Source organism: Arachis hypogaea, chromosome 18, assembly GCF_003086295.3.
Source record: "Arachis hypogaea cultivar Tifrunner chromosome 18, arahy.Tifrunner.gnm2.J5K5, whole genome shotgun sequence".
Lineage (NCBI taxonomy): Eukaryota > Viridiplantae > Streptophyta > Magnoliopsida > Fabales > Fabaceae > Arachis > Arachis hypogaea.
Genome location: NC_092053.1, coordinates 23,557,379 through 23,701,557, shown reverse-complemented (window position 1 = coordinate 23,701,557; position 144,179 = coordinate 23,557,379). Strand labels below are relative to the sequence as shown.

The following is a 144,179-nucleotide window of genomic DNA, read 5'->3' as shown; positions in this document are numbered from 1 at the left end:
TCCGAGCTTCATATTGGAGATCAAACTCTGACAACTCGACTGCCCATTGTAAGATTCTGCCTGCTAGATCTGTTTTCTGCAATATTCCTTTTATGGGTTGGTTAGTTCGAACCTTAATGGTGTGAGCCTGGAAGTACGGGCGGAGTCGTCGAGATGTTAGGATAAGAGTATAGGCGAATTTTTCTATTTGCTGGTAGTTCAGCTCAGATCCCTGTAGTGCCTTGCTAATGAAGTAGACAGGTTGTTGTCCATTTTCGTCTTCTCTGACTAGTGCTGATGCTACTGCCTTGCTTCCCACTGCGAGGTATAATATGAGTGGTTCTCCAACTCGCGGTCGGGATAGGATATGTGGCTGTCCTAAGAACTTCTTGAGGTCTTGGAAGGCTTGCTCGCACTCTATTGTCTATTCGAATTGTTTTTCCTTTCTTAAAGTAGCATAGAAGGGAAGAGATCTTATCGCGGCTCCTGCTAAGAATCGGGATAGGGCGGCCAGTCTCCCGTTGAGTTGCTGTACTTCTTTAACACATGTTGGGCTCTTCATGTTGAGTATGGCCTGACATTTGTCTGGATTTGCTTTAATTCCTCTTTGAGTGAGCATGAAGCCTAAGAATTTGCCTGCTTCTACTGCAAAGGTGCATTTCACGGGATTGAGTCACATGTCATGCTTCCTTATGGTGTCGAATACTTGAGCCAGGTCGGACAATAGTGTCTCTTCGCTTTGTGTTTTTATTAGCATGTCGTCCACATAGACCTCCATGATCTTTCCGATGTGATTCGAAAAAACTTTATTCATTAGTCTTTGATAAGTAGCTCCTGCGTTCTTGAGACCGAAGGGCATCACGATGTAACAGTAGTTCGCCTTTGGTGTTAAAAATGAGGTCTTTTCTTGATCTGGTGGATACATGGAAATTTGGTTGTATCCTGAATATGCATCCATAAATGAGAGATATTTATATCCAGAGGAAGCATCTACCAGGGCGTCAATACTTGGGAGTGGGTATGGATCTTTTGGACAAGCTTTGTTGAGATCGGTGTAATCGGTGCACATTCGCCACTTCCCATTCGATTTTTTCACCAAGACGACGTTGGCTAGCCATAGCGGGTATTTAACTTCTCTTATAAATCTGGCTTCCAGCAGTGCCTGTACTTGCTCTTCCACAGCCTGGGATCGCTCTGGCCCAAGCTTTCTTCGTCTCTGCTGTACCGGTCGAGATCCTGGGTAGACCGCCAACTTGTGGCACATTAGCTTAGGGTCTATGCTTGGCATGTCTGCGGCTTTCCATGCAAAGAGGTCGACATTATCTCGTAAGAATTGTATTAGCAATTATTTTAAATCTCCTTTGAGGATTGTGCCGATATTAGTTGTTTTTTCCGAGGTGTCCCCGATCTGAATTTTTTCTATCTCGCCCTCTGGTTGGGGGCGAAGATCATCTCGTCGTTGAACTCCGCCCAACTCGATTGCGTGGAACTCTTCTCCTTTACCTTTGAGGTTTAGGCTTTCGTTATAACAGCGATGTGCCATCTTTTGGTCAGCTTTTATCGTGGCTATCCCTTTTGGAGTTGGGAACTTCATACATAGGTGTGGGGTCGAGACTATTGCGCCGAGTTGGTTGAGTGTTGTCCGACCTATGAGAGCATTGTAAGCTGAACTTACATCGACTACGATGTAGTCTATTTTGAGGGTCCTGGATTGGTCTCCTTTTCTGAAGGTTGTATGTAGTGATATATATCCTAGTGGTCGAACCGGGTTATCTCCTAACCCGAACAGACTGTTTGGATATGCCTTAAGTTCTTTTTCTTCTAAGCTGAGTTTATCAAAGGCTGTCTTGAATAAGATGTCGGCAGAACTCCCTTGGTCTATTAAGGTGCGGTGTAGGTTGGCATTTGCCAATATGATGGTGATGACCATGGGATCGTCGTGTCCTGTGATGATGCCGGACCCGTCCTCCTTAGTGAATGTTATCGCTGGGATGTTGAGTGCTTCCTCCTCTCCTTCGACATGATATACTTCTTTGAGATACCTTTTGCGGGAAGATTTGGAGATCCCTCCTGCTGCGAATCCGCCATGTATCATGTGGACATGTCTTTCTGGTGTCCGAGGTGATCGTTCTGTTCGTTCGGTATCTTCATCCCTTCGTCTTTTTCTTTGATCATCATCTCGGGTGGCCAGGAATCGATCTAATTTTCCTTCCCTCACCAATTTTTCTATGATATTTTTTAATTCGAAGCATTCGTTGGTGGCGTGTCCTCTGACCCGATGATATTCACAATATTCCTTCCGATTTCCTCCTCCCCTTTTTCCTTTGAGGGGCCGTGTTGGGGGAATTTTTTCTGTATGGCAGACCTCTTTGTATATTTCGACTAGGGATGCTCTGAGGGGAGTATAATTATGGTATTTTTTAATTTTCTCCCCTTGTCAGTCTTCTTTTTTTTTAGATTCCTTATCTCTGTCACGGTAGGAGGCCCCCGATTTTGAGGTCTCCTAACCGAGCGTTTTTTTCCATGTTGATGTATTTTTCTGCCCGTTCCTGCACTTCGTCTAAGGAGGTCGGGTACTTTTTTTGATATAGACTGGCTGAAAGGTCCCTCTCGTAGGCCGTTGATAAGTCCCATGATGGCGGCCTCTGTGGGTAAGCTTTGTATGTCCATGCATGTTTTGTTGAATCTTTCCATGTAGTTGCGGAGGCTTTCCCGATCTCCTTGCTTGATCCCTAGTAGACTTGGGGCGTGTTTAGCTTTATCTTTCTGGATGGAGAATCTGGCAAGGAACTTTCCGGCTAGGTCGTCAAAGTTTGAGATGGACTTGGGAGGTAAGCTGTCGAACCATCTGATCGCCATCTTCGTGAGGGTTGTCAGAAAGGCTTTGCAGCGAACGGCATCTGAGACATCGGTAAGGTACATTTTGCTTCTGAAATTGCTGAGATGATGGTTGGGATTGGTGGTGCCGTCGTACAAAATCATATCCGGGAGTTTGAAGTCTTTTGGAATTTTGGTTTTCATGATTTCCCTGGTGAACGGATCCTGTTCTTTGCGTGAGCTTTCCTCAGGAGTGACCCGAGGGGCTTTTAATTTGAGATCGGCTTCTAATTGCTGTAACTTGTCTTCCAATTCTCGACGTCGTCGTACTTCTTTTTGTAGATCTTTTCTGATTTCTCGTTGTCGTTGGGTTTCTTCTTCAAGTTGCTTCAAGCGATCTTGAAGGGCTTCTATTGCTCCCGGTTTAGCTGAATTTTTGTCTCCATTGGATTCCAGAGTGTTTTTTGGTGGGGTGTCCGCATTTTTGTGCGGTGTTCTATTTTCTAGATCTGAGTCGTGGTCGTTGTCATGGTTGTCCGCCATGGTGATGGGATGACTTCCAGGTTCCCCGGCAACGGCGCCAATGTTCCGAGGGTTACCTGAAACTGTAGGTCGATCTCGGACGAGATCTTCTGTGCTGGTCGGAACCGTTGTGTCCAGCTGGTGAATGGTAACCGGAGCTGGTACGTCTGACTTGTTTGGACTTGAACGTGCTGCTGATCCTCTGTCACCGAAGGGTGGGGGGTACTTGGGTGCTCCAGTGTATTTATAATAATGTGGGCTGACCTTTCGGGTAAGATAAGTTAGTTACTTTATCTTATCTTATCTTTTTTTGAGTGAAGTCAGCTTATCTTCAAGGGAACCGCCTTTATCTCTATAGGCTTGAAGTGCCTTTGGATTTGGGTCGTGTTCCTCCATTTGGGCCCTTTACTGGGCTTTTTTGTTGACACGGCCGAGTTCTTTAAGAAGAAGTCGATCCGCTCGACCTGAAGAGGTCGGTCGCTTTATCATTGATCATTCCGGGTCGGATAGCTCGACCCAGGGTATGAACAGTAGTGTTCCATATTATGGAAAAATTGTGGACATAATCGAACTGAACTACAGCTGCCATTTCACAGTGGTTTTGTTCAAATGTATTTGGGCTGATACAACTACGAGCAGAGGAATTAAACAAGACCATCTGGGCTTACCAGCGTTAATTTCGCTCGTCCAATTCACACCGGTGATCGAGAAGAGGATGAACCGTACATATTAGCATCATAAGCTCATCTCGTGTACTATGTATGTGATGAAGTAGATCAAGAATAGAGTGTAGTGGTTCATGTAAAACCACGAAACTTGTATGACATGGAAGGAGAGAATGAAGATGTTGAAGCTGCTTTTTCTCCTCAGCCCGGGTTGAACATGTCAACAGCAGGCGACATCAGTGATTTACAGTTGACAAGGGATGATGATATAGAAGACCCAGTAGCAGATGTTTCTGATAACATCGATTATGTGGCATAGTGAAAATATGGCTAAACATGTACATCATTTTTAGAGTATCTGTGTGTGTTTGATAAGTTTAAGAGTGTTTATGATGTACGTAGTTTGCTGGTTACATTACTATCTGTGTTTTCGTATTTGAATTAAGTTTTTATTTTAATTTGATTTTCATGAATACCACCAGTTCCTCATTTTTTTCCAACGATTTTTGCTTTTAAAAGTTAGTTTTCAAAGCTTTGTTGTTCTCATCATCATTGTTATTGTTCTTAACCTCCAATAAAGAAAATTATGATATCGAGTAAATTATCTTGAATTACGATATTGTTATCATTGACAAATATATTTAATGCTAAAATCGTGTTGTAACAGGAGTAATGAAAACGGAGGATTTCTCATCATGCTGTGCAGGCACAACATTCGCTAACGAAATGGCTATGGCCTCTCCATTCTCTTCATTGGAACATGCAATTACGGTTGCCAGAGACATATGGTACCGTAAGTTGAATGTTAGGTCTTGGTTGGAGGCTATATCAAGACGATCTTGTTCTAATGAATACTTGAAAATGGCGAACGAAGCTACCATGCAGGTCTGTTCATTAACCGTACCCTTAAACACTTGAGTTAAACATTATTAATAAGTATTTTACTTTGATATATGCGTACAACATTTAACCAATGATAGTTGTTACGTTCATGCTAAAATTTGTAGGACCTTCATGAATGGGGATTAAGATACGAGGAGAAATTTGGCTATGTTTTTGTGACATTTGTAGCTGGTAGGACATCTGAAGACATACTTGCTGAATTAAATGTTAGAAATAAATTTCTAGCATAGAAAGTGAATTATAGAGACACAATATGCTTTACAAAAAAGACCATCAACTATACATTTTATTATGGTGTAGATTCGCTTTAATAACTCGCATGGTGTTGAGTTGGAGATTGCTTCAACAGAGGAATTGAAGTATATAGAACGTGCTATTAGAGAGCTTCTTTCCAAGAAATCTGTCCAAACTACCGATGAAGGAGATGGTAATAGTTAATTTTGTATTTGTTAATTTTGAAAGTCCTCTTTCCATAATTCCACAATTTTTTCCCTTAATAACTAGGTAATGACCTGGAAGTTATCAGTATCTTTTAAGTAGATTTATATGTTGTTGGTTGCATGTTCATGTATTCAGTGTCAGCTGAATATTCAGGTGAAATAGTTGCTGACACTCTAGATGGAGCAGACACTGATTTAGAAGACGATTTAGATGTTATCTCCTCCAGTGGATATGACATCTCCAGGGATGTTGAGCTCAATAAGGTTCCAGAAGACAATGAAACTTTAAACACCCAACATAGAGAAGATGCCGTACGAGCTGCAAAAAGGGATTTCGATCTAAACAAGTTGCCATGGTTTGGAGATGACTTATCAGATCTATTATCACGTTACTGCAGCAGGTTTCTGACATAGTATTTCTGGCCAGGTCAATACGATGTTGATGAGAAATTATGAATCAAAACTTGTTTGTCTACTTTAGTAATTCTGATTTTTATGCTCCATTGAACTTTGTTTTGAGTTTATGAATTCGGACGTTCACTTGATTTTTATGTTACCATTTATGGTTGAATACAAACTCAAAATGGCTGATAGTTCAAGAGAAAACCTTATTCGTAAATTTATTTTTAGTTATTCATTTATAAATATTTTTTTAATTAATGAATTCTTTTTTATGTAACACAAAAATGAAAATTTATTTAATGCATTAAGTTGCAGTATTTGAAACATATTTTTTCAGTAAAAAAAATAGCGAGGACTAGAATAGTTTTAAGAAGGCAATTATGTTTATACAAAAAAAATTCAAGTTAAAAATAATATTGCAGCGGTTAGACAAAAACCGCTGCAAAATGAGTATCAATGTATTCAACAACTTTACATTTTGCGACGGTTACAGAAAAACCGCTGCAAAATAAAATTATTTGGTAGCGTCTCCTAAAACCGCCACTAGAACCGCTGCAAAACAGGTACATTTCGCAGCGGTGACCGAAAAACCGCTGCAAAATTAGATCATTTGGTAGCATCTCCTAAAACCGCCACAAGAACCGCTGGCAGATTCTATTTAACAGCGGTTGAAAAAAACCGCTGCTAAATATCCGCCGCTATCTGCCGGTTTTCTTGTAGTGACGCCAACACGCAAATTGTAAAATCTTATAAGACACGGGACACACATACATATAAAATATAAATTATTTTTTGGATAAATCGTAATCATATTTTGATATTTTATTGATATTAAAATATAAATTAATTTCTTAAATTATTTTTAATGTCTTATTTTAATTATATCAAGTATTTAAAATATTTTTTGTTTTAATAAATAATAATATATACTATATCTAAATTCATTTCAAGAATATATGTTAAGAATAAGATTGGACACGCTGACACGTGATGGTATTTAAGTGTGTCCAAGCGTGTCTAGAGAAGAAATTTTTTTTTATTAAGATACGATTGGACATAGCAGACTCGTGTGTCGGACGAGTATCGGTGAGTGTCGTGTCTAAAATGTGTCCGACACACAGACACGACAACTCAACGAAGTGTTTGTACTTCATAGCATTTTGCCAAATACCCGAAAAAGTTTACCACTTGTAAAAAGGACATTTTGTTGTTATTTTAGTCATTTTTTAAAAATTTTTGAAAGCATTTTTTGGTTTTGATTTTTTCAAAATATTCTATCTACGCGTAAATCTTTGGAGACAATTTTTTTTATACTTTTCTCCATTTATTTGTCTCTAATTTCTTGCTTTTAGCTCTTCCACATAAGTATTTTTACATTTATTTGAAAGTACAAATAAGTCAAATAACATTTCATATTTAAATATGCCAAGTGATCAGGCTTGGTGCTTTGACTAAATAGCTATAAAGCATGTATATAAATATGATATAGGGATATGATACATACTACGAAAATACAACAGCATAGAAAAGTGTAAAATACGATAAAAGTTACATATGAGTTAAGTCTTAAAATAATTTTTGAAGTTATACTTGAATCTTAAAGTAATCTGTAACATTAATACTTATTTAAATTTGTTCTCAAACTTGCATTCTAAGATTCATAATAATCTCTAAAATACTTTCCATCATCAAAAAGTTGAGTTAGACCGATTTCTATCAAAACAACGTCATTTTGTATTTATTAAAAAAAACTATTAGCCTTCGAGTTTCTCTCCCCAACTCCTTTCCCCCTTTATTCGGCCATATTCTCAAATCAGAGAAACATATGCTTTTGATTTGTTTAACGTATTAAAGGTTTTTAGGTGTTGATTCATCTTCCTTTTTTTCTTATTTTTCTTTTTGTTTTTGTTGCTGAGTAATCTTGTGAATGAAACTCCATACAATTCTGAGAGAGGGAGGAGTGTGTCAAAAGAAAATAATAAAAAGATGAAGAAGATGAAAATGAAAGAAGAGTGTTTGATGTTAGGGTTAGTGAGAATAGTTGAGCTCTGTTTTGCCACCTCCAAGCTCTTCAACAAGATCTTCAACTACCTCAGTTTCACACGCGCCCTCAACTCCTCTGCCTTCACCTTTGGCCTCATCAACAATGACACCATGTCTGATACCTTCAATGGCGCCACCGTCTTTTGGGAACACATTATCACCTAGAACCTTCTATCACAGCACAAACAAAAAATTGAAAAAATAAAAGAATAAAATCTTAATCAACAGCACAAAGCAGAACAAATTGAAAATATGAAAATTTTAGTCTTCAAAAAATGTATGTACAAACAAACAGCAAAATTGAGAATTGTTGAAGTTTGAGTAGAATCTTGGAGTGTGCCGTGTGAAGAGATTGGAAAACGAATTTTTTTAAAAAATCCTTGGATTCTATCACAAAACTTATGGTAGCGGTAGTAGTGGCAAAAATTCGGTTATACTGTTTGGGTTGCTGAATTTAATAGATGGATTGTGGTCTTGTTGGAGGATGGCCATAACGAAGGAAGAGAGAGATTGGGGAGGAGCCATCAAAGACTAATATTTTTCTTTTATAAATACAAAATAACGTCGTTTTGAAATCAATTTAACTCAGTTTTTCAATAACAAAAAATGCATTAGGGACTATTATGAGTTCTAAAGTATAATTTTAAAAATAAATTTAAATAACTATTAATTTCAAAAACCATTTTAAGATTTAACTCAAATATAAATCTATAGTATAATATATGATAATAATAATAATAATAATAATATAAAATTAACATAAATACGTATTAAAATTTTATATTAAGCTAAAAAAGAGTGAAACCATGATTTTGATATTAGCATCATTTAAGTGTAAACGTAATAAAATTCACTTATTTATTAATTTTTAAATTCTAACTAAATTCTAAATTTTATATATACATATATAAAATTCAAAATATCTGAAGATAAAAAAAAAGTCAATAATATTATTAATTAAAAGTATTTATAAAATATCATATCAGATATGTATTAGATAAGCTAATTTAAAATATTGGTGCTAAATAGGTAAATAGATAGCATTAGCGTGTAATCACAGAAAAATACCAACATAAGACACGGACAAAATTGAAATTTAAGTATGATCATAGAAAAGCACCAACGTGAGACATAGACAAAAATGAAATTTAATACAGATAAAATATTAGTTCGGTCAGTATTAAAAGTAAACGCCCTGATTAGTATTTAAAATGAGATTTTTTTTATTTTGTAATTATTATTTTTATGATAAATAAATTCATCTAAAAATTTGATTATTTATTAATAAAAGAATATTTAATAATTTGTTATTTAATAATTTATTAATAACTTAGTCTGACTTAGTTTGAATTTTGTTAAGAATATTTTTTAATATTTTATTTAAAAGAATTATTTTTATTTTTACTATATGCTATGTACTTGGATTTTTTTGTGTGTGTAAATGCAGCATAGTAAATTTAAGTTCTGAAAATCGAATTAGACTGACTGATTCGCGTATTAATCAAAAACCGATCTTCTAGTCGGTTCAATTGGCCTTTAAAATTGTCTTGCAAAAAATTGGTTAAAAAATTGGCCAAATCGACAATTAATTAGACAATCGGATCGATTTTTTGAAGATTTGGTTTTTTATTTAACATACATCGTTTTTGTTCATACCCTGGGTCGAGCTATCCGACCTGGGATAATCGACGACAAAGCGACCGACCTCTTCAGGTCAAGCGGACCGACTTCTTTGTAAAGAAGTCGGCCGAGTCAACAAGAGAGCTCAGTAAAGGGCCCGGATAGAGGAACACGACTCAAATCCTAAGGCGGCCCAAGCCTATAGAGATAAAGGCGGTTCCATTGAAGATACGCCGACCTCAACTCGAAGAAAAAGATAAGATAAGATAACTAACTTATCTTATCCAAAAGGTCACATCTCACCATTATAAATACACTGGAGTACCCAGGTATAACTCATACTCTGATTCTACGAAAAACCTGTTTAATACCCATGCTAACTTAAGCATCGGAGTCTCTTGCAGGTACCCCCCACCATCCGGTAACAAAGGATCAGCAGTGCATCCAGTCCAACAAGTCGGACACGACAGCTCCGGCCATTCCCACCAGCCGGACACGTCGGCACCGACAAGTACCGAAGATCTCACCCGAGATCGACCTCCAGTTTCAGGTAATCCTCGGAACATTGGCACCGTTGCCGGGGACCTGGAAGTCATCCCAACACCATGGCGGACGACCATGACAACGACCATGATTCAGATCTAGAAAACAGAACGCCGCACAAAAACGCGGACACCCCACCAAAAAACACCCCGGAATCCAACTGAGACAAAAATTCAGCAAACCCGGGAGCAATAGAAGCACTTCAAGATCGCTTGAAGCAACTTGAAAAAGAAACCCAACAACAACGAGAAATCGGAAAGGATCTACAAAGAGAGGTACATCGACGTCGAGAATTGGAAGAAAAATTACAGCAATTAGAAGCCGATCTCAAATCAAAGGCCCCTCGGATCACTCCTGAGGAAAGCCCACGCAAAGAACAGGATCCATTCACCAGGGAGATCATGAAAACCAAAATCCCAAAGGACTTCAAACTCCTATATATGACTTTATATGACGGTACCACAGATCCCAACCACCATCTTAGCAATTTCAGAAGCAGAATGTACCTTACCGACGCCTCAGACGCCGTTCGCTGCAAAGCTTTTCCAACAACTCTCACGAAGACAGTAATCCGATGGTTCGACAACTTACCTCCAAAGTCCATCTCAAACTTCGACGACCTGGCCAAAAAGTTCCTGTCCAGATTCTCCATCCAGAAAGATAAGGCCAAGCACGCCCCCAGTTTACTAGGGATCAAGCAAGGAGATCGGGAGAGCCTCCGTAACTACATGGAAAGATTCAACGAAACATGCATGGACATACAAAGCTTACCAACAGAGGCCGCCATCATGGGACTCATCAATGGCCTATGAGAGGGACCATTTAGCCAATCTATATCAAAGAAGTACCCTACCTCATTAGATGAAGTACAGGAGCGAGCAGAAAAATACATCAACATGGAAGAAAACGCTCGGTTGGGAGAAACCTCAAAATCTGGGAACCCCTACCGGGATAAAGACAAGGAATCCAAAAAGAAAGAAGATCGACAGGGGGAGAAAATAAAAAAGTACCATAATTACACTCCTCTCAGGGCATCCCTGGTCGACGTGTACAAAGAAGTCTGTCATACAGAGAAAATCCCCCCAGCGCGACCACTCAAAGGCAAAAGGGGAGGGGAAACCAGAAGGAATATTGTGAATACCATCGAGTTCGAGGGCACTCCACCAACGAGTGCTTCGACTTAAAGAATATCATAGAAAAATTGGTGAGAGAAGGAAGATTAGATCAATTTCTGGCTACCCGAGATGATGACCAAAGAAAAAGACGAAGGGACGAAGATGACGGACGAACTGAACGATCACCTCGGACACCAGAAAGACACGTGCACATGATACATGGCGGATTCGCAGGAGGAGGGATCTCCAAATCATCTCGCAAAAGATATCTCAAAGAAGTATATCATGTCAAGGGAAAGGAGGAAGCACCCGACATCCCTGCGATAACATTCACTAAAGAGGACGCATCCGACATCATCTCGGGACACGACGATCCCATGGTCATCACTATCATACTGGCAAACGCCAATCTACATCGCACATTAGTGGACCAAGGGAGTTCTACCGACATCTTATTCAAAACAGCCTTCGACAAACTCGGATTAGACGAAAAGGAGCTTAGAGCATACCTGAACAGCCTGTTCGGATTATGAGATACCCCGGTACAACCACTGGGATACATATCGCTACACACAACCTTCAGAAAAGGGAACCAATCTAGGACCCTCAAAATAGACTACATTGTGGTCGACGTAAGTTTAGCCTACAATGCTCTAATAGGTCGGACAACACTCAATCAACTCGGCGCAATAGTCTCAACTCCACATCTATGCATGAAATTCCCAACCACAGAGGGATAGCCATGATAAAAGCAGATCAAAAGATGGCACGCCGCTGTTATAACGAAAGTCTAAGCCTTAGAGGCCGGGGAGAAGAGTTTCATACAATTGAATTGGGCGGAGTCCAGCGACGAGAATAACTCCATCCACAGCCAGAAGGCGAGATAGAAAAGATTCAAATCGGAGAAACCTCGGACAAAACGACCAATATCGGCACGATCTTAAGAGGAGACTCAAAAGAATTACTGATACAATTCTTACGAGATAATGTCGATCTCTTCGCATGGAAAGCCGCAGACATGCCAGGCATATACCCTAAGCTAATGTGCCACAAGTTGGCGGTCTACCCAGGATCTCGGCCGGTGCAGCAGAGACGAAGAAAACTCGGGCCAGAACGATCCAAAGCTGTAGAAAAACAAGTACAAGCACTACTGGAGGCAGGATTTATAAGAGAGGTCAAGTACCCACTATGGCTAGCCAACGTCGTCTTCGTGAAAAAATCAAATGGGAAGTGGCGAATGTATAATGCTAGCTCCAAGCAATCAGACAAATTATTCAACCATTTAATTGCTTTTAGTTTTGGTTCCATAACCTTTAGCAAGGCCAAAAGAAGTCATAAGTAGACAACCTGTTGCATTAGAGACAGTGGCAAGGAATTAAGTTTGGTGTTCCCACACCAAATTAAATCCAAAAGCCACACTCAATTCATGCATACTAACCAGTCACCTAAGGGCTTGAGAAGCAAGCAAATTTTGAGAATGGTGCAGGGAACTAACCACCAATTGAAGACATAATGCACCATGACTCAAAAAGGGATCAACAAAAAGAAGGACAAAAGAACTGCAAACCAATAGGTTGTATCTATACTTAACTTCAGCTGTTGAGAGATGCTATGATTTATATCTTGCTAAAGTGTTCATCTAGTACAAGTAGAATCAATTTTCTTTTGCAATAAGTAAGCTAGCCTATGTGTGTGCTTGTGTGTTTACTTTCACTGAACAAAAAGCATGCTTTGTCCCCTGCATCTTTAATTCAATAAAAGAAATGTTTGAATGTGAAGTGAGATAGTTCTCTATTAGATAGAAGTACAATAAAAGTAAGTGGTGGTATGAATGTGTGATTGCATAATAGCTCACTTTTAATGAATAAGAGAACTAGGATGTCTCCTCTTAAGTAGAAAGTGGCCTACTGTCTATGAATCTCAATCAAATAAAAATCCTTGGTTAAAAAGAAAAACAAAAAAAAAGAGAGAAAAGAAAAAGCCAAAAATGGCAACAGAACAAAAGAAAAACAAAAAGAAACAAAGCTAGACACCAATAGCTTGAACCTTAGAATATATGCCTGTGGTGTCTTTGTACTAGGATCTGCTTGGATTATTAAGCTCTTTGGAGTGCATCAACACTTGGTGACTTGGGTTAACTAACCCGGGATCATCAGCTGAAAGTCCACTATCAAGAGCAACCTAACTACAAGGCATTTAGTAACCCAAAGAGGTGCTGGGCATCAATGTTTTAAGAAGGAATGTGAGCCAAGTGTCTATAGTGAATAATGTGTCAAGTATAAAGAAATCAATGAACTTGTTACACATGACACTCAAATAAAGCTTATGAACAAAATAATAGCCAAGGATAAAGGAATAATGAGAGGTCATAGCAGTGTGTTGCTTGATGCTTGAAGAAGACTTTCTAGGCCTAAGAGTCAATAAGAAGTGAGTGTTTACATATCCACATAAAACCCCATGAACTACCAACAATACTCTGCTAGCATGAACATCATCTTCCATTTCATTTTTTCTTCTCAATAAATCTTTTCTTGCTTGAGGACAAGCAAGCTTTAAGTTTGGTGTTGTGATGACAAGTCATCTTAGCCTAGTTTCACTAGCCTTTTTCTTTTGTTTTCAATTGATTTATGCACTTTCTTGAGCCATAAGCAAGCCAATTGGGTAGATTTTCATGCTTCCTTTGATTTAATCAACCATAGATGAATTAATGCAATTTCATGAGGTTTTATGCTATAATTGTCACATATTATGAAAGAATGAATATCTCATGATTTTGAGCATAGCTTTGATGTGTTTGGTTGATTAATGATAGGTGAAGAAAGCTTGGAGAAAGGTTGAAGCAAGAAGGAATGGCTAGGAGGAAGAGAGGACAAAAAGTTTGAGCAAAAGTTTGCCTCAAACTTTAGCTCAAACTTTTGGAATAAGTGAAAACGAACCAGGGAGCAAAAAGCTTGACCAAAAGTTTGCCTCAAACTTTTGCACAAACTTTTGGGCAAAAAGCTTGAGCAAAAGTTTGCCTCAAACTTTTTGGCAAACTTTTGGGAGAAAAGCTTGAGCCAACGTTTGCCTCAAACTTTTTGGCAAACGTTGGCATCACAAATCAACACCCTGGAGAGCAAAAGTTTGCGCCAATGTTTGCCTCAAACTTTTTGGCAAACGTTGGCGCCATGAACAACACACCCTGGAGAGCAAAAGCTTGCGCCAACGTTTGCCTCAAACTTTTTGGCAAACGTTGGCGCCATGAGTGTGCAAGGGGGAGCCAACGTTTGAGCAAAAGTTTGACCCCAAACTTTGGCTCAAACGTTGGTAGCAGCAAGGATGGGGTGGCTGATATGAAAAGTTTGAGTAAAAGTTTGCCTCAAACTTTTACTCAAACTTTTACTCAAGCTTACATGATTCCAAACCCGGTTCACTTCGGTTCTTCTCCAAACTCCAAGAGCAATCAACCAAGGCCTCTATCAACCCAATTCCATCAAGAGCAAAGGCCCAATTGAAGGCTTGAAGACCATTTGAAGAAAGTGTATAAATAGCATAGGATTTAAGTTTTTGGGGAGCTTTCCTTTTAGTTTTCATAGAGAGTTTTCGGAGAGCTTTTGGTGTGGAGTGAATTTTAATTTCTAAGTCTCGGGGAAGGAGAATTGAATTCCCTTCCTCTTAGTTTTCTTGCTTTCAATTTCAATTACAATTGTCTTGGATCTTGGGTTGGAGAATTGAAGGAATTCTGTTTCAATCTCATCCTGAGACCTCTCTGTTTCTTTACTGCACAATTGAATTTAAATTTCTGTTAATTGCTTCTTCATCTACTTTCTCTGCAATTTACATTTCCTTTGCAATTGTTCTTGTTGGATCTAGGAAGGCATTGAGATCTAGACTTGGTTATCTAGTCTCTTGGGTCCTGAGATCTGAATTATCATTTTACATTCTCTATTTACTGCTTTCAAGCTCATTTACATTTCTGTTTCAAGATCCGATTCAATCCAATTCATCTTCCACTCTTATGTTTGTTGCAATTTTACTTTTCCTTGTTTAATTTCTGCAAATCCAATTCCCAATTCCCTTTACAATTCAAGCCATTTACATTTCTTGCACTTTAAGATTCTGCAATTTACATTTCTTGCGTTCTAAGTTTCTGCCATTTAATTTCTTGTTCTTTAAGATTCAGCACTTTAAATTTCAGTTCTTTTTAATTTCATGCAATTTACCCATTCCCTTTACTTTCTATGCAATTTAAATTCTGCAAATCACAAATCTCTCAACCAAATCTTGATTCGCTTGACTAAATCAACCACTAAACTAAAATTGCTCAATCCTTCAATCCCTGTGGGATCGACCTCACTCCCGTGAGTTTTTATTACTTGATGCGACCCGGTGCACTTGCCGGTAAGTTTTGTGTCGGATCGTTTTCCGCACATCATCGGGTTCCTCCGGAGGTGGGTGAGTACAGCTATTGAGCTTCTTTAAGTAGTTGTATCGGTGCTTGTTGTGGCGCTCAATCTGCTCCATCCGCTGGCCATGCCGGTCTAGCCTCTCTAGGATCTCAAGTAGCAACTGGTGGTTGGATGGTGGTAGTGCATGTGGTGTTGATGATGGTGGGACAGAAGATGATGGGGCATCCACAGACGGGTTGTCATTCAGGCTCTTGGGTGGCACTTGTGGCATAATCCACTTCCCATGGGGAACCAGTTCATCGCCTAAGGGAATTTTACTCTTGACGTCATCCGCTTCGTGCGTAATGCTAGCCGCAGATGCTAGTTTCGTGACCAAGGCTGGGAAGGGAATGTTACCAATCGTGTGAACGTGGCCCATGGCCCGGCACAGGAGTCTATGGATGCTAATGGCCTCTCAGTCAGAATGCACCATACAAGGACGGCCATGTCCCCGGTGATAGAGGATTCATGAGTACTCGGCCAGACATAGTAAGACATAATTTGTTGCCAGAGACGAGCCTCATCTGTTAAATCATTAGCTGAAAGCCCCTTTGGGTTAACCTTGCTTTGCCCATAAATCCAAGTGCTTCCGGATTTAGCAATCACCTTTAGGACGGGGTCCCAATCAAAAGTATAACCTTTACGGGCAATTTCCACTTCGTGGAAGGCATCTGGTGCACGAAATTGTGATCCCTGGGCGAAATTATTACTCAAACAATCCCTGGTAATGGCTCCAAAAAAAACTTGGTGCTCTACTCTTAATTCATACTTGTCACAACTTCGATACAACTAACCAGCAAGTGCACTGGGTCGTCCAAGTAATAAAACCTTACGTGAGTAAGGGTCGATCCCACGGAGATTGTTGGTATGAAGCAAGCTATGGTCATCTTGTAAATCTCAGTCAGGCGAATAATAATTGATTATGGAGTTTTTGAAAATTAATAATAAATAAATAGAAAATAAAGATAGAAATACTTATGTAAATCATTGGTGAGAATTTCAGATAAGCGTATAGAGATGCTTTCGTTTCACTGAACCTCTACTTTTCTGCTGTCTTCATCCAATCATTCCTACTCCTTTCCATGGCAAGCTTTATGTAAGGCATCACCGTTGTCAATGGCTACTTCCCATCCTCTCTGTGAAAATGATCCAATGCGCTGTCACTGCATGGCTAATCATCTGGAGGTTCTCGATCATACTGGAATAGGATTTACTATCCTTTTGCGTCTGTCACTATGCCCAGCACTCGCGAGTTTGAAGTTCGTCACAGCCATCCCTTCCCAGATCCTACTCGGAATACCACAGACAAGGTTTAGACTTTCCGGATCTCAAGAATGGCCATCCATGGGTTCTAACTTATACCACGAAGATCCTAATATCTCGGACTCGGTCCCCTGTATTAGTAATCTAAGAGATATTCATTCTGCCTTGTTTGCATGTAGAACATAAGTGTTTGTCAGGCACGCGTTCATAAGTGAGAATGATGATGAGCGTCACATAATCGTCACATTCATCATGTTCTTGGGTGCGAATGGATATCTTAGAAGCGGAATAAGTTGAATTAAATAGAAAACAGTAGTACTTTGCATTAATTCATGAGGAACAGCAGAGCTCCACACCTTAATCTATGGAGTATAGAAACTCTACCGTTGAAAATACATAAGTGATGAAGGTTCAGGCATGGCCGAGAGGCCAGCCCCCAAACGTGATCTAAAGATGAAAACTAAAGATGATGATCATCCAAAGATGTAAATACAATAGTAAAAAGTCCTATTTATACTAGACTAGCTACTAGGGTTTACAGAAGTAAGTAATTGATGCAGAAATCCACTTCCGGGGCCCACTTGGTGTGTGCTTGGGCTGAGCTTAAAGTTTACACGTGCAGAGGCTTCTTTTGGAGTTGAACACCAAGTTGTAACGTGTTTTTGGCGTTCAACTCTGGTTCGTGACGTGTTTCTGGTGTTTAACTCCAGACTGCAGCGTAGAATTGGCGTTCAACGCCCTTTTGCGTCATTTAAACTCGGCCAAAGTATGAACTATTATATATTTCTGGAAAGCCTTGGATGTCTACTTTCCAACGCAATTGGAAGCGCGCCATTTTGAGTTCTGTAGCTCCAGAAAATCCACTTTGAGTGCAGGGAGGTCAGAATCCAACAGCATCAGCAGTCCTTCTTCAACCTCTGAATCTGATTTTTGCTCAAGTCCCTCAATTTCAGCCAGAAAATATCTGAAATCACAGAGAAACACACAAACTCATAGTAAAGTCCAGAAATGTGAATTTAACATAAAAACTAATAAAAACATCCCTAAAAGTAACTAGATCCTACTAAAAACATACTAAAAACAATGCCAAAAAGCGTATAAATTATCCGCTCATCACAACACCAAACTTAAATTGTTGCTTGTCCCCAAGCAACTGAAAATCAAATAGGATAAAAAGAAGAGAATATACTATAAATTCTAAACTATCAATGAAACATAGCTCCAATCAGATGAGCGGGACTTGTAGCTTTTTGCCTCTTGAATAGTTTTGGCATCTCACTTTATCCATTGAAGTTCAGAATGATTGGCATCTATAGGAACTCAGAGTTCAGATAGTGTTATTGATTCTCCTAGTTCAGTATGTTGATTCTTGAACACAGCTACCTTATGAGTCTTGGCCGTGGCCCTAAGCACTTTGTTTTCCAGTATTATCACCGGATACATAAATGCCGCAGACACATAATTGGGTGAACCTTTTCAGATTGTGACTTAGCTTTGCTAAAGTCCCCAATTAGAGGTGTCCAGGGTTCTTAAGCACACTCTTCTTTTTGCTTTGGACCTTGACTTTAACCGCTCAGTCTCAAGTTTTCACTTGACACCTTCACGCCACAAGCACATGGTTAGGGACAGCTTGGTTTAGCCGCTTAGGCCAAGATTTTATTCCTTTAGGCCCTCCTATCCACTGATGCTCAAAGCCTTGGGATCCTTTTTATTTACCCTTGCCTTTTGGTTTTAAGGGTTATTGGCTTTTTGCTCTTGCCTTTTGGTTTTAAGAGCTTTGGCTTTTTTTGCTTGCTTTTTCTTTTTTTTTTTTCTATTTTTTTTTGCAAGCTTTTGTATTCACTGCTTTTTCTTGCTTCAAGAATCATTTTTATGATTTTTCAGATTATCAAATAACATGTCTCCTTGTCATCATTCTTTCAAGAGCCAACATATTTAACATTCATGAACAACAACTTCAAAAGACATATGCACTGTTCAAGCATTCATTCAGAAAACAAAAAGTATTGTCACCACATCAATATAATTAAACTAAGTTCAAGGATAAATTCGAAACTCATGTACTTCTTGTTCTTTTGAATTAAAACATTTTTCATTTAAGAGAGGTAATGGATTCATATTCACTACTTTAAGGCATAGACACTTAAATACTAATGATCATATAGTGAAGACACAAACATAGATAAACATTTAACATAAAAAACGAAAAACAGAGAATGTAAGAACAAGGAATGAGTCCACCTTAGTGATGGTGGCATTTTCTTCTTGAGGAACCAATGATGTCCTTGAGCTCTTCTATGTCTCTTCCTTGTCTTTGTTGCTCCTCCCTCATTGCTCTTTGATCTTCTCTAATTTCATGAAGGATGATGGAGTGCTCTTGATGTTCCACCCTTAGTTGTCCCATGTTGGAACTTAATTCTCCTAGGGAGGTGTTGATTTGCTCCCAAAAATTCTGTGAAGGAAAGTGCATCCCTTGAGGTATCTCAGGGATTTCTTGATGATGAGCTTCCTCATGTGTTTCTTGAGCTCCATGAGTGGGCTCTCTTGTTTGCTCCATCCTTTTCTTAGTGATGGGCTTCTCTTCCTCAATGGGAATGTCTCCTTCTATGGAAGCTCTAGCCGAGTAACATAGATGGCAAATAAGATGAGGAAAAGCTAGCCTTGCCAAGGGAGAGGGCTTTTCGGCTATTGTGTAGAGTTCAAGGGAGATGACTTCATGAACTTCTACTTCCTCTCCAATCATGATGCTATGAATCATGATGGCCCGATCTACAGTAACTTCAGATCGATTGCTAGTGGAAATGATGGAGCATTGGATGAACTCCAACCATCCTCTAGCCACAGGCTTGAGGTCCAGTCTTCTAAGTTGAACCGGTTTGCCTTTTGAGTCAATCTTCCATTGAGCTCCTTCCACACATATGTACATGAGGACTTGGTCCAACCTTTGATCAAAGTTGACCCTTCTAGTGTAGGGGCGTGCATCTCCTTGCATCATAGGCAAGTTAAACACCAACCTCACATTTTCCGGACTAAAATCTAAGTATTTTCCCCGAACCATTGTAATATAATTCTTTGGATTCGGGTTCTTACTTTGATCATGGTTCTTAGTGATCCATGCATTGCATAGAACTCTTGAACCATTAGAATCCCGACTTGTTGGATGGGGTTTGTTAGAACTTCCCAACCTCTTCTTTGGATCTCATGTCGGATCTCCGGATACTCATTTCTCTTGAGTTTGAAAGGGACCTCGGGGGTCACCTTCTTCTTGGCCACAACATCATAGAAGTGGTCTTGATGAGCTTTGGAGATGAATCTTTCCATCTCCCATGACTTGGAGGTGGAAGCTTTTGTCTTCCCTTTTCCTTTTCTAGAGGTTTCTCCGGTCTTTGGTGCCATCAATGGTAATGGAAAAACAAAAAATCTCTACTTTTACCATACCAAACTTAGAATATTGCTCGCCCTCGAGCAAGAGAAGAAAGAATAGATGAAGAAGAAAAAGATATGGAAGAGAGGTAGAGAGGGTTGTGTTTCGGCCAAGAAGGAGAAGAGAGGGTTGTGTTGTGTGAAAATGAAGAAGAATGGAGGGGTTTATATAGTGGAGGGAGAGGGGTAAGGTTCGGCCATTTAGGGTGGGTTTGGGTGGGAAATTGATTTTGAATTTTGAAGGTAGGTGGAGTTTATGAGGTAGGTTTATGGGGAAGAGTGGATGGATGTGAGTGGTGAAGGGGTAATAGGGAAGAGAGATTGAGTTGATTGGTGAAGGGTTTTGGGGAAGGGTGTTTATTGGGAAGAGAGGATGAATGAGAAGAGGGAAGAGAATGAGTGGTGGTAGGTGGAGATCCTGTGGGGTCCACAGATGCTGAGTTGATCCTGTGGGGTCCACAGATCCTGAGGTATCAAGAAATTGCATCCCTGCACCAATTAGGCATGTAAAATGCCTTTGCATGCAATTCTGGCATTTAAACGCCGAATTGGTGCTTGTTTCTGGCGTTTAGCGCCAGCTTTCCTCAGTGTGCATTTCTGGCGTCTGAACGCCAGGATGCTGCTTGTTTTGGGCGTTCAACGTCAGATCCATGCTCTGTTCTGGCGTTGAACGCCAGCCAGATGCTCCTTACTGGCATTTAAACGCCAGTAAGTCCTTCCTCCAGGGTGTGATTTTTCTTCTGCTGTTTTTTATTCTGTTTTTGATTTTTCTATTTATTTTGTGACTCCACATGATCATGAACCTAATAAAACATGAAAGAACAATAAAATAAAAATAAAATTAGATAAATAAGAATTGGGTTGCCTCCCAACAAGTGCTTCTTTAATGTCAATAGCTTGACAGTGGGCTCTCATGGAGCCACACAGGTGATCAGGTCAATTTTATAGACTCCCAACACCAAACTTAGAGTTTGGATATGGGAGTTCAACACCAAACTTAGAGTTTGGCTGAGGCCTCCCAACACCAAACTTAGAGTTTGACTGTGGGGGCTCTTGTTGACTCTGTTTTGAGAGAAGCTTACTGTGCCTCTTTTCCATGTTTACAGAAAGATGTCCTTGAGTTTTAAACACAAGGGGGTCCTCATTCAATTGAAGGACTAGTTCACCTCTGTCAACATCAATCACAGCTCTTACTGTGGCTAGGAAGGGTCTTCCAAGGATGATGGATTCATCCTCATCCTTCCCAGTATCTAGGATTATAAAATTAGTAGGGATGTAAAGGCCTTCAACCTTTACTAACACGTTCTCTACTTGTTCATAAGCCTCTTTTCTTGAGTTGTCTGCCATCTCTAATGAGATTCTGGCAGCTTGCACCTCAAAGATTCCCAGTTTCTCCATTACAGAAAGTGGCATGAGGTTTATTCCTGACCCAAGGTCACATAGAGCCTTCTCAAAGGTCATGGTGCCTATGGTACAAGGTATTAGGAATCTTCCAGGATCCTGTTTCTTCTGAGGCAATCTCAGTTGATCCAATGCATTTAGTTCATTGGTGAACAGGGAAGGTTCATCTCCCCAAGTCTCATTACCAAATAAATTGGCATTCAGCTTCATGATTGCACCAAGAAACTTGGCAACTTGCTCTTCAGTAACATCCTCATTCTCTTCTGAAGAGGAGTACTCATCAGAGCTCATGAAGGGCGTAAGGAGGTTTAATGGAATCTCTATGGTCTCTAGATGAGCCTTAGAGTCCTTTGGTTCCTCAAAGGGAAACTCCTTGTTGATCACTGGACATCCCAGGAGGTCTTTCTCCTTGGGATCCACATCATTCTCCCCTCTTGTGGGTTCAGCCATGATGGTCAATTCAATGGCCTTGCACTCTCCTTTTGGATTTTCTTCTGTATTGTTTGGGAGAGTACTAGGAGGGATTTCAGTGATCCTTTTACTCAGCTGGCCCACTTGTGCCTCCAAATTTCTAATGGAGGACCTTGTTTCATTCATGAAACTCAGAGTGGCCTTAGATAGATCAGAGACTAAGTTTGCTAAGCTAGAATGATTCTGCTCAGAATTCTCTGTCTGTTGCTGAGTGGATGATGGAAAAGGTTTACTACTGTTAAACCTGTTTCTTCCACCATTATTAAAGCCTTGTTGAGGCTTCTGTTGATCCTTCCATGAGAAATTTGGGTGATTTCTCCATGAGGGGTTATAGGTGTTTCCATAAGGTTCACCCATGTAATTTACCTCTACTATTGCAGGGTTCTCAGGATCATAAGCTTCTTCTTTAGAAGATGCCTCTTGAGTACTGTTGGATGCAGCTTACATTCCATTCAGACTTTGAGAAATCATATTGACCTGCTGAGTCAATAGTTTATTCTGAGCCAATATGGCATTCAGAGCATCAATTTCAAGAACTCCCTTCTTCTGAGGCGTCCCATTACTCACAGGATTCCTCTCAGAAGTGTACATGAACTGGTTATTAGCAACCATGTCAATGAGTTCTTGAGCTTCTGCAGGCGTTTTCTTTAGGTGAATGGATCCACCTGCAGAAGTATCCAATGACATCTTAGCTAATTCAGACAGACCATCATAGAATATATCCAGGATGGTCCATTCTGAAAGCATGTCAGAAGGACACTTTATGGTCAGTTGCTTGTATCTCTCCCAAGCTTCATAGAGGGATTCACCTTCTTTCTGTCTGAAGGTTTGAACATCCACTCTAAGCTTACTAAGCTTTTGAGGAGGAAAGAACTTGGCTAAGAAAGCCGTGACCAGCTTATCCTAAGAGTTCAGGCTATCTTTGGGTTGAGAGTCCAACCATACTCTAGCTCTGTCTCTTACAGCAAAAGGGAAAAGCATGAGCCTGTAGACTTCAGGATCTATTCCATTAGTCTTAATAGTATCACATATCTGCAAGAATTCAGTTAAGAACTGAAAAGGATCTTCAGATGGAAGTCCATGAAACTTGCAGTTTTGTTGCATCAGAGAAACTAGTTGAGGCTTAAACTCAAAATTGTTTGCTCCAATGGTAGGGATGGAGATGCTTCTTCCATGTAAATTGGAATTTGGTGCAGTAAAGTCACCAAGCATCCTCCTTGCATTATTATTATTTTCGGCTGCCATCTCCTCTTCTTGTTCGAAAATTCCTGTAAGGTTGTCTCTGGATTGTTGTATTTTAACTTCTCTTAATTTCCTTTTTAGAGTCCTTTCAGGTTCAGGATCTGCTTCAACAAGAATGTTCTTGTCCTTGCTCCTGCTCATATGAAAAAGAAGGGAACAGAAAAAAAAATAGGAATCCTTTTTACCACACTATAGAGGTTCCCTTGTTGTTAGTAGAAGAAGAAAGGGAATAAGAGTGAAGAAGAATGGATAATCCAAACACAAGGGTGAGGATAGTAGCAGTGATTTGAGATGAAGAGAAGTGTTAGTAAATAATTAAATAAATAGAAGAAGATGAGGGAGAGGGAATTTCGAAAATTAATTTTGAAAAAGAGTTAATGATTTTCGAAAATTAAAGGAGAAAATAAAATTAAAATTAAAATTTAAAATAATTAATTAATTAAAAGAATTTTGAAAAAGGAGGGAGATAATTTTCGAAAATTAGAGAGGGAAAATTAGTTAGGTGGTTTTTAAAAAGATATGATTGAAACAAAAAGATAAGATTTGAAAATCAATTTTTAAAAAGATAAGAAGTTAGAAAAGATTTTTTAAAATCAAATTTTTGAAAAAAAAATATGGTTTAAAAAGATATGATAGAAAGATATGATTAAAATTAGTTTTGAAAAAAATTTGATTTTTAAAAATCAAAATTAATGACTTGACTCACAAGTAATCATAAGATATGATTCTAGAACTTAAAGTTTGAATCTTTCTTAACAAGCAAGTAACAAACTTGAAATTTTTGAATCAAAACATTAATTTTTGATGATATTTTCGAAAATTATGAGATAAAATTAAGAAAAAGATTTTTGAAAAATATTTTTAAAATTTTCGAAAATAAATAAGAAAAATGAAAAAGATTTGATTTTTTGAAAAAGATAAGATTTTCAAATTGAAAATTTGATTTGACTCATAAGAAACAACTAGATTTTAAAAATTTTTGAAAAAGTCAATCCAAATTTTTGAAATTTATGAGTGAAAAAGGGAAAGATATTTTTTTATTTTTGAATTTTTAATGATGAAAGAGAAAAACATGAAAAAGACTCATAACATAAAAATTATGAATCAAAATACACAATGCATGCAAGAACACTATGAATGTCAAGATGAACACCAAGAACACTTTGAATGTCAAGATGAACATCAAGAACTTATTTTTGAAAAATTTTCAAGAAAAGAAAACATGCAAGACACCAAACTTAGAAATTTTTCATTTATAGACACTATGAATGCAAGAATGCATATGAAAAACAAGAAAAGACACAAAACAAGAAAATATGAAGATCAAACAAGAAGACTGGCCAAGAACAACTTGAAGATCATGAAGAACACTATGAATGCATGAATTTTCGAAAAAATGCATAAAACATTTTTAGAAAAAATGCAATTGACACCAAACTTAAAAATTGACTCAAGACTCCAACAAGAAACACAAAATATTTTTTATTTTTATGATTTTATAAATTTTTTTTTTGTATTTTTCGAAAATTATTTGAAAAAGAAAATAAGGATTTCAAAATTTTTAATATGAATTCCAGGAATCTTGTGCTCTTTAGTCTAAAGCTTCAGTCTAGGAATTAGACATGGCTCACTAGCCAGCTAAGCTTTAGTATGCTATTACATGCATTGAAGTGATTAGTTGAACCATCGGTCTAAAAGAATTTAGACATGGCTTTACAGCCAGCCAGGATTCAACAAATCATCATGAAACACTAGGATTCATTCTTAAAAATTCTGAAGAAGAATATATTTTTGAAAAGATTTATATTTTTTTTCGAATATTAATTATGAAAAACGAAAAAGAGGAAAATATTTTTGAAAAATTTTTGAAAAATTTTTGAAAACAAAATAAGAAGAAAATTACCCAATCTGAGTAACACGATGAACCGTCAGTTGTCCAAACTCGAACAATCCCTGGCAACGGCGCCAAAAACTTGGTGCACGAAATTATGATCCCTGGGCAAAATTGTTACTCAAACAATCCCTGGTAATGGCTCCAAAAAAAAAAAACTTGGTGCTCTACTCTTAATTCATACTTGTCACAACTTCGATACAACTAACCAGAAAGTGCACTGGGTCGTCCAAGTAATAAAACCTTACGTGAGTAAGGGTCGATCCCACGGAGATTGTTGGTATGAAGCAAGCTATGGTCATCTTGTAAATCTCAGTCAGGCGAATAATAATTGATTATGGAGTTTTCGAAAATTAATAATAAATAAATAGAAAATAAAGATAGAAATGCTTATGTAAATCATTGGTGAGAATTTCAGATAAGCGTATAGAGATGCTTTCGTTCCTCTGAACCTCTGCTTTCCTGCTGTCTTCATCCAATCATTCCTACTCCTTTTCATGGCAAGCTTTATGTAAGGCATCACCGTTGTCAAAAGCTACTTCCCATCCTCTCTGTGAAAATGATCCAATGCGCTGTCACTGCATGGCTAATCATCTGGAGGTTCTCGATCATACTGGAATAGGATTTACTATCCCTTTGCGTCTGTCACTACGCCCAGTACTCTCGAGTTTGAAGTTCGTCACAGCCATCCCTTCCCAGATCCTACTCGGAATACCACAGACAAGGTTTAGATTTTCCGGATCTCAAGAATGGCCATCCATGGGTTCTAACTTATACCATGAAGATCCTAATATCTCGGACTCGGTCCCCTGTATTAGTAATCTAAGAGATATTCATTCTGCCTTGTTTGCATGTAGAACAGAAGTGTTTGTCAGGCACGCATTTATAAGTGAGAATGATGATGAGCGTCACATAATCATCACATTCATCATGTTCTTGGGTGCAAATGGATATCTTAGAAGCGGAATAAGTTGAATTGAATAGAAAATAGTAGTACTTTGCATTAATTCATGAGGAACAGCAGAGCTCCACACCTTAATCTATGGAGTGTAGAAACTCTACCGTTGAAAATACATAAGTGATGAAGTTCAGGCATGGCCGAGAGGCCAGCCCCCAAACGTGATCTAAAGATGAAAACTAAAGATGATGATCATTCAAAGATGTAAATATAATAGTAAAAAGTCCTATTTATACTAGACTAGCTACTAGGGTTTACAGAAGTAAGTAATTGATGCAGAAATCCACTTCTGGGGCCCACTTTGTGTGTGCTTGGGCTGAGCTTGAATTTTACACATGCAGAGGCTTCTTTTGGAGTTGAACGCCAAGTTGTAACGTGTTTTTGGCGTTCAACTCTGGTTCGTGACGTGTTTCTGGTGTTTAACTCTAGACTGCAGCGTAGAACTGGCGTTCAACTCCCTTTTGCGTCATCTAAACTCGGCCAAAGTATGAACTATTATATATTTCTGGAAAGCCCTGGATGTCTAATTTCCAACGCAATTAGAAGCGCGCCATTTTGATTTTTGTAGCTCCAGAAAATCCACTTTGAGTGCAGGGAGGTCAGAATCCAACAGCATCAGCAGTCCTTCTTCAACCTCTGAATCTGATTTTTGCTCAAGTCCCTCAATTTCAGCCAGAAAATACCTGAAATCACAAAAAAACACACAAACTCATAGTAAAGTCCAGAAATGTGAAGTTAACATAAAAACTAATAAAAACATCCCTAAAAGTAACTAGATCCTACTAAAAACATACTAAAAACAATGCCAAAAAGCGTATAAATTATCCGCTCATCAGCATCCAACCCTTCCGGATTTGGTGGGATGCCCAGCACTCGGTGAAGGGTGTCTTCTGAAATAGGGACGTGCTTTCGATGCATATAGATTGAGTCAAGGGTCGGGGAGTGGTAATTAGCATAAAACTCATCGACCCAAGACAAGTTAACTTCAATTGAATCTCGGTTCAAGAATCCCCAACGTCCCCTCTTCATTCGCTCCTCCACATATTGTCTTAAATGGTCTGGTACAAAGAGGAGGCGTTCACGGTGGAGATTCCACTCCATAATATTAGCATGCATCCTTTCACAATAGCGGTTGGCAAATCGCGCTGTATTCTTAGCAGGAATCTTCTTGTCTGACTCATCAATGCGGATATCCACTTTTGATTCTTAGAAGGCTGTCAATTTGTGGGTGACTTTGGTGCTTGCCTTTTAGAAACCGTTTTCTTAGAAGATTTCTCCTTTCCTTTTGCGGTTATCATACTGAAAATAAGGGAAGAGAAGAATTGTAAATAATCAGGTAAGGATAGTGAAGAATGCATTAATGAGATAAGTTTAGTGAAAAAGTAGCAAAGAATGCAAGAATACAAGCAAAATTAAGGTAAGGGTTCACTGAAACTTTTTTACAAACATGTGGTGTGCATTGTATTATTCAACAAGCAAGTTGACAAAACCAACATATAACACCATAAAAAAAATTATATCCAATAGAGCAAGTAGCACCAATCAATCCAATGAGTTTATAAATAGAATAGTGATCCAACACCAATTGCAAACATACAATAAATTGAAAAGAAAATAAATAAGATTAAGCAAGAAATAAGAACATAAAGTGCAAAAAAAAAAAAGAAAAATAACTTAATTAGATGTAACTAAATTAAATGAAAATAGAGAAGATAATGATAGAAGAATGAAACCTTAAATTCAAGAAGGAGTCGTAGTAAGTGGAAGTTATAGAGAAAGAATAGAGAAAGAAGAGGGATAATAGAGAGAAGAGAAAGAGGGCGCCGAAGAACGGTGGTCGCCGGTGGAGGTCCGCTAGAAAAAGGGGAAGAAGAATAGTGAGAAGGGAAGAAGAAAGAACAAAGAAGGAATTGAGGAGAAAAGAAGGAAATAAAAGAAGGGGGAAACGGCGCAGATTAGGTCTACGTGGTGGGGATTTAAAAACGGATAGTGACGCGTATGCGTGGATTGTGAAAAAATGATAGTGACGCGCACGCGTCATCCATTCGTACGCGTGAGTTCGAGTTGTGCGATTAGCGCGTTACCCGCATGGGCTCGGCACAACTCACTGTTCGAGCCATGCGGGAGGCACAGTTCCAGCATCACATAATCACAAATTTTGGGGACGGGGCGACGTGGACACGTCGGCGACGCTTGTGCGTGGGCAGTGTCGCGCGCTTAGCACCCCTTCAGCACGAACCTGGCACAACTCTCTGTCCAGGTCGTGCTATGGCATTGTCCCAGCATGAATAAGGCACAATTGGAGAATGGCCATCGACGCGTACGCATCGGTCACGCGTACGCGTGACTGATGCCTGTACCCTTTGCCCCCTTCCCGCACGGTCCCAGCACAACCTTCTGTTTGGCCGTGCAGACGCGTCATTCAGGCACCATCTTTGCATGGTGCATGTCCGCGATCTCACGCGTGCGTGCCAGCCATGCGCACGCGTGGCGGGGTCCTTTTTTTATATTTTAATAAAAATAACTCCAAGTAAAGGTAACATGCAGATGTGAAAATTAACAGAGACACAAATAAGGTAGAAGTAATAAAAAGGAAGATCATACCATGGTGGGTTGCCTCCCACCTAGCACTTTTCTTTAACGTCCTTAAGTTGGACGGTCCACAGGCTCAGTCCTCATCCTTTGCTGGATCCTTCAAGAGGAAGATCTCCAGTTCCTTTTTATTCTTCACTTTCGCACCATGATAGAGCTTTAACCGGTGGCCATTGAATTTGAAGAAGGTAGGGCTTGAGGGGTGACTTAGGTGGACAACTCCATACGGTTCCACCTTCTCTACCATGTAGGTCCATCCCACCTTGACCTCAGTTTGCCCGGCATTAACCTCAACCTTGAGTTGTAGAGAAGGACTTGATCCCCAACTTTAAACTCTCTTCTCTTAATGTGCTTGTCATGTACCGCCTTCACCTTTTCTTTGTAGAGCCTTGAGTTTTCATATGCTTCTAGTCGAAGGCCCTCCAATTCCTCTAGTTGCAATTTCCTTTCAATTCCAACTCCTCCCAATCCTGAGTTGCATTCCTTCACAGCCCAATAAGATTTGTGTTCCACCTCCACCAGAAGGTGACAAACCTTTCTGTAGACTAGGCAGAATGGACTCATGCCGATGGGTGTCTTGTAAGCTGTCCGATAAGCCCATAGCGCATCTCTAAACCTTGAACTCCAGTGCTTTCTATGAGGTTTAACAATCTTCTTGAGTATGTGCTTGATCTCTCTATTAGACACCTCGGCTTGGCCATTTGTTTGGGGATGGTAAGTCATCGCCACCTTGTAACTGATGCCATGCTTCTTCAACAAACCTGTCATTCTTCTGTTACAAAAATGAGAGCCTTGATCACTCACGATTGCTCGTGGTGATCCAAAGTAACAAATAATATTATTCCTAACAAAAGAAACAACCACGTTAGCATCATCAGTACGGGTAGAAATTGCTTCCACCCATTTAGAAACATAATCAACAGTTAACAAAATGTATAAGAAACCATTCGAGTTTGAAAATGGACCCATGAAATCAATACCCCAAACATCAAAAATTTCACAAAACAACATAAGTTATTGGGAATCTCATCCCTTTTATATGTTTCCAAACCTCTGGCATTGGTGGCAAGAGTCACAGAAAATAGTAGCATCCTTAAAAAGTGTGGGCCACCAAAATCTGCAGTCCAAAATTTTCTTGCAGTTCTCTGAGGACCAAAGTGTCCACCGCTCTCAGAAGAGTGGCAAGCCTCCAAAATTGACTGGATTTCGGATTGTGGAACACACCTTCTAATTATTTGGTTAGCACCACTTCTCCACAAATATGGGTCATCCCATATGTAATACTTGGACTCGCTTTTAAGCTTGTCCTTTAAATGCTTAGAAAAATTAGGAGGAAAGGTACGACTAACCAAATAATTAGCTATGGGTGCATATCAAGGAACCACCTCAGATATTGCTTGCAAGCTATCAAGTGGAAATGCATCATTGATAGGAGTGCAGTCACTTTTAATATGTTCTAGGCGACTCAAGTGATCCGCCACCAAATTTTGGGAACCACTCCTATCTTTGATCTTTAAATCAAACCCTTGCAATAACAATATCCAACGGATTAACCTTGGTTTAGACTCTTTCTTAGCTAACAAGTATTTCAAAGCCGCATGGTCTGAATATACTACTACTTTGGTTCCAGGTAAATGAGCCCGGAATTTATCCAAAGCAAAAACAATGGCTAACAGTTCCTTTTCAGTGGTAGTATAATAAGACTAGGCACCATCTAAAGTTTTAGAAGCATAAGTAATAATATAAGGATCCTTACCTTCGCGCTGAGCCAGCGCCGCTCCTACCGCATAGTTAGATGCGTCGCACATGATCTCGAATGGCCTACTCCAGTCAGGCCCTCTCACAATAGGAGCTTGGGTCAAGGCAATCTTCAGCTTATCAAATGCTTCCATGTAGTCTTCACTCAAGTCAAACTCTACGTCTTTCTGCAGCAAACGGGAAAGGGGTAGGGCATCCTTACTGAAGTCCTTACTAAAACGCGAAACCTGCATGACCAAGAAAAGAACGAACTTCCCTCACAGAGGAGGGGTAAGGTAAACCAAAAATAACATCAACCTTTGCAGGGTCAACAGATATACCAGTATTAGAAACAACATGGCCTAGAACAATACCTTGCTTTACCATAAAATGACATTTTTCAAAATTAAGCACAAGGTTTGAACTAGCACATCTTTCTAATACTCTAGCAAGATTATCCAAGGAAAGATTGAAAGAATCACCATAGACACTAAAGTCATCCATAAACACTTACATACAATGCTTAAGAAGATCTGAGAAGATACTCATCATGCACCTTTGAAACGTAGCCGGTGCATTACATAAACCAAAAGGCATTCTCTTATAAGCATACGTTCCAAAGGGGCATGTAAAAGTTGTTTTCTCCTGATCTTCTGGAGCAATATGGATCTGAAAATAACTAGTATAACCGTCTAGAAAGCAATAGTATGATTTACCTGACAGGCGATCAAGCATTTGATCGATGAAAGGTAGTGGATAGTGATCCTTGTGAGTGGCCAAGTTCAGGCGCCTGTAGTCAATGCACACTCTCCAAAAATTCTGCACCCTTGTAGTCATGAGTTCCCCATGCTCATTCTTCACTATTGTAACGTCGGACTTCTTCGGAACCGCTTGCACTGGACTAACCCTCTCACTATCTGAGATTGGATAGATAATGTCAGCTTCAAGCAGTCAGGTCACTTCCTTCTTCACAACTTCTAGAATTGTGGGATTCAACTGTCTTTGAGGTTGACGAATAGGCTTGGCTCCCTCCTCTAGAAAAATTCGGTGCTCACAGACTTGAGGGCTTATACCTACTATGTTAGCCAAACTCCACCCAATAGCTTTCTTGTTCCTTCTTAGTACATTAAGCAGACACTCCTCTTGTTGGGAAGTAAGCTCCTTTGCAATAATCACCGGGAGATTTTGATTGTCTTCAATATAAGCATACTTGAGGGGAGGTGGAAGGGGCTTCAACTCCATGTTCAGCTCATGGCTTGGCACTTGATCATCTGAAACCACTGGAGGTGGCAAGGTGTCTTCAGTATGCTCAGGGGGCTTCCCCACACTTGCACCTTGAACCATGTTCTTTTCATCAACTGTCTCTTGGTGAACTTCAGCCACAGTCTCATCAATAATATCATACTGGAAGATGGAGTGGTCTTCCAGTGGGTGCTTCATAGCTTCATCAAGGTTGAAACTTACTGCTCTTCCATCAATCTCAAAGGAATAGGTACCCGAGAAGGCATCCAATTTAAACTGAGAAGTCTTCAAGAACGGCCTTCCAAGCAAGATAGATGATGGTCTTCCTGAGTCATTAGGGGGCATCTCAAGAATGTAGAAATCAATAGGAAAGGTCAACCCCTTAATGCTCACCAAGACGTCTTCCGCAATGCCAACCACTGAGATTATGCTCTTATCTGCCAAAACAAATCGGGCTGCCGACCTTCTCAACGGTGGAAGCTTCAAAGCATCATAAACAGATAATGGCATAATACTAACACACGCACCTAAGTCACACATGCAATCCATAAACTGTACCCAACCTATAGTGCATGTAACCATACACAGACCGGGATCACCATATTTCTCCGGTATAGCACCCGCACCCATCAGAGCAGAAATTGAGCTACCCAAAGGAATGGTTTCTAAATCATGAATCTTCTCCTTATTCATGCATAAATTCTTTAGAAACTTAGCATGCTTAGGAACCTGGTGAATAGAATAAAAAAGTGAAATAGTTACCTCAACCTTTTTGAAGATATCCACCATCTTGTGATCTAGCTCCACTTGCTTTTTAGTCCTCCTAGCAAGGTGTGAAAAAGGAATGGAAATGGCTTCTTTCAAAATATTGTCTTCCTTAGATACTCCATCCCTTGGTTGAGCCACTTCTTCTTCAACTGCCTCTTGTACCTCATCCTCGTCTTCAACATCTTCTACCTCAACAATTTCTTCATCTTGAACATCTTCTCTTGAGCTTGGCTCCTCGGGACTCCTCTCTTGCAATGTAGTGCCAGACCTCAAAGTGATGGCATTGATTCCACTCTTGGGGTTGGGTAAAGGTTGAGAGGGGAGTGCACTAGAGCTTGAAGGTTGAGTATTGGAGGTAGAGGGTGGTTCCATCCGGGATATAAGAGCTTGTAGAGTGGATGTAAGACCGGTGAGGCTAGAGGTAAGTGAAGTTTGAAGCTCTTTTTGTCCTTGAAGAATAGAACAGAGTGTTTCATCTTGGTTGGAGGAAGAAGGAGGGTAGTTAATTTTTGGGACTTGTGGTTGGTTGACTTGAGGTGCTTGGGCTTGCCTTTGGTGAGGTGGTTGGTGTCTTTGGCCTTGGCTTTGCTGTTGGTACGGAGGTTTTTGTTGATACCGGTTTTCTTGGTAGTTATTATTCCACCTTTGATTTCCACCATTGTCTCTACCACCTTGGTTGTGGTTACCTCTCCATCCTTGGTTGGGGTTGTCTTGCCAACTTTGATTATAATTACCACCTTGATTGTAGTTACCGCCTTGTTGATAGTACCCTTGATTCGAACGGTTGTAATAAGTATTGGTGGCCGCCAAGGTGTTGTCCTCTTGGAGTTGTGGACATTCATCAGTGTAGTGTGACGAACTGATTCCTGCTAATGTAGAAATTTTATAAGAAAATAATCGCGTTGTGAGTATAGCTTCTAAACCAGCAGAGAATCCTTTCGTACAAAAGTTTGGTTGTCACAAGTAACAAAACCCAATAAAATTTATAACCGAAGTATTTAAACCTCGGATCGTCTTCTCAAGGAATTGCAGGGAGGTATGATTTATTATTGGTTATGTAAAAAGATATGTTTTTGGGTTTTTTAAAATAAGGAACAAGTAATTTAAGTGACAAGAAAAATAAATTAATAATAATAAAATCTCTTGGCAAGTTATAAGAAATTGGAGTCATATCCTAGTTATCCTTATCAGGTGTGATGAGCATTGGATTCTGCTCCCACTTTAATTAACCCTTGCTAAACAAAGGAGGGTTACGTGGACTAATTAATTTGATCCTCAAGTCCTAGTCAATTTCTATGGAAAGACTAGAATTATTGGAGTACAAATTAACCAGCAAAGAATTCCAATTTCAATCAACAGCTGAGTTTGATAACTCAAGTGTTGCTAATTACTTAACCAAAGCCAAAAGGGAAAAATATCTTAAATTAAATTAAAAGCATTCATAAATAAAATAAAGTAAAATTAAATCTGAAAATACCTCAATTTATATTAATTAAAAAAATCCTAACATGGAAAAATTCATAAGCCAATTCAGAAAGATAAATACCAATCAAAGTAATGAAATAAATAAAAGTAGAAAATAAATTAAAGGAACATTGAACCTGTGATTGAAGAGATCATAGCTTAAACATAATAGAAATCCTAAATCTAATCCTAAGAGAGAGGAGAGAACCTCTCTCTCTAAAACTACATCTAATCCTAAAATTGTGTATTATTAAAGCTTCTTTTTTTTTATTTTTTTAAATAGAAAAATAAACACAACTTATCAATGCACATGGATTTTTAATTTTTCTAGTCTCACATGAGTAGGTACCCAAATTCCTAATATTTTGTCAATGAAACACTATACATTTTTATCAACCCAAGTTCTCACAGTTTCCCCACACTTAGTTAACACACTATCTTTAAGCTAACCAAAGATTCAATTTCGGGTAATTAATTTGTTTTTCCGCTTAAGGCTAGTGATGTGGTAAAATATAGAACAGAAAGGGATTAAAAGTCTCAAGGTGGTAAACAAAGGTGATTGAAAGGGTAGGCTATTTAAGATAAGTGAGCTAATAACAAGTAATGGCCTCAATCATATGCAAGCATATAAATACACTAAATAATGGACATATAGAATGGAACAAAGCAAAGATTGCAATCATAGGGAAGAAAACACACAAGAATAAAATTCATGGTTTAAATAGTGTAACCATGTAATTAGGCTCAAAATCTTACGGGTTGTGTGTTCTTAGCTTTTTAAACTATGTTCCAAATACAACTTCAAACAAATTTAACAATAAAATTTTCAATTTAAATTAGTGAAATACTATAAAAGTTTCTTGAAAAAGAAAATATTACTTCAACTAAGTAGTAACTAAATGCATAAAATCAAACAAACATGCAATCAAATATGCAAATGCAACAATGAACAAACAAAGAAAATAGAATATTGGTGTTGAAAAGAAGGTAACTAACCCCTGGAAGTCGGTATCGACCTCCCCACACTTAAAGATTGCACCGTCCTCGGTGCATGCTAATATGTGCAAGTGGACGGGTTGCGAGCTATAACTGCTGCTCTTTCTCTAAAGAATGTGCAGATGGACTTGTTTGTTGCCCCATATAGAAGTTTCTCCCTTTTTCCTTTCTCGGTGGCCAGGCTGAAAGAAGAGGAAAAAGAAGAAAAAGTAACCCAAAAATAAAGATAAATAAAGTCTGGGTGGGTTAATGCCAAATAATGAGGGTCTCAATTACATGGTAGCTACAACATGCAAGTGAGAAAACAATAGAAGTACATGGCATACCAGTGGTGCAAATTTTGCAACAAAGGGGAGGAGTGTGGGTAATGAAAGTATCAATATAAGTTTATGTCAATGCAAATGGAGTACAAGTATCATAAAAGATTGGCATTGGCAGATAATTAATATCATCCCACAGTGTAAAACAAGTCACTAAGCACCAAAATAATTCAAGAAAAGATGCAACATTTGAATAGGAAAATTTAACACCAATGGAAAAAATAATGAACGTAGAAAAGAAAATAAAAATATGCACAGAATTAAAATGCAATGAATGAAAGTATGCAATTAAGTAAAATAGAATGAAAGCGAAGAAGGATGAGGAGTTAAAGAGATGAAGTAAGACAGAAAGAAGAAAGAAGAAAAGATAGAAGAAATTAGGATTAGAAAAGAAAAGAACGCTGATCTGGATAAGTTGTGCGGCGCAGGCGACGCGGACGCGTGGTTCACGCGATCGCGTGGTGTGCGATATTTTCTAGGTGACGCGAACGCATGGGTCATGTAGTCGCGTGGCTTGGTTTGTGCGATTGGCGCGAGTGCAGCCTCGCGTACGCACAACTCTCTGTTTGAAATGCATTTTGCCAAAATTTAAGGTGACGCGTTTGCGTGGGTCACGCGATCGCGTGAATGGCCATATTTGGAGGACGACGCGGCCGCGTGGGGCATGCGGTCGCGTGGTAAGGCTTGTGCTTCTAGCATCATTCCAGCCCTACTCCACCATAACTTGCTGCCATACACCTCTTTACGTCGATTTTGCAGGGCCACGCGATCGCGTGGGTGACGCGGACGCGTGGGGAGGCTATTTTTCAAATGACGCGGGCACGTCAGCGACGCGGTCGTGTGGGCATATTTGTGCCTAAGGCACGCCTCCAGCCACGCTTTCGCGTGACTCTCTGCTTCTCTTCTTCTTGTTGCGAAAGCACCTATGACGCGAACGCGTCAGCGACGCTAGCGCGTCGCATGCAAATTTTTTTTTCTTATATGCCATATGTAGATGCAAATGTAGAATGCAGTTGAATATGCAGAAATTATGAATGAACACTAGTAAAAATAAAATAAAATAAACTAGGAATAAAAGGAAGGATTATACCATAGTGGGTTGTCTCCCACCTAGCACTTTTAGTTAAAGTCCTTAAGTTGGACATTTGTTGAGCTCTTTGTCATGGAGGTTTGTGCTTGAACTCATCCTGAAACTGCCACCAATACTTAGACTTCCAATAATCTTCGTTATCCTCAAGTGAATTTGCCAAGCCTTGAGGGAGTTCCTCACAAGTCTTGAGCTCCCAAAGTGGATCCTCATGTATGCCTGGATCCCAAATCCTATTTCTGCACCCGTCTTCAAGTGGAACATGATGATTCCATCCGGGTGGTAAGCAATCTGAATTCTCTATGGAGTTTTAGATCTAACCAAATTATCACCAGTTGAGCCCTTACATCTAGCCCTTGAAATATCAACTTTGATGAGCCTTGATTTGCAACTCCAACCACTAAACAGTCTCCTCTTACAGTTTATGCCACAAAGCTTCCTAAGTTGGCCGTCCGTTTCAAGAATACTGTACTCAAGTGGGATAGGAAGACGAACAGAGATAAGTTTTACCCACTCAAGTGAAGGAGTAGACGACAACCTAGGTGGAGAAGTCTCCAACGTTCTTGACAAAGCATACTCAACTCCCGTCTGCCCTTTTCTAAGGATTTCCGCTTCCACATTATTCTCAGACTCAATCAGAGAAGAGTCTTCATATTCAAGGAGTTCATTTGTGGATGTAGATTTATCACTAGGAAGGCTTGATGCATGATCTTTATCACCAAGGGAACTTACTTCTTGATCTATCCCATCCAAGTATTCATAAGGAATATGCCATGGAGGTTGTGCACTGGCCTTCTTGACATCAATTTCAATCTTATTGGAGGAGTACTCTACAATTCTAGATTCCCATGGAGGTTCAGCATCTCTTAAATCTTCAACCACTTCTTCCTCTGTAATTATTATGGCTTCCTCCACTTGTTCCAACACAAAGCCATGTTTCTCATTGTCCACCGGAGTTTCTAGTGTGTCCTTCATGCTATGCTCTTCTTTTGATTCTCCACATATAGCCATGGGAGTACTTTGAGTGCTCAGATATTGGGAAGCTAATTTATTTACTACCTCGGTGAAGGCAGTCGCGAATTCTAGTACTCCCCGTTTCATCTCTCTTTGCCCTTGAAGAAGAACACCAATAGTGTCATGTATTGAAGGTTGATGTGGATATGAGGGCTCATCACTTGGGAGGAAAGGTTCATGATAAGAGGGTGGTTCATCACTCTCCATCTTTTTCACTTGTTGCACAGCACACTTCAATTCCTTGTTCTCAAGTTGAGATTCTTTAGCCATGAAAGCTTCGGGAGCTATTCGGTTTACCGCTCGGTCCAATTGACGCAGGGTTGCTTGAAATTGATCCATTGTTTCCTTGAGACGATCCATTGACTCTTGTTCTGCTCGGATATCATAAGTAGGATTATAAGGCTCTTGGATTGATGGATATGGATGTGGTGTATATGGAGGTGGTGGTCCTTGGGAGTAACTGGGTTGGAATTGGGGTAGATCTATGTATGGCTCATATGGCTCATAGGGTGGTTGATATAGTGGATAAGGGTTAGAATCATGTGATGGTGTTTGGTAGTAGGGGGCTTGTGAGTATGGTGGTCCAGAGTTGTATTGAGGAGGTGGTTCATAAGCATATGATGGGGCTTGTTGGTAACTATAAATGGGTCCACCATATCTATCATCTTGGTATACACCTCGGAATGGCTCCTGACCATAGTAATTTGGTGGAGGTGGTTTGTCACGAAAGGGTCCACCATAACTATTGTCTTGGCATGCATTGTAGGATGGTCGTTGTCCATGGTATCTTGGAAGGTGTTGTTGCCAAAAGGGTTGATCATATCCTCGTGGCTCCGTCCATCTGTGATTGTTTCGACCTTGATGCATGTTCATGTTATAGCTTCCATTCCTTTCAACCACATTAGAACCAAACTCAAAGCGACGGGGGTGAGAACTCATAGTAACTAATAAAAATTAAAAACAAAAATAAATAAACAAGCAAAGGAAAATAAAATAAATAAGAGAAAAGGTTTGAAAAAGATTTGATTTTAAGATTAGAAAAGATAAGATAAGTTAGGTAAGAGAAGATAAGTTTTTAAATTAAAAGGTTTTGAAATTTAAATTTTTGAAATTTGAAATTTAAAATTTGAATTTTAAATTTTGAAATTTGAATTTTGAAATTTGAAATTTGAATTTTAAATTTTGAAATTTGAATTTTGAAAAAGTCAACAATATAAGATAAAGATTTGAAAAGGTTTGATTTTTTATATTTTTAATTTAAATTTTGAATTTTGAATTTTAAATTTTAGAATTTAAATATTGAAATTTGAAATTTGATTTTTTAAAATAAGATAAGATAAGATTTTGAAAAAGATATGATTTTTGAAAAAGATTTGAATTTTGAAATTGAAAATTAAGATAAGATAAGATAAAAAGTTTTAAAATAAAAATCTGAATTTTTTTTCTGTAATTTTCGAAAAAAATCAATTAAAATAAAGAGAAAAGATATTTTTGAATTTAACGAGGAAAGAGAAAAATAATAAAATGACACCAAACTTAAAATTTTTAGATCAAAATGAAGAAAACAACCAAGAACAACTTGAAGGTCAAGATGAACACAAAGAACAACTTGAAAATCAAGAAAGAACAAGGAACATTATTTTCAAAAATTTTAATAACTAAATAAAAACCAATAACCTCTTAATTTACGAAAAAGTGAAAAATAAAAACAAATAAACAAGCAAAAAGCAAATATTTACAATAACCAATAATAAGGCACACGTTTGCAATTCCCCGGCAACGGCGCTATTTTGACGAACTGATTCCTGCTAATTTAGAAATTTTATAAGAAAATAATCGCGTTGTGAGTATAGCTTCTAAACCAGCAGAGAATCCTTTCGTACAAAAGTTTGGTTGTCACAAGTAACAAAACCCAATAAAATTTATAACCAAAGTATTTAAACCTCGGGTCATCTTCTCAATAAATTGCAGGGAGGTATGATTTATTATTGGTTATGTAAAAAGATATGTTTTTGGGTTTTTTAAAATAAGGAACAAGTAATTTAATTGACAAGAAAAATAAATTAATAATAATAAAATCTCTTGGCAAGGTATAAGAAATTGGAGTCCTATCCTAGTTATCCTTATCAGGTGTGATGAGAATTGGATTCTGCTCCCACTTTAATTAACCCTTGCTAAACAAAGGAGGGTCACGTGGACTAATTAATTTGATCCTCAAGTCCTAGTCAATTTCTATGGAAAGACTAGAATTATTGGAGTACAAATTAACCAGCAAAGAATTCCAATTTCAATCAACAGATGAGTTTGATAACTCAAGTGTTGCTAATTACTTAACCGAAGCCAAAAGGGAAAAATATCTTAAATTAAATTAAAAGCATTCATAAATAAAATAAAGCAAAATTAAATCTGAAAATACCTCAATTTATATTAATTAAGAAAATCCTAACATGGAAAAATTCATAAGCCAATTCGAAAAGATAAATATCAATCAAAGTAATGAAATAAATAAAAGTAGAAAATAAATTAAGGAAACATTGAACCTGTGATTGAAGAGATCATAGCTTAAACATAATAGAAATCCTAAATCTAATCCTAAGAGAAAAGAGAGAACCTCTCTCTCTAAAACTACATCTAATCCTAAAATTGTGTATTATTAAAGCTTTTTTTTTCTTTTTTTTTAAATAGAAAAATAAACATAACTTATCAATGCACATGGATTTTTAATTTTTCTAGTCTCACATGAGTAGGTACCCAAATTCCCAATATTTTGTCAATGAAACACTATACACTTTCATCAACCCAAGTTCCCACAGTTTCCCTACACTTAGTTAACACCATGGTTCCGAAAACCGGACCGGACCGGCCGGTTCAACCGGGTTAACTGGAAATCGGCCACCTAACCGGTCCGGTTGACACTTAAAACCGTTCTGCAAAAAACCGATGAAAAAACTGGTCAAACCAGTGGTTAACCGGTAAACCGGCCGAACCGGCCGGGTTTTTAAAGGTTTCGGTTTTTTATTGTTGCTTAAAACGGCGTCGTTTTTTACGCAGAAAAAAAAAAAAGAGAAAACCCATACAGTCAGTGCAAAAGGCTCCCTGCCTCCCTCTCCCTTCACTTTCACAATTCACACAACCTAACCCCAATCAGAGAACTCAGACAAGAGCAACCCCCCACCAACAGCTACTTCTCACCGACTCACCCTCTTCTCCTCATCGTGGAACATCGCCGTCGCTCGCGTCGCCCACTTTACTGTCGCACGTCGGTCATCTTGTCGTCTCGCCTCTTCGTCTCTGTCGCCGACTCGCCGCCCAAATCGCCTCTCTGCTCGCCTCCCCGTTCTCCGCAGCGAGTGTCCCTGCATGCTTCTTAAATGTCGTCGGCGGTAAACTCCTCGACTCTAACTCTCAATTAGTAGCAGTAGCCAGCAAGTTTACAGCTCCCCAGATCTGAGATCCAGCGTTATCACGGCCGCCAGATCTGAGATCTACCTCTCCTTCTCGTTCACCAACTACTCCATTGATCTGTCTGCCAGGTACTGGTTTCTGCTCATCTGCTTGTTTATTTTTTTAATGCAGAGTTCAATTTTTGAATTCCTGCTGTTGTCAGTATGAGAAATATTTTCTTTCTTGCTGTTGTGAAAATTGGAATCCTAGAGATTTGGAGCTGAGCTAGCATGAGTTTTGTGAAATCTTGATCTGGAAGAGGCGTTAGAAGCATGAGTTTTTTGTAATTTCAGAGCAATTCTCATTGTATCTGAGTGTTTGTGGTGGTTCTTGAAGTCTGCAGTGTTGAATCTTGGATTTGGTTGCTTTTGGAGGAAATGTTAGAGCTCAAGGGCATCCCTACGTAAGCTTGGAAAGAAGAACATTTTTTTTTCTGCATTTTGTCTTAAGACTTGTTTTGATGATGCTCTGTATCAACATTTGAGAGACACTTGTATGCGTTGAGACTTTAAGATCACTCTTCTGAAACCAAATTCCTAACCTTTTAATTAAACCGATTCAACCACGGTTCGACCACGGTTAACCATTGAACCACTAAACCAGTTACTTGACCGGTTCAATGACCGGTCCGGTTTTCGCAACCTTGGTTAACACACTATCTTTAAGCTAACCAAGGATTCAATTTGGAGTAATTAATTTGTTTTTTCGCTTAAGGCTAGTGATGTGGTAAAATATAGAACAGAAAGGGGTTAAAAGGCTCAAGGTGGTAAACAAAGGTGATTGAAAGGGTAGGCTATTTGGGATAAGTGAGCTAATAACAAGTAATGGTCTCAATCATATGCAAGCATGTAAATACACTAAATAGTGGACATATAGAATGGAACAAAGCAAAGATTGCAATCATAGGGAAGAAAACACACAAGAATAAAATTCATGCTTTAAATAGTGTAACCATGTAATTAGGCTCAAAATCTTACGGGTTGTGTGTTCTTAGCTTTTTAAACTATGTTCCAAATACAACTTCAAACAAATTTAACAAAAAAAATTTCAATTTAAATTAGTGAAATATTATAAAAATTTCTTGAAAAAGAAAATATTACTTCAACCAAGTAGTAACTAAATGCATAAAATCAAACAAACATGCAATCAAATATGCAAATGCAACAATGAACAAACAAAGAAAATAGAATATTGGTGTTGAAAAGAAGGTAACTAACCCCTGGAAGTCGGTATCGACCCATTTTGACGATCAGATTCTCTACCGATAAAGAAATTTTATAAAATTAATCGCGTTGTAAGTATAGCTTCTAAACCAACAGAGAATCCTTTCGTACAAAAGTTTGGTTGTCACAAGTAACAAAACCCAATAAAATTTATAACCGAAGTATTTAAACCTCGAGTCGTCTTCTCAAGGAATTGCAGGGAGGTATGATTTATTATTGGTTATGTAAAAAGATATGTTTTTGGGTTTTTTTAAAATAAGGAACAAGTAATTTAAATGGCAAGAAAAATAAATTAATAATTATGAAAGCTCTTAGTAAGGTATAAGAACTGGAAATCCTATCCCAGTTATCCTTATCAATTGTGATGAGAATTGGATTTTGCTTCCACCTTGTTAACCTCTAACTATGAAGGTAAGTCAAGTGGATGAATCAATTTGATTCCTCTGGTCCTAGTCAATTCCTATGGAAAGACTAGAGTTATTGGAATACAAATCAACTAGCAAAGATGACAATCATCAATCACAATAAGTTTGATAACTCAAGTGTCTCAAATTACTTAACCAAAGCAAAAAGGGAGAAAATCTACTTGAATAAAAATGCCTTCAGATGGGAAGCAACAGTAACATAAATAAAAGAAAGAAATCTTAAATCTGAAATACCTCAAATTATATTAAATAAAAGAAATCAAATCTAACATGGGAATTCATAAATTAAATTGGGAAAATAAATAAAAGGAACACTGAACCTGTGATTGAAGAAATAAACCTAACCTTCAAGAGGAATCCTAATCCTAAATCCTAAGAGAGAGGAGAGAACCTCTCTCTCTAAAAACTACATCTAAAACCTAAAACTATGAGTATTGTATCTATCACTAAGCTATTTTTTTGATGAATGAATGAATTTTCCCACTTTATAGCCTCTAACCTATGTTTTTTGGGCCGAAAATTGGGCCAGAAACAACCCAGAAATCGCTGGGGGCGAAATCTACCACGCTGATTTTCGTCACTGCGATGCGTCCGCGTGGAGCACACGTTCACGTTGCCTATCTGTATGGCCGCTATGGCAAATTATATATCAAATTGAAGCCCCAGAAGTTAGATTTCCAACTCAACTAGAACCGCGTCAATTGGACCTCTATAGCTCAAGTTATGACCGTTTGAGTGCGAAGAGGTCAGGCTGGACAGCTTAGCAATTTCTTCAACTTCTTGTATTCCTTCCACTTTTGCATGCTTCCCTTCCATCCTCTAAGCCATTCCTGCCCTATAATCCCTGAAATCACTTAACACACATATCAAGGCATCTAATGGTAATAAGAGATGATTAAAATTAGTAAAATTTAACAGCAACGAAACATGTTTTCAATCATAGCACAAAATCAGGAAGGAAAAAGTAAAAACATGCAAATAGTATGAATAAGTGGGTAAAGAGTTAATAAAAACCACTCATTTGAGCACAAGATAAACCATGAAATAGTGGTTTATCATAGTGCGAGTAGCAAGTGCAGATTCCACATACTCTCTGAGGGACTAACTGTTGATAGTGTTGTTGTGGAGGAGGTGGAGGTTGTTGCTGATTGAGTTAGAGTTGCTTGAGTATATTGGTCATCTCTCCCAAAGTCTTGGTGAGAACAGCGGTCTCACTACTAGAAGAAACTTTCGCAATGGCCTTGGGATGATTATTCCTTTGCCTTGTATGTTGGGTAGACTCAGCTAGATCGGTGATCAGTTGCCACACTTCTGTCGCCGTCTTGTACTTTTTCAGAGATCCATTACTCGCTGCATCCAAGAGGGTCTTGTCTTGAGGCTTCATGCCTTGGCAGAAGTAGCTAATTAACACCAACTGGTCAATCATGTTATGGGGACACGAGTCAAGGAGATTCCTGAAGCGTTCCCAATACTCATAGAGAGTCTCTGATTCACCTTGAATGATGCAGGAAATTTCCTTCCTCAATCTGTCTGTGACCTCTGCTGGAAAGAACATGTCCAAAAATTCCCTTCTAAGCAAATCCCAATTAGTAACAACAGCTTCAGGTTGAGTGTAGAACCACTCCTTTGCCTTTCCTTCTAGAGAAAATGGGAAGATATATAACCAAATAGCAGTCTCATCCGCACCATGCCACCTAGTAGTTGAACAAGCTGTTTGAAAGTCTCTAAGGTGCTTGATAGGCTTTTGAGCAGGTAAACCATGGAATTTAGGCAGCAGATTAATCAATGCGGTCTTCAGTTCAAAATTAGCAGTTAAATTCGGATGACGCACTTGATATGGTTGAAGAGTAAAATTTGGAGCTCCCGCTTTCTTGAGAGTAATCCTTCTAGGAGCTGCCATAGTATCTGCACCTAAATCAACAGAAGAGGCGTCAATTGACTGAGTAGGAGAGGAGTTAGTTTCTTCCTCAAATGACGCTTCAGACTCAACCTCGGGTAAGCTTGGTGAATTGGGCAAAACCCCTTCACCACCTTCAGAGGCTAACTGACGCCGAGCTCGCCTAATATGTGAAATAGTTTTTCCAATTTCAGGGTCAAATGCGGCTAGGCTCGGATCCGGTAATGAACGTGTTATTCAATAAAAGAAACATACTAAGAAAAATAAATAATAAATACTACTAATAACGAAAAATACACAAATAAAAGAAAAATTGCAATTATGTAAATATAAATATATTTACACCAACCAATAATTTAGCACACATATGCAACTCCCCGGCAACGACGCCAAAAATTGATAGGTGGAAAAAATGCCGGTTAAGAATTTCTAATAAAAACAGCGTTGTAAGTACAATCTTAACTGACAAAAATTCCACTATCAATTTAGAATTACGTCACAATTCATAATGAATAACCGGGAGTAGAATCCCGGGTCGTTTCCCAAAGAGTTGACACATGATGTAAATTATTGGTTAGGATTTTTCTGAATATTTTTGAAATTGAGAACAGAAAAATAAATGGCTAGGAATTAAAGCAATGAGTACAAGAGGTGTTATGTATTTAAAATAAAAGGCCTTGGTCAGGGGAGATAATTGGGGTTTCTATCCTTGTTGTCTTTCCCAAGTAGAATAGTAAATGTTCATTGCTTCCACTTAGTTATCCTCTAACAATTGAAGGAAAGTCAAGTGGCTTTACTAGCTCTAGCTCACAAGTTCTAGTCACTTCGTGGGGAATGACTAGAGTTGGTGAGAGTTGAGTTAGCAAGCAATTCCCAATTACAGATAATACTTGAGTATCATAACTCAAGGGATCCCAATTAATCAACCCCTAAGCCAAGTTGGAATATCTACTCCATTAACATGAATGCCATTTTCATAAACACAGAATCGGAGTAAATAAAAGACATATTAATCATAAGAAATTAATTAAATCTAAATTTGCACTATCAATAATTAAGCATAATCAAACACATACTAAAATTGAACATAAAAATAATTCAATGCATTAATAAAATTCAAAAATAACAAGATCCAAACATGAATTCAAGCAATTAAACGGAAAAAGAAAAGTAATAGAGAAGAAAACTGTAAGAACAATTACTCCAATTGAAGGTAGTAGCAGCTCTCTCAAGATCCCAATCCAAACAAAACTAAGAACATAAAAAACCCTGAGAGAAGTAGTGTTTCTCCCTCTAGAACTCAAAACTCATCCAAAAACTAAAGTGGAAAAGTGTAGTCTAGTCTCAGCTCTATCCCTGCCTCTAGTCTGTGTTTTCGGGCTTGGATCTGGGTCCAAATCAGCCCAGAAACCGCCCCCAGCAAGTTCTGTTAAGGGCAGCACGTGACGCTCTGTCACGCGTACGCGTTGGTTACGCGTACGCGTCGACCACGCGTACGCGTCGCTGAACGACGCTCCTGGTCATTCGCACGCGTCAGCCATGCGTGCGCGTCGCTCCTCGCTCCTAAGGTCTTCAATTTCTTGTGTTTCTTCCACTTTAACATGCTTTATCTTCATTCTTTAAGCCATTCATACCTTGTAAACCTGAAAACACTTAACAAATAAATCACGGCATCAAATGGTAATAGAGGAGAATTAAAAAATTAACAATTTTAAGGCCTAAGAAATATATTTTCAATCATAGCACAAAATTCGAAAGAAAACTTAAAAATATGAAATTTACATAAATAAGTGTGAGAATAGTTGATAAAACCCACTCAATTCAGTCCAAAATATATCATAAAATAGTGGTTTATCATGGAGATACCTCACCCAATCACGACCTCTGGCTCAAATTCTCATATCATAACCTTAATAGGCAATCGAACCACAATTTTCACATCCAATCTCATTCATACAATTATATATCACTCATCGAGAATCCAATTGTCACAATCATGCCAAAACACGTCATTCAACACAAGCAATTCATACTAAACCAGATACCATCATCAACATACATCATTTAACACTATCCCAAGGCATATAACCTAAGTTTTCACATAACTTTACATAATGTCTACCCGAAACTAAAACTCGTACCTTTTTTATGGCAGTTTTTTCAACACTTGGATTTTCTCCCCAATCAACCCAAACTTCAATCAACGGCACCAAGCCTCCACCAAATGATGTGCAATCAAGCCAAGCCACAAAACTACAATACAAACTCAACCTAAGCAAGCCATCATTCTTTATTAAATCTAATTACACCAATTTAATTCACATTTCAAGCTGGGATTTCATACATAATTAGAAAAAGTCAAAGAAAAAGAATTTTCTAAACTTATACCATGTGTTCATGAGTCAAAACCCCACTAGAACTCAAGGTTAAGTCTCTCTTAAATATCAAAATTACAAATCTCTCAGCATCTCAAACCCAAAATACAAAATCAAAGGAAAAATTAAAAATAGGGCAAGAATTTTGACATTCTTTACCACAATAGTTCAATAGAATTGAAGAAGGAGTCGAGTCGAATACGTAGCTGCAAACAGGTTGTCGATCGGAGCTCCGGTTTGTGAGTTATGTGAATTTAAAATTTGGTGTAAATAGTGTTCTTGCTCTCCTCTCTTCCCTCGCTTTTGTGGCTCTCTCCTCTCTAATGAGGAAGAATGAGCTGAAATGCCCTAAGTGAAATACTTATATACCATGGCTTGGCCCCAATATTGGCCCGTTTGTAATTTTAGCCCGTTGGCCAAATTCTTTGAAATAAGTGTCCGGATTTCTATTCTAAATATTTTACTCATCATTTTTTATAGTTTTAGTTTTCTCGCACGCCGTATTGGACAGATTTAGGCCGATATAGTTAATTTTAACACCGGTACGCATTTTTTCACAATCAATTATATCTTTGCGCTTAATTTTATTTTCTAAGTTAAACTCCCACTAGTAAATCCCTGAATTATACATTTTAAATTTTTTAATTCTATTTGCTTATAATAAATAAATAATTTATTATTTAATTATTTATTATCTATCTGAGTTTTATAATGTTTTATTCTGCCTTGCTGACTTTGTTAATAGTTGAATTGGATGATTCTGTTGAATATGAAACAATTTATTTGCTGATTTTTTAAATGTATGTTTAAGTTAGTTTAGATTCTTTGCTTAGTTTTTCTGACGTTAAATTTTGGCTTTAGATGTTGAGTTTTTTTATTTATTTTTTGTTGCTAAAAGTTAGAATTCTTATGTAGGTTTATTTTTTTCTATTGTTGCTGAGTGATTACTTGATTACTTGATTATTAGAAGCTATTGTTATTAAGGCTAAGAATCAAAAGGAACAAATATGTCAAGGCAAAGGATAAATTAACATCACAACTTTGAAGTTAGTTTAGAGTTAATTACAACTAATCTTGGCTAATCTTTAGTTCTTAGAAGTACTTAGTGTTAGTATATATATCAATGTTTAAAACTGAGATCGAGACAAGTGTATTCCCTTAAATATATTGATATGTTAGTATGTTATTTTAATCAACACTTATTTTTTTCTACCTCATAGCTTTGATTCTTGCTGTGGTTTTCTTCTTCTTCTTTTTATTAGTACAAATGATCATAATTGTTGAAATTTTTTTTATTCTAAATTTTTGTTATTGATTTAATGAGTATTGTTGATTATTAGATTAAAATTTAGAAGTTAATTAAAAATTTTTTATTTTGTGAATTTTTAATGATAAAAATAAAAAAAAATTATTATATAAAATAATAAAATTTTGAATTTTATTAGTTTAAAAAATATTGAATTTGATTATTTTTTGGTGACTAAAAATAACACATTAAATTTGATTATTTAAAATATTATATTAAATTTTTAATAATTTTATTATATATTTAATTAAATCGGTTTATTTACGATTTAATTTCAATTAGACTATTGAATTATTGAACCAATTTTTTGACTGGTTTAATGTCCGATTTGGTTCTTACAACTTTGGTAATATGTTGATTACCTTTTTTTTTTTTTGGTTAAAATGTTGATTACTTTTTGCCATACGTAAGAAGTTGATAACACACAACAATAATAAAACTTGGGCCTCAACAGTATGCATAGATATAATTTACATAGGCTTAATCATCAAAAAAAAAAGTTTACATAGGCTTACGCAAAATTCCTTTGGGCTCTCTATTTCCAATGTAGTCCATTTTATGATAATGTTTTTTTTCCCGCCTACTTTTTATCACTTCAAACCGCTAACTCAATTATAACCTTAAAATTGAAGACCCAATATATAAGGAGAGAATAAACTCATTAATGCATCCCTAACCAAAAACATGAAAAAAAAAATGATTAAAGCATGTGGCATTGTGGCTAACTGGCGTATGAGTGGCAGTTGTAGTGAAATTAGTAGCCTATTTACCAATTTGCATCACATGACTTAACTCGTTTGCAATATAAACGAAATAATTATGTATCTCGTTTATAGTCGTTTATACATAAACGAGATAAGCCAAGTTTTACTTTGCACGTATCTCGTTTAATTTGCAAACAAGGTATTTAAAATTTGAACAAATACACATATTTTGTTTTCAATGTAAACGAGATACATTCATAATTATCTCGTTTACACGATAAATACGAGATATGTGTATTATTATGAAAAACAGTTCAACTATACATCTAAGTATTAAATCTAACCAAATTGGCCAAAACAAAAATCACTTTCATTACACCAACGTGTACACACGCGCATTTCAATAACGCAACATTTATCCTTCTTCGTCTTCGTCTTTGCGTTCTTTCTTCTTCGTATTCTTCCTTCTTCTTCTTGGCTTTCCTCCTTCTTCGTCGTCGCATTCCTTTTTCTTCTTCTTCGCGTTTTTCCTTCTTCTTCTTCGCCTTCCTCCTTCTTCTTCTTCGTGTATTTTCTCTTAATCTTCATTCTTTTATTACTGCTGTTATTGTTGCGTTTTTTTCTTTTTCTTCTTTTAATTGAGGTTCATTTGGATTCAAAAATAAATTCGATGTATTTTTGTTGATGATTGAATCTTTTTTTTTACCGCTTGTTCAAAATTGAACTAATTTCGATTCATTTGTGAATTAATTGAGGTTCACTTGATGCTGTTGATAAGTACTGACCAAATTTTTTATTCCTTAAGTAATTTCGGTTCATTTCTTAGTTTAATTGAGGTTCATTTGGATCCAGAAATAAATTGTATGTGTTTTTGTTGATGATTGAGTCTTTTTTACTACTTGTTTAAAACTGAAGTAATTTTGGTTCATTTGTGTCTTAATTGAGGCTCACCTGATGCTGCTGACAAGTATTGACCAATTTTTTTTATTTCTTAAGTAATTTCGGTTCATTTCTTAGTTTATTTGAGATTCATTTAGATTCAGAAATGAATTCGATGTATTTTTGTTAATGATTGAGTCTTTTTACTGCTTGTTCAAAACTGAATCAATTGAATATAATGGAGTGGGATCTAATGCAATTGAATAAAGTGATAATGAATAATTTCATTCTTCTTTGTTAAAAAAATTGGTCAATACTTATCAGCAGCTTCAAGTGAACCTCAATTAGCACACAAATGAACCGAAATTACTTTAGATTTGAACAAATAGTCAAAAAGACTCAATCATTCACAAAATACACATTGAATTTATTTCTGGATCCAAATAAACCTTAATTAAACTAAGAAATGAACTGAAATTACTTAGGGAATAAAAAACTTGGTCAATACTTATCAGTAGCATCAAGTGAACCTCAATTAACACACAAATGAACCGAAATAAACTAAGAAATGAACCGAAATTATTTAATGATGGTATCAGAAAAATCAGAACCAATAAAGATGTTTGCAAAATGTTGGTGTTATTGGTGATGGTGATAACGAAAGAGAAAGATAACGAAAAAGGAAAAGAAGAAGAAGAAGATGCAACATCAGAAAAAAGGAGGAGGAGGAAGAGGAGGAGGAGGAGGAGGAGGAGGAGGAGGAGGAAGAGGGAAGAAGAAGAACCTGCATGCGCAAATTTGGTAGAAGAAGAAGATTTGCCGCTTACGTTAAAAGTGGAAAGTTGTTTACATTTAAAAGTTAGTTACGTAGCGCGTGGATGTAGAGGAGGGTATAACAACTTGGTTGGACTTGATTAGTGAAATCCCTTGGATGCAGAGAATTATTGTATAAAAAAATACAATTAAAATAATCCAAATTTTTAATACTTAAAATAATACATAAATATTTTATTTAAATTTATTCAACTTCCAATCATTTTGATTTGGCATGTTCTTTCATCACTTATTAAAATACCTCGTTTATTGGTTTTTTTTCTTTGATTCGTATAAATTAGATTTGAAACCATAATTTCACGCCAAAAAATTAATACATTGGATTAATAAAAAATAACGTGCAGTTTGCTTAGGGATGTCCACTGGGCAGGGCGGGGCGGGAGATGCCTCCTTACTCCCCATCTCTGCCCCCAGATTTGCTCTTCGTCTCCGTCTCCATTTTTCATTGTGGGAAAATATTGCTCCCCATCCCCATTTTTCACAGGGCTCCATTCTCCACAGAGACTTCATTTTCCATCTCTCTGATAGTTCTAACTAATTATTAATTTTCATAGGAATAAAGCTGAAAGTATCCATCCTATACAAAAACAGCAAGATTTTATACAAAAGTCTAAATGACAAAAGGGTAACTTTCAAAATGGCGTAGTGGAAGACGCCATGGCGAGTCAAAGCACAGAGTAGTGGATGACATGGAGACGTGGTAGCAGAGAGGAGAATGGACACGACGATAGAGTTGTAAAAAGGAATGCTACGAATATAGAAAACGACACGGTGAGGGCGATGGATGTAAACCCCGAGTAATTAGTGACCAATTAGTTAATAAATTAATTATTAATCAAATAAATTAAAAAATAGAATTTTATGATTTAGTGAGGTAGAAATAATTAAAATATGAATTTTAACACTAATTTTAAAAAATTTGGCCCAAGATTGGGTCGAACTGGCCGAATCGGGCGACCTGGGCCCGTATTGGGCCCAAATCCCAACTCAACTCATTAAAACACATAAGCTTCAGCTCATTCTCCTCCTACCCAAAGAGAAACACGTTGATCATGCAAAAGGGGAAGAAGAAGATTCATTCCAAACCCTTACTCCTCATTCAAATTGCCGTATCTTTCAATTCAGAGCTCCGATCACCGCACCGTTTGCGAACATGCGTCCACCACGTCGAGCTCTATAAAGCCCAGTAATCAATTTGGTAAGGAAGGCACAATTTCAGTTTCGATTCTCTCTTTTCCAATTTCAATTTTCGGTAAGTTTTGGTGTTGAGATTTGGTTAAATTTTGATGTCTAGGATCGTATTGACCTTGCAAATTTGTTGGGTCTTGCTTCGATTCTTTGTAAGGTGAGAACAACTATAAACCTTGTGAGACCTGCATTTAAGTGAAAGACATATTAATTTAGTAATTTTCATTGGTATTAGATTGAGTTGTGGGTTATTTGAGGCTTATTGATGGAATTGGTGGTATCGAAAAGCTGAACATTGGGTTGTGGTAGATGAGTTTTCTGTTTGGTATGTGTTTTGGAACCTTGGGCTTTGTGAAATGGTGCTAGTTGAGGTGTTCCAGACTTTACGAGAAATCGGCCAAGGTATGGTTTTGGTTTCTCCTATATAATATATAATGTTTCGTGAAAATTTAGGCTAGATGACCATAGGATAAGCTTGGATTGAAGTCGGTGGTTGATTGGATTAGTGAACATATGAGTACTTGTTGTTAGTGTTGTTGAATTGAGTGGTTGGATTGTATGTTGGATGATTGATGATAATATTTGATATGGATAGTGATTATTTGTGGTAGGTTGAGAATGCTTATGTATTGATGATTGTATTAAGTATGAATGCAAAATACTGTGAATAAAACTATTTAAAATTGAGATATGATTGGATATGGAAGAGTGTGGGCCTGTGTGGTTGTGATATAGTATGTTTTAGTGCAGGATATGACTATGTGAATATGGTTAATGAGTTATGTTTTGGTGAAAATAGAGGTTAGAGTATTTTTGTGAAAAATTGATTTTTAGCCGACTTTTGGCAAGCTATAACTTGGCTTCCAAACCTCTAAATTATTTCAAACTTATTTCAAATAAAAACTAGATCCATGAAGTTTACGTCGTTCAAAGAACGGATGAAAATTGTTTTAAAACAAAAAAGTTATGTGCGTCGGAAGTTCGGAGTACAAAATTGAAAATTCTGCAGCATTCAACAATTTTGCTCTTCTACATTACTTGCATATGCGGCTACTTGCACGCGACGTGGCCAACCTTTTCGGGCTGGGCATCTCGCGTATGCGAGCAAGGAGCTTGCGTACGCGAGAAACGAAAAATGTACGCCCACGCGTACGCGTGGCCTCTGTTTCAGCAAACAAGGATTTTGTGATTTAAAGCTTAATTTCGAACTTCTAAACCTCTATTTTTACTCCCTAGTGTCCTAAACTTAAATTTAATTATAGAAAGGGAGTTGAACATTGAGAGGATAATAACTTGTGAGTGAAGAAAGATTGTAAAGAGGTGATGTAAGTTGAAAAGTTAACGGGGATGTTGGTTTGTAAATAAATGTGATTGTGGCCCCGGATATTAGGCAGTGGCGATGTCCACTTGCTCCGGATATGAGATAGGGAAGAAGAGTATGAAGAAATAAATTTAATTATGGAGTAATAAATGAATATATGTTTGAGATACATGGGCAGTAGCAAGGATTGTGGTTCGTCCCGCTTGCTCCAGGTCAATGCTTGAGATATCTGGGTAGTAGCAAGGATGGTGGTTTGTCCCACTTGCTCCAGTTCCGTGATTGTGATGCCTGGGCAGTAGCAAGGGTTGTGGTTCGTTTCACTTGCTCCGGGTTGAGCTTTTAAACACCCGCTTGGGTAGTAGCCGCAGTAGTGGTTATTCCACTAGCTTTGGGTTAAGCGGGTAGTAGCAAGGGAGTTGTAGCTCAAACCCACTTGCTTTGCAATGGCTATTTCTGTCTATGGTTAGCTACCAAGACGTGTCGAGTTGGCTATATAACTGATAGATGATATCATCAGCCGTAGGGTAGGCATGCATCATGTGCACTTGTATGTTTTGTTTGCGTGCGCATTGTCTTGGCTTGCTTAATTATTTATTCATGTTAATTGCTAATTGCCTACTTGTTATATATGCTTTCTGTATGTGCTTGTCTTGTCTGTTTTGCTTGTCTGTGCATTGGAATTTCAGGAGGTTTGGAAGGAGATGGGAGATCAAGGGGGTAAGTTATGAATGAGTTAGAACTTTAAGATCTTTACATGACCTACCTTACTTGTGGTTTAAAATTTACTGTTTTAAGAGTTATAATTTGAGTGTCAGAGTTCTAGGATTGCCTCTGGCTTTCCCGGGACCTTATTTATTATATATGTGGGTACCCTAACCATGCTGAGAACCCCCGGTTCTCATCCCATACAATATTGTTATTTTTTCAGATGCAGATTGAGAAGCACTACTCTGTATTCTAGAGACTCTGACGAAGCGAAGAACTCTTGGGACTCAGGGGCGTATTTTGTTTATATTTATATATGTATATAGAATCTCCACCTCGTATTTTATGTTTGTTCCTCTTACAGGTTAACTCGAATAAACAGGTTGTCGTTTTTCTGCTTTGGTTCATTTTGGGATTCTCATGTATATATGTATATATGTTTGGATAAGTTTTAAAATTTATAGATTTTAAAATTCAAATTTGGAAGAAAGAGAAACTAACAAAATACTAAACTTTTAAAAATTGAAATTAAATTAAAGATAAGATAACAAAATTTTGAAAATTAAAGAAAAAGAAAAATACAGATTTAAAGATAGAAAAGATAAACAAGAAAATTAAATTAAATAAAAAGATTACTAACCGGACACCAAACTTAAAATCTGAAACCAAGATAGTAAAAAATTTCGAATATATACATATTGAAATTTAAAAAGAAAAGAAAAACACTAGACGGACACCAAACTTAAAAATTTTGAAATCAAATAACACAAATTTCGAAAAATAAAGAGAAAAACACTAAAAGACACCAAACTTAAAAATGTTGAAATCAAATAAGAGAAAACACCTAAAAGAATTCGAACATAAAGAAAGAAAGAAAAGGTAAAACAAGATAGAAATCAAAAGTTCAAGAAAAGATTTTATTTTAAAAGATTTTATTTTAAAAGTCTAATTTTAAATAATTGATTTTTATCAAAGGTTTCTTTTAAAAAATCGGTTCTTTAGTCCAGAAAATCGGTTTTTGTCGAAAACGTATTTATTTTTTATACTCGATTGAAAATTGGTTATGTAATTTTATAACCGGTTTTTTAATTATTTAATAAATTAAATATTTAACAATTTGATTTGATAATTGAATAATAGTTGAATTGTTTAACTGTTTCATTGTTTGGTGATGGTATAATTTATTTATTTGGTGTAATTAGATAGGTTTTTTTTGTAGAAAGTAGAATTTAAATGCTTCGTGTATATCTTTCCTGTTGGGTGCAACTAAGTATGTATATCTACAGTGTGAGGCGGTAACAAAATATGCCTATGCATGACAGGATCATTCCTTATTTAGAGAGGGCTAGATTGTACCATTTGGCCAGGCTAAACAGCCGCTAGTTCTGGTTGGACGAGCCTTTTGGAGAGTGCACGGTGACACTGCAAGATATGGCGTTTCAGCTTGGGTTGTCTGTCGATGGGAAGGCCGTTAGTGGTTGTCTGGCAGAGTTTGAAAAATTTATGGAGAATGGCCGACCAGCTTGGGAATGGTTTCAAGAGTTATTTGGTGAGTTGCCACCACCGAATAAGGTCAAGCAGATGACAGTCCACTTCACATGGTTCCATCAGAGATTTAGGGTGTTACCAACAGATGCGGCTGAGGATATTGTTCGCATATACGCACGTGCCTATATCATGATGTTGTTATCCACTTAATTATTTGGGGACAAGAGTGCGAACCGGGTTCATATACAGTGGTTGCCCTTTGTGGCGAATCTTGATGACATGGGGAGTTATAGCTGGGGGTCCGCCGCTTTGGCATAGTTGTATCGATGCATGTGTCAGGTGGCGAATAGAAATGTTACCAACTTGGCAGGTCCTCTCCACTTGCTACAGAGTTGGATATTCTGGCGGTTTCCCTCATTGAGGCCCTCTGGGTTTGAGGATTTTTCGTTTCCGTTGGCATCCAGGTATTCTTTATTCGTTTGAAGCTTGAAAAATATGATATGTTGTGTTATTCCTTCATTTTATAAACGATTACTATCGTTCAGGTGGACCGCATACTTACCACCAAATGATGGCAAGGAGCAAAGGGTTATAAACTATCGCCTTGCATTAGATCGATTGACCACTCGGGATGTAAGTATCATGTTTGTGGTTGGTTTCATTAGTTGGAGTTCATCATTATGATTATATATATACATTCTGTTATAACGTTCGAGGATGTTAAATTTTCAGATTGTATGGGAGCCTTACTCTACCCTCAACGTACTAGCTGTGGTCCATCCTGAGATACTTGCGGAGGAGCATTGTTAGTTATGGCAAGCGGTTACTAGTTTGATATATTTTGCCATCATTGAGTGGCATTAAGTTGATAGGGTGGTCCCACAACTTGGCGGGGTGTAGCATGTTCCCGAGGGGGCTTTGAACATAGACTGACTACATGCTAAGGACGAGACGGGCGGAGATAGGTGGTTCCCCTATTACTATTAGGTCTAGCATTTACACTGGTAGAATAGACTTGTTTCAGTCCTTATTATTGACAGAGTGGCTGATCCAGGCCCCTTCGTTGAGTTCTTAGATTGGTGGCACCGCAAGGTGCACAGGGTCCTTTCCCCAGGAGCCACATTTGCAGATCCCAGGCACGTAGAGATACCGACGGAGGCCTTTCAGAGAGGATCGTCACAGGCACCACGGAGATCACAGTTATCGGACAACAAGCTTGTCGAGAGACGCCGTCGTATTGGTACCCGGGACACAGGTCGGGAGTGGTGATGGTTAGATGATATGATGTAGGAGGATGATGCAGGTGGGGACGACGGAGGTATTAGCGAGCACTGTGTTCGGCGGGCCAGTGTTAGATGTAGGGGGGCTGGGGGTGGTACCCAAATTGGTGGTGGAATTAGCGGGTACACGGCGACTGGGGCTGGGGGCGGGACATTCACAACTGAATGCAGCTCTCATGCATTCCATGACATTGCACAGATGTATGCTGATCTTGGTACGACAACGATGACCATGGACATAGACGATCAGATGGGTAGTTCACAGTTCTACGCAGAGTTCACGACTATCATGCGGGAGGATGACGATCAGTCCCAGATCCAGGTTGATGCACTTGATTACCATTTGCAGATGCCAGATATCCAGCTCGATGCCCCAGCTTACCACCCATAGATGCCAGATATCCAGATCCAGGCACCAGAGTATCAGATACCGAACTATCAGAGACAGTCTATGGTGGACTTGAACGAGCCCGCAAGTAGCCCATTGGACACTTGGTTCACCATGGGAGGGACGCCCCAGTCTGCATTTGGAGCGGACCGTTCGGCTAACGTTGTTGCACAGCAGCCCCACTGACCTACTAGAGTGAGGCGTCCTCCTCGATGTGGCACATGTTCTCATCTGCTTGTCGCATTCGGGGACAATGACCCGGATGATGGTCACAAGTAGGTAGTTGTCTTTGTGATTGTTTTAGTAGTTGCATTCCACGTATCTTATTTATTTATTTCCAGCACCGTATGATTTCATGTTTATTTCGAGAGTTATGTTCCAAACTTAGTAGGTACAATTGTGTGACCCTATCTTTTTTTAAGTATCTATGGTTGGTTTTATAAATGTGTTGATGACTGTATGACTATATATTTTCACAAGTATCTGTTGCATGCTTCTTCAATTGTTTTTAGTTTTGAAGAAATACAAATACATCAATACAAGATTACAAAGTTCTAATGCATTACACAAAACAAATAAACCGTTACATGAAAATAGCGTACTAATGCGAGCTCATAACATTTAGGATAGCACAACTAATAACCAAGATGAACAATAACTACTACATAACATAATACAACGTGAATAAAACATCTAATCTTAGGACCCGACCGTGGAACCTCGCTGAGAGCAACTCTTACGAGTGTGGCCGGGTTGCCTGCATAGGCCACATCGCTTTGGTCTACTAGAGTCAGCTTCATCCATGTTGTTGCAGATACGGGTGGATCGTGGTCGCCCTTCTCTAGCTCGTCGCATGTTAGGGTCAGGGATCACAGTCAGTCTGTCATATGGCAGCCAAAGCCCCTCTGAAATACAAGGTGCAAAGCCCATTTGATACACCTTGAATACCTCAGACATGCTGTAAACTTCATCAACATACGTGGCGCAATCTAGCCGCGACTGAGCACAGCATGCGATTGCATGGCAACAGGGGTAGTGCAGGGCCTGAAAGTGGCCACAGTCGCAGGTGCGATCTATAAGAGAAACTCGATAGGTACCCAATGAGAAGTTACCTGTAGGAGTAGTCTCTGTCACGATATACTCAAATTGATGCCTGTCGAACAGTGTCACTGTGAAGCACCTTGAATCCCTCAAGTTCCGCTCAATGACTTTCACAAGCGCCTGGCAAAACTGGTGCCCAGATCCTAGCTGTGCCTCTGTCGTTTGACCTCGAACAACAAACAACTCTGCAAGCCGTAGATATGTAGACTTCACCAACGTCACTGGTAGATTCCTGGTGCCCTTCAAAATAGAGTTGACACACTCAGATATGTTGGTCGTCATGTGACCATATCGTCTGCCACCATCCTTGTGCTGTGTCCACCTCTCATACTCCATCATGTTTACCCAATCACACAAAGCCGGATTCTCTGTCCTCATTATATCAAGCCAATAGTCAAACTCGGCCTCTGTCTTTGCATAAGTAGCATTTACCAGTAACCTCCTTGAATCTTGCCCCTTGAAGCTGAGCCCAAATTTTGTGGCATCATGCCAAATGCAAAATGCCCGATAAGCATGGGGAGGTCGCCAACCACTATCAAGTGCTTCTAGTGCCGCCTTGATGCCAATGTGCCTGTCAGATATCACCAGAATACCTGGTTGTGGAGTCACATGGCTTCTCAGGTTGGATAGAAAGTATGCCCAGGACTCTGCATTTTCTCCTTCCACAAGTGCAAACGCAACGGGCAAAATGTTCGAGTTTTCGAGTTTTCATCTTGAGCAATAGCCAACAACAAAGTTCCTCCATACTTGCCATACAAGTGCGTACCATTGATGATGACTAGCGACTTACAGTGTCGGAAAGTCTCAATACATGGAGGAAATGTCCAAAAAAGACGATGAAAGTAGACTGTTGATTCATCAACCTGATCACCCACTCTAACCGGAGAGGTCTTCAACAGAGCAATCGTACCCTCCATGGTGGATGTCACCCCAAGGATCCAACGAGGCAACTCACCATAAGACTCTTCCCAGTCACCATAGATCTGTGCTACTGCCTTCTGCTTTGCCATCCATACCTTCTTATAGCTAGGCCTGAAACCATAGGTTGCCTCTGGTGCTTCCTGCAACACCTTAATCGTAACTGAGGCATCAGCTCTGACCAACAAAAACATTGTCGCACATATGACATGGTAATCAAGCTGTCTGTGGTCGCTCGATATCGATGTGGCCAAGTACGTGTGCGGTCCGTTGTACCTACTAACTTCCCAGGTGCTCTTCCTTTGTTGCAGCGTGATACGGATCATCCATGTGCATCCTTTTCTAAACTCCTTACATCTCCCGTTGTATTTGAGATGGTCTGACTCCATCATCCTGTACTCAACTCCACGCTGGATGCTGTAATCCTTTACACTTAACATAACTTCCTCCTTACTCTGGAAGGATTGGCCAATCTGAAAGTCTGTCAAAGCAGTCGCATCATGCAGACCCTGGCCCGCGAAGGTTGCCTCTACGTTCTGCTGTTGGCCGATGGCTTCCAAGTTCAAGGTTGACAAGTGTGAAGGATACTGTTGTGTGCCGGAAGCCGAAGCTCCGTGGGGTGTATGTGTATTGCTCGGAATATCATCATCACTGTCCCCACCAATGTTGACCAGCTTATCGTCCGAATCATCGTCCCACATTGCATTCTCAACTCGATCCGGTCCGGCCTCAACTTCAAAATCAGGAACACCACGAGGCACACCATCAGTACCAGCCGCAACACGTGGAGGATCAGGGATCAGACCTGAAGGTGCTACCACAGGCATCGACGTCGAGGCACCATCCATCATCATTGACTGAGGATTCGGCGTCGATGCCCTAGAGCTATCGACGCCATCTTCAAACTTCGCAAGAAGCTCGGGTATTCTAACCTCCAAAAAACTCCGCCAACAGTGAAACAAGATCTGAATGTCTTCATTAGACCCTATCAAAAATGTCTCATACTTCACACTGGCCGACAAAACGGCAATGAAAATTTTGTAGAACAATTTTTTTACCCACTTTGTCCCACACACACCCACCTTCTGTAATATATTGTGTTTTATCTCTACCAATGTACTCGATGACCAGATAAAAACACTAAGCAGTTCCCTATCTAAATTTAACACCATGCCTTTTGCTTTTTTGAATTTTCCCAGAGCAATGAACTAGAGTCACAAAACTCTCCTCACCATTCATTTGTGAGAAATGACAATCCTCTTCTACCTCAATGCCTTAGAGGGGTATATATAACCAACCACCACGCACACACACTCAACGTAAACCGCTACTGCCTTCAGCGGTTTATGTTCACGCCACCCAACACATAAACTGCTACTGTCTGTATGTAGTGGTTTATGCACATGCCACACTCAACAGAAACGGCTGCTGCCTATAGCGGTTTCTGTGTAAAATGCTAACCTACGTAAACCGCGACTACTAGTAGCAGTTTACGTTCTTCTATAAACCGCTACTGCCAGTAAGAATTTCTATAGAGATATGAAAAATTGCATTTGCTTCTTGCCATTTCAAAAGTTGTATTTGGATAAAATTCATCTCCAAATATTTTATTTCAGTAAATAGGAACTTAGAATATGAAAAATTGAAAAACATAAAAAATCGTACGTAGTAGAAGATTTTGATGCCAATAAAATAAACACAATTTCTGTAATTGTTCCTATATTTAATTTTTTTCAAATTTAATGATGCAACTACAACATTTATTAATATTCCATTCGATTTAAATAGTAACAAAATACATTGATTTTTATTTTTTAAATCGATACAAATTAAATTATTAATATTTTTATACTTACAAACACGTATCTTGTTTATAGTATAAACAGATTAATTATGAGTATATCTTGTTTACATTGTAAACGAGATATGTGGACTTCGTCAATTCTCACATATCACGTGATACGTGTTTAAAATGTGCGTCTTATCTCGTTTACAATACTCATAATTAATTTGTTTACACGGTAAATGAGATAAGTAACAGGATAAAAAACGTAAATTATGTCTAAATTATCTATATTAGTAAATAAAATAATTAAATTATTTATTTAAAAAAATCCTATTATGTTATGATATTATATTAGAATAAACTATTAAAATAATACTCAAAAATTTATATTGGTGATAAAAATAATCATACTAATAACAAATAAGATCTTGAAAGATTAAAAAATGCGATAAAAGGAACCAGATATTAAATATATATTTTTTAAAAGAAATTTAGAGATTATATTTTGATGTAATTCTTCACAATCATCATTAGAAAAATAATATCTTTTCTTCTTCAAAATTTGGTAATTTTATATCAAGTAAATTTTTTTTGTAAATGACCATATTTTTTTAAAAAATAAAATAAAAAATTTAAAAGTTAAATTTTGCTTTAAATTTTTTGTACATCTTCTAAATATTTATTCAAATACTGTTATAAAAATTAGAATCAAATGGATAAATCGTTTATTAAATATAAAAACTTTTTACTTATATAAAAATATAATATTTATTAATTATTTTATCATATTTTTAAATTATTCAAAAGACTATTTAATCAATTTCTTTTAGAAATTTTTTTTATCAGCGTTGAATTTTTTGAGTACCGCATTAACGGTTACCTCATTATATTAACCCACAAAAAAACTATTTTGTCAATTCTAAATTTTAAATCATATAAACCTTTAAGCTTGCACTTTAAAGTCTAAACTATAAATTCTAAATAAAATTGGCTAGTATTGATTAACTAATAATTAGTTTTTTATACTTTTTTTTTCTCTTTTAATTATGATGAGTAAAGACTCGGCTTGACTCTTATCCATTTTCATAAAGAACAATGCAATTTTTTTTAAAAATTAGACACTTCGACACTAACATTATTATTTTGAGATAATACAATTTTTTAATTAAAAAATCCAGCAACATAAATTAGTTTTATAAAATTTTATTTATAATGTGTGAAATTTAAACCCCACAAAATTTATCAACGACCACTACTACTATTATTATCTTTCTTATCTTCATCATTATCATTTTTATTTTTACTATTTTTATTCTATAATCTTATCTTATGATGATATCATTATTTCTTCTACTACTATCAATATTAATACTAATACCATTAATATCACAATTTTTTTTATAAATTTTTTGTGCTGTATTTTTTTTTGTGACATTATTTTTTATGGTAGTCTTTTTTCACTTAATCGTTATGAGTGAAAGACTTTTTTAATAATAAATTAATAAATAAAATCTTCTTAAATTTAATTTTTGTTATTATTTGATAAATTTTTTAACAAAAACTTATATTATCTCAAAATAATAAAATATTTAAAAAAATTTAATAAAAATTATATTAAAAATAGAGAGAAATCGGATTGAATTTTACTACATAAATATCTATGCAACCAAATTATGTACAGTCCATAGAATCATAAAATTGAGACTAGACCTTACCCGGAATAATCACGAGGTGGGGTCTTAATGGTCCACATAATAATGAGAAAAATAAAAAGCTGAGCTAACTTCACCGTGAAATTTATTATTGAAGGAATCTTGAAGCTCATGCTCACAGTGATAGAGTGGATAAAGATAGAAAAAGGATAAGAACACATGCAGCAGTTACAACTTACAATTACAAACCCACAGGATGTTACAAAATACAATGGCTTATCCGAAAATTTTATTTTATTTTACCACAACATTTTCAATTTTTAATATTTGTATATAAATGGACAAATATTTCAATCTTTTTTTGAAAGGTCAAAATAGCCAGCTTCCGATAAAAGATAAACAAAAAAATTAAGCGGAGAAGTATAAGATAATAAATAGAAATGAATATTCTTTTGGTTCATAAAGTTTAAGGTCAAAAATAAATTCGTTTTTAATCTTATTTTGGTTTTAAAATCATTTTTAATGTTTTATTTGATATTAAAATTATTTTTTTTGTTTGGCTGTCCTCTTTTTTTATTTAAAAAAATACTTCTTTATTCTAATATTTTACACTCTTTTTTCTCTTTCTTTTTCTCTTTCTCTTTCTCTTTCTCTTCCTCTTTTTTTTAATCAGACCACCCTCTAAACCCACTCCCCTTCTTCCTCATGAGCATCTTTTTCCTAATTTCGGTACTCTTTAAAATGGTGTCGTTATTGTGTTGTTGTTGTTGCATGTGTTGAAAGAGGAAACCACGACAGAAATCTGCTATTAAGGACTCCTCTACCGCCGTCGAGATTGACGGTCGCCCTCGCCTCGCCTCGCCATTGAAGAGCATCCGCTCCGCCGTCGTCGCCTTCCTCTTCGGCGTCGGTCACGGCGCCGTCACCGTTTACCTTGTCGGCTGTCGACGACCTTCTCCGACAATAACATCGCAGTGGCGGCATAAATCAGTGACATTGTTTTCTCTACTTTGCTTTGGATATCGTTTGTCATTTTCTGTAATTGATTAAGTTTTTCATTTATAAAAAATCTGAATGCTTTATTGTTGTTGTTGTTGTTGTTATTGGATTTGATGTTGCATTTAAAACAAATATTTTTTAAGCGTCGGAGATAGTGGTGAACATTGAGGTTGAACTTTTCTGCTTCTCTGTTAGTGTTTGCAAGGACTTCTCTAGTTCTAGATCTCCTTTTCCTTCCTTTTCCGGCGACAATTTTTAAGAGCAACAGTGGCGGCGGTTTCGATGGTGGTAGCCACAATTTTGAGTTCTCTCTCTCTCTCTCGCTCTCTTGTTCTCTCGCTTCCCCTTTCTTTTCGACAGTCTCACTCTCTTTCCAATCTCTTTGAAATAAATGAGGTTGTTAATATTGTTCTTGAATTTGAATGTTACATTGTTGATGATGAATTTTTAAATTTGAATGTTATGTTGTGTTGTGTTGTTGTTGATGGATTAAAATGAATAAATATGAAAAGAGGAATAATTGGTAGTAATAAAGGTGGTGATAGTGGCACTGAACGATGGGATTAGGGTAAGAAAAAATATAAAGATATTTTTGTCCGAAAAAAGTTGAAAGGACGATTTTAATACCAAATGAAACGTTGAGGGAAGATTTTAAATCCAAAATAAGATTAAGGACGAATTTAATTTTGACCCTAAATTTTAGGGATTAAAACAATATTTATTCATAATAAATATTATTTTTTTTATCAAAAAATAAAAATTCCAAGTGGATGAAAGAAGAATGATTAGTTTGTCCATTGCTTGCATGATTGAGGGACTTTTGTGCCCAAACAAGGGAAAAGTGATATCATTCTCTCCCATGGTAATAGCAATCAGGAACTGGGAAATTAAAAGATGTTGATGAAAGCGACAAAGTAGGACCACATACTTCGTCTTGAGAAAGAAAACAACAAAAGAGCCTAATAAATCTTATTTATTAATAGCTTCTTACACTTAAATTAACTAAGTTTAACATTTTAACTAACTGCAAAATTTTTGTATTATTATTATACACATTTCATTATTTATTTAATTTAGATATCCTAATAGTGTAAAAAATTTTAGGTAACGAGTTTAAAGAATTTTACATAATTTTATAAAATATAATTACTCTATTAGTCTTTATAATTTTACTAATTTTGTAATTAGGTTTCTATATTTTTTAATTAGATTCCTAAACTTTGTAATTAGTTCATTTCTATATTAAAAACGTTAAAATTAACGATTTAATTAGATTTTTAATTGTGGATATTTTTTACACTAACAATAACTTAATTATAAAACTAAAAGCAGTGTAAAAATTTAATTAAAAAGAAAAAAAAAGATTAAGTACGATTTTGGTCCCTAAAGTATAGGTCGAAAAATTGTCCTAAGATTTAACTTGGTTTTAAAATCGTCCTTATCTTAGAGACCAAAAATTGTACGGAGGTGGCGGTGGAAGCAGAAGCAGAGGTGGATCGTGGACATCTTATTTTTGCAGGAGAAAAAACACTCTCTTTCTCTTATTTTTTTTTTATTTTATAAGTTTTTATTATGAGTAATTTGGTCCAAAATTTTAAAATTTAAATAAAAATAATGATTTTAAAATTTAGTTTTAAACTTTAGGGACGGTTTTGTATGAAAAAAAAGATTGGGAACAAAAAAAATTTTTTGTCTATACCTTAAAAACTAAAATCGTACTTGACCCGAAAAAAAAATATAAAGACTTAATTACAAATTTAGTAAAACTATATAACTAATAAAATAATTAAACTTTGTATAAAATTATCCAATTCAGTTCATGTCTTTAAATAATTTTTTAAATGACAAATTAAAAATTAATTATTTTTATTTATATGATAATGCACAATTAATTATTTATATAAAATTCTTTTATAATATCCGTGCATAAAAATCAAATTGTTAATTATACAAGAAAATAAAGAAAAAAATTTGTGCAACCTATAAAAAAGTTATATAAACACAAACATACATATAGAAAGCAAGATCAAAGTATCCAAAAAAAATTATTGGCATGATTTATTAGTTATTAGTTATTACTCATAAAGGAATTAACAATCATGCCTCTTAATAATTTTCTTTTTTATATAATCCTCCAACTTAATTGTTAGAATATAATTTCACACAAGAAAATATCTTACTATAAGAACCAAAATCTGGATGCTTATCCACCAAACTAGGTCCCACGCCCACAAACTTGATGAAGACACACACGCCACCCTCTTAACACTTGAAGATGGCTAGGTACTACTTACTATCATTGCCACCATATAAATATTAGAATTTCTCCTATGCTCCAAACCCTGCATTATTTCATTCCCTTTGATCTACAAATAGCTAAATCATTATTATCATTATTATTAAGCCAAAACCAATAAAGAAAAATGCTGGCCATATTCCACAAGGCTTTTGCAAATCCACCAGATGAGTTGAATAGTCCAGCTTCTTACAAAGGTTCCAAGAAGCCTAAGATTCCTGAAGAGACTCTCAGAGATTTTCTTTCCCTTCATCCAAACAACACTTGCTCTATCAGCTTTGGCCATGCTGCTGTTTTAGCTTATGTCCGCCCTGATAATCCTTTCTCTCTTAATAACCAAAGGTTATTTATTTATTATTATCATTACCATACTTTCACAATTCAAAATTTAAATAATTGATTTAGATTATTCTAATAAAGAGAGCTACTTTACTGGCAGGTTGTTTTGTGGGTTTGATGACATATATTGTGTGTTCTTGGGGAGCTTGAAGAATCTATCATACATGAACAAGCAGTATGGATTGTCAAAGGGAAGCAATGAAGCCATGCTTGTGATTGAAGCTTACAAGACCCTACGTGACAGAGGTCCATACCCTGCAGATCAGGTTGTCAAGGAACTTGATGGTAGCTTTGCCTTTGTTGTCTATGACAGCAAGGTTGGCAGTGTCTTTGCAGCACTGGTAATTAATTAATTACTTAATTAATTAATATTAATTCCTAAATAAATTTTGATTATTGCTGAATTACGATTATGATTGTTTCAGGGTTCTGATGGAGGGGTGAAGTTGTATTGGGGAATTGCAGCTGATGGATCTGTGGTGATCTCTGATGATCTGCAAGTTATCAAAGAGGGTTGTGCCAAATCATTTGCTCCTTTTCCAACAGGTAATTAAATTAATAAATACTTTTTTATTTATTTTAGATTTTAGGATTTATTATTATCTTTCAAAGTCCAATCAAATTGGTGAAAAGTTTCCTTTAAATTAGAGCCTAATGCATTATTCCAATGGGCAAGAGTACATGTGAGTTATTTGAGTGACCAAAATGAAGATTATAAATTATGTTTAATTAATAATTATGATTAGAATTTAGTAAGGATTGACAAGATAGTTTTGTTGGGATTGGAATGAATATGGAATGCAGGGTGTATGTTCCACAGTGAAGGGGGTTTGATGAGCTTTGAGCACCCAATGAACAAGTTGAAGGCAATGCCAAGAATAGACAGTGAAGGTGCAATGTGTGGAGCCAATTTTAAGGTTGATAAATTCTCAAGAGTCAACAGCATTCCAAGAGTTGGAAGTCAATCTAACTGGATGGAATGGGATCAACATTAGCCTTATTATTATTATTACTATTTTCACAATAGGAATGTAAACCAAAAATATGTCACATATCAATGTTTCTATGTTTCCTTTAATTTCCTCCCTAACCCAGATCGTCTTGTTTTCTGCTTGCTTGTAATGTTTTCTGTTCTGTTTCTTTAACTTAGTATATAAATAGTACAACACTCAAAATGCTGCTCTTCTTTTTTTTTTTTTTTTCTTTTTAAAGGCATAATTTTGTTTTCAGTAATTATTCTCTAATTTTTCATAATTATGCAAAAAAGAAAATGGAAGAGTTAAAAATAAAAATATTTAAAATAAAAATATTTTTTTTTTCTATATGGAAGTAGGTCATCGGAATCTTATGGTATGGATGACAATGACAAATAAATCGATGTAGATGCAAAGTATCAACTAAAGTTGGGGATTTTTTTTTATTTAAATTAAATAAATATATAAATTACGAAAATATATTAAGTGGGGTATTTACAAAAATGTGTATTTTTACGCATTTTGGATGTTGAGGGGTAAGTTCAAAATATAACATATATCGCATCTGAGATCCCGTGTTGTGATTGGGCGACGTCGAATATGTTATTGTGGAGATTGGGAACTGAACACCCGAGATATGTGGTAACTGAAAAAGAGATTTCAGTATTCGAGATATGTACTATTTGTCTAATTTGGATCTCAGCATTTAAGATATGTTCGAATGCATATATAAAGTCACAGCAGCCGAAATTGTTGGGCATTTGAATAATTTTTTTAAGAATTTTGTTAGTTTCTAAATGTTCAAGTTCAAGTTCCTTAAGTAAATATGGTCCCTTGAAAATATGTTTGCGATGAAAACATCAATAGATTGAATGCTACTTGGCACGTGACTGGAGCTTTAGATTTTAAGATTAGTAGTTTTTCTTTGTTTTATTTTCAGTGAATAATTAGTTTAGATGTTTAGGTTTTAGCAACTTAATTAATGTGGTAAGACTTAGTCATTAGATAAAGTTAGGCAATTTATATATATTATCAGGTATAATATAGTTTGATATTTTGTATAATTAATTGTAACTAATTATTACTTAAGTGAAATAAATAAATAGGTAACTAATTGTAACTTAAGTTAAATAAATAAAATAGGTAATTATTAATTAATAGGTTAGTGAAATTAATAGGTAATTAATTGAAGTCATGTCCAAATGTAACTGTCAGGTTAAAATAGTGCAATATGAATGATTTAATTTTTTTACATATTGTTTGAGAGTCCTATCTTTAGTAAGTGCTATGAATATTAGCAACACAAATTGTATTCGTACGATATCTATTGTATTTATTATCAATGTTTATCTACTTGATTTAGAATTTTTAGTAATGGTAACACAATTAATGGTTTAGATGAGATTAATATACAAGAGTAAATGTTACGGATATTGCAGAGACCCCGGTCACTGTTGCCAGCCGTGTGATCCTAGGCCTCCCCTCTCCGGACATCCTATTGCCTTATATTGGGGAGGCGGGATTTAGACATGCAGTAGAGTTAAGGAATTTCATGTGTGACAATTTCTTGATCTCTGCATTTGTCGAGTGGTGGAGGCCCGAGACCCACACGTTCCACATTCCATGGGGTGAGGTCAAATACATTACGCTCTAGGGTGTTGCCTACCACATTGGTCTGCGCACTGATGTAGAACCGATTGGAGGTTGTATCATAGACTTCCAACGATGGCATGGACACCCCACGTGGGAGTGAGTTGAGGATTTACTTGGCGCCAGGCTGCCACTACAGCCAGAGGGAGGAAAGCAGGTTTTCGAGGTGAAGATGACCTAGCTGAGGGACAGAGTTTCACACATTCCAGCTGGGGAAGCTCCGGGTACACTCCGTCAGTACGCCCCGATGCTACCTAATAATACTTATTGGGGTTTCTGTTCACGGACAAGTCTGCTACACTTGTCCCTTTGAGATTGCTGCCGCTGTTGGAGGATTTTCATCGATGCAGCCAGTTGTCATGGGGTCTGCACTGCATGCTCTGTCATATGTACCCCCTCACTGTTCATCGCGACAGGACGTGATGTGACTGACACTGTAGATTGCATGCCGCTTCTTGTCTCCTGGATCTACCATAGGTTCCTATGTTTTAATCTGGCAGGATATGACGTCATTAGGTTCCCACTTGCAGGTAGGTATGTGCATACTGTGAATAATTTTTAATTTAACAAGTAATAGACATTGAATGCGTGTTAATTAATGTAATTAATTAAATTATGTTCAAATATTTTTATTCTGCAAGATTGGCAGGACTAGAGCAACAAAATAGAAATCGTCATGATAGCAGGATCCAGACTTTACGTTGTCGCATCGATGGCCTCACATTTGACCAGGTACTACCTTTATTAGTTTCTGTATTTTTCATGCATTGGTATATCGTTCCTAATGGTGGTACTTTAACACTGTGTGATCCGCACCATCATCACACTATCAGTATGGATCCGCACCATCATCGTATTATTAGACTCCACCACCACCATTACACCCACCTCTGTCGGGATCGGTCTGGCTACCACCTCCTCCACCACCACCTATACATGGAGTAGTTCTTCCACCACCACTACCACAGTGGACACCCCCCACTACGAGCCACCCAGGTGTTGGTACTTGGCCAGCTCATCCTCCGAGGGTGACTCGTCCTCGTGGATGTGGGACTGGACACTATTTGGATCTTGTAGACGAATGGCGTTAGTATATAGTTTGGATAGATGTTTTTATGTTCTATACATTATCTGGGTTTTAATATGATATCATTGTATGTTAGGTTATCGGATTTTTCATATATGACTATATAATATGTAGTATTACGACCATGAGTTGTGCTTTTTACGTTAATGCTTTAGCTTGATATAAAAGCAACACGACTAAAGAAAAACAGATACAATAAACATAAAGATAGATTATTTCATTATACATAAAAACAAATACAATAGATATAAATAGATTGTTTCATTATTCATAAAACTTACAAAAAGCAATCCAACACCTAAACTCTAAACCGTTAGTAGTCATGGATCCGACTGCGGAGCATTGGGACACCCTCATCTAGTGCATCCCTTCCCTTGGCATAGCCCACATCTCTTCTCTATACGCTCAACGGCATCTATCTCTTCGTAGCCGAGTAGAGACTGGTCTTCCTGTTACCTCCCGTCGCATAGCTGGGTTGGGCTTTAGGCGTGCACCGAACCATGTAGGCCATATCTTTTCGTTGGGTATCGGTGAAAACTCTATCTATATACCTTGAAAACAGAGGCCATGTTGTATATGAGATCGGCGAAATGCCCTTACTTGATGCTCACAGTTGCACATGCCGCCAGGACATGTCGACATGGGTAATGTAACGACTGGAATAGACCGCAGTCGCATGTACGCACATTAAGACGAATGTGATATGAAGTTTAGGACCATCCATCCATCGGCTCCTCCTCCTCGACACTGAACACGGATGCCATATGGTCACAATGGGTGACTCACATTATCGGCACGTTCTCTCTGTTCTTTTCTATAGCTGCCAACAGCCGCTATGAGTATATCTGTCCACTCTGTAATTGAGCATGTGCTTCGCGACCTTTGCACACAAGTAGTTGTTGCAACCTCTCATACATTGTCCTAACAATCGCAGCTATGGGAAGGTTCCCCATTCCCTTCAGCACTGCATTTATACACTCCGATAGGTTCGTCGTCATGTGACCATACCGACAACCTTTGTCATAATGTTGCAGCCATAAATTCTCCCTAAAACGAAGGGCCCAATCCACCATGTCACGGGATAGTGTACCCAAAGTATCCAAGTACCAATCGCAACCCTCCTTTCTTGAACTATACGTTGCATTTATAAGGTACCTCTTACCCTTGGCCATTTGAACCGTGAATTGAAATTTGAAGCCATGTGCCGGATGTAGTAATCATGATTAGCCGACGGAGGATGCCATCCACTGTGAGGTGCATTTAGGGCAGTGCGAATGGCCTGCAATCTATCTGATATGATAAGGATTCCAGCCTGCGGAGTAACATTGTCTCAAATTCGAGAGAAAAAATGACCATGACTCCGTTGTATAGACTCGACTAATGCAAAAGCTATGGGAAGAATGTTGTTATTATCATCTTGAGCTACAACAATTAACAACGTGCCCCCATACTTTTCATACAAGTGTGTCCCATCCACAGATACAAAAAGCTTGCAATGTTTAAACGTCTCAATGCATGGAGAAAATGCCCAAAATACCTTATCAAATTGGCTCCACTCTCCGTCAACCATGTCCCCGTTGTAATAAGGAATCGCAACGCATTCATGAATCGTATCTGGGAGGCATTCCTGCAAAGCTTGTAAGAGCGCAGGTATCCTGTTGTACAACCTTACCCAGTCACCATAAATCTGGGTAATCGCTTTCTACTTCGCCATCCACACCTTTCGATACGAGGGCTTGAAATGGTAATTTTGATGTACCGCATTTTGCAATACCGGGATAGACACCAACGGGTCAGTCTTTATCATAGGTAATACAACCTTGCAAATCAAACTACTATCCAACTGAGCATAGTCCGGAGACATAGTTAGTGCCAAACAAGTGTGTACTTCACCGAACTTATGCACCTCCCTACAAATTACTCGTGGATGTCAACATTCAGTACAACACAAAATTAACATAATAGACTTTAATTCATCCAAAATAAATTGTGAAATATACCAGTAGTTCAAGTTCTGGTGTAGTACCACACGAAGACTCCATGGACAACCGTTTGTGAATTGCTTGCAATGACAGTGGTATTTAAGCCTATCCGAATTCAAACTTTGTACTCCACATTCTGTCGAATACTATAGTTCTTCACTGCCATTAGAACTGCATCACGGTTCCTGAACTTATGACCAACTCAGAATTCCACCCCCACCATCCGTATAGTAATCCTCCCCTTCACCGGCATTCAAAAGATCGTCTAGCTGCATTGCGTCCAATTGGAAGTGTGATAATGACTAGGAACTTCTGACAATCGAGGAATGGCCAAAGAGAGAGGCATGAGAAACCGACCAACACCGCCGGTGGGAGTCTCCAGCACATACTCATCAGTGAAAGTAGTATCGCTAAACGACCTATATCTAGAAACATAAGTTGATTTGCCCTCACTATCGTACTTGCGACACTATCATGAGGTTGGACGTAGTGGATCGGTGTGGTCTTCAGTGGGACAATTTCAGGACTCGAAGGAGATGACCAACCACCAACAACCACGTTAGAGACTGCAACATACAGCTCCATCACATGTTGTGGCATTAGCCGTGCATGTACGTCAAAAATATTACCCTCACATGCTGATCCTCATCAATCCAAAATAACATGTTGGTAAATCCACCATTCGGAAGCGCGTGCAAAAATCTATATGCAACCCGCCCAACCTCCTTGGTACCTATTCCCCCATATTTCTCACTTGACCGTCTTTAGCGCATGTAGGGTATCAACCTGGTTGGTGTGCAACATGACAGTCTTATCAGACTCGAAAATCACTCCCTCATCACCGTGTTTTACTATCCCATTAGGATAAATCATAACAAAAAAGAATTGATTATTCTCCATCAGAACAAAACAGAAAGAAGAGGAAGAAAATATTGATTTGTGAATTGTGAGGAGATGGTTGAGGGATGGGCTCTATAAATAAAGTTATTCTCCAATATATCTTGAGTGCAGAGACACCTAAATCATAATATACATATCCCGGTGCTGAGACACAAATTATACCCTTGAAACTTTGACTATATCTCGGATGCTGAGACTCCATTATTAGGAGGATTGTATATATCTCAGGTACTGAGTCCCCTTTCTCGGTTGCCACATATCTCAGATGCTCAGTTCCCGATCTTCATAATAATACTTATCGCGGATGCACTCAGGCCAGGATATGTCTCCACGTTGTCCGACCATAATATGGGATCTCAGACACCGAAATATATTTAATTTTTAACTTACTCCTCAACATTCGAGATGTGTAAAAATACATATTTTTATTAGTACCTCACATTTTATGTATTTCTGTAATTTATATATTTATTTAATTTAAACAAAAAAATCCCTAAAGTTGGTGGTTCCACATACCAAAATAGTATCACTTCACCAGAAAATCATGCTAATTAATTGTATGATAGAATGCCTATTATTAATTATAGGTTTAATTATTCTATTAGTTCTTATAGTTTCGTGAAATTTACAATTAGGTCTTTATACTTTTTTTCCTTTTAATTGGATTCTTGCACTCATTTTTTTTCAATTAAGTTCCTCTTAATAATAATTGACTTAATTTTATAGGGACCTAACTAAAAAAAAAAAAGAATTAGTATAAAGACTTAAATAAAAAAAATATAAAAACCTAATTAAAAAAAATTTAATACAAGGACTCAATTAAAAAAAAAAGTATAAAAATCTAATTAAAATTTTTACGAAACTAACAGAATAATTAAACCTTAATTATACGAGTGAATCTGATGAATAAGGCCGCCCCGGACTTTGTCTAGAACTTTGAATAGTCTCATTGGTGGGACCTATCAGCTCTAGCTTATCCATTTATTTATATATTTTTCTTCAAATAGTTAGTGGTATTCTGGGGAGGAGATATTCTATTGACTATTATATTTGATCCTATCCAAACATTATCCGATTACCAAGTCCATAGTTATAATTTATAAAAGAAAGTTGTTATTAGTGTTTGATACGAACATGAAGTCTGGCTTTGCATTAGCAATTTGGATATGGTTCTTAATTTATGGTTCATGCCATGAAATCTATTAAATGAAAAACGATTAAGCTGACTTTATGAGTTGGGGATTCTTAGTAATTCTCGTAAAAATTTATTTATGAATAAAAAATGAAACTAATTTTATATTTATAAAAAAATGAATAAATTACTTAAATTATTTATAAATAAAATTAATATTAAAATATTTTTGTTATATTTTTAAATTTAAAGTTAATTTTGTTCTTTTTAAATAAATAATATTTTGAATTTTTCACAAGTAAAAATAATAGTTTGTTTTATATTTGCAAAAAAGGTGTATATTTGTCTTATTAACAACTTTATCCCTTTTAATTTTTGTTCTGCTCTCCATAAATTAGGTTTAGAAATTGGTTCTTAGAATTTTTTGATTCATAACCTTTGATTTTAAAGACTAAATTAAGCTGTTTAATAAAATTTATAACTAAATTGAGTCACTTAAAATTATTCTCTTTTGTTCTATTTAGCCATTTGGTAGATTTGGAGATATAAAAATAATGGCTTATTTAATTATTTTATCCTGTCGAATTTGAGAAAATAAAAACAATAACATTATAGTTTTGGATTGAAAGCCCAAAAATGTATGTGTTATGTATGTTTATTGTGCAGAAAAATAAAATCTTCAAAGCAAACCTAATAACGTGTAATTTATTTGGTTATTGTGCAACAGGTCCAAATTCTCTTAACTGCACAATCTTTTCCTTTCTGACTCGTAACTAAATGATCAAACACTCTCACTCTCTTCTAATTGTTACCCACATGATTAACCTTAAATCAAGGATGAAAAGTTTCAAAAGCAAACAAAGAAAGAAAAACTCAGTTTAAGATTCCATCAAAATGAAAGAGATTATCATTGAATTGAAGCAACAAAGAGGAAAGAGGAAGAAAAGTCAGATGCTAGTGTCAAAAGTAAAAATCAAATTAAAGGATGAATTAGAAGAAATGTCAGCATAACATTTCCATCTTTTTGCTTCCATTCTAACTTGTTGAAGCTGCCTTCCTCATGCATGCACTATTCGAGTAAGATGAAGCAAATGGAGGTTGTATATCATTGCTACGAATCAAAGGTCAAAAACAAAACTTGGAGCTAAAGAGTGGATGAATGGCTCAGATCCTTGAAGTCAAAAGAAAAAGGAAGAAAGAGAAGCAGCTAAGTAAGGATGCATGCCAACTCTAATCACTGCTACTATTTCATCTTTCCTCTGCGTCTCTGATCTGAATTTTGGGGAAAAAGAACAATGTCAAAGGTGTTCAACTAAGTTCAAGTTTTGGAAGCTTTACTCATTTTTAAAATGGGTAAACATCCAGAAATTGAAGCAAGGAGAGTAAGCACACTATTTGGGTCTTCATAGCTTTCGAACTTAACGTTCTTCTCTTTCATGGTTTTACATTGAATTTCTGTTCTTCAGTTTTTTATTTTTCTTTGTTTCTTATCAATGAAAAAAGGCATTAAGTGAGGTATCAATAAAATCCATTAAGAGAAAAGACAAAGAGAGTATTCATAGAAAAAAGGCCAGAAAATTATTTCAATCTCTTTTATATATATTTTCGTTTTATATTCATGATCTCGAGAGGATACCCTTGCTAAGTTGGGTGAGCAGTTAGTGGTTGAAAGTCTAGAGAGTGAACCTAGCCAAATCAAGTTTGGATAGAAATTTGGTTTGTCCTGAATATGATTGGGTAGAATCCTAGGGAAATTGGCGATTGTAATCTTTGTGAAAGATAGTCAAAATTCCACCACAGTTCTGATGGAGACTGGATGTAGGCCACATTGAATATGGTGGTTGAACCAGGATATATGGCTGTGTCATTTTCTCTTCTATGTTCTGTTTTTGTTTTTTCATTTGATAAGAGACAAAATGAAATTGTCTCCTGCTTAATCTATCTTACAAAAGTCACAGTAACTCAGAGTATCCAAAAGCAACGAGTTTGTTCTGTTCCTGATCTATCGTGAAGAGACAAAACAAAATTGTCTCCTGTATTATCAACTTGGCAAACTTAACATCAACTCAGTTCTGAATCCAATTTAAAATTATAGTGAACGAGTTTAAAAGAGACCATAGATTCAACCTCCTTCTCTAGGCCATTGATAACCTTTAGTTGCTATCAAGAGTTCGGTCTCAAGGAATCAAGCTTCATAACTTGGAGTAAAGATCCAATGGCCAACAATATGGGTGCAAACATCGTGGCTTACACACCCACTAAGGGTTAGTCCAACAACAGACATCTCTTCTTTAATGGCAAGAACTACACCTACTGAAAGGAGAGAATGCGAATATTTGTGCAATCCATTAATTATAATATTTGAAAGATCATTATGAACGGTCTGCAAGTTCCAACAAAGACAAGTGCTGAAAGAGTGGTGACTCTCAAAGAAGAAGCCGAATAGAACGACAAAGATAAGAAGAAAGTGGAGCTGAACGCAGAGGCAATCAACATGATGCATTGTTCAATTAGCTTTGAGGAATACCGAAAGGTATCAAGGTACAAAATAGCAAAAAAGATTTGGGATAAACTCCAAGTCACTCATGAGGGTACCAAAAAAGTTAAGAAAACAATTATCGATATGCTAAGAAAGGAATATGAGATGTTCACGATGAAAGAAGGAGAAATCATCGATGAGATGTTTGAATGATTTTCGATCATTATCAATAGCTTGGATGCTATGGGATTACTCACACTGAACAAGTGCTATGAGAAAAATACTTAGAAGTCTCACCAAGAAGTGGAAAACAAAAATAACTGTCATATATGAAAGTAGCAATCTAAACAAAATGTCATATGTTGAGTTGAGAGAAAAACTACTTGCCTATGAAACCACTCACATAAATCGTGACATTTTGATTCATTGGCCTTGAAATTCAATATTGATTCATTGGAAGAAGATTCCAATGATAGTTTTTTGGATGAAGAAATTGTATTTTTTGCTAGGAGGTTGAGAAGACTCATGAGGAGCAAAGAAAAGAACAAAGAATCAAGTTCAAAGGAACACAAGAAGAATTTTAACAAGGTCATATGCTATCATTGCAAGAAAGCTGGCCATTTCAAGTTTGACTGTCTCAAGTTCAAAAAAGAGGACAAGATGAGAAAAGACAGGAAGAAGGTGCTGATGGTATCATGAGAAGATTTGAAAAATGACTCCGAGGATGATGAAGAGTCCAAACACGAAGCACAAGCTTGTTTCATGGCTGACTAAGATCAAGTGAAAGAGGTAAAATATTTTGACCTATCTATTGATGAATTACATCAAATGGTTGATGATTTAACTGCATATATTAAAAATATTTTGGATAAATACTATAAATGTGAGCTGAAAATGATTCCTTAAAAAAAACTAAAGAAAATCGAAAGTGTTGTTAATTTAATTGAAGAAAACAAATGTCTTAAATCTGAAAATGAAAGATTTAAAGGGAAGCACTCGGTTATTAATTTAATGGATCGAATTGATGAAAATGGAAGATTGCATAAAATTATTAAAGGTTGAACCAAGACATAGCAAAATTTGCTTAAAGTTCTGGAAACTTGGACAAATTACTAGCTAGTCAAAAACCTATTTTTGAAAAATCTGGGTTTAGGTAGTTTGAAAAAATTGAAGCTGATTTTAAAAAACCTTATGCTAAAACTAAAGCTTCAATCTCTAAAACCAAAAGCGTTCAAACCTCTCATCACTTGCAAAAATCAGCAAAGAGGAATCATTGTCAAACTTGCAACAAATATGGCCATTCATCTCTCCAATGCTTTATTGTTGAAAGAAAAGTTAGAAATAAAGTATAGAAAGTGGTAAAGGATTTCAATGCCCTTAAGCAACCAAAGAGGATTAACATCCAAGGATCAAAATTAATTTGGATATCTAAGATCACTTGAAGCTTTGCGTAGGTTTTCCTTGCATCCAAAAGAAAGAAAGAAATGTGGTATCTTGATAGTATATGTTCAAGGCACATGACCGAAAAGTCTACATTTTTCATCAAACTCAATGAGTACAATGAAAAATTTGTGACATTCGGTGATGATAGAAAAGGCAAGATCATTGCCATAGATAAAGTGGGTAAAGACTTTTCTACTTGCATTGACAATGTGTTTTTGGTTGACGGATTGAGAAATAGTCTTTTGAGTATTAGCCAACTTTGTGACTTAAGTTATTCGGTAATTTTCAAAAGATTAGAATGTCTTGTTGTTAATGAATATTCTGATGAAGTGTTGTTTGGAGCTAAAATATGCGATAATGTGCATGGCCTCACACTGGATGATCTTAAAAATCAAAATATAGCAAGTTTTAATTCCATGGACTCTGAAAAATAGATATGGCATAAAAGGCTAGGTCATGCTAGCATGTTTTAAATAGCCAAGTCAATAAAGAAGGAATTAGTGAAAAGTCTTCCTAAATAAAATTTGACGAATGCATCAATTATGATGCATGCCAAATGGAAAAATAAACAAAAAGCTCATTTATATCAAAAGAAGACATTTCTACTAAAAAACCTCTTGAATTACTACATATTGAATTTTTTAGGCCAACTAGAACTCAAAGTTTAGGTGGTAAATATTATGACTTGGTTATTGTGGATGACTACACTAGATTTGGATGGATATTTTTCTTGAGCATAAAAATGATGCTTTTTCGGCTTTTGAGGTGTTCAGCAAAATGTCCAAAATGAAAAATATTTGAAGATTGTTTCTATTAAAAGTGACCATGGAAAAGAATTTGAAAATAATAATTTTGAAAATTTTTGTGATGAATTAGGAATTTTACATAACTTCTCTTATCCAAGAACACCTCAACAAAATGGTGTTGTTGAACGAAGGAATAGAAGTCTACAAGAAATGGCTAGAGCTATGTTATGTGAAAGCAATGTTCCTAAGTTTCTTTGGGTCGAAGTGGTCAACATTGCATGTTACATTTTGAATAGAACAATTATTAGAAAGTTTTTAAAGAAAACACCTTATGAATTATGAAAAGGAACCCCTCCAAATCTTAAATCTTTTTATATCTTTGGATGCGAATACTGTGTTGAATACTAAAGATAACTTGGAAAAATTTGATCCAAAGACTTATGAATGCATTTTCATTAGATATTCTACAACTAGAAAACTTATAGAGTTTATCATAAATATTCTAGAGTTGTTGAGGAATCCATACATGTTTCTTTTTGTGACACTAATATTGTTTCAAGATCTTTGAAAGATGACTATGCGGGTGCTCAAAATAGTGATCTTAAAAATAAGAATTTAGCTCAAACTAATTCTTATTTGCAGCAAAAAATTTAACATGCTGAGATAGTTGATTCTCCCAGAGATATTTCTATTTTATCTCCTGAAAATGCAGAAAATCTTGGAAGGGACAACCAAACAATTCAAACTCCAATTGAATCTGATCCTAAGACTCCCAAACCAAGAAAATGGACATTTTTGAAGAATTATTCACAAGAGTTCATTATTGGAGATTTGTCACAAGGTGTCACCACTAAATCATCAAATAGAATGAGGATGGAACAAAATAGTCTTACCTTCATTTCTCAAATTAAAACACAAAATATGAGTAAAACTCTTGAAGATCCATCATGGATCAAAGCAATGGAAGAGGAGTTGATTCAATTTGAGAAAAATGAAGTATGGACACTAGTACCAAGCTTCAATGGAAAAAAGTGATGGGAACAAAATGAATTTTTCGAAACAATTTGGAAAAAGATGGTAGCATAGCAAGGAACAAAGCAATACTTGTGGCTCAAGGGTATGATCAAGAGGAGGGAATCGACTTTGATGAGTCTTTTGTTTCGGTTGCAAGGATGGAGCCATAAAATTGTTGCTTGCCTATACCGCTCACCAAGGATTTAAACTTTTTCAAATGAATGTTAAATGTGCCTTCTTGAATGGTATCATTAATAAAGAAGTATACATGACTCAACCTCCCGGTTTTAAAAATAAAGATTTCCCAAACCATGCTTTTAAACTCTCAAAATCCCTTATGGTTTGAGGCAAGCTCCTATAACTTGGTACGAAAGATTTAGTTTTTTCTTATTGAAAAATAGTTTTTAAAGAGGTATCATGGATACAACTCTATTTATTAAAGAATCTAATGATCATTTCATTCTAGTTCAAGTCTATGTGGATGATATTGTCTTTAGCTCGGCTAATGAATCCTTGTGTGCTAATTTTAGCAAATTAATGACTAGTGAGTTTGATGTGAATATGATGGAAGAACTCACATTCTTTCTTGGACTCTAAATCAAATAAACTCCTGGTGGCACTTTTGTGCACCAAGAAAAATATGCCAAAAAATTGGTTAAAAAATTTGGTTTGGAAAAGATTATGCCAATGAGCACACCAATGCATCCAAATTCTAGACTTAAAATGGATGAAAATGGCAAAGATGTGGATGAAACTAGGTTTAGAAGAACGATCGATTCACTCATATACCTCACTTCCTCTAGATTCGACATAGTTCAAAGTGTTGGAGTTTGTTCTAAATTCCAATCACACCCTAAAGAATCCCATCTTTCAACCGTTAAAAGGATCATTAGATACATTTATGGCACTTCTGATTTTGGCTTATGGTATCCTAAATTTGATGAGTTTGATATAGTAGGTTACTGTGATGCAGATTTTGCTGGTGATCGAATAGACCGAAGGAGCACAATCGGAATCTGCTATTTTCTTAGACAGTCACTAAATGTGTGGTCTAGCAAGAAACAAGCCACTGTAACTTTGTCTGTAGCCGAGGCTAAATATATTGCTGTATCTTCATGTTATTCACAATTGTTATGGCTGAAAACCCAACTTGGAGATTACAAATTACAAGTCAATAGTATTTCCTTACTGTGCGATAATGAGTGCCATAAACATTTCAAAAAATCTTGTTTTGCACTCTAGAACCAAGCACATTGAAGTGAGATTTCACTATATTAGAGAACACGTTCAATAGAGAAACATTGACATTCAATTTGTAAGATCTGATGACCAACTTAGTGATATCTTTATTAAATCACTGTCTGAATACAGATTTTGCAAGTTGAGAATAGCCTTGGACATTAATTGTGCTGACTCCTTGAACTAATTTGATGATGAATTTTTTTTATGTATTTTTGTCTCTCAGGTCGGCAAGAGACAAATTTGGACAAACGATGAATTCCTCTAGATTTTCCTGATCAACGCTAAGTGTTGTCTTTTTTTATCCAATTAGGTCAAACTGAACTCTTTTTGGTGGTTCCTTGTGTTTCTTTAAAAACCATCATTGAGCCCAAAATAAAGTTCTATTCTATGAGTGGCCTCATCAATTTTTTTTATCACAAATCCATAATATTTGTTTTTATATTTTTTCTACCAAGTTAAATTATATTCAAATTCTCCAAGATATTTTTTACTTGTCTTTTCACATGCTTACTTTCATATATTTATAAAAAAATTTAATTATATTTGAGACACCTTTTCCAAATTAATTTGAAAGACCATCTTGTGTTTTCAAAATCATCATTCATTGTAGTTACTTCTTGAAAACTGCTTATCTTCCTCTTATAGCTTCCATTATTCTCAAAAACTGCATTCATAAGTGTTCATTATAATGAGAAAGAAGGTGGCTACCCACAGAGGTTCTCTCGTAAACCGTCCTCCTAGAAACCCTTCTTCAAAGAATCAAGCACACACCTATATACACATATATTCTCACTCTTTTTCACATTCTTCTCTAGTTCTCAAGACTATGGCTCGAACAAAAACCACTTCTCGCCGACCATCAACAATGCCTCTAGATGCTGGCACTTCTAAGGCAAATGTGGGCAAGGGTAAGAAGCCTATGACTAAGGAAGAACCACCTATGTCTCCTCCTCCTTGATCCTCTTCTCGTCCACAAAGATGTTCTGCTCTCAAAGCTTCCTTAAATCATCCATCCAAAGGTAACCGTCACCCTTTTTCTTCATTCTATAAAGGAACCTGATGACTTTGATCATGTCAGTTTCAAGTCTCATTTTGGTAACCTCCCACATTATCATTTTGACCCCTTTCGTTTCTCTTCAAGCATGAACTTCAAATTTTACAAGGTTGTTGTAGCTAGTCGCCTTTTATGTTCAATATATCTAGCTGATTTAGATGCTTTGTCTAAAAAAAAAAGTTTGAACTTTTATGGAAAATATTGTTTACCTGGATTGGAAAAGCTTTATTAAAATTCAAAAACCAGTCTACCCTGAGTTAGTTCAAAAGTTCTATGCTAACATGTACTATCATAAAGAAACTGTTCATTCATATGTAAAGGACCAAAAAATTTATTTAAACAAAGAATCAATTAGTGAAGCTCTAGATTATTATGACTTAGGTGTAAATTCTTACACCTCTGGTAAGTGGGATAATGATCTTGGCATTTCACATCAAGATGTTTTGGCCAATATATGTGAACATTTTTCTCATGGATGGTGTCACTCCAAATTACCGGTCTCTAGGTCCTGTTAGAGCCCATCTGTACCAAATCATCACTCACATTCTCTAGGTCCTGTTAGAGCTCATCTGCACCAAATAATCACTCACATTCTCTAGGTCCTGTTGGAGTCCATCTACACCTTAGTTCTATATTTCCTTCTCAACAAAGCCAAAATCTCTTTTGCATACTTGATGATGTGTTATATGTATGATTACATTCGTAGTGACAAAAATGTTTCCTTAGCATATAGCATGTTTTTAACATATTTTTTTGAACATTTTGGTGTTGATCTAACTGATGAGAAACAAGAGAATAGAACTTCTTATCTGAAAGGCGGTGGTGCAGTAAAATAATCTAAGGAAAAAGGGACTAGAACTGAAAAGGACACTGTCATGGAAGAAGAAGATGATGAAAATCTTCCTCCATCCTCAGTTGTCGGTACATCCTTCTCCAACAAGTATTTTGTCAATGGTGTAGTGAAAGATGTTCTCCAAAAATTTGTGAATTTTGTAACACCCTAACTATCAAAATGTCACGCTTCTGGCTGCACCACTCTGATAGCTCGAGTCTTACGATGACTCTTATAATATTTAATACTAAAATATGAGCCTGTTTAAAACTTAAACCAAATTTTTCAAAACATACATCCATACTAATATCAATACTTACAAAGGATACATATATATACATATTAATAATTTTACAAGCATTAACTAATACAATTCCTATCCCTCTTATAGAATGTATAAAGATAAAGGCGAGGGAATAATAAATAATAACTAAAGCAATACAAACATCACGACAACAACAACTAGGTAAACTCTTCGTGACTTCTACGTCTATATCCTGAAAAGAGAAATCTATAGGGGGTGAGAACATCATCCTCAAAAGGGTTCTCAGTAGAGGGTTTTTGAAAATTACTATAATAGGATACGTAAAGATAAAACTGTTACAATGATTAATAACCGTCTTATGCATCTTTACAAAACCAAAGGTTTAATATCAAAAATCCAAAATCCTTTGTGAAAGAGAAAACTGTTTAATTCCTCAATAAAATAAACCAAAAGCCTTTTTGAAAGTTTTTCTTAGACAGTATGAATGACCAAGTTGTTCCAAGCATAGGTTCATTAAGTCTATGCTGAACCAACTTAGTTTTTCATACTTTTCTAAAAAAAAACACAAATCCAAACACAACCTTTGGCCCATCTCATAATCAACCACGGCCCTAGGCCCAAACAATCCAAACAGCAGCCAATCCACCACAATACAACCAACTTTTCAGCCACAAACACAAGTAAAAGATTCAAGCATAATCAAGCAGTTACTTCAAGTAGAGCAATTAGCAATTAAACACAATTAATCACATAGGCAAACCAAGTACAATATGTACACCCAAACAATATGACATAGATGCATATGATGAATGCCTATCCTAGTGACTGATGAGTCTCATCTGTCGGTTATAAAGCCAACCCCGACAAGTCCTGGTAGCTAGCCATTGGACTGTCCCTCTGTCGTGCATCCCCAACTCGAGTTATTCACAATCATAATCATAATCATAATCACACAACACCCACACTGGTGTTTATCCACGGGGGCGAGCTCATCCAGAATTTTCACATTGTCCGGCCACACTTACGACATAGGGTCAGCAGAGTATCGAGTCTCAACCTGGAGCACGTGGTGGCTAGCCACTGCTTTTACCCAGGGAAACTCGTATCTCAGATAATTGGAAGTGCAACAATCACATCATTAATCTCTAATCATCCATATTCATACTCAGCCATAATTCAATACCAATATAGCCATCCGGCTCATAACATAACAGCACTTCCACCATGCAACACCATCAAACTCATATAATCATCATTCAAGCCATAAATTACTTTTTCTCAAACCACTTTACTTTGAAATCAAAAATCAATTCTCTCCAGCCTTAACTTAAAAATCCCCCATTTCACAAATCTTTTCAGGCTCATAAGCCACTTTTCCTCAAACGTAAATTTCTCTTTTCTAAAACAAAGTCACCCTCGGCATCATCTTTCCAAAAATTCCAAAACCAGGCCAAATTAAAATCTCTTTTGAAGGATTCAAAATCATTCATCCTAATATAGGATTCGGTAATAAAATTCCTCAGCCGAGTCTCAAGGCTTTAGGGAAGAATAACATAACTCATTTCCTCAAATTCGTTTAAAATCTGTAAAGCCTTAAATTCTTGATTTGAGTAATAAAAATAGAATCTAAGCCAAGCCGAGTCGTGTAATCAATTACTCCAACCACATTTTCAAAACCATTTCTTTCACTTGAACTAAAACCAATTTCAACCCCTTGATAAAAATCTGAAGCGTTTCCAACGGCTCGAAAATCATTTTTGTTTTGCTAAACCAGAATTCAAAGGATACTTTAAAACTTATCTAAAACGTCAAAAAAATGATATTTGTCAATCGAAATCCAAGTTCTTTCAAAGTCACTAAAACTCCTCCAAGTGAAAATCTTTAAGTTAACTTCAGAAAACATAAACCCTTTTCACCTTTAAAATGGCCTTAAAGCATAAATCTCTTTCGAATGACTTGCACCCAAAAACATAATATTTTTCTTAGGAAACAAGGCGAAGTCATAATTCTCTTTTCAATAATTCTTTTCAAAACATAGCTTCATCGCTTTCATAATTGATTCAAGTAAAGATAATAAAAGTCTTAAATTCACAATTCTCCAAGTAAAATAGTAAAGGCATTAAATTCATAATTTTTCAGATAACATTTCAAATAAAGAATCGAATTTTATAAGAATTTTGGCAACATCTCTCCTAAAACTTGGACTTTACCACCCTTTTCATGTCCCAACCAAACCATTCCGCAACCCTTTTTAACAGGTTTCAAAACCAAATCAATTAAAGCAAAACCAGGTTGAATCCAAAAGTGTATACCATTTTCATATTTCAAGAAAAACCAACTCAAACTCAAATCAATTTCCAATGGATTAAACTCGATTCCAAGTTTTTAAAAGAAACAACTTCAAAAACATTCCATTTCACAAAATCGAACAATAATCTAGTCAAACAAACATTCGTATTCATTCAAGACAACCAAACAATACATAAGACGTATACAATCACCAAATATACATTCTCTCACATCAATATCCATATATAATAATTCCAATTTATAAAGTATAGTTTTCTGAAAAGGCCCCTACCTCGACATGTTGAAACCACAACCCAAACGCGTTAACTGACTCCTTTTCTCTCAACCTGAAATCAACGGCAACTGCAACCTCCACTCCGCTCTCTTCCACAGCAGCAGAAACAGCCCTTACACGCAACATGCATCCCCAATAACTTAATCCTAAAACATTAAAGCCGCAAAAACCTTAATAATAATACATAACTGAATAACGCGATAGTTCCGAGTCAGAAATACTTACTATAATGGCAAAACGAAGCAACCAAAACTCCGAATCGACCCGGCAGTAGATCCTACAACTATTTCAAGCGAGGGTGGTGACTAAAAGCTCCGGTGACCACAACTGCAACAACCACGCCGTGATGATAAAAACCCAGGAATTTAAGAGAACGAAAACCAACTACAAAATCCTTACCGATGGTGGATCTCAGCGGTGGCAGCGGTGTTTCCAAGTGACAGAAGCGCGGCTGGTTTTTCCTCCAGCAGCAGCTGTAATGGAAACAGCTTCTTCTCCCTCCATTCGCGATCCCAACGGCGGCTTCCGACGGTGACTGCAGCAGATATGAACGGTGCCGCTGAAGGGACGTGGTAGCAAGGAGCACAGCGGCGGCGTTGGGTTCAACGGACGGCAGTGATGGCAACTGGCTTGACGGTGACAACCCTTCTCTGTCCGTGCTTCCAATGGCGGCGGCAAGGACGGGTTCGGCGGCGGAGATCCAACAAAGTTGGCAGCGACAGGCTTCCTATCGGCGACAGCGGCAGGTTCGGCAGTGATGCGGCTCCAACGGCGACGACGGACCCAGCTTCGACGGCGGCAGCTCGCTCGCGAGCTCCCTCTCTCTCTCCTCGCGTTCGCCTCTTTCTCTCTCCTCCATTGTTGGCGACGACAGCAGCGACTGGCGATGGGCTGGACGCGGCTGGGGAGCGGCGGGATGAGCCTGACGGCGAGGCGTGGTGGCGCGGTGGCGACGCTCCTCCTTCCCCTCTTACTTTCTTCTTCGTGGATCCCTCTCCTCACTTCCTTTTCTGTTTCATTTTCTTTTCTGAAGAAGTTGTCGTGTGGTGTTGTATTTTGTGTAGGTTTTAGGGGTGTGCATGGGTCAGGTGAAACCGGGTTTGATGTGACCCAGACCCGATCTGAAATATATACAGGGCCTATTTATTAGACCCGAACCCGACCTAGACCCGATGAAACCTATACACTTTCGGGTCACAATTATACCGGGTAAAAACCAGGTTAAAACTGGGTCGTTAACATTACATTACCTTGATACCTTCTTATAAGCTAGCATGTGAAAATATCCAAATTTCCAAGACTCCAACCATTATTTGACATGGTAAAATTCATTTAAAAAAATATAACAAGAACCAACTCTTCTCTAAAATTAAAGCATAACCATAATCAATACTAATATTGTCTAATAACACCAAATATTTAAATCAATACAAATAACACAATATTATGCATTAGTGTAAAATCTTATGCATTTTAAACATAAAACATTAACTTATAGTTTTATAATAACTAATAACACAAAATATTAAGGTTTACAATACTTAAATTTCACATAAGAATAGCCATTATCCATCACTAATAACACAAAATATTAATTGTGTATGGTGACCGGGCCACCGGACCGAGTTCGGGTGCCCCGAGCCATGGCCCGGACCCTACCCAAAATAATGACAGGGTCTATTTTTGAGACCCTTACCCGGTCCTAGACCCGGTGAAATCACACCAAAAAAGCCCCTAAAGTGTTCGGGGCCGGGCTGGACCATGCACACCCCTAGTAGGTTTGCTGAAGGAAAAAGGAAAGGTAGCGGCTAGGGTTTCATTTAGGAATAGGGGAAAAAGTGTGTGTTAATAGAATTAGGGTTTGTGTATAAAATTAGGGATTTTTGGTTTAATTTGAGTAAGATAATTTTAATAAAATTGGAGGATAGAGTATTAATTTAAAAAAAATTAATTTAATCTCTAAAGTTACTTTAAAATATTATTTGTGGTATAAAAATACTAATTGATTCTCAATAAATTACTCTAGTTAAAAATATGTGGTAATATAATTAATTTTCTTTATCTTTAAACTTAAGGTATTAAATGATATAAATATAAATTATCTAAAATCAAATCATATAAAATTCTTATTATTTCATAACTACCAACTTCATAATTTACATATAAAATAATTCAATAATTATAAAATTAGACAAAATTCTAATTTAAATAGCCAAACTTCATTATTTTTGAATTTCTAGAATTTTAAATCATAAAAAGGAAAATAATCTATAAATATAGAGTTTGGATAAAAACCTTAATTTATTTCAAATCCAATTAATTGTCTTTAATTATTTTCAATAAAAATAATTTCTAAAATTAAACTGTAAATAATATATAATTTGAGATTAGTTTAAAATAGGACTTTTCAAAAGTCTTAGGTCTTACAAATTTGATCAAACATCTTATCAACTCGAGCAAGAAAGCAAAAAAATTGGCAATTCAAAATGAAAATTGTAAGACCCAGAACTTTGAAAAGTCTTATTATGATCAAGTCTCAATTCCTACAGTTATTTATAACCTTAATTTCAGAGATTATTTTATTAAAGATAATTAAGGCAAGTTTTGATTTATTGGATTTGAGATAAGTTATGATTATTATCCAATTTTATAATTATTGAATTATTTTCTATATTTAAAGTATAAGGTTGATAGTTATGAAATAATAAGGATTTTATATGATTTGGATTAGATAAGTAATATTTTAAATATTATTACTGCTATTTTGGAAAATGAAGAAATTAAGTATATTATTCCTAATTTTTAGATTTGGGCATTTTATTGAAAATAATTTGTGAAATTGATGAACAAATAGTATTTTCTATATACAATTAGTGTTGGATTTAATTTGGGTTTCAATTACTACATTATTCCTAATTTCATCTGAAATTACAAAAATGCCCCTAACCCTAATTTTTGAAAATGAAACCCTAATCCTAAAACCCTAACCCAGTGACCCGGTTCTCTTCTCACCCAACCCAGCCGCAGCAACACAAATGTTTCCTTTTTTTTCCTCAAACCCATACGCAGCAACAGTAGCAGATCGGAGGAGTGGGGAAGAGAGGAGGGGCGACGATGGCTGGGGCCTCACTGCTGCCGCCGTCCAGCTCAACGCCGCCGCACCCTACCCGTTTCCCTTCCTCCCCTCATTCACGCGACACATAGCAGCAACAGCTGCCAAACGAAGCAAAGAAAGAAAGAGAGAACGGAGTGCGGCAGGGAGAAGAAGGAGAGGAGACGCGTCGGAGCCGCGAGGCGTCACCACCACCGTCGCGTTGTGCCGCCGCATTCCACGCCTTGCCGCCACCGTTGTACACCGAAGGGAGAAAGAGAAAGAGACACGGAGTCAGCGTCGCGCAGAGAAGGACTCGCCGCCAGCTCCATCGTCCTCACTACCTTGCCACCGTCGAGCTCGCAACCTTGGAGGGAGCACAGCGCCGCCGTGAGTCTTGACCAGAAGAGAGCGAGAGACCAAGAGAGGAACGTGGAGTCGGCGACGCACAGGGAGGCACTCGCCACTGCCGTCGCGCGCCGTCGTGTGCTGTCGCTGCTGTTTGAGCAATCATCATCCCCTGCATTCTACTGCTCTGGTCTGCCACCGCCACTGCTAGAGATCCGCCCGATCTGATCTGAAGGAAAGAGGTTTAGGGGGCCACTGCTACTTGCGCTGTGAGCTGCTGCACCGCCGCTGTTGGGGGGGTCTGCCACCGGTCCGATCTGAGGGAGAGGAGATGCGATCAGAGGAGCAGGCGTGAGGTTATCACTGCTGCTGCCAGCTCCTGGGTGCCGCCCAAGCTGCCGCTCCGGCCGCCCAAAACCCCGCTGCCGTCGCCGGAGGACTCTTCCGGTAAGGGTTTTAATTGCGGTTTCTGCCTTTTTGGATTTCGAGAAGGTTTTAATGCTGCGTGGTTTTTCTAGTTGATCCACCGGAGTTTCTGGCCGCCGCCGGAGCTGTTGCTGCCGTTGGTTCAAAATCGCGGCTGCTTCGTGTTGTTATTCCGGTAAGAAATTATGTTTCGAAAAGCCTTGCGTTAGTATTCGGTTGTGTTGGTTAATGAATATGAGTTTTGGTAACGTGAGGTCGAGTCCTGATTACTATATGTTGCGATTAGTGTTGCTATGGTTATTGCGAAGTGGCTGGGAGCTGAGGTTTTGGTTGCCGTCAGTTCGGGTTGAGGCGAAAAGGACTTGATGAGGCGTTTGGGTTATGGAATTGCGTTTTGAGGTAGGGGCGCTTTCCAAAACTATACTTTATGTATTGGAATTATGACATATGGATACTGATGTGAGAAAATGTGTATTTGGTGATTGTATCGGCCTTATGTATTATTTGATTGTTTCGAAAGCTTATGAATGTTTGCTTGGCTGAATTGTTGTGCGGCTTTGTGAAATGTAATGTTTTAAAGTTGATTCTTTAAAGATTTGAAATATGAGTTTAATCCGTTGAGGATTGGTTTGAATTGAGTCAATTATTTTGACGATGTGAAAGATAGAATACTCTTGAAATTCAGCCTGGGTTGCTTTAATTGATTTGGTTTTGATAAATGATTTATTGCTGAATCGATTCTTTAAAGCTTTGGGAATGAGTTAAATCGGTTGATATTGAGTTGATTTTGAAATGGTTTTCTTGAGATATGCCACTGAGGCGACTGTTGGATTTAGCTTGCTTTTGAATTGATTTCTGGTTTTGGGCTGTTGAAAAGGAATGAGAAACGGTTTAGTTGGGACCCGAACCGGGTGGCAAAAGTCCAAGTTTTAGGGGAGGTGCTGCCGAAATTTCTACAAAATCCTAGTCTTGTTTGAAAAGATGTTTAAAAAGGGTTGGATTTGAGGAATTATATTATTTGAATATTTATGTTTTCAAGCTTAATTTGTTTAATGAACTTTATGCGTTGAGTTCGGCTTAGTTAGAAATGAACTATTTGTACAGTTTGAGTCACTGAAGGAAAGAATGATGCTCTAATATTGATTTCAATATAAAAATGAGCTTTTAGTGATTTTAAAAGAATCTAGACTTTTGATTGAGTAATTAAGTTTGAGGCATTTTGGAAGAGTTAGAAAAATGGATTCCAAAAAAGAAACCTGAAGGTGATTTGATTCAAATGAACCGGTTCCGTTTCAAATGAGTGATTTTTGGACCGGGTTGGAACTTGTGATTTTGAATGGCCGGTTTTATAGTAAATTCAGTTTTATTTACTTGAACCGAGAATCTATGATTTTAAGAGTTTCAATGAATTTTGAAGAATTGATGTAAGATGACCTTCCCTAAAGACTTGGGACTCTGCCGAGAAGCTTTTGTTATAAAATCCCATTGTTGGATGAGTGATTTTGAATACTTTGAAATAAATCCTTAACTTGACATGGTTTTGGAAGTTTTGGAAAGAGAATGCCGAGAGTGGCTTTGTTTTCAAAAGGAGACTCACTTTGAGTAAATTTGGCTTATGAGCCTGAGATGATTTGAGAAAATGAGATCTTTAATGCCAAGGCTGAAAAGAGTTGAAATTTGATTTCAGAGTGAAACGACTTGAGAAAAGTAATTTATGGCTTAAATTCCGGTTTTATGAATTTAATGATGTTGAACGGTGGAAGTGTTGTTTTGTTATGGGCCAGAATGGCTGTGTATGATTATGAATATTGGCTGGTTTTGGATTGAACCGTGAGCCGGAATGGCTGTGTATGATATTGATTTATGGCTGAATGCCGAATGAGTTATGGGCCGTATGGCTGACTATGAATTTTGAATTTAAGCCGGATGGCTGAGATGGATGTTGATCCATGGCTGGAACTGAATGAATATATGTTTGAGATACCTGGGTAGTAGCAAGGGTTGTGGTTCATCCCACTTGCTCCAGGTCAGAGACTGTGACGCCTGGGTAGTAGCGGTAGTAGTGGTGATTCCACTCGCTCCAGGTTGAGCTTTTAAACACCCGCCTGGGTAGTAGCCGCAGTAGTGGTTGTTCCACTGGCTCTGGGTTGAGCGGGTAGTAGCAATTGGGTTGTAGCTCAAACCTACTTGCTCCGCGAGGGGTGTTTCTGTCCATGGTTAGCTACCAGGATGTGTCGGGTTGGCTATATAACCGACAGATGATATCATCAGCCACTAGGGACAGGCATGCATCATATGCAGTTATGTGACATTGTTTGGGTGTGCATATTATACTTGGTTTGCCTATGTGATTAATTGCTAATTGTTCTACTTGCAATAACTGTTTGCTTGAGCTTGCATCTTCCTATTTGTGTTTGCTACTGGGACTCTGTTGGATTGTGATGATTGGTTGATGGTTGGATTGTTTGGAGCCTAGGGCCGTGGTTGGAATGAGATGAACCGATGGTTGATTTTGGTTTCGTGTTTCTGGTTTGGAATAAAATATGAAAAGCTATTTTGGTACAGTATAGATAAACCTTTTTGAAAGGCTTTGATGTTTTGAGAATAGAATGGTTCCTCTTTCAAAAAAGATTTCTGACTTTACTTTTATTGTAAACCGTTGTTTTTGAAAAGAGGCATAAGACGGTTATTAATCACTGGTACGGTTTATCTTCATGTATTCTATTACAGTAATTCCCAAAAACCCTCTACTGAGAACCCTTTCGAGGATGATGTTCTCACCCCCCTACATTTTTCCCCTTTCAGGATATGGGCGCAGAAGTTACGAAGAGCTTATTTAATTGTTGTTGTGATACTCTGTATTGTTTTAGTTATGGTTTATTGTACCCTCGCCTTTATCTTGATATAATCTGTAAGAGGGATATGAATTGTATTGATTATTTTTGTAATATTATTTATATATATTTTTATGTATATATATATGGATGTACTCTTTATGAGCCTTTGTAAGTTGTATGGTATCTATGGATGTACGTTATCGAACGAAAGTATTTTTTTGGAGCGGTATTGCAGTTTAAAGTTTTAAACAGGCTCATATTTTAGTATTAAATAGTATAAGTGTCGTCGTAATGTCTGAGCTATCAGAGTCGCGCAGCCGGAAGCGTGAGCTTTGGTAGTTAGGGTGTTACATTATGGTATCAGAGCAGTTCTTCCTGTAGAGCCTGAGGAATGGACTGACTATGCTTCAATTGCATACTCTGAGTGTTTGTCATGTATTAGGTCTTGTCGAACGACGAGAATTAGAGTTTTATGCACATGACGATCTATTGATTTAACGCTGTTAGTCTTGCATTGCATAATTCTTGGTATTAAGTTTGGCCGGCTTAATACTAGTGAATTATGTACATGAAAGCACTAATGGGTTATCATAGATAATATGCGAGTTTTGAGCAAAGCGAATCGCGGGTTTTGGGAACGTTGGAAACTATTTCTCGAGGCTATTCAGTTGTGTGTTTTGGATCTTGTTCGAGTCGACCTGTTCTTTCATAGCCTAACTTGAAGTTCTTGTTTGCTACTCCTCTTGAAAAGTAATTTGATGTTTCCACTCTGTTTCTCTATTCATATGAAATCTTGTTTGATCTTAAGAGCATATGCTTGCTTAAAATCCTTGTTGCATCTATCTTCCTCTATTTGAATTCTTCTTGAATCATGTATTCTTTGATATGGCTTTGAACTTGTCCTAATGCGCTGTGCATTTTTAACTCCGGGATTTCGAGTCCATTCTTAAAGAAATTGTTGATTCGGTTTTTCTCTTATTTGACAGTGATTACAGCCAATTTTGAGACTTTTATGAAAATTGCTGTTGAATAGATGTATACTTATCTATATATGAAACTTTGAAGATTTCTTACACAGTTTGACAACTATTTATTTCTAATACCTCGCTTGTACTTTTGCTGGTTTGCGGAACTGCATTTTATTTTAAAATTACAATTTGACTTTCTAGTAACTTTACTATAGTTCCAATGCACATTTTCATTTGATTATGTATTTGGATATTTTTCAAAATTTTGGAAAGAAAGAATTTTTCATTTTTATCCTGGTTGAGTTTAGTTTGATAAGCTTTACTCAATTCATTTTGATTTGAGTTTGATTTAGCATACTACATGGCTTATGCCATTGTTGTTCTTTTGAAAATGTTGGACTCATAGCTTTCTTCCTATGAACGGACTAAATTCTCTATTAAATCTTCCATCTCCATGAATGTCATGTTTGACCTTGTTTTTGAATGATCTTTTACATCTTGTGAATATTGCCATTGATTTTGGTTTTTTCTTTTTGTGAAACTCATTCGTATATGAGTCAGTTTGATTCGTATCAAGTTAGTCCATTGTTTATTCTCCCATTATCTCTACAAAAGTTTTTAGTCAAAGATTTATCATTGAGAAATTACAAATGATTGAGTTGTCTTTTTCTATGACTTTTGTATTCTTTTGGATCAATTTAAAACTTGTTTGATGTTTCATGTCTAGTGGCTCTTGTTTGAACTACTTTAATTTAAGATCCTTTCTAGTATGGCTTGACTCCTTTTTAGTACATCTTAAACTATTTGGATGTTCTTCTGAGATGGTGATTTCAAGAACACTTTTGGAGTCTTGTTTTGAGCCTTGGTTAAATGGGTTTTGAATCCTCTTTGAAGAAATATTAAACGGAATTTATTTTCTGTTGCTTGATGGATATTGAAACCATTGTTCAATTTTGACAAAGTTGATTTTAAGTTGGCATGTGCTATTTTAAATGAAGTTTTGAATAGCTTCGTGGTTTGATGGAAACCTGTCCGTTTGTAACGCACCACTTATTTCCTTTACCAAATTGTAAGCAAATTTTTACTTCGGAGTTTCTTTTCTAAAAAGAGTTTAATTTTCTCTTTCGTCTTTGCCATGATTTTATACACGCTTGTTTGAATATGAACTTTGGGAATTTTTGAACAAGCATTTGATTTCTTTTTTGAGTTTTATGATTGCCTATGGTTAAGTTGTGCACCTAATTATCTTTCTAAAATATTTGAGGAAATATTTTAGCTTTTAGCCAAACTTGTGTGCACCTTGTTTTTAGAATTCTACATGATCTGTTTCAACATAAAATTGTATTACAGCAAAGCCACGTTATTGCTTTTGTTATTCTCTTGGAGAATGTTTGTCACTTAACCTTTCTTTTAGACTGCGAAGTGGTTTTTCCGCAAGTTTCGGTTCCTTCATGAACAATGTATTCGAAAGTATTTGTAATTGTGCTCTTGAGTTCTGTGAGCTTTGCCTTGGGTTTGAAATATTCTCTTGTGTAAACCTTATACTTCTTCGACTTGGCTTGAGTTTGTTTCAAACTGGTGCGCTGGTTTTCTTCCTATTGATCTTGTTGAACTTTTTTTGATCCAAGGGTTATCTTTGAAGTTGTCAATTGATCTATTTCTAGCAAACTTCATTGTTTGAACATCCTTGTTCATCTGGAATTGGATATATTCCTTCAAATCTATGAGTATTGTCCTTGACATTTGTCTCTTTTTTTAAGACCTCGTATTCTTCTGAGTAGACTCGAGAATTGTTTTGACATCACGTGCGACTTGTAGATGTAGTGACGTGATGCGCTAGTTCTTTAAGACGTGATAGATGTATACGGAAGCTGGGGCGGTAGGTGTACAATGTTATGAGTTGTGGGTGTTTTGTCCCTTGCGAACGGGTTGCGGTTGTTAGGCCTATGATTGGCTATGAGGTTGTAAAATGATTGGTGGAGTTGGGAAATTGAAGTTCTGAAGTGGGGACGAGGATTGTCAGCGAACGTTATGCTGCTGTTTAAATACCAACATGCCTTGCAGCCTTTTACCACACTAATTACCACTTTGCTTTGTGAACGCCTATCTTGATTTGCACCCTATTTTGGCACCTCAAGTTTTGTAAAGCTTTGAGATCATATAACCTTGTGCATTGAGCCTATCTTATAACGTTTGCTTTGCAATCACACTCCTACCTTTGCACCCTTATGCATATGACAATCAAAGTATTTGAAAATCGTATATATGATTATATTTTGAGATATTTTTGCTTCTTCCTTAAATGTGTTCAAGGGTGAACGGTTATGGAATTTCTTTCATTTTGTATCAATTTTCAAGGGCGAAAATTTTTATAAGGTGGGTAGAATGTAAGACCCAGAACTTTGAAAAGTCTTATTATGATCAAGTCTCAAATCCTACAGTTATTTATAGCCTTAATTTCAGAGATTATTTTATTAAAGATAATTAAGGCAAGTTTTGATTTATTGGATTTGAGATAAGTTATGATTATTATCCAATTTTATAATTATTGAATTATTTTCTATATTTAAAGTATAAGGTTGATAGTTATGAAATAATAAGGATTTTATATGATTTGGATTAGATAAGTAATATTTTAAATATTATTACTGCTATTTTGGAAAATGAAGAAATTAAGTATATTATTTCTAATTTTTAGATTTGGGCATTTTATTGAAAATAATTTGTGAAATTGATGAGCAAATAGTATTTTCTATATACAATTAGTGTTGGGTTTAATTTGGGTTTCAATTACTACATTATTCCCAATTTCATCTGAAATTACTAAAATGCCCCTAACCCTAATTTTTGAAAATGAAACCCTAATCCTAAAACCCTAACCCAGTGACCCGGTTCTCTTCTCACCCAACCCAGCCGCAGCAACACAAATGTTTCCTTTTTTTTCCCTCAAACCCATACGCAGCAACAGTAGCAGATCGGAGGAGTGGGGAAGAGAGGAGGGGCGACGACGGCTGGGGCCTCACTGCCGCCGCCACACCCTACCCGTTTCCCTTCCTCCCCTCATTCACACGACACATAGCAGCAACAGCTGCCAAACGAAGCAAAGAAAGAAAGAGGGAACGAAGTGCGGCAGGGAGAAGAAGGAGATGAGACGTGTCGGAGCCGCGGGGCCTCACCGCCACCGTCGTGTTGTGCCACCGCATTCCACGCCTTGCCGCCACCGTTGTACACCGAAGGGAGAAAGAGAAAGAGACACGGAGTTAGCGTTGCGCAGAGAAGGACTCGCCGCCAGCTCCATCGTCCTCACTGCCTTGCCACCGTCGAGCTCGCAACCTTGGAGGGAACACAGCGCCGCCGTGAGTCTTGACCAGAAGAGAGCGAGAGACCAAGAGAGGAACGTGGAGTCGGCGACGCACAGGGAGGCACTCGCCGCTGCCATCGCGCGCCGTCGTGTGTTGTCGCTACTGTTTGAGCAGTCATCATCCCCTCCATTCTACTGCTCTGGTCTGCCACCGCCACTGCTAGAGATCCGCCCGATCTGATCTGAAGGAAAGAGGTTCAGGGGGCCACTGCTACTTGCGCTGTGAGCTGCTGCACCGCCGCTGTTGGGGGGTCTGCCACCGGTCCGATCTGAGGGAGAGGAGATGCGATCAGAGGAGCAGGCGTGAGGTTATCACTGCTGCTGCCAGCTCCTGGGTGCCGCCCAAGCTGCCGCTCCGGCCGCCCAAAACCCCGCTGCCGTCGCCGGAGGACTCTTCCGGTAAGGGTTTTAATTGCGGTTTCTGCCTTTTTGGATTTCGAGAAGGTTTTAATGCTACGTGGTTTTTCTAGTTGATCCACCGGAGTTTCTGGCCGCCGCCGGAGCTATTGCTGCCGTTGGTTCAAAATCGCGGCTGCTTCGTGTTGTTATTCCGGTAAGAAATTATGTTTCGAAAAGCCTTGCGTTAGTATTCGGTTGTGTTGGTTAATGAATATGAGTTTTGGTAACGTGAGGTCGAGTCCTGATTACTATATGTTGCGATTAGTGTTGCTATGGTTATTGCGAAGTGGCTGGGAGCTGAGGTTTTGGTTGCCGTCAGTTCGGGTTGAGGCGAAAAGGACTTGATGAGGCGTTTGGGTTATGGAATTGCGTTTTGAGATAGGGGCGCTTTCCAAAACTATACTTTATATATTGGAATTATGACATATGGATACTGATGTGAGAAAATGTGTATTTGGTGATTGTATCGGCCTTATGTATTATTTGATTGTTTCGAAAGCTTATGAATGTTTGCTTGGCTGAATTGTTGTGCGGCTTTGTGAAATGTAATGTTTTAAAGTTGATTCTTTAAAGATTTGAAATATGAGTTTAATCCGTTGAGGATTGGTTTGAATTGAGTCAATTATTTTGACGATGTGAAAGATAGAATACTCTTGAAATTCAGCCTGGGTTGCTTTAATTGATTTGGTTTTGATAAATGATTTATTGCTGAACCGATTCTTTAAAGCTTTGGGAATGAGTTAAATCGGTTGATATTGAGTTGATTTTGAAATGGTTTTCTTGAGATATGCCACTGAGGCGACTGTTGGATTTAGCTTGCTTTTGAATTGATTTCTAGTTTTGGGCTGTTGAAAAGGAATGAGAAACGGTTTAGTTGGGACCCGAACCGGGTGGCAAAAGTCCAAGTTTTAGGGGAGGTGCTGCCGAAATTTCTACAAAATCCTAGTCTTGTTTGAAAAGATGTTTAAAAAGGGTTGGATTTGAGGAATTATATTATTTGAATATTTATGTTTTCAAGCTTAATTTGTTTAATGAACTTTATGCGTTGAGTTCGGCTTAGTTAGAAATGAACTATTTGTACAGTTTGAATCACTGAAGGAAAGAATGATGCTCTAATATTGATTTCAATATAAAAATGAGCTTTTAGTGATTTTAAAAGAATCTAGACTTTTGATTGAGTAATTAAGTTTGAGGCATTTTGGAAGAGTTAGAAAAATGGATTCCAAAAAAGAAACCTGAAGGTGATTTGATTCAAATGAACCGGTTCTGTTTCAAATGAGTGATTTTTGGACCGGGTTGGAACTTGTGATTTTGAATGGCCGGTTTTATAGTAAATTCAGTTTTATTTACTTGAACCGAGAATCTATGATTTTAAGAGTTTCAATGAATTTTAAAGAATTGATGTAAGATGACCTTCCCTAAAGACTTGGGACTCTACCGAGAAGCTTTTGTTATAAAATCCCATTGTTGGATGAGTGATTTTGAATACTTTGAAATAAATCCTTAACTTGCCATGGTTTTGGAAGTTTTGGAAAGAGAATGCCGAGAGTGGCTTTGTTTTCAAAAGGAGACTCACTTTGAGTAAATTTGGCTTATGAGCCTGAGATGATTTGAGAAAATGAGATCTTTAAAGCCAAGGCTGAAAAGAGTTGAAATTTGATTTCAGAGTGAAATGGCTTGAGAAAAGTAATTTATGGCTTAAATTCCGGTTTTATGAATTTAATGATGTTGAACGGTGGAAGTGCTGTTTTGTTATGGGCCGGAATGGCTGTGTATGATTATGAATATTGGCTGGTTTTGGATTGAACCGTGAGCCGGAATGGCTGTGTATGATATTGATTTATGGCTGAATGCCGAATGAGTTATGGACCGTATGGCTGACTATGAATTTTGAATTTAAGCCGGATGGCTGAGATGGATGTTGATCCATGGCTGGAACTAAATGAATATATGTTTGAGATACCTGGGTAGTAGCAAGGGTTGTGGTTCGTCCCACTTGCTCCAGGTCAGAGACTGTGACGCCTGGGTAGTAGCGGTAGTAGTGGTGATTCCACTCGCTCCAGGTTGAGCTTTTAAACACCCGCCTGGGTAGTAGCCGCAGTAGTGGTTGTTCCACTGGCTCTGGGTTGAGCGGGTAGTAGCAATGGGGTTGTAGCTCAAACCTACTTGCTCCGCGAGGGGTGTTTCTGTCCATGGTTAGCTACCAGGACGTGTCGGGTTGGCTATATAACCGACAGATAATATCATCAGCCACTAGGGACAGGCATGCATCATATGCATTTATGTGACATTGTTTGGGTGTGCATATTATACTTGGTTTGCCTATGTGATTAATTGCTAATTGTTCTACTTGCAATAACTGTTTGCTTGAGCTTGCATCTTCCTATTTGTGTTTGCTACTGGGACTCTGTTGGATTGTGGTGATTGGTTGATGGTTGGATTGTTTGGAGCCTAGAGCCGTGGTTGGAATGAGACGAACCGATGGTTGATTTTGGTTTCGTGTTTCTGGTTTGGAATAAAATATGAAAAGCTATTTTGGTATAGTATAGATAAACCTTTTTGAAAGGCTTTGATGTTTTGAGAATAGAATGGTTCCTCTTTCAGAAAAGATTTCCGACTTTACTTTTATTGTAAACCGTTGTTTTTGAAAAGAGGCATAAGACGGTTATTAATCACTGGTACGGTTTATCTTCATGTATCCTATTACAGTAATTCCCAAAAACCCTCTACTGAGAACCCTTTCGAGGATGATGTTCTCACCCCCCTACATTTTTCCCCTTTCAGGATATGGGCGCAGAAGTTACGAAGAGCTTATTTAATTGTTGTTGTGATACTCTGTATTGTTTTAGTTATGGTTTATTGTACCCTCGCCTTTATCTTGATATAATCTGTAAGAGGGATAGGAATTGTATTGATTATTGTTTGTAATATTATTTATATATATTTTTATGTATATATATATATATATATATATATATATATATATATATATGGATGTACTCTTTATGAGCCTTTGTAAGTTGTATGGTATCTATGGATGTACGTTATCGAACGAAAGTATTTTTTTGGAGCGATATTGCGGTTTATAGTTTTAAACAGGCTCATATTTTAGTATTAAATAGTATAAGTGTCGTCGTAATGTCTGAGCTATTAGAGTCGCGCAGCCGGAAGCGTGAGCTTTGGTAGTTAGGGTGTTACAAAAATTCCTTGAGAAAGTCTCATAACCGAGTTGAAGTGCTTCTTAAGTACATTGATTCCTTGGAAGATGAACCAATGTAATCTGATCAAGAAGATGAAGAGATCTTGAAAACCGAGGATGAGGGTCTGATGTCTAGTCCATTGTCTCTGTTGTTACTGCTTAAAAATATTTTAGTGATGACCTTTTGATATACTCTACTTTTATCTGGATGATTGTAATTGTGATTTGAAGGATTTAACTTTTGATATTTCATCTCCTTGATAATAAAAGGGAGTAAATATGTAAAATGAATTGAATGAATTTGGCTGTCTGATTACTGATTGGTGCTGTTAGCACTGTGCTGGTTGTTTAACTGTTTTATCACTTTATGGTTGTTTGATGCTGCATTATGGATTTTGAGGCTTGATAGTTTATTTTTAATATATTAAAATACTAGTTCAATATTTTGAGAAAGTGGTTTGATTGAAGTTAATTATAACCATTAGTTATAATTTTCGCACATAGATGGTTGTATTAATAGTTATCACAGGTTGAGAAAGCACATATTTAGGGGAGAGCCAACCGAATGAAAGAAAGGAGGAGATCAACTTGAAGTTAAATCATCAAAGGGAAGTATCATTAATCTCTTCTCACTTCTTTTAATTCCAATTCATTTTATTTCATAATGTTTATCATCGATGGGGAGATTGTTGATTTTGAGAAAATAAAAACAATAATTTGATGATGACCAATATTATAGCTTTGGGTGTAAAGCCCCAAAATGTATATGATATGTATGTCCATTATGCAGAAAAATAAAATTCTCAAAACAAGCCCAATAGAGTGTTTAATTAATTTGGTTATTGTGCAACAAGCCCAAATCCTCTTAACAGTACACTCTTCTCCTCTCTGGCCCGTAACTAAATGATCAAACACTCTCTTCTCTCTTCTGATTGTTACCCACGTGATTAACCTTAAATCAAGGATGAAAAATTTCAAAAGCAAGCAAAGAAAAGGAAACTCAGTTTAGGTTCCATCAAAATAAAAAGGGTTATCACCAAATACAAGCAACAAAGAGGAAAAAGGAAGAAAAGTCAGATGCTAGTGCCAAAAGCAAATATCAAATCAAAGGTTGAATCAGAAGAAAGGTTAGCATAGCATTTTCATCTTTGTGCTTCCATTCTAGCTTGTTAAAGCTGCCTTCCCACTACATGCACCATTCAGGTAAGATGAAGAAAATGGAGGTTGTGCATCATTGCTACAAATCAAAGGTAAAAAAACAAAACTTGGAGCTAAAGAATGGATGAATGGCTCAGATCTTTGAAGCCAAAAGAAAAAGGAAGAAAGAAAAGTAGTTAGGTAAGGATGCATGCCAACTCTAATCACCGCTACTGTCTTATCTCTCCTTTGCATTTCTGATATAAATTTTGGAGAAGAAGAACAAAGTCAAAGGTATTCAATCAAGCTTAAGTTTTGGAAGCTTTATTCTTCTTTAAAAAGGGTAAATAGAAATTGAAGCAAAGAAAGTGAGCACAATGTTTGGGTCTTCATAACTTTCGAACTTAACCTTCTTCTCCTTCATGGTTTTACATTGAATTTTCTGTTCTTCAGTTTGATCTTTCTTTGTTTTTTATCAATGGAAGAAGTGAGGTATCAATAAAAGTCGTTAAGAAAAAAGGCAAAGAGAGTATTCATGGAGAAAAGTCAAAAAATTATTTCAATTTCTTTTGTATGTATTTCTGTTTTGTATTCATGATCTTGAGAGGATTCCCTTGCTAAGTTGGGTGAGCACTTAGTGGTTGAAAGTCTAGGGAGTAAACCTAGCTAAATCAAGCTTAAGTAGAAGTTTGGTTTGTCCCGAATAGGATTGAGCACAATTCTAGGAAATTGGTGATTGTAATATTTGTGAAAGATAGTGAAAATTCCAACATAGTTGTGGTAGAGAATGGATGTAAGTCATATTACACATAGTGGTTGAACGAGGATATATGGCTGTGCATTTTTTTTCTCTATTTTGTTTCTGCTTTTTCATTCGAAGAGACAAAATAAAATTATCTCCTGCTTAATCTATCTCACAAAAGTCACTATAATTGAGAGTATCTAAAAGCAATGAGTTTGCTATGTTCCTAATCTATCGTGAAGAGACAAAACAAAATTGTCTCTTGTATTATTAACTTAGTAGAGTCAACAGCAACTTAGTTCTGAATCTAGTTTAAAGTTAAAGTGAACGAGTTTAAAAGAGACCATAGATTCAAGCCCCCTTCTCTAAGCCATTGATAACCTTCACATCCTAATAATGCTTTTAGAGTGTTGGTAGAGTGATTAGTATGATAGTATGTTTGTTATGCATCAATCTTTATCTTTTATGTCTCTTTGTTTCTATTAGGTTTTTCCTCTTGAAATTTAGTAAAAGTCAATTGTTATGCTAGTATAAATTCTCTTAATGAATCTATGAGTTTTGAATGTATTATCCGTAATTCAGATGATGGTTGGTTGAAAGGTTACACAGGAATGTTAGTCTTTTGCATGCAGAACTCCGTGCTATATAGAGGGGTTTAATTGTTGGCTTCTAGAAAGTTAGACGTGAAACTGATTGCTTAAATACTTTTTTGATGATGCATAAGAGGAATTTTACTGATATTATTATAGAGCAGAACTTGGTGACTAAGATTCAAGAAACTTTGAATAGGAACTAGAAGGCTAGTGTCATGTTGATTAAAAGAACAACTAACAATGTAGTTGATCTTATTGCTAGAACTACAACCTCGGACGAAAATCTCTAAAAAGAATGGCTTCAGCCTTAGAGTCACCATAATCATCTTATAAACTTAGACAGGAATCTGGCCAATTAGTTTGGCCCATTCCTTTTTTCTTCTCTACCTTCTTCTGTTATTTTTTTTTATTTATCTTTAGTCACCAAAAAATATAGCATGTCAATGAAACATGGACAAACCATATTCTGTCATATGCTACTATTGTGTACATTATCATGCTATGTGTCACTATATGACATGTCATCATCGAATTACATTACATGTAACAGCATTATATTCTTACACATGGCATTGACGATCCATATTAGTATGCAACATCAACATGCTGTTAATAAAAAATAGTCGATTAACCAGCGTGAGTCACAATCATAGGGATGGTAATGGGTACTCATGGAGGTGTCCATAGGTACCTCTCTCCCACTCTTTGTCCCCATTTTAAAAAATGCCCCTGTCCTTGGCCCATCTTCGTCACAAATTCTTGTTTGATTGTCTTTGCTGGAAAGACAAATACTCGTGAATACTCATGGATATTTATTTTAAAAACTTTAAAAATAAATTAATACAAAAAATAACATAATCCAATACCATTCAATACAATTTAACATGATGTAATACAATTGAAATAAAATTTAATATAATCTAATATACACATTAAATATTTAACATACACAATAAAAAGATAGTATAAAATAGTTTCTAACATAATAAAACACTAACATAAATAAGATCATTATAATAAATCCACCTTTGCGTAGATTTAACAGGTCCCATAGGGCGGGTAATTATAACTCTGTCTCCATCCCATTTTTTCGTGGGGGTAGCTCTTCGTCCAAATGAGAATTTTGTAGGTCCCTATTTATTTTTTCGTTGCGGGTATTCTATATAGATACCCACTTTTGCAAGTTTTTTGTCATTCATAATCATGAATGTCAACTTGAAGGATAAATTGAGTAAATTGAAAATTTGAAGACTAATTTAAAGCGCGAGCACAACTGCAGAAACCAATCCAATTAGTAATATGTCAATCATAAAATAAGTATGATATTATCCATCAACTCTAGATGAAAAGTTGATATTATCCTTTAACGGTTGACTTCTTTCTAACATCGAATATTTGTGTCAAATTTTTGACACAATCATAGTTCTGAGAACTTAACCAAATTGGCCAGTTCAATTAAGTTAATAAAAAATTAATCATCAAATTGGTCCAATTCAAGTAAAAAATAATAGACAATGAATCGAAAAATCGGTCAAAATCAATTAATTGGTTAAACCAATGTGATTTTTAGCAGTTAACTAGTTTAAAATAATAAAAGACAAAAAATATTTTTTTAAAAAAATATATTTTATACCTAAATATGTTATTTTATTATGTTCAATTCAAATACGATTAAACCTTAGTTAAACCTTTAACCCTTTAAAGTTTTAGCTCAATTAATTTAATGACGAATTTAATTTTTAGAACCTTGATGAGCAGGATACATATGTATTCAAATTATTACATTTGCATAACCTAAGTTTTCTTTCTTTGGAATAAATGTTTTATGTTATGGATTTTGTTCTTTTCGAGGTTTAAATCACTTCTAATTTTTCTTCTACCATATCACCTATAAACCTCATTTCTTGATTTTTCTTCTACTAATATTATTTGTAAAATACCTCAATCTACCATTTAATGTTGTTATATATCCATCAGCTGTATACATAATATTTTCAGTTTTGTGATTACTCTCATATCGCAAAATTTGTGAGAGAATTCATACTCTATTTATATAGACCAATATAATATAGACAGATGGGGCCATTAATTCCACTTAGTTAATAATCTAAATCATTTTAAAAAATTAAAATTTAATGTATTTTAAAGATATACTAAATATTATGTGTGCAAATACTAATACATATACACCGTTCACCATACATGATTAATCATAGTTAAATAATTTATTTTATTAAAATTTATATAAAATAAAAATAAAAAATTCATCTTTTTCCTCTTCAGACAACACTTTTCCCTAAAAAAACGAAACACCCTCATACTCAAAGAAACACTTCACCTAAATCTGAATCTTTACCGGCAGTTCTGCTATCACCGCTTACCAACACCGTCATATTCCTTCCGTCTTTCACCCCTTTATCTATCTCTCTCACGTTCTTGGCCTCTGTGACCCCCTGTTTGCACTGCCCCTGTGTCCGCCTCCTCTACCAGCATCATCGCGTCTCTCAATCACTGTCTCTCATGTCCTCTGCCTCCGTGATCCCCTGTTCGTACTATCCTTGTATCTGCCTCCTCCACTAGCGTTGTTGCAACTCGCCGCTGCTCGCGGTGGCCACTGCATCCTCCGTCACTACCGGCAGCACTCTATTTCTCCCTCCTGAGCCAGGGACACATAGCCAACGGTGATATTAGATTAGGTTTTCATCCTTCAAAATGTTCTCTGAACTTGTTTTGTGCTATTATCTGGGCTTGTTTTGCACCCTCTGGTTCAAACCATGAATTGTATTTGGTTGACTCTCTTTTTGTAATTACAATCCATGAGTAGTGCAATTAATTAGTTTCTAATAATAATTACATGTATAATTTTAATATGTATATCCTTTCCAATTATTTCTTCAAAATTTGAACATATTTTTTAGAGTAGTGCGACTAATTAGTTTCTAATAATAATTACATGCGTCCATATATAAACACTTAGAATTCAATTGATGGTTTATGCACTATAGAATTTAAAAATGGTTTATGTGTCTCATGGGCTTTAGACCTCATTCATAATGGATATATATATCCTTTGCTGCATTTGAGTATTTTTGTTATGGGAGTTTTTGAATTTGACAGATCATAATTGCTTGATTTATGATTTTTTTCGTTTGCTTTTATTTTTTTTAGGTTATTTTTTTTGTAAAATTTGTTAGTATCTTAATTAATTATTTTTATCATTTGTTTTTTGAATAGAATTTCATCATAAGTATGAACATCGATGACAATAAATTTTTAGAAGAGTCTATTGAATGTGATGAGTTGTGTTTTGGGTATGATAGTAGTTCTGATAAAGAGGAGGAAGATATTATCAACAATGAGAAAAAAGTTAGTGAATTTATAGAGGTGTCGAATTGTAGCTACAAAATTCAAGAAGTTGAGAAGAAGTTAAATGAACTAAGCTATGATGACATGTAAGGTATTGAGTTTAACACTGTTGAACAATGTTGTTATTTCTATAGAAATTATGCTAGAATACTGATGAGCGGATAATTTATACGCTTTTCGGCATTATTTTTAGTATGTTTTTAGTAGGATCTAGTTACTTTTAGGGATGTTTTCATTAGTTTTTATGTTAAATTCACATTTCTGGACTTTACTATGAGATTGTGTGTTTTTCTGTGATTTCAGGTATTTTCTGGCTGAAATTGAGGGACTTGAGCAGAAATCAGATTCAGAGGTTGAAGAAGGACTGCTGATGCTGTTGGATTCTGACCTCCCTGCACTCAAAATGGATTTTCTGGAGCTACAGAACTCGAAATGGCGCGCTTCCAATTGCACTGGAAAGTAGACATCCAGGGCTTTCCAGCCATATATAATAGTCCATACTTTGTCCAAGAATTGACGACGTAAACTGGCGTTCAACGCCAGCTTTCTACCCAAATCTGGCGTCCAGCGCCAGAAAAGGATCCAAAACCAGAGTTGAACGCCCAAACTGGCACAAAAACTGGCGTTCAACTCCACAAATGGCCTCTGCACGTGCAACACTTAAGCTCATCCCAAACACACACCAAGTGGGCCCCGGAAGTGGATTTATACATCAAATACTTACTCATGTAAACCCTAGTAGCTAGTTTATTATAAATAGGACCTCTTACTATTGTATTAGGCATCCTGGATTGTATTTGGATCCTGTGATCTCGTTTAGGGGGCTGGCCATCTCGGCCATGCCTGGACCTTCCACTTATGTATTTTCAACGGTAGAGTTTCTACACTCCATAGATTAAGGTGTGGAGCTCTGCTGTTCCTCAAAGATTAATGCAAAGTACTACTGTTTTCTATTCAATTCTTCTTATTTCTCTTCTAAGATATCCATTCGCACCCAAGAACGTGATGAAGGTGATGATTATGTGTGACGCTCATCATCCTTCTCCCTTATGAACGCGTGCCTGACAAACACTTCTGTTCTACATGAATTAAGCTAGAATGAATATCTCTTAGATCTCCTAACCAGAATCTTCGTGGCGTAAGCTAGAATGATGGCGGCATTCAAGAGAATCCGGAAAGTCTAAACCTTGTCTGTGGTATTCCAAGTAGGATTCAATGATTGAATGACTGTGACGAGCTCCGAACTCGCGATTGCAGGGCGTTAGTGACAGACGCAAAAGGATAGTAAATCCTATTCCGGCATGATCGAGAACCGACAGATGAATAGCCGTGCCGTGACAGGGTGCGTGAGCATATTATTCACTGAGAGGATAAGATGAAGCCATTGACAAGGGTGATGCCTCCAGACGATTAGCCGTGCCGTGACAGGGCATTGGATCATTTTCCCGTGAGATGACCGAAAGTAGCCATTGACAGTGGTGATGTATCACATAAAGCCAGCCATGGAAAGGAGTAAGACTGATTGGATGAAGATAGCAGGAAAGCAGAGGTTCAGAGGAACAAAAAGCATCTCCATTCGCTTATCTAAAATTCCTACTAATGATTTACATAAGTATCTCTATCCCTATTCTATTATTTATTATTCGAAAACTCCATGATCACTTTATATCTGCCTGACTGAGATTTACAAGGTGACCATAGCTTGCTTCATACCAACAATCTCCGTGGGATTCGACCCTTACTCACGTAAGGTATTACTTGGACGACCCAGTGCACTTGCTAGTTAGTTGTATCGAAGTTGTGACAATCATGAATTAAGATCAGAGCACCAAGCTTTGGAGCCATTACCAGGATTTGTTCGAGCCTGGAGATCACAATTTCGTGCACCAAGTTTTTGGCGCCGTTGCCGGGGATTGTTCGAGTTTGGACAACTGACGGTTCATCTTGTTGCTCAGATTAGGTAATTTTCTTTTTGTTTTCTTTTCAAAAATTTTTCAAAAATATTTCAAAATTTTCTCACTTGTTTTCGAAAAAAAAAATGTTTTCAAAAATATTAATTTTATTCAAGATTTTTAAGAATGAATTCTAGTGTTTCATGGAGCATGTGAAGCCTGGCTGGCTGTAAAGCCATGTCTAAATTCTTTTGGACTGAGGCTTCCAAACCATCAGAGGTAAGTTACATACTTGGTAAATGATGAGCAGCAATTTGCTATCAAGATCAATATACTCTGATGTTAAATGCTGAAGCTTGGCTGGCCATTGGCCATGTCTAGTGTTTTGGACTGGAGCTTTCTTTGAAAGCTTGGCTGGCTAGTGAGCCATGTCTAATTCCTGGACTGAAGCTTTAGACTAAGAATGCAAGATTCCTGGAATTCATATTAAAAATTTTGGAATCCTTATTTTTTCTTTTTCATATAATTTTCGAAAAAAAAAAGAAAAAAATCCAAAAAAATTTAGAAAATCATAAAAATCAAAAACAATTTTCTGTTTCTTGTTTGAGTCTTGAGTCACATTATAAGTTTGGTGTCACTTGCATATGCATCTTGCATTTTTTCGAAAATATCATGCATTCATAGTGTTCTTCATGATCTTCAAGTTATTCTTGGTAAGTCTTCTTGTTTGATCTTGATGATTTTTTGTTTTGTGTCTTATCATGTTTATCATATGCATTCTTGAATTCTTAGTGCCTAAGCATTAAAGAATTCTAAGTTTGGTGTCTTGCATGTTTTCTTTGCATTAAAAACTTTTCAAAATTGTGTCTTGATGTTCATCATGATCTTCAAAGTGTTCTTGGTGTTCATCTTGACATTCATAGCATTCTTGCATGCATCACATGTTTTGATCTAAAAATTTCATGCATTGCATCATTTTAGTGTTTTTCTCTTGCATCATAAAAATTCAAAAATAAAAAAAAAATATCTTTCCCTTTTTCTCTCATCAAATTCGAAAATTTGGGTTGACTCTTTCAAAAATTTTTAAAATCAAGTTGTTTCTTATGAGTCAAATCAAATTTTCAATTTGAAAATCTTATCTTTTTCAAAAATCAAATCTTTTTCAAAATTCTTAGTTATTTTCGAAAATTTCAAAAATATTTTTCAAAAATCTTTTTCTTATTTTTATACCAAATTTTCGAAAATAACATAATCAATTAATGTTTTGATTCAAAAATTTGAAGTTTGTTACTTGCTTGTTAAGAAAGATTCAAACTTTAAGTTCTAGAATCATATCTTGTGATTTCTTATGAATCAAGTCATTAATTGTGATTTTAAAAATCAAATCTTTTTTTCAAAAACAAATTTCTATCATATCTTTTCAAAAATATCTTCTTATCTTATCTTTTTAAAAAAAAAATATCTTTTCAAAATATCTTTTCTAACTTCCTAACTTCTTATCTTTTCAAAATTTGTTTCAACTAACTAACTAACTTTTTGTTTGTTTCTTAACTTTTTCAAAACTACCTAACTAACTCTCTCTCTCTAATTTTCGAAAATATCTTCCCTCTTTTTCAAAAATTTCTTTTTAATTAACTAATTATTTTTATTTTTTATTTTTAATTTCAAAAATTTTCGAAAAAAAAAATACTAACAATTTTCAAAAACCATTTTCAAAAATCACTAACTCCTTTTCAAAAATTTTCGAAAATTTCCTCCCCCATCTCATTCTATTTATTCATTCATATCCTAACATCTCATCTCACCTCTCTTCCATCCTCACAGTTGTGTTTCTTCCATTATATTACATTCTTTGTCTCTCCCTCTTCTTCTACTCACACAGGGATCCCTATACTGTGGTATAAAGGATCTCTATTATTATTATTATTTTTCTGTGCCTTCTTCTTTGTCATATGAGCAGGAGCAAGGATAAGAACACTCTTGTGGAAGCAGATCCAGAACCTGAAAGGACTCTGAAGAGAAAATTAAGAGAAGCTAAAATACAACAATCCAGAGATAACCTTTCAGAAATTTTCGAACAGGAAAAGGAGATGGCAGCCGAAAATAATAATAATGTAAGGAAGATGCTTGGTGACTTTACTGCACCTAATTCCAATTTACATGGAAGAAGCATCTCCATTCCTGCCATTGGAGCAAACAACTTTGAGCTGAAACCTCAGTTAGTTTCTCTGATGCAGCAGAACTGCAAGTTTTATAGACTTCCATCTGAAGATCCTTTTCAGTTCTTAACTGAATTCTTGCAAATATGTGATACTGTTAAGACTAATGGAGTAGATCCTGAAGTCTACAGGCTCATGCTTTTCCCTTTTGCTGTAAGAGACAGAGCTAGATTATGGTTGGATTCTCAACCTAAAGACAGCCTGAACTCTTGGGATAAGCTGGTCACGGCTTTCTTAGCCAAGTACTTTCCTCCTCAAAAGCTGAGCAAGCTTAGAGCTGATGTTCAAACCTTCAGACAGAAAGAAGGTGAATCCCTCTATGAAGCTTGGGAAAGATACAAACAGTTGACCAAAAAGTGTCCTTCTGACATGCTTTCAGAATGGACCATCCTGGATATATTCTATGATGATTTATCTGAGCTATCAAAGATGTCACTGGACACTTCTGCAGGTGGATCCATTCATCTAAAGAAAACGCCTGCAGAAGCTCAAGAACTCATTGACATGGTTGCTAATAACCAGTTCATGTACACTTCTGAAAGGAATCCTGTGAGTAATGGGACGCCTATGAAGAAGGGAGTTCTTGAAGTTGATACTCTGAATGCCATATTGGCTCAGAATAAAATATTGACTCAGCAAGTCAATATGATCTCTCAGAGTCTGCATGGAATGCAAGCTGCATCCAACAGTACTCAAGAGGCATCTTCTGAAGAAGAAGCTTATGATCCTGAGAACCCTGCAATAGCAGAGGTAAATTACTTAGGTGAACCTTATGGAAACACCTATAACTCAACATGGAGAAATCATCCAAATTTCTCATGGAAGGATCAAAAGCCCCAACAAGGCTTTAATAATGGTGGAAAAAACAGGTTTAGCAATAGCAAACCTTTTCCATCATCCACTCAGCAACAGACAGAGAACTCTGAACAAAATGCTTCTAATTTAGCAAATCTAGTCTCTGATCTATCTAAGGCCACTGTAAGTTTCATGAATGAAACAAGGTCTTCCATTAGAAATCTGGAAGCACAAGTGGGCCAGCTGAGTAAAAGGATCACTGAAATCCCTCCTAGTACTCTCCCAAGCAATACAGAAGAGAACCCAAAAGGAGAGTGCAAGGCCATTGACATAAGCACCATGGACGAACCTGTGAGGAGAGGAGAGGACGTGAATCCCAAGGAGGAAGACCCCCTGGGACGTCCAGTGGTCAATAAGGAGCTTCCCTCTGAGGAACCAAAGGAATCTGAGACTCATCTAGAGACCATAGAGATTCCATTGAACCTCCTTATGCCCTTCATGAGCTCTGATGAGTATTCCTCTTCTGAAGAGAATGAGGATGTTACTGAAGAGAAAACTGCCAAGTTTCTTGGTGCAATCATGAAGCTAAATGCCAAATTATTTGGCATTGATACTTGGGAAGTTGAACCTCCCTTGTTCATCAATGAACTAAGTGATCTGGATCAACTGACATTGCCTCAGAAGAAACAGGATCCTGGAAAGTTCATAATACCCTGTACCATAGGCACCATGATCTTTAAGGCTCTGTGTGACCTTGGTTCAGGAATAAACCTCATGCCCCTCTCTGTAATAGAGAAACTGGGAATCTATGGGGTGCAAGCTGCTAAAATCTCACTAGAGATGGCAGACAGCTCAAGAAAACAGGCTTATGGACAAGTAGAAGATGTATTAGTAAAGGTTGAGGGCCTTTACATACCTACTGATTTCATAGTTCTGGATACTGGAAAGGAAGAGGATGAATCCATCATCCTAGGAAGACCTTTCCTGGCCACAGCAAGAGCTGTGATTGATGTTGACAGAGGTGAAATATTCCTTCAATGGAATGAGAACTCCCTTGTGTTTAAAACTCAAGGATCTCCCTCTGCAACCATGGAGAGGAAGCAGAAAAAGCTTCTCTCCAAGCAGAGTCAACCAGAGCCCCCACAGTCAAACTCCAAGTTTGGTGTTGGGAGGCCATAACCAAACTCTAAGTTTGGTGTTGAACTCCCATATCCAAACTCTAAGTTTGGTGTTGGAGAGTCTCAACAAAGCTCTGCACATCTGTGAGGCTCCATGAGAGCCCACTGTCAAGCTATTGACATTAAAGAAGCGCTTGTTGGGAGGCAACCCAATGTTTATTTATCTAACTATATTTTTCTTAGTTATGTGTCTTTATAGGTTCATGATAATGAGGAGTCACAAAATAAATATAAAAATTGAAAACGGAATCAAAAACAGCAGAAGAAAAATCACACCCTGGAGGAGCATCTGTCTGGCGTTCAAATGCCAGAACAGAGCATAGTTCTGGCGCTGAACGCCCAGAATGGGAGCATCCTGGCGCTGAACACCCAGAACAAGCATGGTTCTGGCGTTCAACGCCAGAAATGGCAGCAAAGGGGCGTTGAACGCCCAAAATGGGCACCAACCTGGCGCTGAACGCCCAGAGTTGTGTGCAAGGGCATTTTACATGCCTAAATTGGTGCAGGGATGTAAATGCCTTGACACCTCAGGATCTGTGGACCCCACAGGATCATCTCAGGATCTGTGGACCCCACAGGATCCCCGCCTACCTCATCATCTCTCTTTCCATTCATGATCATCCCTTCTTTTTTTCCATTTACCACTCACATCCATACACCCACTACCTTCAAAAATTCAACATCTCTCTCCCACCCAATCCCACCCATATGGCCGAATACACACTCACATCCATCTCCTCCATATCTTCTTCTTATTCTTCTATTCTTTCTTCTTTTGCTCGAGGGCGAGCAACATTCTAAGTTTGGTGTGGTAAAAGCATAGCTTTTTTGTTTTTTCCATAACCATTGATGGCACCTAAGGCCAGAGAAACCTCTAGAAAGAGGAAAGGGAAGACAAAAGCTTCCATCAAGGGTCTATAGCTCAGTGGTAGAACATTTGACTGCAAATCAAGAGATCCCTGAGATACCTCAAGGGATACATTTTCTTCCACACAATTATTGGAAGCAACTAAGGGTGGAACACCAAGAGCACTCCATCATCCTTCATGAAATCAGAGAAGATCTAAAAGCACTGAAGGAGGAGCAACAAAGGCAAGGAAGAGACATAGAAGAGCTCAAGGACATCATTGATTCCTCAAGAAGGAAATGCCACCATCACTAAGGTGGATTCATTCCTTGTTCTTAATTCTTCTGTTTTTCGTTTTCTATGTTATGTACTTATCTGTGTTTGTATCTTCATTACATGATCATTAGTAGTTAGTAACTTTGTCTTAAAGTTATAAATGTCCTATGAATCCATCACCTCTCTTAAATGAAAAATGTTTTAATTCAAAAGAATAAGAAGTACATGAGTTTCGAATTTATCCTTGAACTTAGCTTAATTATTTTGATGTGGTGACAATGCTTCTTGTTTTCTGAATGAATGCTTGAACAGTGCATATGTCTTTTGAAGTTGTTGTTTAAGAATGTTAAATATGTTGGCTCTTGAAAGAATGATGACTAGGAGACATGTTATTTGATAATCTGAAAAATCATAAAAATGATTCTTGAAGCAAGAAAAAGCAGCAAAGAACAAAGCTTGCAGAAAAAAAAAAGAAGAAAAAATAGAAAAAAAAAATAATAATTAGAAAGAAAAAGAAAAAGCAAGCAGAAAAAGCCAATAACCCTTAAAACCAAAAGGCAAGGGCAAATAAAAAGGATCCCAAGGCTTTGAGCATCAGTGGATAGGAGGGCCTAAAGGAATAAAATCCTGGTCTAAGCGACTAAACCAAGCTGTCCTAACCATGTGCTTGTGGCGTGTAGGTGTCAAGTGAAAACTTGAGACTGAGCGGTTAAAGTCAAGGTCCAAAGCAAAAAAAAGAGTGTGCTTAAGAACCCTGGGCACCTCTAATTGGGGACTTTAGCAAAGCTGAGTCACAATCTGAAAAGGTTCACCCAATTATGTGTCTGTGGCATTTATGTATCCGGTGGTAATACTGGAAAACAAAGTGCTTAGGGCCACGGCCAAGACTCATAAAGAAGCTGTGTTCAAGAATCATCATACTGAACTAGGACAGTCAATAACACTATTCGAAATCTGAAGTTCCTATAGATGCCAATCATTCTAAACTTCAATGGATAAAGTGAGATGCCAAAACTATTCAAGAGGCAAAAAGCTATAAGTCCCGCTCATATGATTGGAGCTCTGTTTCACTGATAGTTTGGAATTTATAGTATATTCTCTTCTTTTTATCCTATTTGATTTTCAGTTGCTTGGGGACAAGCAACAATTTAAGTTTGGTGTTGTGATGAGCGGATAATTTATACGCTTTTCGGCATTGTTTTTAGTATGTTTTTAGTAGGATCTAGTTACTTTTAGGGATGTTTTCATTAGTTTTTATGTTAAATTCACATTTCTGGACTTTACTATGAGATTGTGTGTTTTTCTGTGATTTCAGGTATTTTCTGGCTGAAATTGAGGGACTTGAGCAGAAATCAGATTCAGAGGTTGAAGAATGACTGCTGATGCTGTTGGATTCTGACCTCTCTGCACTCAAAATGGATTTTCTGGAGCTACAGAACTCGAAATGGCGCGCTTCCAATTGCATTGGAAAGTAGACATCCAGGGCTTTCCAGCAATATATAATAGTCCATACTTTGTCCAAGAATTGACGACGTAAACTGGCGTTCAACACCAGCTTTCTACCCAAATCTGGCGTCCAGCGCCAGAAAAGGATCCAAAACCAGAGTTGAACGCCCAAACTGGCACAAAAACTGGCGTTCAACTCCACAAATGGCCTCTGCACGTGCAACACTTAAGCTCATCCCAAACACACACCAAGTGGGCCCCGGAAGTGGATTTATACATCAAATACTTACTCATGTAAACCCTAGTAGCTAGTTTATTATAAATAGGACCTCTTACTATTGTATTAGGCATCCTGGATTGTATTTGGATCCTGTGATCTCGCTTAGGGGGCTGGCCATCTCGGCCATGCCTGGACCTTCCACTTATGTATTTTCAACGGTAGAGTTTCTACACTCCATAGATTAAGGTGTGGAGCTCTGCTGTTCCTCAAAGATTAATGCAAAGTACTACTGTTTTCTATTCAATTCTTCTTATTTCTCTTCTAAGATATCCATTCGCACCCAAGAACGTGATGAAGGTGATGATTATGTGTGACGCTCATCATCCTTCTCCCTTATGAACGCGTGCCTGACAAACACTTCTGTTCTACATGAATTAAGCTAGAATGAATATCTCTTAGATCTCCTAACCAGAATCTTCGTGGCGTAAGCTAGAATGATGGCGGCATTCAAGAGAATCCGGAAAGTCTAAACCTTGTCTGTGGTATTCCAAGTAGGATTCAATGATTGAATGACTGTGACGAGCTCCGAACTCGCGATTGCAGGGCGTTAGTGACAGACGCAAAAGGATAGTAAATCCTATTCCGGCATGATCGAGAACCGACAGATGAATAGCCGTGCCGTGACAGGGTGCGTGAGCATATTATTCACTGAGAGGATAAGATGAAGCCATTGACAAGGGTGATGCCTCCAGACGATTAGCCGTGCCGTGACAGGGCATTGGATCATTTTCCCGTGAGATGACCGAAAGTAGCCATTGACAGTGGTGATGTATCACATAAAGCCAGCCATGGAAAGGAGTAAGACTGATTGGATGAAGATAGCAGGAAAGCAGAGGTTCAGAGGAACAAAAAGCATCTCCATTCGCTTATCTAAAATTCCTACCAATGATTTACATAAGTATCTCTATCCCTATTCTATTATTTATTATTCGAAAACTCCATGATCACTTTATATCTGCCTGACTGAGATTTACAAGGTGACCATAGCTTGCTTCATACCAACAATCTCCGTGGGATTCGACCCTTACTCACGTAAGGTATTACTTGGACGACCCAGTGCACTTGCTGGTTAGTTGTATCGAAGTTGTGACAATCATGAATTAAGATCAGAGCACCAAGCTTTGGAGCCATTACCAGGATTTGTTCGAGCCTGGAGATCACAATTTCGTGCACCAAATACACGGTTTTATTGCGAGGCTTGACGGAAAAGAACAAGATTTCAATGGAAACATTAATATGCGATGGATAGTTTGTAATAGAGAAGGTACATGACTACATGAAGAAAAAAGTACTTGGAGATGGAGAATTAAAAAAAGGATCATAAGCCAATCACACGTGTAAGTGTCAAGCAAAGATTACATCTTACCTTATCCCACCTAAGTATATCCAATTTGTTCTGGCATATTGAACTATGATCGACGCTAATAAAGCACAGGCTAATAGTTTGTATTTTTATGGTGTTAGAACTTGTCATATAATAGGGTTCATGATGGTGCAAAAAGAAGGTCCAAACAGGACAATATTCACAAAGAAAGATCTATACAATCATTTTGATAGATCGAGGCGCACAAAAATAAAAGATGGTGATGCACATGCAGCAGTGAGTTACCTAATTTCTAAGGTAGATGAACCCACTATTGCAAGAGAAGTTTACTTTGAAAGATGATAAGCTTGATAATTTAGTGTGAGCTGATGAGTTTAACATAACTGATTATCAATGTTTTGGTGATGTGTTGGCCTTCGACATGACATACCAGAAAACAAATACAATAGGTCGTTGGTTGTCTTCACAGGAACAAATCATCATGGACAAACATGCATTATTAGTTGCGGTTTATTATCCGATGAAAAGTGTGAAACCTATGTTTTGGTGTTGAAGATGTTCATGGAGATAATGGGTAATAAACAACCTATAGTCGTGGTGATAGATGAAGATCTTACAATGAGGGAAGACACATCAAATTACTAGCAACAAGTTTAATCCATAACCTAAAAGTGATGAACATGTTAATAATTGATTTGGTAATTACTAAAAGAGAGTCAACCAAATACAATTCATGGTTTGAACCAGAGGGTGCAAAACAAGTCTAGATAATAGCGCAAAACAAGTTCAGAGAATATTTTGAAGTGACAGATGACTCAATGGCCACGACAAGCAGCGGTGAGATGCGACGACACTGGTGGAGGAGGCGGACATAGGGGCGGTGCAAACAGGGGTCACGGTGGCAAAGGACGTGAGAGACTGTGATGAGACGCAACAGCGCTGGTGGAGGAGGCGGACACACGGGAGGTGCAAACATGGATCACGGAGGCCAAAGACATGAGAGAGATATATGAAAGCGTGAAAGACGGAAGGGATATGACAGTGTTGGTGAGCGGTGGTGGCAGAGCTGCCAGCGAAGGTTCAGATCTGGGAGAGGTTTTTCTCCGAGTGTGAGGGTGTTTAGTTTTTGAAAGGAAGGTATTGTTTGAGAAAGAAAAATAGGATTTTTTATTTTTTTTTGTTCTATATAAATTATAATAAAATAAAATATTTAATAATGATTAATCATGTATGGTTAATGGTATATATGTATCGATATTTGTATATAAATAATATTTAATACACTTTTAGAATACATTAAATTTTAATTTTTTTAAATTGTTTAATTATTAGCTGAATGAGACTAATAACGCCACGTGTTTATATTGTATTGATCCACATAAATGGGATATGAATTCTCTCACAAATCTTGGGATATGAGAGTAATCACCTTCAAATTTATATAACATACATGTCGAACACAACTATTTACTTTTTTTTTTCGCGTGTGTAACCAATTCATATCCATCTCTCCTCTTTACTTCACACCATTGATTTACTAGAGCTTTGATTTACTTCCAAACATTTTAAAAATTTTCATGTCCTTTAATTTCAAATAGACTAAAAAATAGCAAAAAACATCATTTTTCTTTTAAATAACTATTTGTACCAATGAACTTTATAAACATTGACCAAAGTATCCATCAAATAAAAAAACTAATGTTATATCCATAAAAGATGAATTTTATGTGACAAAAATATCCAAATCCTAATTTTTTTGTTAATTTTTTAATAAAATTCCCAAATTATTACTATCCTTTATCTTCAACCTCAACTCCACCAATATTTCTTCTTACCCAAAGATCAAATTTTCACATTTCTCTATTACATAACCGCTCGTCCTCCTATCCTGGCGGCAGAATTCAACTTTGATAGCAACTGTTCCTCCTCTTACATAACTGCCCCTTCAAACTCTCAATGTTTCAGCAACTTCTTTTTCAGTGCTCCCACAAGCCCCACTAGAATCTCCACCTTCATCAACAATAATATTCCACTTTCTTCTTCTCTTATTCACAACCACCATCAACATGAACAAGAATTTCAATTCAATTTCAACAGCCACCTCGAACCACCTTCCCTTTCTGCCAATGAACTCTTCGATGATGGAAAGATCCTCCCTTTAGAATTATAATCCAGACTCATTGCTTCGAGTAGCAAACTGCTTTCTCCATATCGCAAGAGCAAAAGCTTCGATCCTGCAACCGCCGCCATGGAAGACGAAGAGAAAAAAACCACCAACGTGAAGAAGAGAGGAGAGAGCTTTCTCTGGTAAAAAAGGAAGTAGATAACTATCTCCATTAAGAGTTCCAGACATCATCAACAATAGTAACCGCAACAAATTCTTCTTCTTCTTCTTCAAGAAACAATACAAAGCCTTCACATGCATTGTTCTTATCTTCAATCTCGTTCACGAGAGGGTACCCAAAATGGAGGTTAAAGGATTTTCTTCTCTTCAGGAGCGCCGCAGAAGGAAGAGTCATTGATAAAGACCATCTGAGAAAGAAGTACGAGGTTTTGTCCAAAGATAAATGTGGTGGTAATGAAGGGATGTGAAAGTTTGAGATTTGGGAAAGAGTAGATGGTAGTGGAGGTGAGGTTGAAGATAAAAAGTCGGATAATTTTAGAATTTTATTAAAAAGTTAACAAAAATTTAAAATTTGAGTATTTTTGTCACACAGAATCCATCTTTTATGGGTATAACATTAGTTTTCTTCTTTGATTAGTACTTTTGTTAACGTTCGTAAAATTTATTATTACAAATAGTTATTTTTTCTTTCTTTTTTTTGTTGTCATCTTGATGCAAGAAATTTTTAAACCATATTTTAATATCCATCACTCCTAAAATATATGTCACAGACGGTGAATATGACATATTATGAAGAAGAAATTATATGAGGGCGAGTTGTGGTGAATGAGTTGAGTGATATGCGAATAGTAACCATGGATGACAGTGAGAGAGGGTGAGCGGGGGGTTGAATGCGAGAGGAATAAGGTTGGCAATGGGTAGGGTTGGAAGTGAGTCAAGCCAGCTTATAAGCCAGCTCGAACTCGACTTTTTTAATAGCTCGATAAGCTCAGCTCGTGAGCTGATGAGTCGAGCTTGAACCTGGAATTGAGCTCATAAATTAAATGAGTCGAGTTTGAACTTGGATAAATTCAGCTTATTAACTCGTGAGTTAGCTCAATTATATATATATATATATATATATATATATATATATATATAAAATTATTAATACACATATCCTATATACATTTAGTATGTACTTTTAATATTATATATATACATATAAAATAGTAATATATAATTTTATATATATTAATATTCTTCTTTAAAATTTTATAATTATTTTTTATATGATTTTGATGTAGGACATAAATAAAAAATTCATAATTAATAGATACACAATATATAAAATTAATATTTTTTAATATATATAAGTTATAATTTATTAATATAGAATTATAGATTATGTTCCTGTTATTTAAGCCAGCTCGGGAGCTTGAGTCGGCTCATGAGCTTTCGGTGAACCAAGTTTGAGCTTAAGAAATAGGCTCGATTGTTAATGAGTTGAGTCATGAGCCGAACTTAACTTTCGTGAGTCGAGTTTGAATTTGGTCTAACTCGACTCAACTCGACTCAGCTCAACTCACTTCCAGCCCTAATAATGAGTAGGATAAGATTTAAGCTCAACTTTAACTCTATCTACTAATTGAAAATATCTCTAAAGTTTAGAATTCCACGTCCCAAACTCTATTGACACCCTAAAGACCAACATTCGATCTTATTCCACCTTATCCACACAAAAAATATTAAAAAAAGAATTTAATCATACAATCTTTAATAAACATACTAATAATATAAAAACTACCAGATTAAGTTCATATTAAAATTAAAACAATAAAATCATCACGTTAAAATTACAAACGACACAAACATCAATTTGTAATCAGGTTCATGTTAAAATTAATAACACAAACAATATTAAAATGATCAGTTTAGTGGTTTAGAAAAATTATACAAAACAAAAAAAAGTGTGTTTGATTTCACAATTCACAGTAAATATATCATTTTTTTTTATAAAATATACTAATATATTAGAAGTATGGGTAGCTTAGGTAAGATTAAACTTAAACTCACACTCTATTTAAATTTGTGACAACAAATTAGATTATCAATACTATTTAAACGAATTATATGAAATTGAATATCCGCAAATAAAATTAGTATTACCAATCCTTAAAAAAAGAAAAATTTGAAGTGAGAGTAAAGAAATCATTTATTTTAATTGTTTTTTTTTTTTTCTTATGATTGCACTTTGTCACTCATTTTTTGTATTTTGTTTGAGTGTGCTTGTTTGGCCAGTCTAATATTTATTGACTAAGATTGGCTTATTAGATAATTGTATCATAACATAGTTGCATTTAAGGTTCTATTCCCTTAGACCGTAAAATAAATAAAAATAATAATAAAAAACAATATATTATCTATTATGATATCATAATTTTCTCTTCCAAATATTCATTTTAATTGTTCTATAAGCATTATTATACGGATTTTTTATTTTTATAAATTAAATAAATATAATAATTATCAAAATAAATACCTCTCTTTTATCTTGTTTATACTGTAAACGAGATAATTTTGCATGTATCTTATTTATAATGTAAACAAAATAAGACAGATGTATACAATACGTGTTTATCTCGCATGCAAAATTATCTTGTTTACAGTATAAACGAGATAAGAGAGATATTTATTTTGATAAATATTTTTTAAATTATTTATTTTAATAATTATTACATTTATTTAATTTTTAAAAATAAAAAATCCATTATTATACAAGTCAATGGTCAATGAGCGTGATATTATCCATCAACTCTAAATAAAAAGTATTATTATTATTATTATAACCATTTTCATCTTTTTTTTTCATTGTACATGATATAAAAATAATATATATATATATATATATATATATATATATTTCATTTTAATATATCTATATTATAATTACTATAGCGACTTTAGTATTTTAAAAATAATATTAAAAAGGTATTATTAAAATAAAAAATATAATTATTTTAATTTTTAAAATACTTGCATAATCATTATAACTATTATAAACATATGTATACTAAAATTCACTTTATATATATAAAGATAAAGATAATAAATACAAAATAATTTTATAAAAGTATTTCTGTTACAAAAATACGTGTTAAACAGATAAATATAAGAATTTAAATTTATTGTGACTAATTCATTCGTTGATTAATTTTTTATATTGATTATTTCAGTTTAAAATTAAAAAAAAAAAGCAATTTTAATTAGGATTGGAATGAGTTTATAGTCATATTTTATAGTCATTAGTTCCTAAATTGACTCGATTATATATATTATTAAAAATAAAGATTAAATTCATATAAGATAAGATATACGTATTAATTTAATATATATATAAAATATAATTTTACATATATATTAATATTTTTAATTATTTAAAATTTTATAGTCATATTTTATATATAATTTTATTTAATATATTATTTATCTATCAATTTTAAATTTTTTTTATTTATGTTTTACATTAAAATTATATATAAAATATGACTATAAAATTTTAAATAATTAAAAATATTAATAAATATGAAAAATTATTTATTAAATTATAAATATGTATATTTTATCTTATATAAATTTAATTTATATTTTTAATATTATATATATAATCGAGCCAATTTATAAACTAATGAAATGAGCTTATCTAATCTTAAATTTGGTTCATTTAATTTATAAATTTAATTTCAGATTTAAACTCAAATTTAGTTCACTATTTCATAAATTTAGCTTAACTATTAACGACCAATTTTAAAGTGGTGCATAAATGGGCTCGACTCACTCGTGCTAATCATACGGCTGCTGGTAATAACGTAGTTAAAGTTGAAGGATGAAAAGGTGGATAGAGAAAGAATAACCGAATAAGTGAATAATGAAAAAGTAGTAATATGCTCAATTGGTCTCATCCGTTTATTAAATGCTCTTTTGTTTATTATTATTTATTTATATTATAAATTATAAATATTTAATTTTCACAGTTGAATAATTCGAAGAGACCTGAGAAAATCACTTAGCAGGGTTTTGGTGTCTCACTCAAAACACTAACACACGCCGCACCCTCTCTGCTACCTTCCTCCACTCACCACTCGCCGTCGCCGACGAAGGCACCAGGTCCACCCTCCGTCGCTAATAGCTCACACCACAGCCTCAAAGCAAACAGCAATTCCAGCAAGTGCACACCAGGTTCTTTTTCTTTTAATCTGAATTTATTTTTATTGTTATTGTTTTTTGCCATTGGTGATTGCTAATTTATTGATTTGGTGATTGGAGTTGTTGAAATATCGATTGCTTGCTTATTGAATGATGGCACCAGTGAATGTAACACAATGCGGAGCAAATATTTATTGGCCGTGTTTTGAATTGAACTATTATATGAACGTTGTTGAATATAATGCAAGTATGTGTTGTTGCTGCTGTATGGTTTATTTGTACCTTTTGTTTTTCGAAAAAAAAAAAACTAACTGTAAATATGTGGTGGTGTTCTTGCTGCTGTATAACGGTTGTTGATATGGTGTTTTCAGGCTTCAGACCAGGGCAGTTACGTGTTGTGGTCTCTCTGCTGCAGCCGCGGGCGGTAGCTCTCTCCCTCTTTGCCAGCCGCTGGCACGTCACTTCATTGACTAGTCAGCTTCTCACTCTATAGCTGCTATATTGTAAATATCTGATCTTGAGGAATGAAAATATAATCATGATCACTTCTTGTGGTTTTCTTATTTTCTTTTTTCAATTTCCTGTTCACAGCTTTCTAACTTGATCAAGGACATGGTGGGTGTTAAGGATATTGGGGTGTCTGAATTCCTTCAGGTTTGATTTTACTGCCGCTTTTTGGTTAAGCATCATCATATAACAATGCTCTTTTGTTTTCTGCATTTTGTTTGCTGTAGTAACATAGAAGCTACATAATCAGTTTTAGCTTATTTGAGAAACTTTGATAACATCATGTTGCGATATATTTTAACATGATTTTTAGTTTCAAACTGAAGATTTCCATTTCCATTGGATCAAACAATAGATCAAACATGAGCTTGTTTTAATTTTCAGTTTGAATATTGTCTCTGATTGACCAATTAATTACGCTTATTTAATTTGGCATATGTGATGCTATTGGTGTTAATGTGGTTTGTGTCTTGGTGGTTTTGGTTTCAGGGTACCTGTAGGCAATCTTTGTTTTTGGTGAAGAAGTCTCAGAATCAAAGGAGTCATTTGCTTTGGGGTACACTTGGGAATAGGAGGCGGGCTCAAGGTTCAACTTGGAGAGCTTCTTCTTTAAGGTGCCAAGCACAGGAAAACCCTAGAGCTGTGGTTTCAGGGGCTGTGACAAGTTCAGTAGAGGAGCAACCTAGCTTGGTTGAGAAGCCTGCCTCTGAAGTCTTTCATTTGTATCGTGTCCCATTTATTCAAGAAAATGCAGCTGCTGAACTTCTCAGGGATGCTCAAACAAAAATCTCTAATCAGATTGTGGATCTGCAGACAGAGCAATGTTATAATATTGGCCTTGTTTCACAACTTTCAAGCATGAAGCTTTCAGTCCTTAAATGGCTTCTCCAAGAAACTTTTGAGCCTGAGAATCTGGGCACTGATAGCTTTCTCGACAAAAGGGGGAAGGAGGGCTTGACTGTTATAATAGAGGTTGGCCCGAGGTTGTCGTTTACGACAGCATGGTCTTCAAATGCAGTGGCCATTTGCCAAGCATGTGGTTTGACTGAAGTTACCCGTTTGGAACGATCAAGGAGGTACTTGTTGTACACTACAAGTGAATTGCAGGATCACCAAATCAGTGAATTCGCATCTATGGTACATGACAGGATGACTGAATGTGTTTATACTCAGAAGTTAACATCCTTCGAGACCAATGTTGTTCCAGAGGAGATTCGTTATATTCCTGTTATGGAGAAGGGTAGAAAGGCACTAGAAGAGATTAATCAAAAGATGGGTTTAGCCTTTGATGAGCAGGATCTAGAATACTATACTAAACTTTTCAAAGAAGACATAAAGCGGAACCCAACAAATGTGGAGTTATTTGACATTGCACAGTCCAACAGCGAGCATAGCAGGCACTGGTTTTTCACTGGAAAGATTTTCATTGATGGACAGCTCATGAATAGGACTCTTATGCAAATTGTGAAAAGTACTTTACAGGCAAATCCAAATAATTCTGTTATTGGCTTCAAGGATAACTCTAGTGCTATCAGGGGTTTTCCAGTAAAGCAGCTACGACCTGTTGAACCTGGTTCATCATGCCCATTAAGCTTGATATCACGTGATTTAGATATCTTGTTTACAGCTGAAACACATAATTTCCCATGTGCAGTGGCACCTTATCCTGGTGCAGAAACAGGTGCAGGAGGTCGCATTAGAGATACACATGCAACAGGTAGGGGGTCTTTTGTCCAAGCAGCTACAGCTGGTTATTGTGTTGGGAATCTTAACACACCTGGGTTTTATGCTCCGTGGGAAGATCCATCTTTTACATATCCTTCAAATTTGGCATCACCTCTCCAGATCCTTATTGATGCTAGTAATGGTGCATCAGACTATGGGAACAAATTTGGGGAGCCCTTGATCCAGGGCTTCTGTAGAACTTTTGGAATGAGACTTCCTAGTGGAGATAGGCGGGAATGGTTAAAGCCGATCATGTTTAGTGCAGGAATTGGGCAGATTGACCACCATCATATATCAAAGGGAGATCCTGAAATTGGAATGTTGGTTGTGAAGATTGGAGGTCCTGCTTATCGTATTGGAATGGGAGGTGGGGCAGCCTCAAGTATGGTCAGTGGGCAAAATGATGCAGAGCTTGATTTCAATGCTGTACAACGTGGGGATGCTGAGATGTCACAGAAGCTATATCGTCTTGTCCGTGCCTGTATTGAGATGGGGGATAAAAATCCAATTATCAGCATTCACGATCAAGGAGCTGGTGGTAACTGCAATGTTGTAAAGGAAATTATATATCCAAAGGGTGCTGAGATAGATGTTCGAGCCATTGTGGTCGGTGATCATACAATGTCTGTTCTGGAAATCTGGGGTGCAGAGTATCAGGAGCAAGATGCAATCTTGGTGAAGCCTGAAAGTCGTGAGCTCTTACAATCTATCTGTAAAAGGGAAAAGGTTTCAATGGCTGTGATTGGTACTATTAGTGGCGATGGACGTGTTGTATTAGTGGATAGCTTAGCAACTCAGAAGTGTCTATCAGAAGGACTTCCTCCACCTCCCCCTGCTGTGGATCTTGAACTGGAGAAAGTCCTTGGTGACATGCCAAAGAAATCTTTTGAATTTCATCGGGTTGTTCATGAGCGGGAACCACTTGATATTGCCCCTGGGACCACTGTAATAGATTCTTTGAAGAGGGTATTGAGTTTGCCATCTGTCTGTTCAAAGCGCTTCTTAACAACAAAAGTTGATAGGTGTGTCACTGGTCTTGTGGCCCAGCAGCAAACAGTTGGCCCTTTGCAGATTACCCTTGCCGATGTTGCTGTTACAGCTCAAACTTTTACTGGTGTAACTGGAGGTGCATGTGCCATTGGGGAACAGCCAATCAAAGGGTTGTTAAACCCCAAAGCAATGGCAAGATTAGCTGTTGGAGAAGCACTGACAAATCTTGTATGGGCAAAGGTCACTTCCCTTTCTGATGTTAAGGCAAGTGGTAATTGGATGTATGCTGCTAAGCTTGATGGAGAAGGAGCTGACATGTATGATGCTGCCATATCTTTGTCTGAAGCAATGATTGAACTTGGTATCGCTATTGATGGAGGGAAAGATAGCCTTTCTATGGCAGCTCATGCTGGAGAAGTTGTCAAGGCTCCTGGAAATCTTGTAATTAGTGTTTATGTTACTTGTCCTGACATTACAAAAACAGTGACACCAGATTTGAAACTTGAAGACGATGGTGTTTTGCTTCACATTGATTTATCAAAAGGAAAGCGGCGATTAGGCGGATCTGCTCTTGCACAGGCATTTGATCAAGTTGGGGATGAGTGTCCCGATCTTGATGATGTTCCGTACCTTAAAAAGGTCTTTGAAGGTGTGCAAGACCTTATTACTGATGAGCTGATCTCTGCTGGTCATGACATCAGTGATGGTGGGCTGCTAGTTTGTGCCTTAGAGATGGCATTTGCTGGTAATCGTGGATTTACTTTGGACTTGACTTCACGAGGTAAGAGCCTTTTCCAAACACTTTATGCGGAAGAGCTTGGGTTGGTTATTGAGGTAAGCAAGAAAAATTTGTCCATAGTAATGAACAGATTGAATGGAGTGGGGGTTTCGGCTGAGATCATAGGTCAAGTTACTATTGCTCCATCCATAGAAGTCAAGGTTGATGGGGTAAGTTGTTTGAAAGAAGAAACTACCCTCCTTCGGGATATGTGGGAAGAAACCAGCTTCCAGCTAGAGAAATTCCAAAGGCTGGCAGCCTGTGTAGAAATGGAGAAAGAAGGGCTGAAACATCGATATGAGCCCTCATGGAAGCTGTCCTTTACGCCTTCCTTCACTGATGATAAGTATTTGTCTGCAACTGTTAAACCTAAAGTAGCGGTGATTAGAGAAGAAGGGAGCAACGGAGACAGAGAAATGGCTGCAGCATTCCATGCTGCTGGTTTTGAACCATGGGATGTTACCATGTCTGACCTTCTTAATGGGGCCAGCTCTTTGCAAGAGTTCCGTGGGATTGTGTTTGTTGGTGGATTTAGCTACGCAGACGTACTTGATTCTGCAAAAGGCTGGGCTGCTTCCATTAGATTCAATGAGTCCGTTTTGAAACAATTCCAGGAGTTTTACAACCGTCCCGACACTTTCAGTCTTGGTGTATGCAATGGTTGTCAGCTAATGGCATTGTTGGGATGGGTACCAGGCCCGCAGGTTGGGGGCGTTCTTGGTAACGGCGGCGACCTATCACAGCCAAGGTTCATTCACAATGAATCAGGACGGTTTGAATGCCGCTTTACAAGCGTGACAATAAAGGATTCGCCGGCTATAATGTTCAAAGGTATGGAAGGTAGTACATTGGGGGTATGGGCTGCTCATGGTGAGGGAAGGGCTTATTTCCCGGATAAAGGCATGTTGGATCGCACAGTTCATTCAGATTTAGCTCCTATAAGATATTGTGATGATGATGGCAATCCAACAGAGACATATCCTTTCAATGTGAATGGCTCTCCTTTGGGGGTAGCTGCTATTTGTTCTCCAGACGGGAGGCATCTTGCTATGATGCCTCATCCAGAGCGTTGCTTCTTAATGTGGCAGTTTCCATGGTATCCGAAGCATTGGGATGTGGACAAGAAGGGTCCTAGCCCGTGGTTGCGCATGTTCCAGAATGCAAGAGACTGGTGTTCCTGAGATGAATATATTTATGGATTTCAGGTTTTCAATGTCACTTTTATGATTTGATTTTACTATTCTTTCAGGTTTTATTTCTATGATTTTATTTCCAGAGAATCCGCTAACACTTTCAATCTGCCTCAGCTATTATGGAATGTGTTATATTCGATGGTGTTAATCAATTCTTTGAAATTGATTATCACCATGGAAATTCTCTCATGACATTTATAGACTAATTTTGTGGTTAAGGTTGTTGAGATAGATTTTTCATCATTCAGGGTGATGATGTGGTGATAATTAACCAAGTCCTTTCACATTCATTTTATTTGAGTTGGATTTATTTGTTCATAGCATTGCCTTGGTTTGTTTTTGCATCCTACTTTGTTACACAGCTGCTGAAAATATATCTTTCTTTCTTTCAGCTGCAGAACAAGTCATGGAAAAAAGATGAAAAATCAAGAAGACCATGGACATTAGAAGAAGACAAATTCAAATGGTATTAGGGAACTTACCTGGATAGTATATAGTGGTTATAATAATGTCGTACTATCCATTCAATTCTTAGGAGTTTCTCTTTATTACTTTTATAGCTATGACACATCTTAAGGTGCCTTTGTTCCTAGTGTTGAGTGTAATACAACCTAGTAAATGCCCCCATCGTCAAACAGGTGTTACGGAGGGGAAAACATACCGTTCTATGTGGTCCCTTTTTTTTTGGGGTTTTTTTATAAATAATAAAGCATGTTCATAAGAGGAACTTTCTCATTAAAATTTTGTACTCAGCTTTGATATAAGATGAATTTTGATGCTTTTATATTAGAGTAAATAATAATTTTTAACCACGAAAGATTCAAGTATCGACAAATTTAGTTATGAAAAACCAAAACTAACAATGTACTCATAAAAGATAGATTTCATAAAAGATAGATTTCAATTGACAAAATTAATCAAAATCTAAAAAATTATTTAGAATTTTCAAATTACTCTTTTGCTAAATTTAATTTTACAACTTCTCTTCCTCTTCCTCTCTTACCACCACAAACAACTTTAACTTGACAAGCTCAGTTTCATCATTCTCCATCAACTCACCCACCATCCTGAGCTTCGATCTTTTTTTTTGGGTGTGTGAAACTCTGAAAGTTTTCCATGTTGCAAGGTTGGATCTTCATTGCTTCATGATCAAGGGTGGTTGTTGTGGCTATTGGTTCCACGGTTTTGTGAACTTTGTGCTAGTATTGGAGTGCATGTAGGATTTTATTTGAATTCTAGTTCGTTGAAGGATTTGGGAAAGAAAATAGTGAGTTCGGATTGTGGTTTTGCGATTAGAAGTAGGGGTAGGTGGGGCAAGTGTGGCTGAATTCTCTCTATGAAACCTTTATTTTCAGAAGCCTTGTGGTTTTCAAAAAGTAAATGTGGTGGTAGAAGAGGAAGAGGAAGAGAAAAAGAGGTTGTGAAATTAAAAGGTAAAATACTTAAATAAACTAAATGAATGCAAATATTACTAATATCACCCAAAGTAAAAAATGGTACATGTATCTTTTAAAGGTGTTTTTTATATAAATCGAATTAGGATAATTAGATTTACAAATTTTAATAGTAAATCGAATTAGATTAAATAGATTTATTAGGTGAACTTTACCTACACATAAATCAAAATAGGTAATATCGATTTATAAATAGATTTAGAATTAATGCACTAGTACTCAACTTTTTTTAACATATACTGAATTATTTATATATTAAATATTTGGAATTTGAATTATTTGAACATATACTCAATTATCTATATAGATTTGAGATAGTAAAATTCAAATGAATCTATTTACGTAGAAGTAAACATCACCATCCAGCAGTCTCTATAATAAAAATAATAATAATTCTATCTGATAAATATAAATTTTGTTATGAGATGGATAAGGATTCTTTTTAACTGGTTGTACTCTTTACTATTAGTTTTTGGATATTAATTTCAATTTTATATTTAAATATTTATTTTTGTCCATGATTTAATGATGATAATTTAAGTAGAATAAAAATGTTAAATTATAAAATTTAATATTTAAATAATTAAAACAAAACCATAATAATATAATATTCAATGTAATTTCACTGTAAGCACGTATTCAATTATTTTATAAATATTTATTATTATTTTTTAAAAAATATTATAGAAAATAATTTTTTGTGATCCTAAATACGTATTATTATTATTATTACAAATCACTCTAATAAATTAATGGCATGTAAATCGAAATAGGACAGCTAGATTTATATAAAGACTTTCGTCCTATATAAATGGAATTAGTCTGGTTAGATTTAGCATTGGGTAAATCGAAACCACCTAATTCGAATTACTATGGACACAAAATTATTGGCTAATTCAAACCAGTCCTGTTCGAATTACTATGGACAGTTTCAAAACCGTGTGGTTTACTAACTATGCCCAACTTGGTTCGATTTACATGCGGGAGTGTAAATCTAAATTGCCTAATTTAATTTAGTTGAAATTAAAACTTCTCCTAATAAATCTATGTAGCCTAATTCGAATTGCTACTAGAATTTGTAATTCGAATTAGTCTAATTCAATTTACATAAAAAATCTCTTTGGAATATATACATATCAAATTTTGATTTGGATGATATAGATAATATTTGGCTGCATTTGATTTATTCAAGTACTTTATCCGAAATTAAATTTGGTAAGAAAAGGTAATTTAAAAATTTTGAATAACTTTTTAGATTTTAGTTAGTTTTGTGAACTGAAATCTATCTTTTATGAATACAGCATTAGTTTTTCTTTTTTCTATGGACAAATTTATTAATATTTGAATCTTTTATGGTTAGAAATAATTATTTACGCTTTATATAATAACACGTGAATTGAACTGTTACTAAGTCACTTTTTTTTTTAAAATGCGAACGAGTGGATGGATGATGGATCATAGGTCGGACAATGTATTTTTGTATTTGTTAAGAGCACAACCACCTACACTAACTTAATTTGCTCAAGATTTAAAGCCATCGCCTAATCTATATATTATGCACATACCATTCATTAACCATTATCCCATGATGAATGGTATGTTGATCGTTGATCCCATCGACCATTCTAAGTTGTTATGATCGGTTATTAGATGTTATATATTCTTGCAATATTCTATGCTCGTCATAATTAGAGTCATGTCCATATGCATTTTGTCCTAAACTGAATGCTGCTCATTGAGAACATAATTTTCTCGTATGGAAAGAGATAATAATCTTCATAATCTATCAAAAAAAAAGAAATCATAATCATGTCCATTTTATGCCTGTATTATTTTTGTACAATATGTTCTATTTACATAGTGTGATAAACAATATGCTCTTCTATTACATAGTAGGATAAAGCTTTATTGTGTACTCTTCTCTTTACCTCCATTGATGATGATATATATACATGAGAAGTGTAGGTGGGTACAAACTTAACAGTGACTATAAACATATCCATATATTGGCAATTAAAGAGTAACACTCGTTCACCCACCCAAAAATAATTTGTTTGCATGAAAATAGTTGATTTTAGACAAGGAACCCCATGGTGGCATCATGGCAGTTAAATCCCTGGAGCTAACTGAAGGTTAAGATTCCAGAGACCACAACATCTTCCAAACTGCATTTGCATTAGATTCAAAATTTGATGTATTGGTCATGGCCAAAAAATCATAGAAATTAAACATGTAATCCAAGACAAACATGGAGACAAGAAAATAGACCAATATATTAGTCCAATCTAATGGGAAGCAAGTGATGATACAAAAACTACACCAATCGACTGGTCCAAGGGAAGGAAAATATAAGTTGAAAACCAGAATACCATGGAACAAGGTTTACCATAATTTATTCCTCCTAGGCGCACCAACCCCATCATCTACGGTTCAGAAAAGCTTGTCATGCCACCACCTAGTTCACTGGTTAAATTGGTGCACCCTCAGTTGCCACTTCAATTTGGATGTGTTACCTATAAAGGTAGATATGGGGTATGGACACAACCATCCCCATGCCTTTGTATGATAATATTAAAAGACCATGGGAATCCAAACTTACACCTAATCCTGCACATACTACCCCACTACATGCTCTCTAGAAGACCACCAACCCCGTAACAGGAAGCTCCCCCGTCAGAAGAAAAAGACAAGACAAGAGGAACATATCAAGCCAAGTTTATCATAATACACAATAGGCCTGATTGCAAATTTGTCACAAAATTCTACATGGCAAATCAGCAATATAACAAGTAAAACATAAGAAGAGGCCAAGACTTCCAAGGCAGATGAACCTGATACTTCCACAGCAGAAATTGCTCTGAAATAATTAGAAGCATAAGGTTGTCCCCATGTGATTTGGTGCCATTTTTTACTTCGAAGACAATCTCCTTCAGGAATCTGGATTATAATCAACTCAGCACTGACTCCGAGTTCACATGGCCGCCATTACCGCCACCATTACTGTTGAATCCAACTACGGGCATAGAGCGCTGAGCAAAATCAAGCAATAGCTTTTTCTGGCGATCATCAGTGTGGGGTAGACTGGCCCGTAAGAGCTCAACTGGCATTTCCCTACTAATAGCTCTGGCAGCATCTGAGCCAATACCACCCATATTTGGTATACCTTGAACAAGCAATGATTGCATGACACTGTCATATTTGGTCACACAATACTTGGTCAGAAGGCCAAAGAATTCATCAAATGAAGCCTGCCAAAGGGAACGATTTGCAATATTATAATGGCTAGCAGCATGAGGATCAGTCAGAAGTTCAGTTGCCTTCTCAAGCACAGACACCAAAACAAGGGAAGCCCCATCTCCAGCAGGGCTTCCAAGTGGACGTAGAGGAGGCTGCTCAGAAGAACAAACAACTGCTGCTAGACAAGCACTTAGTGCACCAAGATCCATTTCACGGATGCACTTTGAAACAACCCTTGCAAGGTTACTTACAGTTTCTGCAGCAACTGGATCTGAGGGAAGACCACCAAATAAGAATCTCAAATGACGAAAGATTGCCATGCACACAATTCGCATTAGCTCACCACCTGGAAAAAGCAGCTGAAGATACTTAGCAAGAAGCTTCCGACCCTTGGGTAGAGAAACTATCCTGAGAAACACAAGGTCATCTTTTGCAGCAAGCCCAACTGTATGTCCAGTCTTTCCCAGTGGATCAACTAACTGAAGTGATGCTGCAAGTCCTTCCAGAAGACTCTGCCGCTTCCGTTTTAACTGAATTCCACCATCCTGAAGCTGATTAAACTGTAGGAAACGATCAATATCATCTACATCAAGAAGAAGACAAAGACCATCCTCAATTGTGACCCTTGCTGCAAGCATTGGCTCCTTTTCAAGGGGCTTCTCTGATATATTTTGCTCATTGCCACCAGCTGGAGAGGAATTTGGAGGATCAACTTCTAGAAGAGGACGGGGCCTCCGGATTGATGAGAAAGGAACCCTTCCTAGAGCATCAACCTGAAGAAATGCATGTTGTTCAGTATTAGTAGAGGCTCGCAGAGGGAGTTCCCTTATTTGATTTGGACAAAAGTGATGCCTCAGCTTAGCACCTGCTGATCTTTTCGCAAGACAGGCTTGGTTGTAATAATCATCTACATATGGATCATTACTATGAGTTGCTGCAAGCTGCACTCTCAGAATATTCTCAATTTCCTCAGTTGACATATGCTTAGACCTAAATCGAGGCCATCCGATATTACTCTTCATGTTACTTATATCAAAACCCTGAGGGGGGAACCGAAAGTTCTGTCTACCTCTTTGAGCTGATTTTGGTATTTGATCCCTTAGTTCCATTAGCCCAGCCATCTGATCAAAGGGTAAACCTGAGGAAATACTAGGGTTAAATAAATGGGACTGCAAACCAGGTAAATATCCTGTTGAAGGCTGAGGGGGACGCATCCTCTGCTGCTGTTGCTGTTGCTGCTGCTGCTGCTGCATCTGAGTCACTAAGTGAGGAGGTATTGATCCATTATGAAGAGGTAATTGCTGCTGCAATAAATTGTTCAGAATGTTGGGAGGATCTCCAGAATATAATTCACCTTGGTTGAGCCATTGATTCGGCATTCGATTATTAACAGGAGATCCACTAGGAAACTGATGCAAATTCCCACCAAAATGAGACCCATGGGAAAGGCCAGCCAATGGGATCTGGGAGTTAGGCAAATGAGATTGATTAGGTGACGACATTGGCATCTGAGACCCACCAGCATGAAATGGGATATTCAGATGGCCCATGCTCTGATTTGGGGAATCTTGTTGTTGCATGCCACCAAAGTGAGGATAAGAAGAAAAAGAAGATTTTGGCACCATAATTGGTTCACTAGAAAAATGTTGATGTTGCTGCTGATCAGGATATGAGGATGTTCTATACAACAAGCCCTTAGACTCTTGTAACAGAGCCAATGAATTATGTGGTTGTGATGACCATCTTTTGAGATCTTGACCACCTTCACTGTCATAATCATGCTGATCATACCAATTATAAATATCATCCCTATGTGCCCGTTCAGCAGCAGATGAATCTAGACACAAAGAAACCCAAATTAACATAAATGGATCAACTAAGGAAAGAAGAGTGATACAGTTGACAATATGGTCTTTCAAATACATCTAGCCAACAACATGAATCACATTTCATTAACACAAACCTGTTCTGATTAAATCATGGCATAACCTAATGGGGTGCTTGTAAGGCAGTGTTCATGATAAGATTAATTTTAATTTTATTATAGAAGAACTTTGACTTGAATGGTTATAGCCAATGAAATGAACCTTAACTTCATCAGCACCAAATAAATATGCCCTCCTTTTCTAATTATATCATGTTGAATAATAGAAAGACGTTTGACAAGAGACATTGAAGAATACATTGCTCAGTTAACAGATGGGTCAGGCCATATAGCATTTAGGGCTATTTGTGCAATATATTATAAATATAAGGAGGTTTTGTGGTGGTGGTGGTCAGTATGGAAGGAAGGGATGCAAGAACTTTTAACAAATTACAGGTTAGGAAGGAGCACGTCACTCTTAATATGTATAATAAATCCATAGCTGGTCATTCCTCGTAAATATTAGATAGTTGGTCATTCCCCTATTTGTTTCAAATTATATAATTCGTCAACTCACTTTCTCTTGATCCATGTTCACCAATGAGTCCAGCACTTGACCCACTAACATCCTTGTTCAACTGAAATAAGACAAGAACCTAAGGTCAGTGTCAATCAACATAAAGCTATTTAAAATAAGCCAACAACATATACACTATTGACAGGCAACTACTAATTAGCATTGTAGTGAAGAAACAGACAATTAACATTGTTCTCAAACACCTTCCCTGTGTAACTCTTTCTTCTAAAGAAACCCATTATTTACCACGGAAACAAAACCTTGGCTGCATTCCACATATTCCTCTGATATTGCATTCATCAAACGTGACAGTGGAGGAGTGAAATTGTAGAATAATAATACTCATGCTATTGTTTAAACGTTACATACCCTTGTTCCCATAGAACTTGCTCTCTCAAAAACTTTCTTACTGAAACTAAAGCAAAACATCATCCTCCTTAGTTCATATTCCACAATTACCAGTCACTATTGTTCCTTGTGGAGAGGAGAGATGATTCATACATCATAACATAGCAATGCATTGGGATTTCCTTTTCTTCCTCCCTTTATGTTACTTACTAAATTGGCCAATCCAAATAGGTTGATATAAATGTTAAGTGCCAATGTTTTGGCCAACTAATCTAAAAAAATGTCCTGCATCAAGAATAAACATGAAGCACAAATGCTGAATAATCTAACCTTTGAAAATGTTGTTGTGAGATCATCAACCTCTGAAGTAGATCTTAAATCGTCACCCTGCAATGCAAAAATGAGAGTTAATTACAGAAAGAATAAACCTCCAAGCAATATCTTTTTCAACCATTCAGGTGTGCTTAAGTAACTGTTCAGTCAGAAAAAGAACAGCCATTAATGAACTTGTTATTTCCTAATATTTATGAAATCGAAGAAAAATTGTCCAGAAAGATTTTGACCATGATTGCGCCCGCCCGGCCGCCGGGGGGGGGGGGGGGGGTGTATATACATTTCTTCTACCAACATTGAGCAACAAGAACTGACCAAAAAGGAGATAAAATCGTGCAAGGAAAGTGAGATAGGACAAACAAATCACTTATGCTAAGAAGGAGGGAGATCTCCATTTAAATTCCTTCCTTGGTTTCCAGAACCACCAATGAAACAATGACCAAAAAATTTAGAAGTATGCAAAACAAATGAAACCCTGCTTTATCAAAGACTTATGTACTTTTGTAAGTTGTAATTCCATCCCTTTGGCTTTTTTGTCATCCAGGAGAATTCATTGTATCAGTTTAGCTCCATTAAGTATAGCAAAACAATTGGATTGATATATCAAGTCTAACAACCATTTAAAAGGAGCAAATCAATAATAGATACATCATTAACTTATGAACAAGTACAAGAAGCAGGAATTGCAAAAAGATAAGTATAACACTTACAATGTTAAAAGAAAAAGAAAAAGAAAAAAGAAAAAACATTACAACCAGTTATGCAAAAGGAAAATTGCACATACTGTTTAGTGTCTACTCACAAAATCCAAAAACATTATTTAAGGAACAAATTATGCAAACTAGATCACAGTCATTTTAAGATGAATGGCATCATGTAGAAATAAATATGCAGACACCTAACCTCTTCTCTATTGAAAAAAATCTCCTCCTCTTCATCAAATCCAACGGGAGGCAATTCACCATCTTCATCTTCTAAACCCCCCAACTCCACTTCCTCAACAAAATCTTTTCCAAAAAAGTCATATTGTGATGCATCAAATACTGCATTTTCTGCACGACACAAAAGTATGAGTCAAAAAACTTCTTCCAAATTCTTCAAATCCAGGAAAACAATATATAAAAAATCCAAAAGTAAAAGTAAAGAGATGTTAGTAGATACTTTGAACCAGAAGAAATCCAAAATTCACAGCATATATAGACAGTAGCTTAACATTGCACTACTTGAGCTGTTGAGCAGATATTATATGCATAATATAGACCTTAAGGGCAACTCATCTTATAGCATAAAATTAATAAAGAAAACAAAGTGAATAATTTTTTAGTAAAAAAGAAAAAATTGTGTGTAACAAAATCAAAATTGTTTTCCAGTTGCTATTCAGTTCTAACAAGCTTCCAATGCTTAAGGAAATTTGCAAGACTGACCAGATTATGGTTGTGTTTGTATGTGCGCACAAACCAAACTAGGTTGTCCTTCTACTTCGCATTAACGAAGGCTCAAATGCTAATCCTCAATCCCGACACATACAAAAATATTTTACTTACACTTCAGTGACTTCAAAAACTACTAAGCAAAATATGGCCATAGGGCAAGCCCATAACTATAGAGAGAAAAAAGAGCCTATGGGAAGACAGAATGAATATATGTGCTAAGGCTCTCCAAACCTTATCTCTTCACTCTGAATTGTTACTGTCTTCTATACATTTTCGTTACTAACTTGTAACTTCTAACCACAAAGGACCATTAATCAGCAGAACTATCAACCCGTAAATTCTAACTACAAAGGGCCATTAATCAACAGAACTCTCAACTCTACCACAATCTCCAGGTTCAGCTATACCTTGCAGACCATAACACCCCAAACTAAATGGCTGATAATTGAGCTTCTGTGAACTGAATATATAACACACAATAAACACCTTTAGGGCACAAAACAGACCAATTTCATTAACACGGTAGTAAATCATCCATCAAATTTCCCATACTTCAAATCAAATTAGTGGCTAAAACGGACCAGATCTACAGGAACAAAAGTTGAACAAAATAAACACCAATAAAAGGGGAAATTTGAATCCAAGAAGGTGAAGCGAACCTGAGGAAGCACCCCCTAATTGCCTAAGATCCTCTGTGGTAGGAGCTCCTCCAAGATTACCCCCAGCTCCAAACACATCCATATCCACCATGAAAAGCAGGGTAAATTGCCAAAAAGATCGAAACTTCAACGAGTGGAATTGGGAGAAGACGAAGAAGGGCGAAGACCTGCGCTGAGAATCGAGTACATGAGAACAAAAAATGGCTTCGATTTGGATCAGAGAGAAACGGGAAGAGAGAGAGAGAGAGAGAGAGAGAGGAACCCTACGGAGAAGATATTGATCGAAATTTATCGTAGAATTTTGTTTGGCGTTTGTTTTTGTTTTTCTTTTTTATTTTGGAGTGGGTTATTTCACTTATTTGTTTAATTCCACTCCTATTTGTTGTATTTTAAAGAATTATCTATCAATTTATTATCTAAAAATTTAAATGCTGACACACAACTTTTTAAAAGACATTATTAATAAAATAATTCTAAAATATCTGAAAATATAACAAAAACAATTAATAAATATTATATATTTTATAAGTGATAAAAAAAGGGCAAAAAACGCTAATAAGCCAATGCTAGTTGGAAATTTACGTATATCAGCCAAATTCAAAATCGTTTCAGTAATGAGCCAAACCATATTTTAATATAATTCGAACCAACCTGGTTCAAACTCCTTTTACTAATAAATCGAACCAGAGCAGTTCGAATTACTAAGAAAGAGATCAAAGTAATTCGAACCAGGTTGGTTCGAACTAGCAATGCACGTAATTCGAACCATGCTAGTTCGAATTATGGAGAGAGAAGCTGGCCAAAGATTCGAACCAGGCTGGTTCGAATTACACAAACCATAATTCGAACCAGGTTGGTTTGAATTAGTGAGAGATAGAGCTGTATATATATGGTTGTAAACGTGAGTTGCTCTCATTAGAGGGTGTAAGATAGCTAGTGAGGAGAGTTTTGTTGTTTTGGTTCACCACAGAGGATCCATTAAGAGGAAAGCTCGTTCCGGTGTGAAGTTCACAGATAAGGATCCTCTCTGTATTGTCGTGAGTCCTACGATGAGCTATGATGACCTTGTTAGATCTGTACTGATGAAACTTGGTCTGGAAGGTGCGAAGCGGGTTAAGAAGTTTTTCTATCGCACTCCAATCACGGTCCTTCAGGATACGGTGAAGTATGATTGTTTCACGATTGGTAGTGACGAGGACTTGCAAGTCATGTTTCTTTGTCGGTGGCAGTTTCCGGAGGTGAGGACACCAGAGTTGTTGGCAAAGCTGGTTGATGTTGTATCCAGCTCAGGGGGTTCGAATCGGAATACCACCACTTTAGCCACGGCAGCCGGTTCAAGTTCCAGGCCTGCCGTTGCTTCTTCCTCTGTCCCTGTGTATGAGCCAGCGGTCCAACCTGTCGCCTCCCCGTCTTTTGCTGTTGATCTCAATGGCAGCGTAGGCGATGAGGTAGGATCAAGGGAATTTCTGCTGAACGCTTTACAGGGCGTTGCACCGCTTGGCGTTGGAGACGGATTGTTGGGTGATGCAGAGGAGGATGACGTCGAGCCGGATATGATTGATGATGACAGCGGCGATGATATTGGAGCGAGTGAGCCTGCATTGGCGGTAGGTGGTTCTAGCTCTGGCACACAGTAGTATCCACCATATTTTTCCTCTTTGGACTTGGATGCCATGAGGCAGGAGGGAGTTTCTGGGCACTCTGTTGGATTTGGAGCTAGAGACGCGGAAGGGACTGCTGGTCTGACAGAGTTCCAAGTCGGTCAGCAATTTCAGGATAAAGATGAGGCCTTGTTAAGTGTGAAGACTTACAGCATCCGGCGAGGGGTACAGTACAAGGTAGTGGAGTCTGATTATCGCCAGTATGTGGGCAAGTGTTCTGAGTTTGGGAATGGGTGCCCATGGTTGATTCGACTGAGTCTCCGGTAGCGCAAGGGCATTTGGGAGGTGAAACGGTACAATGGACCTCACACTTGTCTTGCCACCTCCATCTCGAGTGACCACAGGAGTTTGGATTATCATGTGATATCGGCGTTCATTATGCCAATGGTTAGGGCTGATGCATCCGTCAGCATCAAGGTGCTCCTAAATGCCACGGCAGCACACTTTGGGTTTAGGCCGACGTACAGGAGGGTCTGGTTGGCAAAGCAGAAGGCTATTGCCCTCATCTACGGTGACTGGGATGAGTCATACAACGAGCTCCCCAGGTGGGTGTTGGGAGTCCAGTTGACGATGGCTGGTACTGTTGCAGTCCTACGGACGAGCCCTGTTCGAGTTGGTGGACAAGTAGACGAGTCTCAAGCTTATTTTCACAGACTTTTCTGGACGTTTCCACCGTGCATCGAGGCATTCCGTCATTGCAAGCCACTAGTTAGCATTGACGGCACCCATCTATATGGCAAGTATGGGGGAACGTTGCTCATCGCGATTGCACAGGACGGGAACTCCAACATTCTACATATTGCATTCGGACTAGTAGAGGGTGAGAATGCAGAGTCTTGGACATTCTTTCTCTCCCACCTTCGGCAGCACGTGACACCGCAGCCGGGTCTGCTGGTTATATCGGACAGGCATAACGGCATCAAGGCTGCGCTTGAGGCTCCTGACGGAGGTTGGTTACCTCCATCTGCATACCGTGCTTTCTGCATTCGACACGTAGCGGCTAATTTTGCCCTTACCTTCAAGGGCAAGGATGAACGTAGGCTTCTAGTGAATGCCGCATATGCCAAGACCGAGGTTGAGTTTGATTACTGGTTTGATATTCTGTGGTCTGAAGACCCGGCGATGTGTGAGTGGGCGAACCGGATTGATTATTCGTTGTGGACTCAGCATCGTGATGAGAGGCGGAGATTCGGTCACATGACGACCAATATATCCGAGTGTGTAAACTCAATCCTGAAGGGTGTCAGAAGCCTCCCTGTATGCTCCCTGGTGAAGGCAACATATGGAAGGCTTGCGGAACTCTTTGTTCGCAAGGGGAGAGAGGCTGAGGCCCATATAGGAACCGGACAACAATTCAGTCAGCACTTGGTGAAGTGTATTGAGGCCAACCTGAAGATGGCCAGGTGCTTCACGGTGACTTTGTATGACAGGGATAACTCCGAGTTCACCGTAGCAGAGACCACTCTGACTGGTTCTTTCTCATTGGGTAGCTACAGAGTATCGCTCGCCTCTCAGACATGTGACTGCGGGTACTTCCAGGTGCTACATTTCCCGTGTCAGCACGCACTTGCATGTTGTGCCTACTCACGGGTTACCTGGACCGCTTATGTTCACAGCGTGTATCGGATTAGTTCGGTATTCAGTGTGTATCGGATGGGATTCAACCCTCCGATTCCGGAGGGTTTCTGGCCACCGTACGACGGGCCCACTATTATACCGGACCCTGACAAGAGGCGTGCGAGAGAGGGTTGTCCGAGGTCCACTAGGATACGGACAAATATGGACGAGGCAGATCCGAACCGGCCAAAGAGATATGGCCTATGTCGCCAACCCGGACACACACGTCGGAGTTGCCCACAGCTCGGAGGATCGTCTCAGACAGGGGCAGGCCATTAGAAGCCATGTTCTTAGTGTTGGTACTTATTTTATTTAAGTTTCATTGTTCGATGTTGTATGTGAGCACTCATGTAATTTGTTGAAGTTTCTGCGTTGTATTATGCATGCTGCGTTAACTAATGAATATGCTTTGTTTCCATTTGCGTCTTTCTACAACTCCCGTAAATGCAAAGTCTAAAAAATAAATGTACATACTAAATTGTAAGATGATGCGATAATTACGATAGTAACTGATAAATCCAGTAAACACCAGTTTTCAAAGTACAATATGATGAAGAAACAACAAAAAGTAAACATGGCTACAATAACAACAAAAGTACACATCGCTATCATACATGAATGAACTTGAAGATCCAAGATACATGAAACATGAATCATCTAAATAGATGTGAGCCCGTAAAGCAACGACGGGGGACTCGTGTCCTATGACCTCTGCGGATAAGCGGCTCCTCGTCCTCGATCTCATCCTCCTCCTCATCCGGGGCAGGCTGTGCCGGTGGTGTAGAATGGACGGGTGCCGCAGACGGCCCGGCAACAGAATCTAATGCAGCAGCGTAGGCGGATGGTGGGGTACCTCCCAAAGCAAAATGGTCAGCAACAGATGTCGTAGGAGGCTCGTTTAGATCAACATCTAAAGGTGCCTGTGTGCCGGAGGTCTAGCCACGCCTCCGGGCCGGCACGTCCTCCTGCATGATGGCAGTAATCTCGTCTAGAAAGTGTGAACACCCGAAGTTCGCATCAAGCGTGTCTGAGGCAAGGAAATCTGCCCACTGTGATCCCGGAATAACCCATGGGGTACTCTCCTACGGAATCTGGTCATGGCCGGGTACACTAACGAAGTAATCTCCAAGAGGCCCCGACCCAAGTCCAGGGTCACCATGGTCAGCCCCGTCACCCATACCTGACCCATACCACTCACCTCCATGTCCGCCATCATGGCCACTAACACCAGCAACTGCAACAGCCCCTGAACCATCCCCGCCAACGGGCCCGTGCTAATCGTCATTATTGTCGTCCGCCGCACGACCAGGGTGGTCCGCCGCAGCACGCCCTCTCCGTCTCCCTCCCTGGCCTCGTCGTCTGCCTCCAGCGGGACCGGCATCGTCATCCTCCTCCATCGTCATCCTCCCTCCACTTACGCTGGCTCCGTCGTGTCCCCACACGAGCCCTCCTCTCAACCCGACGCCTGTCCGGCATGTCCTCAACACGATCCATGTCAGGAACTCGCCCAGCACCTCGCTGTGACGCCTCAATTGGAATAAGAACGGCTCTCGGATCCCCCAAGGACATCTCCGGAGACAAGAACCTCTTCCCATGCTGACTCCACCACTCCAGGAACTCATGCGACGGTCCAGGGTCGGCAACAACATCAAACCTCAGCACGGTCTCCGCACGGGACTCCCAATGGAGATGCCATGTCTGCAAATGGTACGGGAACCATCAATCGCCGCCTCTGCCGTCCTTCGACATCAGAAAGTCGATGTTCAGGGCGGGATGCGGACGCAGCTAGACCCCGCCGAACTGCGGAAGAACCCTATCAATCTGATGCCACTCTATGACGGCAAAGTATATCAGTGACGTCACAGACCGCCACAACGCCATATGCCGAGGCTCCAAAGCCTCTGGATGCACAACTTGAAGTACGTCGGGGCTGCTATACGGCATCCAGATAAACTGCACAGAGACCTCAACATTGTCAAGGCAACTCATGGACGCAATTCATAACGTGTGGTAACTTAAAGCAACTTAGTAATTAGCGTACTCACCTCCCTGTCCTGTAACCTGTCTATCCTCAGCCTCCACATCTGCACTCTAGGACCTTTCTCGCTACCGGAAGGGTTGTAACCTGACCACCTGCATCTCACATGTGTCTTATGGCTAATTAAATGTGTGAGAGATTTCTAATGCATTATTAATGAACATGGAGTTATGTATATTAAATTGAAGTAGAGAAGGCTGAATAGAGTACCTCGAGGCCAATGGCCAGCTGAAGGTCCCATACCCTCCAAGCCTAAACCGAGGAAATCGCCAGAAGATCCAAGACTGAAGTAGCTGTAGTGGGCCTGCTAACTTTACCACATGTCTGTTCGCCACTCGGCACATGCACCGGTACAACCATGCCAGTGCTGCAGACCCCCAGCTGTATGTACCCATCTCCTCAAGCCTAGCTACGTAGGGAAGCCATCTGATGTGAATGCGGTTGCCGGACTTGTCGGCAAACAGCTGCGTACCCAACAACATCATGATGTACGCACGGGCATATCGCCGCACAGTCTCCTCATCGGCTCTCTCGGGGCACTCTCCAAAAGTCTCCTGGAACCAGCTGCAGTTTACTGCGTACTTCTGAACCTGGCTGGGAGGAGGAATCACTCCAAGCAACTCCTGAAACCACACCCATGCTGGACAGCCACCCTGGATGTATATCTGGAACTCTGATAGGTAGCCGCTCACGTAACGCCCGTCCACTGGCAAACCCAACTGGTACGCCACGTCCTAAAGTGTGATCGTGCACTCTCCGAACGGCATATGAAACGTGTGCGTCTCTGGGCACCATCGCTCGACAAAGGCACTGACAAGGGCTTCATCTAACCGGAACCATCTATCGTTCAGCCTTGCAAGATGGTATAATTCGGCCATCTACAAGTACGAAACGTATCTGTCATCAAGTCGCATGCCCTGCTACCGCCGCATGCTCCTGATGCATCGCTGTGGCTACGCATTACATGCACCGCAATGTTAGAACCAGCTTCATAACCAATGACTTAATTAACCAAGACGATAAATCATCAACAAAACATCATATAAAATAAAACCGCATAACAGTCCATTAACGAGAACCACATGCAAAACAACTACCATAAACCACACAACTAAACCACTAACATAAAACAGCTAAACTTAAACCATTAACATAAAACAACTAAGATAAAACAACTAACAAAAACCACTAACATAAAACAACTAACATAAACCACTAATATAAAACAACCAACATAAACCACTAAACATAAAACAACTAACGTAAACCACTAACATAAAACAGCTAACATAAAACAACTAACACAAACCATTAACATAAAACAACTAACATAAACCACCAACTAAACCACCAACATAAAACAACCAACACCTACCACTAACGTAAAACAGGTAACATAAAACAACTAACATAAACCACTTACATAAACCACCAACTAAACCACCATCTAACCC

The 144,179-nt window shown here is 37.2% G+C and overlaps 4 protein-coding genes, 1 long non-coding RNA gene and 2 other non-coding genes across 9 annotated transcripts; 4 read left to right on the top strand and 3 right to left on the bottom strand.

Annotated features, from left to right (window-relative positions):
* Positions 1 to 22,775: 22,775 nt before the first annotated feature.
* On the top strand, positions 22,776 to 22,883 carry LOC112774043 (small nucleolar RNA R71). The gene has a single exon (XR_003188556.1). It is a non-coding gene; the product is annotated as a small nucleolar RNA R71 (small nucleolar RNA).
* A 6,074-nt stretch (positions 22,884 to 28,957) lies between these two features.
* LOC112769771 (uncharacterized) lies at positions 28,958 to 29,485 on the bottom strand. Its single transcript, XM_025814239.1, has one exon. It carries the CDS (start codon positions 29,483 to 29,485, stop codon positions 28,958 to 28,960), a length of 528 nt encoding a protein of 175 aa, XP_025670024.1.
* A 35,985-nt stretch (positions 29,486 to 65,470) lies between these two features.
* On the top strand, positions 65,471 to 67,068 carry LOC112770833 (stem-specific protein TSJT1). Its single transcript, XM_025815245.2, has 4 exons — positions 65,471 to 65,896; positions 65,994 to 66,234; positions 66,319 to 66,439; positions 66,698 to 67,068. The coding sequence occupies exons 1-4, from the start codon at positions 65,682 to 65,684 to the stop codon at positions 66,886 to 66,888; spliced, it is 768 nt and encodes a 255-aa protein (XP_025671030.1). The 5' UTR covers positions 65,471 to 65,681; the 3' UTR covers positions 66,889 to 67,068.
* A 22,165-nt stretch (positions 67,069 to 89,233) lies between these two features.
* LOC140181153 (uncharacterized) lies at positions 89,234 to 92,078 on the top strand. The gene is made up of 3 exons (XR_011875850.1): positions 89,234 to 89,317; positions 89,429 to 89,541; positions 91,948 to 92,078. It is a non-coding gene; the product is annotated as an uncharacterized lncRNA (long non-coding RNA).
* An 18,044-nt stretch (positions 92,079 to 110,122) lies between these two features.
* LOC112773616 (small nucleolar RNA R71) lies at positions 110,123 to 110,230 on the bottom strand. The gene has a single exon (XR_003188158.1). It is a non-coding gene; the product is annotated as a small nucleolar RNA R71 (small nucleolar RNA).
* An 11,846-nt stretch (positions 110,231 to 122,076) lies between these two features.
* On the top strand, positions 122,077 to 128,245 carry LOC112769106 (probable phosphoribosylformylglycinamidine synthase, chloroplastic/mitochondrial). 2 transcript variants are annotated; one of them, XM_025813519.3, is made up of 5 exons: positions 122,077 to 122,344; positions 122,683 to 122,814; positions 122,903 to 122,965; positions 123,308 to 127,516; positions 127,897 to 128,245. In XM_025813519.3, exons 3-4 carry the CDS (start codon positions 122,924 to 122,926, stop codon positions 127,490 to 127,492), a joined length of 4,227 nt encoding a protein of 1,408 aa, XP_025669304.1. In that variant the 5' UTR covers positions 122,077 to 122,344; positions 122,683 to 122,814; positions 122,903 to 122,923; the 3' UTR covers positions 127,493 to 127,516; positions 127,897 to 128,245. The 2 variants fall into 2 exon arrangements, with proteins under 2 accessions (XP_025669304.1, XP_025669305.1); XM_025813520.3 differs by having other exon boundaries at positions 122,103 to 122,344; positions 122,683 to 122,784.
* Positions 128,246 to 131,209: 2,964 nt separating this feature from the next.
* On the bottom strand, positions 131,210 to 137,776 carry LOC112771096 (protein PAT1 homolog). 2 transcript variants are annotated; one of them, XM_025815711.3, is made up of 6 exons: positions 137,677 to 137,776; positions 137,410 to 137,576; positions 136,221 to 136,369; positions 135,315 to 135,371; positions 134,637 to 134,697; positions 131,210 to 134,032 (listed from the first exon to the last, which is right to left on the bottom strand). In XM_025815711.3, exons 2-6 carry the CDS (start codon positions 137,498 to 137,500, stop codon positions 131,907 to 131,909), a joined length of 2,484 nt encoding a protein of 827 aa, XP_025671496.1. In that variant the 5' UTR covers positions 137,501 to 137,576; positions 137,677 to 137,776; the 3' UTR covers positions 131,210 to 131,906. The 2 variants fall into 2 exon arrangements, with proteins under 2 accessions (XP_025671496.1, XP_025671495.1); XM_025815710.3 differs by lacking the exon at positions 137,677 to 137,776 and having other exon boundaries at positions 137,410 to 137,670.
* Between the last annotated feature and the right edge of the window lie 6,403 nt (positions 137,777 to 144,179).

Excerpts from the sequence above, each read along its gene's own strand:
- LOC112769771 (XM_025814239.1), bottom strand. The coding sequence starts at position 29,485 with ATGACAGGTTTGTTGAAGAAGCATGGCATCAGTTACAAGGTGGCGATG.
- LOC112770833 (XM_025815245.2), top strand. The coding sequence starts at position 65,682 with ATGCTGGCCATATTCCACAAGGCTTTTGCAAATCCACCAGATGAGTTG. Across the intron at positions 65,897-65,993 it reads TTCTCTCTTAATAACCAAAG|GTTGTTTTGTGGGTTTGATG; the intron begins GTTATTTATTTA and ends CTTTACTGGCAG. Across the intron at positions 66,235-66,318 it reads GCAGTGTCTTTGCAGCACTG|GGTTCTGATGGAGGGGTGAA; the intron begins GTAATTAATTAA and ends TGATTGTTTCAG.
- LOC112769106 (XM_025813519.3), top strand. The coding sequence starts at position 122,924 with ATGGTGGGTGTTAAGGATATTGGGGTGTCTGAATTCCTTCAG. Across the intron at positions 122,966-123,307 it reads GGGTGTCTGAATTCCTTCAG|GGTACCTGTAGGCAATCTTT; the intron begins GTTTGATTTTAC and ends TTTTGGTTTCAG.
- LOC112771096 (XM_025815711.3), bottom strand. The coding sequence starts at position 137,500 with ATGGTGGATATGGATGTGTTTGGAGCTGGGGGTAATCTTGGAGGAGCT. Across the intron at positions 134,698-135,314 it reads TCACAACAACATTTTCAAAG|TTGAACAAGGATGTTAGTGG; the intron begins GTTAGATTATTC and ends GTCTTATTTCAG. Across the intron at positions 134,033-134,636 it reads TGAACATGGATCAAGAGAAA|ATTCATCTGCTGCTGAACGG; the intron begins GTGAGTTGACGA and ends CTTTGTGTCTAG.